We start from the raw sequence: 144,179 nt of genomic DNA, 5'->3' as shown, positions 1-144,179 counted from the left end.
TTGCTCAACTCCACTAATCTTTATGTATGCTGGAATATGGTCCCTTCCATGTGTCTCTATGTCCGTAAACCATTGGACGCTCCAGGCGAAGCGCCGTGACACCAAAGTCAAGTCCAAGCAGCTACTACAGGTCGTGCCCCACATAAATATAGGGCTACCATTTTGCACACAGGTCGGCAGTAAAGGAGGCAGGACTCCTGCCTCTGGAGTCAATTTTAGTGCTTTCACATAGCTGGTGATGCGCGTTAAAGTCACCTGTGATTGCATAAGCTTGACCCCTTGCTACGGCTACAACTGTCATCTAGCCTTTCCAGCAGCGAAACAACCTTGCTGTGCCGCTTCTGGCTGGAATTGGCGTTCACGAATGCTTACTCCTATCGTATGGGAATTACCGATAGCCCGATGTGCGACTCCGGTAGGTGCGAGGTAACCATCGAGCACCTATTGTGTACCGGTCCTCGCTACGACGTACTCGTACAACGCCTCTCTCTCAGGACAACTTTACCGACTGGACTCGAGACTGTTATCTAAGTCAAAGATACTCGGACCGTTGCTGCACCCGTCACTGGCACAAAAAGTGATTCGTGCACGAGTACACTACTTGAAGTGTACTGGTTTAAGAGACCGCTTATAGTTTCCCTGTGCATCATCCCACGTGCTCCCGGTCCAGGGGGAGATCCAGGTCTCGTGGACGCACCAGGAGCCGCACCGTCTCCAGGACCAGGTCCAGGTCTGGATCCCGGGCCCGATCCAGATCCAGTTTCAGATCCGGTTCCAGGGGCCGCCAAGGTTCCCGAGCCCAGTCATCATCCGGACCTCAGTCCGCCTCCACACGCTGCGGGAGGCAACCGACCCACGTTTGGGCCGATCTGGTGCGTCCCAAGCCCAGCGCCAATACCGGGCACACTCCGGCACCTCGTCACGACCCGCCCCCAAAGCAAACTAGGGACTCGGAAGTCATTCGCTTACGCAAAGAGAACGACGACCTCAAGAACACGATCAATAGGCTAGTTAACGAAATGGCAGAGATCAAGAAACTTGTTTCGAATGCATCGGGTGAGGATGCGGCAGTCAGGGCCTCCGAGACTCCAATCCCAGCTCCGGTAGACGGTACTGCAACGTCCTCCAAACGCAGGGCAGTAGTAAATCAAACATGCAAATCGGGAGTGTTGTCCGCAGAAGTCAGCGAGATTAAGCAAACTCTCACTGCGCTGGCAGACAGCCTCAAATAGGTCGCCCCTAGCGTCACTTTCCTCACCGACAGCGTTCCCCAAATTCAAGTTGCGCTCGTGGACCCCAAAAGGGGCCTAGAAGCTCTCGCAGATCGCATCGACGCCATTGAGGCGCGAATGGCTTCACCCGCCACCGTCGTTCAACCGCTACTGAGGGAAGCTAGACTTAAGTATTCCACCAGCGCTCCGACTGAAGGTCCCATTCTTTGTGCAGCCCTAACTGCCCCGTTAGGTGGTAGTCCGTCCGGTCAGCCCAATAATGGATAGATCCAAAGAGAGTTTTCGCATTTGGCAATGGAACTGCAGGGGGTATTCTAACAAGAAAGCCCCGCTGCAACAGTTTTTCAGGTCTTTGGCGATCAAACCTCAAGTCATTGTTCTCCAGGAAACATTAGTCTCCGCTGCCTCGCTCCAGGGCTACAGGGCTGTGTCGGGCTGGCCTGGGGGGCGAAGCATTTGTACCTTGATCGATAAAAGGCTTACTCATCTCACCCACGACCTCAAGCTGGGGAGCGGTAGAATCGAATATGTCATGGTTGAGATCTTGCTCGACGTGCCACAGCGGAATCAGCGCAGAAACAGTGTCTTCGTCCTCAATATCTACAGCAACCCCAGGGACTCGCTCCAACAGTTCAAGGCCATTCTCAAGAAAGCGACCGACCTGGCCGGCCCTCTACTCTTGGTCGTCGTCGGCGACTTCAACGCCCCGTACGGCCTCTGGGGTTACGTCTACGACACTACCAAGGGGCGCAACCTGTGGCAAGACGCCAACGAGATGGACCTCACTCTGGTCACGGACAAAGCTTTTCCCACGCGCATCGGCAATTCCGTCACCCGGCACACGACACCCGACCTCGCCTTCGTCAAGAACGTCGAGGACGTGGGCTGGGAGAACACCGCCATGGAGCTTGGCAGCGACCACTACATTCTCGAGACCCACTTCACGGTGGCTCAGAGTAGGGTCAGCGAATTCACGTTCGTCGATTGGGACCATTTTCGCAAGATTCGGGAAGAACCCGGGAGAGCCAGGGCACCCACCAGCCTCGAAGAATGGTGCGAATGCATCCGCAACGACGCTTCCGCGGCCACCAAGAAAATGGGAACTGATCTCGACGTCGAGCGAATGGACACCAGACTCGCTCATCTGATCGAGGCCAAAAACGCCCTGCTCTGTCGATGGAAGGGTCAAAGGATCAATCGCAGACTCCGAAAAAAGATCTCGGAGCTCAACAAGGTCATCGATGATCACTGCAAAGCGCTATGCCAGCAGCAGTGGGACGAGCTCTGCGAATCTATTGACGGGCATATGCGCAATGACAAGTCCTGCGGTATGCTGAAGCACCTCCTCGACGAAAGCGGCTCCAAGTCAAATCAGAAGCATACGTTGGCCCGGGCCCTTCACGAAGCTACCAGGTCTCACACGGTCGATGTACTCGTCTCCAAGCTTATTAAGAAGTACCTGCCCGTCCGGCGCGACGGGGATCCGGCAACCCAACTCCCGGACTACCGAGGCCCTCCTCGCCCCGAGCTGGACGAAGACTTCTCCGTTGCCGAGGTCAGACAGGCCATCTTCGCGCTCTACCGCAAGTCTGGGCTGGGTCCGGACAGAGTCACCAACAAAATGTTGAGAAACCTCGACGACCCGTCGATCGTCTTTCTTACCGACAAGATCAACGAGTCCTGGAAGAGCGGCGTAGTTCCTGCAGAATGGAAGTCGGCCTGCACGGTGCTCATTCCCAAGCCCGGCAAGGCCCCGAACATCGAGAACCTCAGGCCAATTTCTCCAACCTCCTGCCTCGGCAAGGTCATGGAGCGCGTCGCCCTCATCAGGCTCAACGGGTACCTCGAAGACAACGACGTTTACACGTACAACACGATCGGCTTCTGCGCCGAACTCTCGACGCAGGATGCAATGAAACTAATCAAGCATCAGATCGTGGACGGCCGTTCCAGAGACGTCAAGGCTCTGCTCGGTCTGGACCTCGAGAAGGCTTTCGAAAACGTGCTCCACGTCTCTATCATCAAGACCATTTCGGACCTAGGTCTCGGTTCCAGATTCCACAGCTACGTCAGCCCTTTTCTAACGGACAGGAAGGCCAAGCTTCGCATTGGAGACTTCCGCTCCGAAGATGTGCCCCTCGGATGACGGGACACTCCTCAGGGCACCGTAATATCCCCACACACTATTTAACATCGGTATGATTGGTCTTTTCGAGAGGCTGGTACGCGTCGAGGACGTCAAGCACACCATCTACGCCGACGACATTACCATCTGGTACGCCAGGGGATGCGAGGGCGGAGTCGAAGAAGCCATGCAGGAGGCGATCGACGTGATCGAGGAGTATCTCCGCCCCACCGGACTTCGGTGCTCCCCCGCCAAGTCGGAGCTTATGCTTTACAGAAAAGAGAAGGGAGGAAGACCCAAAGATTGGAAGCCAGTCTCCGAAAGCAGCATCAGCCTTCGCACTTGTGACGGAGGGGCGATACCCAGGGTCGACGTCATTCGGGTCCTGGGCATGTTTGTCGAATTCAACGGCGGGAACGGAACGGCTCTCCGCAAGATCATCGCAAAGACGGACAACGCTATCCGCCTCGTTCGCAGAATGAAAGAAGGCATGAAGGAAGCCAGTCTCCTCAGCCTGATCAACGCCTTCGTATTATGCCACTTTACGTACACGATTTCTATGCACAACTGGCTCAGAGCGGAGCGAGACAAGCTCAACGCTCTCATCCGCAAAGTAGTCAAAAGGGCTCTCGGGCTACCCATTAGGACCCATACCGAAAATCTCCTCAAGCTAGGGGTACACAACACCGCCGAGGAGATTGCCGAAGCCCAAGAACGCGTGCAACTCACTCGCCTGACCACCACAGCGGCAGGTAAACGCATCCTCGAAGAGCTGGGTTGCCCTCCTGCGGTATCTTCGAGGGTCAGTACCCCGATCCCTAGGTGCATTCAAGACAAGTTCGAAGTGGCCCCCGTGCAGACGAGGGCAGACGCAAGGCAAATACAGTAGCAATTCTCAAACAAATCAAGCTACAAGGCATCAGAGCACGCTTCGTCGACGCCGCGGAGTACAGCGATGGAAAGACCTTTGCCGTCGTCGTGGTCGACTCCAGCGGCAAGCATTCCAATAGCGCTTCAATTTGCACTTCAGACCCCGAAGTCGCCGAGCAAGCCGACGTCACCCTCGCCCTGCTAGACGGTCATGAGTCTGAGATCTATAGCGATTCTAAAACGGCAGTTAGGGCTTTTCAGAAGGGTCGTATCGCCGAGCAAGCTGCTCGTCTTCTTAGCATCTCCAATCCGAATGCTCTCACGCATCATTCGATTCACTGGTTTCCCGCTCACGTAGGGTCAGTCGAGGGTGCTCCCCCGAACCTCCATGAGTCTGCTCACGAGGCTGCGCGCGACCTCTCCGACCGCGCTTCATCTGTAAGGAGAGCCGACACCCCTCCCCCCTACGGCCACAGGGATGCTCCCGCCACTCACAACGAGGTCACGAAATTCTTCTACATGTATAGAAGGGTCTTTCCACCCCTCACCCCAAATTGAATAGGGCGCAAGTTGTTTCGCTTAGACTTTTACAGACCGGCACATATCCGTGTCTGGCCGTTCTGGACGAAGTTTACCCTGACGTATATCGCGACGACGCCTGCCCGTCCTGCGGGCAGACCTCCACTATAGCACACATGCTCTGGGAGTGCGGGTCGAGATAGCCCAAGTTCAGCAAGAATGAGTGGGACTCGATTCTGCGTAGCCCCGCTCTAGACAAGCAAATACTGGCTGTCCGGCATGCCCGCGACCTGGCCGGTGGGCTAGACCTGCCGGTCCCGACGTGGGACTAGCCGGGTGCGCGACGAGTTCGCGTCCTCGCCGGACCTCCAATAAAAGTTAGTTCACTCACTCACTCATTCCACGTGCACTGATGGCTCACTCTCTCCCTTTTCCCTCTTTTTATTCCCCATTTTTCTTAACCCCCAGTGTAGGGTAGCAAACTGGACGCTCGTCTGGTTGACCTCCTTGCCTTTCCTCTCCTTGCTCTCTCTCTCTCTCTCTCTCTCTCTCTATATATATATATATATATATATATATATATATATCATCAGCCTATTTTATGTCCACTGCAGGACGAAGGCCTCTCCCTGCGATCTCCAATTACCCCTGCCTTGAGCTAGCGTATTCCAACTTGCGCCTGTAAATTTCCTAACTTCATCATCCCATCTGGTTTTCCGCCGACCTCGAACTGCGCTTCCGTTCTCTTGGTATCCATTCTGTAACCCTAATGGTCCACCGGTTATCCATCCTACGCTATATATATATATATATATATATATATATATATATATATATATATATATATATATATATATATATATATATATGTATATATCTGTGTACGTGTGCGCGCGCGTGTGTGTGTGTGTGTGTGTGTGTGTGTGTGACCTTCATACCTTGTGTTTCGCTTTACCGAGAGGTGTATTTTTCAGGCGTGCTAGTTGTGCTCCTGATGTACTTAGTTTATATTATCTGGTTCAAATGTTAATTAACTAATGTCTTGCAAATTTGTTGTGTAACTATTCAATTTTCAGCTTTTTAAGTCACCTGTAAGGCGGCTGAAGTTATTCTGAAGGAAGCACTCGATTATTCCGCCTGTCATATTAGGCATTTTGGAGTACCTAAACTGAAACACACTGCATGTCTTTAAGGCAGTGTTCGGCGTTTGGTCACTAAGGAAACAAACGATTTCGAAAATTCGTGCCGGTTTAGGTGGTTTGCTTGCTTCAAATGCTTTTGGTAGATTTTGAAAATATGGCATTCAGACGGTCGCACATGCTTTTCGCGCAGCTTTCCTTCAAGTATCAAACAAAGCCTGCGGACATTTCAAAGTGACCCGTGTAACGGTCCATCTAGAGGTCTTGCGCAATGATGTTCGTAGATGCCGCGATAAACTAATTCAGGCCTTGGCCCCGCCCAGCGGCCCCATATGTACCACAGGGCGGTAATGCTGAAGGTGCACAGCATATCCGTATCGGCGACCGCTTTCACGTGAACTGGAAAACCGAAAAACACTGTTTACCTATCAAGGAGAGCCAGTCGCTTTCGCGAACTGTCTAGCGCAGTCAATCCGCAAGGTCAGGCGGGAGAATTTAGCGGCCTCGCCACTACGTAATCCACTTCATGACCCGTACGCGGCAAAGCAAGCATTGAAGTAATGAAAGGCATACATATATTTCTCGTAAAAAAACGCATTGCAAATTTTTGTAGAATGACTGGTTTGAAATGATACTATTTGATGTACAGCCCTATTCTGGGGTCACTGCGTATGTGCCACTGCCTATCTGCCAATCCGCCAGAATGAGTATGTGCCACTGTGACAGAGCGGGCATAGATGACCTAAATGTACTTGCATATCTGTACTGTGATATGCTGGGTGTATTGCCCTGCATGCAACTTATTCTCCCTGCCATGCAACTTTCCACACCATTCTTCCCCCGACAAAGATCAAACATTGCCGAAGCCCCACAGTGTGCATACAGCTGAACTGGTGGTTCATAGGCGTTGCATGACATTTAAGTTGACCTGTGCAGTGCATAAACGCGGCATGAGACTACAAGTTCCGTAAATTCAAAATAAGTACAGTCGTACGCATCGCATTTAGTTGCATATACCATTTAATTAACGGCTTCACATAGATTCCAACATGTGCATTGGATCTACATAATGTTTTTCCAAAATAATCTAGTAGCCCTAACAAAGTACTCCGTATACATGAAGAGCAATGCCATTCATAAGCTAAATTGGTCAACTGTGTGCGTCTAAAGCGCATCTGCAGCCCTGCTGAACTCCAGTCAGATTATTGAAATAACATCAAGGAGTCCTCCGAACATGTATGTAATTTATCACTAGATATGTTGAGGAAATTGTCCCCTCTCATAGAGAGAGAGAGACGGAAGAAAGGGGAAAGGCACGGAGGTTAACTAGAATGGAAAATCCGGTTCGCTACCCTTCGCTGGGGAGAGTATGGATGGGGAGGTAAGAAATAGGAATATATATGTAGAGGGAGGAACGGAGCACAGACACACAATCACAGACGGTCACTATTACCGCATAGTATCGCGGCACAGTCTATAGAATTTGTTGCACGCACTGTAAACATCAGTTCAGGTTACAGCCGCTTGTGCAGGTCTGATGTCTTTATAAACTTTAACAGTGTCCTCGTCGTCCTCTGCTGCGATGGCTTGTGATGTCGGTATTCTAAAATGATTTGCTCGGTTAAAGGTCTTTATTGATCAAAGCGCGCCATCGCGAATGCGAGCGATCGTCTCTGTAAAATCTAGCGAGGACAGGTACAGAGAGCGTGTTGAAGTCTTCTCGCTGCTACAGTCATCGCAAGAGGCGTCGACGGCCCATCCGATTCGGAAACCAGAAGACTTCGTAAAAGCCAATCCTATCTACGTCCGACAAACAGCCTAAGTTTTCAAGGCAACCGGCGGCACTACTTGGACTCTTCTCCCCGCCTTCGCATCCCAGCTGGACTCGGTCGACGCCCTCTCTCATATATATATATATATATATATATATATATATATATATATATATATATATTATCAAAGAAATGCTCACACGCTTAACAACAACAAAAATACTATTATTTTATAGACGTTTCGGCCGATGGTCCGGCCTTCATCGCAGGGAATGAGAATACACAAGACGTTCGTTCCCAAGGTGTCGGAAAGCCACGTGGAAAGGACATGTGGCTCCGAACAAGGTGTAAGGACAAAAAAAAAAACAAAAAAAACAAAAAAACTAAAACAAATTTTTAACGAGGGACTAGCAGATGGACATTCGCTCGTTTAAAAAAAAACGTGTCTTAGTTGTTTATACTTATTTTTTGTCCTTACACTTTGTTTGGAGCCACATGTCCTTTTCACGTGACTTTCCAACACCTTGGGAACGAACGTCTTGTGTATTCTCATTCCCTGCGATGAAGGCCGGACCATCGGCCGAAACGTCAGTGAAATAATAGTATTTTTGTTGTTGTTAACCGTGTGAGCATTTCTTTTATAATATTTTCACTGGGTTCAGGGTAAACTCCTAATTGACTATATATATATATATATATATATATATATCTATAAGAAAATCCCAATACTATATAAACTACGTTACATCTTCCCTTTGAACACACTCCGTACACTTTATGTCAGTTTTATACATTCGCATATTACGTATGCTATTACCATATACGGACTCACGTACCCCACCACTTTATTGCCAATTATTGCAGCACAAAATACAGCTCTTCGAGCTATTCTCTTCCTAAAAAGAACGGACTCAATCACATTCGCCTACCCATTACTTAATATACTGCCGGTGAAACGTTGCATTGATTACCACATTCTCGTTTTGCTCTATAAAATCATGTACAAAATCGTACAATGTCCTTCTGTAAAAATTAATTATCAAAATACCACATATCCTCTACGATCAGTCACCTCGAAAACTCTAACTGTTCCTAAATCTCGCACTAATTATGGATCATTTACATTCTCGCATACCGCATCGCAGCTCTGGAATAAATTACCAACAGATCTTACAGCACAACAGCCATTTATCAGTTACAAAACTAATCTTCGCTCTTTCATGCTCGCGTCACTTGCTTCATGAGTATGTACCATATTTGTACTGTCTCACACATTCTTTTTCGTGCGCGCTCAAGTCTTTATATAACAGCATATAACATAGGGGCCCCTTCCACAACTCCTGCGAGAGTTATAGGGCCCCACCTTTATATCATACCCAATGTACAAATCTTCATGTGATTAATAAACTCAATTCAATTCAATTCAATAAATCAAAGGTATACATTGCAATCATGAGTCAAAGCATCATTTGGAAACATAAATACTGTAAGCACAGCATCATCAGCTAAAGTCAAAGCAAACTAATAAATCGCACAGCAAATACGCTAATAAAAATAGTTAGCGTTAATACCGTGAATGTACAATGGAGATACAGTCAACGCTACAAGCAAGCCTATCATTCGAACACACATACACACACACACAAAGAAAAGAATCATCCTACACAAAATACCCACCGGAATCTTGCAAAAAGCGTGCAAAAACACTAGCAAGCTGCAAGGAAAAATAAAGAGAATTCATCAGTGATGACTGTGAACAGGAATTGAGCCTGCGCTAATATGAAAGTTACACTAGTACCCTTTCAGGGAAATAAAAAAGGGAACGAAGAAGTACATATATATATATATATATATATATATATATATATATATATATAGTATGTATGTATGTATGTATGTATGTATGTATGTATGTATGTATGTATGTATGTATGTATGTATGTATGTAGTGTAATGAAGAAAAAGACGAAGTGAACTTGACCGCGGGCGCTGGGAGAGCAGACGACGAGGCCGAAAATAGAACAGCCGGTCCAGTGTACGGGTGGTGTGTTTGTTCTCCCCTTTACAATATACAGGGTGTCCCAGCTATCACGCAGCACGATTTAAAAAAAGAGGAACAGCGTTACGCGAAGCCACGCTAGTGCATATTGTTTCTAGTACAGTGGAGTAGCCGCCAGTAATCTTTTCGTTACTGAGATTTAATTAATTAATTGTAATTAATTATCTAACTCGAGAAGTGCTGTCCTTATTATCAAAGTATCAATGAGAAAGTAGTAGAGCAACATGAAAAACTCCCGATACAGCTTTCTGTTGCTCAATACGTGCTACACAAAGATGTTTTTCTGAGTGTGAAAGAAGCCCGCGACTACACGCAGAATTGCCGCACGACTGGCCGCTAGAGGCACTTTGCGTGTATTCGCGGGCTTCTTTCATGCTCGGAAAAACACTTTTATGTAGCACGTATTGAGCAACAGAAAGCTGTATCGGGAGTTTTTCATGTTGCTCTACAACTTTCTCATTGACACTTTGATAATTAGGACAGTACTTCTCGAGTTAGATAATTAATTACAATTATTAAACTAAATCTTAGTAACGAAAGAAATCCACTCCACTGTACTGGCACCAATACGCCCTAGGTTTGCTTCGCGTAACGCCGTTCCTCTTTTTTTTAATCGTGCTGCGTGATAGCTGGGACACCCTATATATATATATATATATATATATATATATATATATATATATATATATATACAGGGTGTATATACAATATATTACAAGAAGCCAAGAAACAATGACAAGCACTCGTACCATGCATAGCTGACTCGTACCCACTCCCACCAATTGACGACGCCATACACACGGTGCAAAATTCAAGATTCATCGCAAGGGGGTTACGAACGCTGCTGCACAAGATAAACACAAGACATCCATTCGCACATCTTCTCATCTGTACGAGTTCAACTGAATGCCTTCTGGGTTGGCAATAGCCGCGGATACATTTCCACGTGCTGTGAGTACTGTAATAGGCCCGCTGAAAGACCAGGCCCCGGCGACATACTAGTACCTGGTGCCAACATGGGCTCTATAACGTAAATCTATTTATTCCCAACTGTTTCTATTCAATTTCTGCAATCAGCCCACACCGTCGGTCAACAACTTTTCGGGCCACCCCAACTTCGCCTGTTTGTCACGCGACATAACAAAAACCGCGAAAGCTCCTCATCTTATATGACTGTAGACACTGATTAAGCGTAATTAAACCGAACAAAACAAAAATAATTATTTCCGATTTTTCGCATTTTTCGTCATTCCGCTATTGGTCAAGATTTCTGGCTGTGGCCACTTCACCTGTCTGTCATGCGACGCCACACAACCGCGAAAACTCACCACGTCAAAGTGACGTGTACGCATTAAAGATGAATTAATGTGCTGACTAAGCTGAATTTTTTATGAATTGCCCGAGTCCGACCCGTACTGAAAAAAAAAAAATAGAAGATGGCTGCCCGCCGATCGCTCCGGCACTGGCTACTCAGAGCTGCCGTGCACAATGGCTTTATTTGCGTATAATCAAAATTTTTGTCTGGCAGGACAACGTTGTCAAGCACTTTTGGCACATATACGGCATCACTCTGCCCGCTCTTCGCTGAGGATTTGTTTTAGCGGCATTTTTATCTTTCCGTTGCACGCCATCGCAGTTTCACCCAGCCACCGCAAATTAAGCAAGGGTTAACGTAAGAATCGCAGACGCCGGTACCACTCTCCTCATCGGTTATCTACTTTCACTACGCTAGGTCTTCCCCACCGAAACCCTTTCCACTTCTGCGTGCTCCTCGCCTCTTCACAATCAATCAGATAAGAAGTCCATGTCAAGGTAGGCAGTGCTATTCGCTTTGCAATCAAAGAAAGGTGACCTCCTATAAACGAGGAGAGTGTTTGATTGGGCTGTTAAACAACGCTGCGACTCACCGTCCGATACTTGCGTCGGTGGTTACCCACATTTTATTTGAGGAGATTAGAATAAAAACAGATTGGATTAGTTGTACGTTATAGGGCTCCATAAGAACATCTGGGGCCCTATAACGTAAAAATACTCCAATCTGGACGGACACGAGCGTGGAGCTGGTCTACAACAATACTATATAAACACAATTCATATTCTTACAAACAGTGTGTCTTACGTACTTAATAGAAATATAAACACTCTACAACACGTAATCTTTACATACCCATTCACTACAGGACAGTTACATTACGAATAAAAGCATTCTTTACACATTAAGAATGCTTCGCATTACGTAGATTTCGACTACAGTTGAGTCTGCCCTTAATTTTGTGTGTGTGTGCGGGCGTGCGTGTGTGTGTGTTTAATTATAATTTTCAACCGCTTTGGCAAAAGGGTAACCCTAGCAAGGTTTGAGAATAGGGTTGAACGTAAATATTATTGTATATGTAATGGCAGGGTAGTGGCGACGTCCAGAGATAATAGCGAAGCGCCGGGAATGGGCACAAAAAAGTTACAAAAGCAAAAATACAGAAAAAGTGAACATATATGAAACAGATTAATTGCCAACATAAAATACACATTGAAACATTGAAAGTGTGGTGATTCTGTAGCTAGCAGACACGTGGCTGCAGTTCAAACTCTATATACCCCCAGAAGCGGTCGCTGATTGCCAACGGACTTGACTATCGCAGGCGCCAATCGCTACCGCAGGCTGTGCACGGGAATACGCGCGGCGTCTGAGTACGTGTGGCGATTTTGAATGAGCAGGTGCTGGCCAACGGTTATCTTTCCGAACAAAGTTACAATTCAAAAACGATGATCCTCCTGACGCACGCACGAACGTTAAGCCGACAGAATGATTCAAAATTACGTGTGCGTCAAACAAGCATTCCGGTATACAGTCGTGCCTAGTTGATGTGGATGTTTTGTTTCTTGACCAATACTGTCCGTAAAGCGGGTGTTCTATAACAGCAAATCTTGATGGAAAACAAACAATTTTCTTTCAGAAAAAGCACCGTAATTAAAGTTTGTTTCTGCGCGTTGCACTAAGCGCTGGGGTTAAAGCTTAATAAAATTTGAGTAACGTAAGTGCCTCATTGTTTGCTACTACCTTAAAAAAAATCAGCGCAGCTTGACTGACTTAACGTCGCGAAGACTGAGGAAACAACGGTTCTGGTGGCTTAAATTTGACTTTTACTTCCCGATGAGTCTCTTCGTACCGATGCCGCGACGCCGCCTCCCTGACTCAAAACTCGGGGTCTTCTGATGTTCGCCGTCGCTTAGCCTCGGCTTCCCTTGGTCGGAACTCTGGGTCGGCACGTCGTCGTTAGGCCCATGCTCCAGCAGCTTCCCGTCGCCTTTCCTGCCGCGCCGCTTCTTCTTCCGGAGACAGTTGCTTCTTCGTCCTCGCCATACTCGTCGCCGAACGTCGGAATGCGCTGCGCCGACAGTGCACGCTTTTATACTGCTCGGTAGAAGACCCCCCCCCCCCCCCCACCTCCCCGCTATCTCTCCCCGTGAAGCGTCGCGCCGCCGCTACGCCACCGTCTCTCCCAGTCAAGAAAAGCAATTGACTCCAATTGGGAAATTTCCAGTTTGTACCAATTGGAAAATTTCCAATCGTAAATTAGTACATAACTGGACCAATTGAACCAACTGAAACGTGACGAATTGGTTTTTGTTGGAGTGACCAATTGTACCCAATGGGTGAATGGCCAATTGCACCAGTGGGCAATACCAATACACATATATACCCCACAAAGCAAACCTAAATAGGATTCCAGCTGTAAGAAGCAGGTTTGCTATAGCCTTAGTACTGCATGCGTATATAGCTATAACTCATTCCAGTTTCCTTGAATGGGTTCATAAACTGAAAGTATGATTTCCCAGTTGGTTACGTTCTAGCTAGTTTATTACTATTGGTTAGACTCAGTTGGGAATGTAAGGTGGGCGTAGTTGGTTCAAACTGGTAAGTCCAATTGGACTCGATTGGTTCCATCCCTGGCTCAATCGTAACCAATTGGAGGTAAAGATTTCCCAATGGGCCCAGTTGATTCCAACTGGCAAGTCCAATCGGACTTAAATGGTGTCACTTTGACTCAACCGTAACCAGTTGGAACTAGGGATTTTCCAATCGGTTTCAATTGGCAACTCCAATAGACCGATCCCACTGGGCAGTTTCACTACGCCACCGCTGCCGCGGTGCATGCTGGTACTTGTAGTCATCCGGCCGCTCCAGCCGCCCGTAGGGCCTGTGCGTCCAGTTTCCGAACGATTTTTGGCAATTTTTATGGTTCGTGGGGAGCCATCGTGTGATGGGAGGATTCACCTGCTGCGTTCCTGGGTGCTACAACAACAGCACAAGGGACAAACGCTTCGGATTCTATGTGTTTCGTAAAAAGCGAAAGCTTCGAGAGACCTGGATCCAACGGGTTACCAGTACCACTGAGGTGGTACTGGTAATACACAGCGCGAGAAGAAACACGGGGACGAAACGCGGCCGCATTTCGATGGGGGCGAAATGCGAAAACACCCGTGTACTTAGATTTAGGTGCACGTTAAAGAACCCCGGGTGGTCCAAATTATTCCGGAGTTCCCCGCTTCAGCATGTCGTGGTTTTGGCAGGTAAAACCCCATAATTTTAATTTTATTTTAATCTTTTTGTCATTTGTGAGCCTCTTTTATATTTGGAATAATATTGTTACGGGTAAAGAGGCTTTAAAATACATTTACAGGGATATTTACAATGCGGCCACTGGCATACAAAACGTACAAGATAGCTAAACCAATCCGCGCGACAGCAGGGAGCGTCGTCGTCTTCCGTGCTGTCCTCAGCTTCGTCTCGAGCATCGCTTGGTAACAATATGTATACGTATTTACTGCTGTTCAATTTTTTTGTAATCAAAACCAACTCCCCTCTGTAATGCCCTTGGGCCCTGAGGGTATTGTAAATAAATAAATAAATAAATAGAGTGTTATGACGCTGAAACACATGGCTTTCTTTTTTTATTTTCACCTGCCAGTCTGAATTTCCCGGGAGATCATCGTGCCACCCGAACTTGAGCAAGAGGTCTCTACCATCGCTATCAGCGACAGCGATGATACTGTCTTAAACAGCTTAATCGACCAGTACGAATCAGTGAGGAAAGTATATCGCGGCTGCTCATAATGGAGAGCGGTGCGCATTCACGTGCGCAAAAGATGGGACGCTCGCCTCACGCCACGCAGTCGGAGTTTTCGAAGCTGCAAGCGTGCCATTCGCTTGAATGCTAATAAAAAATTAGCGTAGCTTGCACTGGAGGCGCAATGCTAAAGAGACGGCGGAGCTGATGGGCACCTAGCTAGTCTTGGCTTTTGGGCTAGGCTAAGCACTGCCAAGTCATCCCCAGCATTTCCCGGAATTTATTCATTATTTGTCGATTATCGATTAGCAATTGATTGGCTGTCGCAATTGATTGGCTGTCGCCTAGCCCCGTATTTGGGCTAGGCTAAGCACTACCAAGTCATCCCCAGCATTTCTGGAATTTATTGATTATTGATCGATTAGCTATTTATTGGCTATCGATGACTGATTATATTATAAGCTGAAGTAGTCCCAACCTGGCTGTGTCCCGCCGCCAGCTAGACTCAGCCAGGCTCAGCTTAGCTAGTTCACAGGGGGTATGTGCCATTGCGCTTGGACCCTTTCTGAATAACCGCCAGGATCGGCCCACATATTTTGTCCGTGACGGACGGACTAACGGCCGGCTTAAACAGCTCCGCTGTTAAGAACGCCGCCTAGCTTATACCTAAGAACTTCTAGATATCGCTGTTACCGAAGTCTGCAAGTCGTGTGCGAAACCCATGTTAGTAGACATCATTAGGGCACGAAAGTTTCGGCGCCGCATACCTGTCTCCAAGAGGTATACAAATCCTATTGTGTCCGTCACTAAGCAAACATAACGTTGGAGTCACCGAGATGCACGTGTGCAAAAATAGTAACGCAAAACGACCGCGTACATCAGCATGTACTACATACAAAGCTCGAACAAATACGATACTCAACGCGTAATTAGCGGGTAACAACCGAAAAGAAAGAGCAGCAGGCACTTTTCAACGTTCGCCTCGCATGCTGCAATGAACAGCCGATGTAATTTCTTAAAATACATGACGAATTTTTCTCGGTGGGGGAGTCGCAGATATGTCTGGGAAGCTCGTGCGCAGTACTCAACGAGCGGGGACTGCGGTGGTGCGGTTGACCAGTTGACTACAACCAAGATTATGGCAGGACTACTTCCGCAAAACCGGCGCATGCACAGATCGGTCGGTGGGATCGGTCTATTGGTTTCTCCTCTGATCCAATCGTAACCGGTTGGAAGTAAGTATTATCCAATTGGTTCCTATTGGTCCCAGTTGATTCCTATTGGAAAAGCTAATTGGAGTCAATTGTTTTTTTTTACTGCGCTCTCTCCTTGACTCCGCCCACCTGTCGCTCGACGCGCGCTCTCCCTCTCTCAACTTCGCCACTTTCCGACCACCTGTGGCTGGCGCACACTTCGCAACACTGATCAACGCTCGGCACGGTTAAACCTCGGCCTTGAACAGCTCCGCTGTTAAAACGCGCAGTGTAGTTTGGAGTGCATCGTCGACCATGAGGTTTGTGAAGGCAGGCTTCGCGTTGATGGAATTCCCAATAACGGACTTTTCTTTCAAAGGAAGTGAATCTAACAGAAGAATAGCTCAGCAAGGAGAGCTACAGCTTCTTGACGAAGTTAGCATGTAAGAAGAATAGCTGCTTTGTCTCCACCGACTTCTGCGCAAGAGATACCAGAAGAAATAGAAATACGTAGAAGGCTCAGTCTTCATCTCAGAAAGTGAGTGAGCTATATATACTACGTGAGTACCGAAACTGTCACGTGGCTTGTCACGTGGCTGCCGCGTCGATAGACTCTGGCCATTGCGGTCGTGCCGTTTCGCCAGTAGTATGCGCAGGCTTGCGGCTCCTTTGATTTAAAGTAGGTCCTGTCCATACCAACGCTTTCCGTAATATTAAGATAACAATTATATCGATACTCTGGGCGATTTTTTGCCTTCGACATCGCCGTGAGGTTCCGTATAAAGAACAAGTGCGATAAGATCCTATCCGGTCCCGCGCGCCGTGTGCAGTGGGTGCGAGGGAAAGCATGCGAGGGTGAGCCGAGGAAGAAGGCTTGATGCGCGCCCACTGTTGGAGGTCACGTGAAAAAGCACGTGCAAGGCGCGCGGGGAGGGGGGGGGGTGGAGGTGAGCGCGTTTTGTCCGCTAGCCCAGCCGTGATTACCTCCTAGAGTACCTCTTGGAGGTAATCTCCGGCGGGTGCAAATGCTAGGCAAGCCGATATGGTTGGTGCCTGCATGCGTGCTGTCTTTTCGCGCGCTAAGGGCTGGAGGAAGCGTAATCTCAAATTTCGGAGAAATTTCGTCGCTCAGCCAGCGTTGTGACAGCCAATGCTCGTGGTCATCGAGTGAGATCTGTTCATGCTTGCATGTGCACGCGTGACACCATGCACGCTAGTTAATTTGATTAATTTGACACTCGTGATCACACCCCGGCCAGGTGATCTTTAAAAACGCAGCAGTATACCTTCAGAGCCTTGCGCGCCAGTAAACGGTGAGGTCTGTGTCCTCTCAGTAGACAAAATGCAGTTGGTCAAATGGTGTTAAAGGGATACGGACACAAAATCTGAAAATTTTACAAAAATGCTGAAAATGAATCCTCAGTGTGTGATTACACAAAAGAAGTAGTCACTTAGCTCATTTTTGAGCCGATGGCTTTATTTTTGGCGTTTTTGTGAGCGCATGTGTCGCCGCCCGACCCGTGGGAGTTGGAAGGCTCGTCGAATAGCCAGCCGGCCGGCCGCGGTCATTTGAAGCGCACCGACGCCGCCATCGCGAGCATGGATTAGAGTTCTGGTGCCTCTACCAGCGATGATTACACGTCTGAAGACGAGGACCATTCCAACTTAGCAAGAAATATTACTGCTTACGGTTACGAGCCTTCCGCGTCAAGCGACGAAGAAGAGCAGGTGGCCGTGAAAGTGCCGGTCAGGTTTTCGCGAACCGTAGCGCAAAGATTTCGCTCTGCACCAGACACTTGTGCAAGAATTATTTGTCATTTCCTCTGTAAACTTGCTTTTTCCAGAGCGCACGCAGGCGAGGCAGCTGCGGGGTACTTCAGCCCTGCGTGGATGACTGAATAGTAGTTTATGCCGTCGGCGTGAGCAACTGCTGTAAGGTATAAGTACCTCCGAGACTCTCACGTCCACTTCGCCAGCCGCCCGACAGATGGCAGCACCTGCCTGGCGTTCTCTCCAGTTTTCCCAGCTTTTAGCCTGTGGAGAAGCAGAGCTGTGTGTGTGTGTGTCTGCCCCGCGTCTGTGTGAACATACAACAGCGTCTGTGTGAACAGCGTCTGCCCCGCGTCTGTGTGAACAACATATACAACAGCGTCTGTGTGAACAACATATACAACAGCGTCTGTGTGAACTCAGCCTTTTCCTTCGAGACATACCTATACCAATTCTAGCCCTCTTGGAGGCTGGTCTCCCTAATGGAAGGACGATCCCAGGGTACATCAGACATGGAAATCCGAATATACCGTCATTTGCTAATGGAAGTGCGATGATATACATCAGGCGAGAAATACCTCACGTCGCCTTACCAGTGCACGACCTTTGTTCTACCTACTTGGAAGTCACCGCTGTGCAAGTGTGCCTAGGAAAACGAAAACTCAGTGTGGTGTCGATGTATATAAGTCCACGCAGGAAGGTCTCCATGGAGGCGTTTATAAAGGACCTTTGCATTCGTTGCCCCTCTCCTAGAATAATCTGTGGCGATTTTAACGCACATCATTCGCTTTGGGGAGATAAGATTGCAGATTTCCGAGGCAAGGAACTTGTCGCAGCCGCGGATGCTGCTGACTTATGTATCGCTAACGATGGTAAACCGACTTTCTTCAGACTACCAGATTCATGGAGTGCCATAGACCTTGTGATCCATTCTACAGACCTTTGCGTATCGTCGACAACGGCCCCAGACAGGATGGGCAACGACCATTTTCCGATCTTCACCAACATCACCGGATTTCACACTGCTGGTCAACAATTCTGTGCTGTGACACGCTGGGACACATGCAGAAAAGCGTTGGATGAATCCCCTGGTGAGCTGTTTGCAGATATGCTGCGGAGCAAGAGCGTGGCTACCTCAATGTTGAAACTGCCAGATCATTTCCCTACTCCTGATTTGAAACTAAAGAACCTCTGCGCAGCGCGTAGGAGAGCGGAGCGGAAACTAATGAGAAAAACGGGAAATCCCTCTGCAAAAACTGAATACAACAGGATAAACGCTGTCATCCGTCGTCACACAAAAAGGTTAAGACGAGTTCAGTGGGCTGCTTTCTGTGAGAGCTAGCTTATCGGCGTTTACTCCCATCACAAGGATATGGGGAGTAATGATTAGCCTATCCGGAAAGATTCGCCCGCACAGGCCATTTGAAGCACTTGCTTTAAAGCAAGGAAAAGATTTGCAAACCCTTGCAAAAGATTTTGCAGATGTATTCACATCTGGCAGATCAGCAGGAGTATCGAACCCTCTGTTGTCTCAAGCATACCATACCATGGATACGCCATTCACTTTCCGTGAGTTGGATTTGGCGTTTAGCAAATTAAGAAGACGCTGTGCTGTGGGTCCCGATTCGATCAGCAATCAGATGCTGACAAATCTGCCATACGAACGAAGACGAGCCCTTCTGGACATATTTAATCACGTCTGGAGCACCGGAGAGATCCCAGAAACGTGGAAGATAGCATGGGTGGTGCCAGTACTCAAGTTCGGAAAGCATCCTGCGAACCTCGCCTCATATCGGCCAGTATCGCTAACATCATGCGTATCAAAGTTGATGGAAAGACTAGTATGTACGAGGTTAACATGGTATCTTGAGCAAGGAAATAGACTGCCATCGTGCATGACCGGCTTTCGTCCACGGTTGAGTGCCCAGGACAGTGTCTTGGATTTAATAAGCCATATCGAGCACCATCGCGCAGACGGCCTTTCCACACTCGCCATCTTTATGGACATTGCCAAGGCATACGACTGTGTGCTTCATACAGGCATCATCAACGGACTCCAAAACATGGGCGTCTCGGGAAATGCTCTTCGATTCATCCATGAATTTCTCAGAGATCGGTGTGTCCAAGTTAAGCTCGGAAGTATAATGAGTGATAAGCGACGAATTTCCCTCGGTGTCCCACAAGGAAGCGTCCTATCTCCCTTGCTTTTTAACGTTGCCATGGCCAGCCTTCCAGATGCACTGAAAGTAGGTCGGACGGCAGTTAAAATGTCCATCTACGCAGATGACATCTGCATTTGGATCTCGGGGTACCAACACAAACGGTTGGCCCGGATAGCCCAGGGCGCAATCTCCGCCATCGAACGCCACTTATCGATGCTTGGCCTATCTTTATCAGCGGAAAAATCTGCCTTCATGCTTTTCCCGGGAGTGAGACGCAAGTCAACACGCCTGACGCTGAATATCAAAGGGCATTCAATTCTCCGTGCAACTCATGTTCGATTCCTGGGCGTCACCATCGACAGCAGGCTACTATGGCGTCGTGCGGTCGAAAGTGTTGTGGCTGCATCAGTGCAAAGAGTCAACGCACTTCGTCGATTGGCAGGTGTACGTTGGGGAAACAACCCTATGTCCATGCTTAAACTGAACGCTGCACTGATAACAAGCCGCATTCTCTATCAGCTCCCTTTGATATCACCATCATCGAGTCAATTCGAGCGCTTGGAGGCTGTACACAGAAAGGGACTTTGCTTGGCGATGGGAGTTCCACAGACGGCTTCAAACAAGAAAGTCACTAATGAGGCAGAGTCTCTTCCACTCCGTCTCTTGGCATCTCAGGCGTTGCTGACGCAGCTATTAAGGCTGGGCGAGTCCCGCACAGTCATGGCGCTTCTCCGGCGGCTAAGAGCAAGAACTCGCCCACATTTCTATGCGGCGCTGAACACTTTCCAAGTTTTAGGATTGGAATGGCCTAAACGCAGTCGCCTTGACCCGCCATGGTCTTTTTCGGACGTTACCTGCAGCCTCAGTGTACCCCACCTACCGGCGAAACGCACCATTTCAACTGCAGAAGCAAAGTTTATTGTGCTGGAACACTTGATCACAGCGTTTCTACGCCACTTACAAGTGTACACAGATGGTTCGGTGTGCGCACAAACAGATAGCTGTGCAGCGGCATTCTGCATACCATCCCTTGATGTGTCATGGTCTGGCTGACTAGATTGCGTAGTTTCCTCTACAACAGTAGAAAGCGCCGGAATCACCGCGGCTTTGCGAAAACTACGGGCCTTTTCTGCACGAGATGTCGTGGTGCTGACGGATTCCAAGTCAGCGTTACAGAGATTGCATCGTGGCATACCTCTAGAGAAATTTACAAGGCAATCTCTGGCTCTGATTAACGATCTAACAAGCAAAGGATTTAATATAAGATTCCAGTGGATACCATCACATGTAGGAATTGATGGAAACGAGAAAGCTGACGCCCTTGTACGCCTAGCGCTGACATGTGTCCCAAAAGTGAAAGCTCCAAAAGCTTTTCAGAACCCTAAGGGTGCAATCCGCTTTCACTTTAGGGAGATCCACAAGAATACCCACGAAGCCTGTGTGACTCATGAATTTACCCGCGAAGAAGCGATGCTTTTATACCGCATCAGGACGGACTCCGCGTACACCACAGCTTGGTTATTCAAGACTGGGCTTCGCGCTTCCCCATTCTGTACTTTCTGTGGTGACATTGGTGACATCGAACATTACATTTGGATACGCCCCCAGTTTGACAAAGAAAGAAAAGCGATGATCGACAGCCTACAAAAGAGTGGTCTTACGCACAGGACCTTTGAAGCCGTCGTTTTCCCCGGAGGACCTGCGACAACCAGGAAGAGAGCGCAACGACTGCTGCTGGCCTTCCTGCGAGACACGGGGCTCATAGACACTTGGTGACACACCCCTGATCTCAACTCGAAGGAGGATCAGGCGGAAAAATTGCCGGCTATGTATGCCAGGCTAACCCCGCCTGCTTCAACATCACCACCACCACCACCACCTGTCTGCCCCGCTGCCATGTAGGACTGATCTCGTGAGTCGCGCTCGCGCGCGCTAGCCTTGTATTGTTTTACAATGCTTTGCCAACATTTTTAAAGACATTACTGCCTTCGTGCCCAGCCTCGGGCATCTCGCCCCAGCCTCGCCCTCACACAGCTCAAGAAGGCTGCAAGTGAACGAAGACAGTACCGACTTCTTCTCGCTTCCTCTTTTCAAACGCGCTGCTGTTCATTTCTGCCTTGCGTTTTCGTGAGAAGACCGATGGCACAGCGTCAGGCTTTAGGCGTTGCCTTTTGAGCGGCATGCGGAGGCTTTTCAGCACAGCCGGGCTGGCCACATAATCATCGTCGATGAAGTGGTCCGTGCAAATGAAGTCATTTTTTACAGGTCTCCAGGCTGGGCGTGATGGCCGACAGGCAGGTATCCAAAGTTTACGCACCTTATCGTCTCTGGGAAACGTGTGCGACGGCGTGTCACTACCGACGATGCTGTTATAAGAGCAATGTCTGGGCATTTCCTTCCGCCGCGACGAACGCGTCAATACCAAGCGACGACCGCGGGAAGGCGCATGTAAGACGCACCACCTGCGTGGAGCGCCGACGGGGATGTTTCAGACGGACCACGTGCGAAGATCGCCGAAAGGGGTTAAACAAAGGCTGCAAGGGACCGATACGCCCGGAAACACTGCGACGACTGTGGCCTACTTTGGCCGCGCGCGCTCGCGGGTGGGTGTTATGACGTCAAATTTCAGCTTCTGCCGGCGGCCGCTTGGAGGCAAACTGCAACAGAAAATCGCAAAAAAAAACGTTTCTCGTTTTTTTTTTCAAAGCAGCTTGTTTACTCGTCATTTTCAACAGTTCAACTTTTGTTCCGACGCAAAAAACCACCCGCCAACTTTTGTGTCCGTGTCCCTTTAATGCGATGGAGAGTGATTGTCCCTGTGCATTGAACTGAGTATTTACAGTCACACAACAGGTGGCCGATAGCCTCGACGCGATCGCAGACAACCCACACAGCACTGTCAGCCATCCCGATGAGGGCGAAGTAGTATTTCATAAACGCAACTCCGAGCCACAACCTACATAGGACGAGAGAAGTAGTCCGATTGGAGATGGGGGCTGTAGCGAGGGGTACAATGTGTGCAGTCTAGTGCGTGTCGAACGTGGGAGTTTCCATTAATGTGATGACAACAAATGAGCGAGCCAACAGAGTTGTCTACCAGCGCCCATCCTTTAAAGTGTGATCGGAATAGAGTGTCGCTCATGATGTGATGTTCAAGCGGCTCCATTTGCGCGATTATTGCCTATACGCCGCGGTGGACAGACAACCAATAAAGCATAATTCTGTGGCCTTTTTGTTTGTCATATATGATAACGCCCCATCATTTCAACTACCACCTGTTTTTGGTAGCCACGTCGGAGAAATAACAGTAGACGTTCTAATGCTGGTTCAAGATATGACTCATTGCTTCGGAAGTTCTCGAAACAATGAAGCGCTGTTCTCGAAGCTATATATATATATATATATATATATATATATATACTTAAGAGCATCACGCATCGCTGCGAGTTCCGCACTTGTAGATGTCGTGACATGGGCAATCTTCATCTGGGCTGTCATTAACCTTTTCGGGACAACCATAGCTCGGGCTGAGCTGGACGGAGAAACCGGGCCGTCATTACAGATGTGCGTGTGTTAGCTATACTTCCAACACAAAATGAAGAAACTGAGTTGTTTAAGCACAAAATTGAGCAAGTCAGACTTCTAATCCCCGGAATGGTAAGCTGCACTTGAGGCTTAAGTAAGGCACCACGGCTTGTCGTGCTGCTGGTGCGAAGCCCGGCGTAATAGACACACAATTCGAAGAATTGAGAGAGATAAAAGTAAGTGAATGTGGCATGGAGGTTAACATAATTTGAAGAATCAGTCACACTGAACGTCGCGTGTGGTCTTGTCGGTAGGTTGGCGAGATTAACATAGTAGTTCGTGTGCTAAGATGGTTCGTAAGAATGGTGCCGGCGTGCTGGCTAATCATGGTATCAATATAAAAGGAGCCGGTTAGTGATAAAATCTTTTCGAAAAAGAAGCTTGGTGTATTCGGCCGAAGATACCAATGCACAACTTTGCACTAATACGGTGAAGGGTACTACACACCTGGACAGTAAATTCTTCTGTACATCATTCAGGAGCATAAAGAAAAGCTCAGTTGCAATTCATTATCGCAAATATCATGTTTCCCCTCCACTTCCTCACAATCCTTTCTTTTTTTTCCGAATCTCTACCTTCACAACAAGTCCACGAAGGGGAGTGTAGTTTTATATGGTAATGGATATTTTCGTGTTCTCCCATGGCTGCGTTCTAACGCGAAAGCGGGGATTCATGCGACGTTATCTTTTTGAACAACCCGTTGCATCACGTTTCCTGCACTGGCTAGACAAAAAACGACGTTAAATGCACAGAAACAGCATTATGTATATGCAATATAACATTTCAAGAACGCAACGGCACATTAAAGTCAGAACAGATTAGTGAAAGTCCGAACTTCCCCCACCCTACTCCGCGCACCATCTTATATATTCCCCACCTTCGCCCCCATTGAGGGTGGGGGAAACTGAGCTACGCGTACATAAACGCTGCTAAGAAAAGCAGTTGCTGCCCTGACGAAGACAAATCCCCTTGTCGAAACATTGGCTCCAGCGACATTTCTTGTTCTACCACTGTGAACCATTTCTTTGATGAGGTTAGGTTAATACAATTACACCATTTTCATTGACATATTAGTGTGCAACTGTAGGCAATAGGTACGAGAAATGCAATAGATGTCCTTCTGTATTTGTGTGAAACACTTATGCGCTCATTGTTTCAATTGGGCTCATTGAGATGACAGGGGTGGCGATGTAGTCTAGTTCGGTCATACTGAATTGGGATGAAGTGTAGCGCAACACAGGGACATGGATACGAACGACAGGCAGATTATGGCTATATAAAAGCGACACACGGCACTCGCACTGTTCGGCAATGTTTTGACTTTGTTGTGAAGGCTATTGTCGAAATGACGTATGGCAAAGCATCGCGATGACGCATTTTACATCGCCTCTCAGGTATTGACATGTGGTTTGAGGATGGCGTAATAAAAAACAGCGTATTGTACAATCACTTGCTACATGGTGCGAGCTCTAGCGAAGTCAGTCATGGTTTATCCAACGATGTTGCCGACCTAGTTATAACTTTGCCGTTAATAGTTGGGCTTCACTAAGCGCCTATAGCAACATATTTGACAAAAAGTTATTTATGTTGTGTTAGTAATTACCCCGGGACATTTTTTTTAAAGTGTACGGTCTGTGCGGGCCTCTTATAGGTAGCCAACAATGCACAACGCGTCCGCACCAGTCATGTTGGAATCCGGCGAATCGTAACCGGACTGGCAGCAAATGCGCGCAACTGTGAATGCTGGTATGGATCGAATGGAGGAACGCGTTTGCGACTTCGGCGAGGAGTGCCTCTTCCGTTCTGGGCTACTCCACCGTCGCGCATGCGAAAGTGGGCACACAGACGGTGCGCGTGTATGAGCGCGCGTGCGGTACAACGGCCCTTACTGCAAAACCGTATCGCACAGCAGCTTCCTTCCCTAGAATTATCGCCAACTTCCCGAGAGGTCGAGTGCGAGGGCCGATGGGAAAGGGTGACCAGGCGGCAGCATGTATGCGCGAAACGTTTCGAAAGCGCCGCTGAGACAAAGGCTCGGGTAGAAAGTGTGCAAGGAAGGAGAAGAAAACGAGATCTGGCGAGGGCGACTCGAGGCGGCCGGAGAGGAGGGCGCCCCCGGCGGGGGAGGCTCGTCCGTGGTTTCGGGCGACGGCGAGTTCGTGAGCGCGACCGGCACTTGCACGGCGACGTAGCGCCAGTCGGGCCCTTGCCGAGTGCGGTTGCGCTTTCTCCTCCCGCTGCGAGGCGAGCATCCACGCGGACAGAGCGACGCACCTCGGGTTTACCCACCGCGCATGGCGGTCCGCCGATCTGACCCGAGTGGATCATCGTCAGGGAGGCCACGCGGACTGTGAATGGGCTGCGACTCCATGCGGCTAAGAACGACATGGATTGGCGTCAGGTGAGCTTGGAATCCCGGTGCTCGATTGAAGCGCGTGTGGTGAGTGAGACGAGCCTCTCGCGCCGGGCTGCCACCCTCAGACGCGACAGAGCTGCACACCCCTTTTCCCCCACGGAACAAGCTGTCGAGAGAAGTGCACGCGGAATTCATGAACGGAGACGGCTTTCGCTCTTTGTTGGACACCTATACAAAGTGTCCAACAAAGAACCTTTTCGAAAAGAAGCGAAAAAAAAAAGAAAGAATCCGCTATCTCGAAGGCTGATCAGCGCAACTTGGAGACGGTCGCCAAAAAGACGTATCCTCATCTGCATGTTGTGAGCATACAAGCGGCCGTGGTTCCTTGTGGGGCGGTGTCGAGTATAACCTAACAGCCGCACTAAGTAGCCGCATGTAATCGTAGGCGCTAACGAGCAGTGCAGCTTATAAGAATGCATAATTATGTCAACATTACCTGAAGTGTAGCGCCTGTACCAATTCCGGAGATTGATGAAACTGACTTTAGACCTCTGCCCTCTCATGTGCTCGTCGAGAGGTTTGTATGACGTATGAAAGGAGTCGCTGCCATGAGAATGTACGAATTTAGATTAGTTGATTTTCAAAGGAGCGTTACAAAGGCAATATCACATTCTGAAATCATTTCTTGTTTCTTTTTATTCTGACTTTTTCTAAGTGCAGCATTTGGGATGTGGTGTGCCATTTTTTGTTATACGATACCATACGCCGTTTGGAAAATAAGAATAAGCCACTGAACCAGGAATATTTCCCGGCGTCATGCCGCTGCGGTACCACTTTGCGAAGTGGCCATATTGAGGCTTTATACGCGCTCCTTTAGTTTCCCTCTCTTTATAGTTGGAATGCTGTACGTATGGAAGCCATTTAGGTAAATGTGGTACAGGACTGTCGTAACGTCTCTTAAGCTAACGTCACGGTAACCTCATCGGCTGGAGCTTAAATGGGCTTGGCTATGCTGCACGATTTTAATGGGAAAGAAGATGAGGCAAATGTTATAATATCATCTGACTTTGATGTGTACACATGAAATGTTTTGTAATAGGGGTCGCTGTTCATTCTGCCTCCACTAAGCATGCCTGCACTTGCAACGGAACATAGTGCCTCGCATATTGAAAATGTATAGTATTGCGGCAGACTTCTGGTAGCCGGTTCCTGCGGAATAGTTGTTCGTGTTGTTCCTACGTCGCGGTTACTTTGAACGAGGAGTTGCCTGCAGATCCAGAAATAACTAAATGGAATGCTGAAAGGAACCGCGACAAGACCGTGCGGAGTGGGAAGGGTGAACGCTCAATTGTGACACATGTTCGCTTGTTCTAAGACTTCGAAACCAAACCCCGTGTACACAGGAAATTACCAAGTAGTTTCATCATACCGTGTGGGTATAGAGCATGCGTAGTTGAGAGCGTGGCTTATACAACCACCTTCCCATCGTCACAGACGTCGCGATTCCAGTTCTCCGCTTCCCACACTCACTGCCTCTCTTCCCCCGCTTGGACGACAACGAAAAGCTGCTCACGTCGTGTATTTTCACTTCCTTTGGTATGTGCTTATGTAGTACTCTGTCGGTCAGGCAGGTGCATCAGCGTCAAACGTGTTCTTTTGCTACGCTAAGCTGCCGAAAGTAAATGTTCGTGCTGAAATTGTACAACGTAATATCGTGAATTTTGGTGTACAAATTAACAAATATATATCCTGCCATGCGATAGTAAATCGCGCTGGAAAACCAACCCTTTTTTACCCTACGACATGTCCTTACAGTCAATTGCAGTGCACACAAACAGTTATATTGATTCACTGCAGGCCAGTACATATCGGACATTTTCCATATTCACTACAGGATTATATACCGGCCTTCGAGAGCAACAAACCTCTGAGTAGTTTTTGCAGTGCAGTTGCGCATTCCCTAACAGAGCTGCCGTTCTTTGCTGTTTATGCTGTAATTCTGTGTTTGAATAACTTGCTCAAGTAGAAATAACGGCGACAGGGGTTCGCTATAATTGTGGCGAAAAGGGTCGTGTGTAGGTGGGAATCCGTTACTTTTTCGCATGGTTAAACAAGGAACAGTCGCAGCTATGCAACTTACTCTGCGCAGTGGCGTTGGTAATTTATGATGTTTTATTTTAAGTAAAATGTCGATTGTATCCCAAATATTTAGTTAGAGTAGCGCTGTCGTGAGCGGCGACATGCACCTGTTCTTGCAATGATTTGCGCGCCGTCTGTCGCCCTATACCATTAATTTTTTTACCGCCACCCATGCGTACGCTTCTTGTTGGGACTACCTTTTCTTCGAGGATAGGAAGTGGTTTAGAAGGATCTGGAGTTCCTACGGGACATATAATGTATTCTTGGTATATCAACCTCTTTAGATTGGAATTAGCATTTTAAGACACTCCATGTTTCATTCCGACCTTTCGAGTTCGAGTTCTATGCATCATATACCTCCTTATTTGTTAGGCATTAAAGAACGGATAGCACGAAATCATACGTTACATGAAACAAAGTAACATGTGCCGTCATCTGGTTGCGATCATGATGAAAATTTGTTTTTTTAAGGTCAGTTATAGTTGCCTTTAGCGCAGGCCTTGTCTCACTCAGATGGCGTGGCCTGAATGAGGACGGCAGTTTTCGCTGCGGCTATTCCCAAGCAACTTTTTGAATATATGAGTAGAACATTCAGGTAGCCGCATGTTGTTTGCGTCATAAAAATTTCCAGGTTTAAGCTCTTCAGGAGGTTCCGCTGTTATCTGTAAAATATATTGCTGCGGTAATGGTCGAATCTTGAGAGATGCAGGAAGAGAACTGCTGTTACCTAGCTCTGAGAAGAGAAAACGAGGTGCCCACCCATTCCTGCGAAGAAATTAAAGGCAGCGGCAACCACCCAGATGCATATATAAAAACGACACTGTTACCTATGTAACATCAGCGTGCCTCCTGCTTAGGTTGAGCGACAGCGCCAAAATGACGTTGGTCCCGAGTTTGGACCTAGGACCAAGGAGAATTGTTCTTCAAATGCAAAGCTTTCTTTCAGATAAGGTTTCCTGCGTAGATTCGTTCTACTGTGATGACAATTTTTTACTTTCATAAATCTTTATCCACCTTTCAGATTGCCTCAAAACTGATATATGCGCTTAACACAATACGCAACCTATGGTCACCATTACGGATCCTTTCAGGCTAAAATCTCCTCTACGGGGTTGTACTAACACTGCAAGTACAGTCTTCAGAAATTCCGGCCTCGTATGTTTAAAAGAACGGAAGTAGTTATCGTGACAAAATCCAATGCTCATCCTTAATGACCCATGTAAAGAGACCAGATATTATGTTACTCATAACAAGGCATTCGATTACATTAGTTCATAACGCCCGAGCTACCTAACACAGTAATATGGCTCAACCAAGGTCAGTCGCCAAACTGAATTTCAATTGTAAACATTCCACGCCATCGAGCGTCAAATAACACAGTTATCCATACTGACGAAAAATAGCGCGAAAAAGAAAGAGACGAGAAAGAAACACGCTACGAGCGCATTGTATCGCTTTCTCGTCTCTTGCTTTTTCGCGCTATTTTTTGTCAGTATGGAATACCAACTCGCCCAGCATTCAGTACTTCTAAGAACACAGTTATCCTCTTTTCCAAAATGTTGCTTTCGCCCTTTCTCATCGTACAGTAGAATACGCGAACAGCGTCGTAGGAGTCCGGACCTGGTGCCGTTCGAGAGCTTACGATTCTTGTGACTGCGCGCTCTCGCTCAGCGACTTACTGCCGTGGCCATGAGTGCTTGACGCTCAAGCAATGGTCCTGCGCCGCATGTTCACGTCAATTGAGAAATGCTCTGTACGAGCAGCCAGTGTATACAAGTGCTATCCCGTGGCTGTTCTGGCATACTTTCTTTTTTTTTATATGCACATTTGTATCTCACAGCTTTCGCTTTTGTTCCAAATTATCGGGTTAGTTATTGCATTTTTTTCTGTTTGTATTAATGTTGACCTGTGGGACATCCTTTCATGCATGTTTGAAACTCTTCGTAACTTATTATTTTATGAACTACTATACGATGTCCTTGCTTAATACGTACATTATCTGTGGGAGCCCTTCTTGCATGTTTAGTCCCATACATATGGTATCACCGTGGTATATATAAAAAAATAAACGCACTCGATTAAATTTATTTGTTACAACAAAAAATTTAGTCTATGGCGACACACGTACTGTGGCTCGCAAAGAGTACACATTTGGGAATGCGCCCCATACACGCCTAAGCGGTAGCGCCCGTAAGCTGCCTCAGCGTTCCACGCCAATCTCCATGATATTAATGAATGTGGCGAAAATAGAAAAAAAAATACTGTCTACTACTTTATTGCCTCCCCTCGACACCGTCCATTGTATGCTGCCTACGTTGGCATAGTTCCAGTCCCTCCATGTGCTCGCTGATGAAGCTAGGTGTAACTAGTTCTGGCAGCTGCGATATACCAGAAGCATAGCGGATACCGGTTCCGTGCTACGCGCGGCTGTCGGTGTATCTACCAGAAACGACACTTGCTGCTACTATAGCTGCGATGCTGGCTACTATTGCTGTAAGTTACATTCACAAGACTTAGAAATAAAGAAAAAAGCGCAATCGGCGTTCCCGTTATGCGAAATTGTCCTTGTTTAGCTTTCTTTCTTCTCTTGCTGACATTACATATGTACGGTCGAGAGCAAAAATCTAGAGGTCATGCCATCAGCAAAAAATTAAAATTCCTTCTGAAACAGCTGTGCAAAGTGGAATTGTCTTAGTGTATAACGTTGGTCGAACAGGCGCACGTAGGCTGTCCACTTGAATAAAAACATTCTCGAGGTTTACGCGCCAGAACCACGAAATATTATGAGGCACCCCGTAGCGGGGGACTCCCGATTAATTTTGACCGCCTGTGGTTCTTTAGCGTGCACCCAATGCACAGTACACGGGTGTTGTTGCATTTCGCCTCACCGAAATGTGGCCGTTGCATGCCAGGATTTCATACCGCAACTTCGGGCTTAACAGCGCAACACCAAAGCCAGTATACGGCACCACGGCGGGTCCACTTGAATTAAGTCTTCATTCGTAGACTGTGAAGAAGAAAAAAAAAAGGTTTTTCGCGGCAGCTGTGGTGCCTGGACTTTTGCTCTCGACTGTGCGTTTGATTTTAAATAAAGTGAGTTAGTGAACATATGTTAGTGCTGGATAAATGCAAGGACGAACTTTGTTTCTTTCCGAATTTCTTTGAAGACAGTTGAGTGACTGTAGCGTGGGTGGCGGTTCCACAGGATAGTTGAGCCTGGCAAATCGGTCGCCACTTATCCCGCCTTGGCTTTTGTTAGTACTGTAACAAAAGTAGCGGTGTTGGAAGGGTGCATCGGAATCCCTATTTTTCGGGTTCGTTTTTCGTGAGTGTTATGTGGCTTGGCAGCGCTTGTGGTGGCAAATGACCAGCGTAGCACCTCCATCATTTCCCTTCCCCCTCGTTCACACACACACACTCCCATTGTAGAATGAGAGCTAATAACAATAATTATCTGAAATGAAAATCTCACGCGTGGAAATTTAGCAGTGCTTTTTCGTTTTTCAGTTAGGTTAAAATCTTAGCAGTAACGCGAGAAAAGGATGTCTTCAAGAACATAAATAATAGCGTCATAAGAAGTTGCTGGCAATTATACACCTGTGCGTCTTTCTTCGTTATTTCTATTGTGGCACTCTGTGAAAGTGTTGCGAGATATTCCTTTGAAATAGATAATATCGGCGGTTGCCTTCGCCAATACATCCGTCTCAAATTACCGCCGAATCGCCAATAGCGACCCCTCTGGCAATACTTACACTGCTAATCGAGATTGACACGTGTACTTATTTATCTTTCCCCGGTGACCGCTTTTTATCGGCTAACAAATGTTAAACGTTATTGCTCGGCGCAGGACGCGCCTGCATGTATCGGAAGTCTCTCGAATGTTATCGATGGTTCTATACGTTTTCTTTTGTCACCGAACCTTGCGTAACCTGATTGTATGCGCGACGCTAATTCTGTAGTACGTTCTGGGAGGCACGCGGGCCCGAGCGATTACGCTGGAACCTTCGACGAGTGATGTATAAAAGCCGACGCGCTTGACGCGCTGATCAGATTTCGACGATCGCCGACTGCGCTCGCCGGTATCGTTGTTCTTGGAGTGTCGCTTGCTTCTGTGGGCACAGGTTGGCCCAATAAAGAGCTCGTTTCGTGATTCACAGTTTTGTTACTGTGTTCTTCACCGTCACTATCACGTGACGATATTACTTCTGTGGTGAAATGTTTAGATAACGAAGGCTTACAAAGGCTGTCATCACTGGCCACTGTTGTTGAGCTAACCTCACGCGAACTCTGGTAAGCAAGATAAATTTTGAGAATCTGGCCCGTGTTTTGTGGCCACTTACGCACTATAGTTCCGTTTACTGAAAAGCAGCGAACGGTAGCAGCCTCCTTGGAATGCGTGCTGACGCCACCAACGCCACGCCCGCGGCCAGTACGTGACTGCGAGAGCCATCAAAGCCTGTGAATGCGGAGGCAAGCAGGATGCTAACTTTGGTGGCACGTTGCACCGTTTGCGCTCGCGCCATCAACATTCCGCCGCTCGTCGTCCGTGAGCTGAAAACGACAATGTGAAATGACGCAAACGTCCCGTGGTGTAACTCTGTACTTACTCACTCTCGTGCAATCGTGTTTCGCCTACATATTCGAGCATTGAACAGCGTCCATGGTCTCACCGTGTAAGGTACTGTTTTCGTCAAATACGACACGGCTGTACGACACTGTATACCGCTGGTTCCCGATTTCTGTCGGCGTTCCTGTTACGCAAAGACTGTTTTTGGTCAATTAAAGAAAGGCAATAGCAGAGGGTGTGTTCCCTGGATTTGTCTCAGCCCTAAAACTTCCACGAGGCACTTTCCACCATGCCGATACAAAAGCTGTATAGGCGTTTGTAAACGCGATGACCAGCCTCAAGCGACACAGTAAAGTCGCTTCTCGACGAGATAGGTCTGCGGCGGGAGAAGGCTTAACGTATATAGGGTCAACACAACGCCTTCCTAGATAGCGAGCCTGTCACAGCACTCTGCTTTATGACGTCATGCTACTTGGACCGAAATTTTCATTGCCAAGCCCGGCGTAACGTAAGCGGTGACGTCAAAATCACCACGGCTTACTCCGGAGCATAGAGTTTCATAAATAATTATTAGTGGGAAATCTGGCGCTATGGCATGCAGCTGCAAGTGCGTGGGAATGATGGTTGGTGCATGGAGTTGCCTAAACTTCGTCCTTCTGGCTTCTAACGGCCTCGTGATTTTTTAAACTCAGCATTTTAAACAAAGTAGTGCGTTATAAATAAATAAACAAATACCATTAAAATTGTGCGACGGCAGGATTCGAACACAGAACGTCTTATAATACAGAATCCAGATATTGAAGCCATGGCGCCACGGACGCATGCATCGACAAGCGGCCACAAGCGGCCCTTATAAATTTCTCGCGGGCAAGCGAGCACGTTGAGACGCTTGGCGCGTTTCGATTTGGCCACCTCGACAGACTGAACCGCTGCAATTAGTAGAGATTATGCGTGTTCAAAGGGTCTTCTGCATTTATACAAGTATAAGTTGCTTTGAAATTTAAGACAATGAAGGCAGGTGAGGCTTAATAAACAAAGCCCCAAGAACGTCTCAAGCCACAAGCACGAAGATCAGAAAAATCCATGTACTACCAATCATTGGGTCATGGTGGCTGGACGATCGCAGCGGCCGAGTTCCCTTTAGGAAACTCTGTGCTCGGGAGCATCCCAATTAGATTCCATGGGCAAGGTAGCATGACCTCATGGATCAATGTGCACCGGCCTTGTGCTACCTAGGAGGCGTTGGTCAAACGCGCAAGGCAGTGCAGACAGGAGTTGCCAAATCCTTCTCTGTTAATGACTTAGTTAAAAGTAGCGCACTTGGAAAGCCGGACACATTTTTAATGCTTTAGCATTAGGAGTCTCACACACACACACACACACACACACACACACACACACACACACACACACACACACACACACAACACACACACACACACACACACACACACACACACACACACACACACACACACACACACACACACACACACACACACACACACACACACACACACACACACACACACACACACACACACACACACACACACACACACACACACACACACACACACACACATATATATATATATATATATATATATATAATGTTGTAGTGCAAATGCGGTGTACGCGATTTACATCATGGATCCGGACCTCAAAGCAGTGCGACGTAATGCTGACGCATTTCTCTCGCATTTACCGCTAAATCGCCACTGAATGTTTGTGTCCGTGCTTTCCTGCAGTGCGATGCTTTTAACAAAGACATGAATGTCCCACCAGTACTTCTTAAACACTGTATTCCACTGGTCTAATGTAGTGCGACGAGCAAGTATACGAGTAGTTGCCGCGCTGCATCACAGTCAAGTGCGTCGCATTTGTGCACAGGGCGCTTGTGTATTCGAATATTATGTCGTGGTTTGGCCTACGTAATATACTGACGAACTAGATGAGCGGCGATTAAATGACGCACATGCGAATAAAAGAGAAATAAGAAGGAGAAAAAAAGATTGCAGATTCAACGCACGTGTACGAATTTATGTGAAGTTGACCGCTTTACAACTAACGGCGATTCCTATAATTTTGTTTTCTTTCATCCTATTCAAAGTAGAATATCGCGCAATGTTTATGTTTATCCATCACAAAGGTAGCAACTTTATTCTCATGCAATCTTTATGCTTATGCTCTACACCGCTCACAAGAAATGCAAACACCAAATCAGGCACAGTGTCAGACGTTTACGCAGCGATGTCACGAAGACCGTGTATGATGCCTGTCGAGTGAAGAATGGCGATGACATGTGTATGCACAACGAAGTGCGACACATATCTAGCTATATTTAACGACTGTCAACCTCTTGGGTCACAGTGGCGCATTTATGAGGATTGGCCTAAAATGAGGCACAAACCCAGTGGCAAATGGATGAGTAAGTGAAAGAAAATATGAATGGATAAGTAAAAGAAAATGAAGTAAATCAAAGAATCCGTTGAATAAATCGCGCTCTGCCATTAACAGGTCGATCGGTGTGCTTTAGCGATACCTGTGAGCCGTTCATGTTTTATGTAAGAATTTTTGTTGTTGTGCAGAACAGAACAGATAGAACGTGTACAGGTCAGCACACAAGAGTTACGCTATAAGCCCGTTCGCTGGTAACTGCATTCGGCGTACATATAACCTATGTATATCTCCACAAACATGTCCGCCGAGATATATACTGACCGACACAGCAGCGGACAGCAGCGGACAGCAGCAGCAGCAGCGCCAAACCCCGGAGGGCATTGAAAGCATCGCTTTAAAACGTGCTTCTCTGTATGTGTGTGCAACCTTTTAGCGGTAGCTATATCCTTCAGCAGCTACCACGCAATTGACTGAAGAGCACATTCATAATTCTTCAGATCCGCTTCGATATATTAGACTGTCAAAAGTCGACAGCGCAATACTAGCGCCAGTGCTGGCTATACTATATGTATACTTACGGCCCGTGCAGCTAGGCCTACTGCTGTAGAGAAGGTTTCGATAGAATTGCAATCTCCTGAAAGGTAGGCCAATTGTCACCGTCTGTGTGAGAACCTTTAAGAAAAAAAAAGAAAGAGCGCAGGGCCAGGAAATACACTCGCTAACGGAAAGAGAATAGAGATAAGCAAAAGATTGGATTTCATGCAAGGAAATCCGAGAAAAAGATTTGTAGCCATCAATATGTTGATTTTGTGTTTTCGCATGCGAATCTATGTACGGCCTTTGTCAAGGATTTCGAAGCCACGCGACACATGATTGCACCTGTCTATGGGCCATGCACTGTGACGTGTACCCAGGTCATTGGGAGAACTAATGTCCCTAGAGAGCCTTAGATAATGATAGAGTCATTATAGGGTCAATATAGTGCTCCTCACTCTCACGAGCTCCGGAGCACCCCGTGTGCTGTAAGAATCCTGCCGCATGGCCACTTTGGCAGGGCTCTGGCTTTGGTTTCGAAACTTATGGCAGAAACTCTATCTGTATCCTAAGAGGAGGCATTTCCCTTAGGTTATTGTGCTAACCTTCAATGCATACTTGAATGGACATTCGGGACCCCTCCACTGCGGCGTCCCTCATAAGCGTACTATGCCAATTTCGGGACGTAAATAAATTTTAATTAAACTGCGGCATTTTGACAGAGCTTATTTCCCACGTACATTTGCACAGTGATATGAAGACGCACATGAGCCCAAGCCGTTGAAATCAATGTACTAGGAGTACTTTGTGCATATTCATGTAGCAGATTATCCCTACGTCTCCAGCGCGGCTTTACAATCAGTGCTAAATTGTTCGAATCAAGTTCACAGAGTTGCTGTAATACTGCTGTCCATTAACTTCCTAGTACATCCTATATTTAGTAGTTAGAGTAATACGGACACGAAACTACTGGTATTATCGTTTGGACGTAAATGTGCGCACTAGAACACGGTGCAGTATTGTGCAAGAAAGATGAGCGGGTATCAGAATACTTGTGGTGACAACGTCCTTAATCCACTGTCGTTGCGCGGTGAACTGAATTCGTAACGGGGAAGACTGGTATATGAATTTTAATTTTACCTTCTGGGAATAATACCGTAGCGCTAAGAAGAGGGGCCACGAGAAAAGCAGACGAACACACAAAAACACAGCACTAGTGCTCATATGTGCTCTTCACGTGTCCTCGTCTCGTTAGCGCTACGGTAGTATTCCATGATGGCGTACCAACAAAACCGCATTGCAATTTTGATTTGTCATCGAAACGAATGCGAACGACAGACTTCCTAGACGTATTTTATGATGCATTTGATAACTCTGCATCAGTTCTGTCAGAGAAACAACAAAAGGAGAAGGCGCGAGGAAATCAGTTAGAAGGGCAGCAGTTTTAATATTGTGATCTACAACTCACATGAACAAGTAGAATTCTGCACCTTAAAGAAGGGATGACGTTACCATCCCGTGGTCGCGCCAGATATTAACTGGTTGCGGTGGTGTTGCAGCAGGTGGGTTCAGACAGGTGTGTTTGCCCGGCAATTATTCCCCCTGAGCATATCTCTTACGCCATTAGCAACGATGTTTTATCAAATGTTCATCAACTCATTGTCTTGGAGGAACGCAGTCAACATGCGTAGAACTTTCCTAATCACTCTGAGCCCTTCAGGATACGGATTAAAAGCTAGCGTGGGGAAAACCCGTGTTCTCTCGATTGAAGCAACGCCTTTCTTTCAAATCGCGAGCGGTACCATCCCAGACAGGTACCGCTTGCAATCTGTTTGCACTAGTATGTGCATGACCTCACTGGTTGCAGCTTTTCGTCGGGCATTGCCACATCGTCCATATGCTTCTTGACTAGGGCATGCTCCTAATCTGTCGTATCAGAACTGTAATATTAGCGCGTTCGTTCACTCTTTTCTGTCCAACTTCGCATTATCAATAGCCGATGTGAATTTGCAACGCTCTCAACGATTCAAAACCTTTTGATTCCACCTTTCGCTCTCAACGTTCTCCCCTTTCTCCTTCTTCTCAAGTGAATGCGAGCAGTTTCGCTAACTTGAACAAGCTAGCAGTTGTGCTTTTCTGGAGATTCATGAATTCCACGTGATTCGTTCGCATTCTAGTTAAGCGCGTTCGTCTTAAGAGGGTAATGGCGTTAAAGATGGCGAAGTATTCCACTTAACGTAAGGTAGCCGGCCCATAACCATTGATGTACTTACTAGCCTGCAAAATCGTCGGTAATCTCTCTCGCTCTCCCATTTCTTTTGCGGATTCTTTTGACAGCAAGACAGGTATTCTTTGACTCTTTCATTATTTGGTCCAGATACGTATCGCACACGAAAGCAGCAAAGATATTTAACTACAGTAAAATAGGCATAGAATACCATAGCAAAAACCTGCGATAGGAAAGAAAATAATTAAAAGACAATTCAAACAGCCTATTCGCTAAGTAGGCCGAATAGCTTCATTCTAGGCCGCGTTTTCGTTTGTCTTAAACGGCACAGACAAAAGCAATCGTTACAAATGGCAAAGGTTAGGATCGGGTGCTCATTATTCATGCCGCATTGAATTCAATCGTGATACGGCTTTTTCTTAGCAACTGAGTGCGTTATTAACGCTGCGCGCAAGTAGATTTCAAGGCTGCTTTTTAACGTTCGCTTTTCTACTACAGATATTTATAAAGTGCGTTCTGAAATTCAAAGAGTGTTGAGTGTATACAGAAAGCACTAACGTATGTATGTATGTATGTATGTATGTATGTATGTATGTATGTATGTATGTATGTATGTATGTATGTATGTATGTATGTATGTATGTATGTATGTATGTATGTATGTATGTATGTATGTATGTATGTATGTATGTATGTATGTATGTATGTATGTATGTATGTATGTATGTATGTATGTATGTATGTATGTATGTATGTAGTGCATCAGGGATTTATAAGCTTAAATGTGCGCAGAATACGTACGTGTATAGAATATAAGCAACCACGTCAGGTTGCTTATATTCTAGTTCAGATTAAGAGAAACAAGTGGATTTGGGCAGGCCATGCATTGGACCAGTGGACCTTAGAGGAGGAAACTAGGAGGATAACAAGGAAACATCTAAGGACCGCGAAACGAGCGATGGACCGGAATATGATAGGTGCAACATTAAGGGGCAGGCAGACGGCAGTACGATTTAGAGAGCAGTTGCAGGCAGCTGATATTCTAAATATCGCCGGGTTGAACGTTCCGAAACTGTGGGTTATGAGGGACGCTGCTGTGAAGGACTCCGGACAAATGTCGACCATTTGCGGTGCTTACCCGCGCATCTAAATCTGGCGTTGTTAAATTAGAGTCCTTGCATTCCGCCCCCAGTGGCATGCGGACGCCGCGATAGGGACTTGAACCCGCGACATCGTGCTCGGCAGCAGAATGCCATAGCCGGCTACCACGTCAGGTCGCTTATATTCTAGTTCAGATTAAGAGAAACAAGTGGATTTGGGCAGGCCATGCATTGCGTGTAGCAGATAACTGGCGTCCGATCAGAGTAATGGGATGGGCTGCAAGGGAAGGGAAACGAAGTCTAGGGTGGCGGACGGTTGGGGTAGAGTGCTAAGCTAGGGAAACTTCCACGCGTAGGAGGGTGCCACTGACCCAAGACAGTTGGAGACCGCACGAAGGTCCCTTCGTCCTGCAGGGGACAAAAATATGATGCTGCTGCTGCTGATGCGAATAAAGGTCATATGTATTAGATCACGGAAGCGTATATAGCAAGACTAATTCTGCTTCATTATTGTCATCATCATTGTCAGCTTACTTTATATCGATTCCAGGGGCCGAATTCAGAAATATTTTCGTTTCTATTAACTGTCCGGCATTTGGCGGCACCCTTCGCTAATTGCATACGTTCGCCGACGTTTTACGTTTTACTACGATTCGTCGATGACAGTTCTTACAAACCGTACTATATCGTGCGAACTCCGTAAAGTTAGTCCTGTATACGCACGTGCTAACAAATATGGGAACTCGCTTGTAGAACTACCCATTAAAGAGTGGAATGAATGACCTGTCTACATGTTCGCCATAAATGATCCGACCCGTTTCCAAAAGGCGCTGATTGATTTGCTTCCTTATCACCCTCCTAGATGCTGCCATTTATTTATCTCATCCGCTTTATACAAGAGCTGAACTATTCTGATTTTGCACACTATGATTTTTATGTACCTACTTTCGCTCATTTATAGCAAACATTTATAGTGCTCTGTAGCGGTATTCAGTCGTCAATTGTTTTAATATCCATTTTTGTGTTACTTAAATGGGTGTTGCCATAACTTTTTTAGCGTTTCGCTAAAGTGAAAAAAAAATGTCGCTAAATTTCCGCCAAAACTTGTTTCAATGTCACTAAAGCTTTTGAGTAAATTTAAAGGTGTTTTGGAACCATACAATGTACGCTAGCATGGCGTAGATCATTTACCATAACGTCTTACGTTTGTCTAGGAACCGTGTGAGTTCCTAGCAGTGAATTTACCAACCGTGTGTTGTGGGCTTTTAATTTGCTATATGTTTACATAATCATGAACGATGACAGCTGAAATTCGGTGTTTACCCTCAGTTCGTGACATTCCAAATGCAGCATAATTCAAAGCAACACGAGCAATGTGATTTTTATAGCGCGGAAAGGCGCTTGGTCCACATTATCTCTGAACATTTTCTAGTTCTCGGTACTGCTGAAATAATAGCAAATTTCTGCAAGACGGACAAGGTCGCTTGTTAACACGGCGATGGCAATTACGCGAGATTTATGTAGGTTGAATATTACGCTTTCGCCTTTGATCTAGCTGAATGCTCTTCGCAGTACCGATTTGTCCAATACCTATGCGATAAGGAAGCAGAACGAGCCCAGCCGCTCCTATGCTCCTATGTATGCGCCTTTCCACAGTCGATCTATTTTATTATTCGCGTGCTGCGTTCTAAGTCTCAGAAAAAATTACGGACGCCTTTTTTTTTTACTGTTTTAGTTTTTATTAGTTATTACAGTTAGCACGAGTTAAGTCGTAGGCTCGGTTTGGGGTGAATGACATTTCATGTGTAAGTGTCAAATGACCCATTGAGCGAAATGCAGCTCCACTAACGTGAAACCATGGGGAGATGCGAAGCATGCAGTGATGCACCGCTAATGGGCTCATGCTGCCTTAAGCAATGGCTCATAACCCCGTAAACGCGGTCTCCCCATTACGACGACAGAAGAGAAGTGAAATTCTACGCTGGAATGATGAGCGGCAACGCAGCCAGCTGTGGAAGACGACGACGACGACGAACGCGGGAGCGCTCGGCACGCGCTCGTGCCGAGCGCGAGCCGCTTGCTTACCGTGACGGCGACGACAGGAGACGCCGACAGCCCGAGCGCATAAGGTGCTCCATAAGGCGCACCTAACAAAATTTGCAAATGCCCATCAATCGAACGATTAAGTTCCTGGATCGTTAAGCCTGGATCGTTAAGGCCCATAACAAAAATTATGCGCTTTGAGAGCACACCGTGAATCCTGTGAAGGCAACCATTGCCTCATCATGGTCATTCATGGGGATGTGGCCGCAGGCATCATCATCATCGTCGTAGTCGTCAGCATCATCATCATCATAGAGCCTACGCTAACTACGCGTCATACAGCCAAATTCGGCCACTCACATGTAACTTTCGGATAATAAATTGAGTTCTAACAGGTTATTTTCGAAGCAACGTTCCTAACTTTGAAGTCGCTAAAATATCGCCAATGGTTTTGTCACGTCGCTAAAAAATGTCACCGTTCGCTAAATTGAAAAAAAAAATGTCTCACTTTAGCAGACAAGGTCGATAAATTGAACGACAAAATCGCTAAAATGGCAACACTGGTTACTCATGCGTCTTTTAACTTTGTTTCCTTCCAATCACCTGGACTGCGACGAAGTTTATAGCGCCTCCTGTCTTTTTTCTTTTCTTTTTTTGTAGTAGCGCTTATCACAATGATTGGTGTACCCAAAGGTGTACCATATATATATATATATATATATATATATATATATATATAATAATGCCCCAACGAGCCTCAGTGTTTCCTGAACAAGGGCCCTGGTTCCCATCTATAAAATGAACTTTGATTTAGGAGCTAAATTTAGGAGTTTATAAAGCTCTTTTTGGAATTACAATTTCAAGACTATCCCGATTTTCAAGCGTTTCTCAGAATATTTGGAAAACGACAACTACGCAGTCAGGCTATAATGAACTCAAGCCGAAGGGTATCAGTGAACAACGAGACAACCCCCGTGTTTCCGACCTTCAAGAAAAGATCGCTCACACTGCTTCAAGGTCCTCTTAAATCACTTGTTCTTGCCGAAAGAAATCGCTGGTTTTCCAAATAGCTGGTCTGTGTGAGGTCACTCTCTTATACGGGACATTCTCGTTACGAGTAACGCCTACCATCTTCAGGACGTGCGAATGTGGGGACTCCCTTTAAAATGTGACGGATCGATATTTGATGCGGGGCTGCGAACAATCAGGCTGGGAGCTCTGAAACTTCCGTTCTGCCGGAGCACTTGCTATTGTACTTCTTCCACTGGCGTCCTAATCACAAGTCATCCATCACAAACGAGTAAGTGAGTTGTTTAGGCACACGGTGAGTAGGATGAGCACGTTCAATTACTGCAGTGCAGAAAAGAAAAAAAAAACTTTGGAAGATGAGCTGTTGTAACGATCTTGTGCGTACGCGCGCTCGTTGGGCTGCCTCCTCACGCCAAGTCGCCATCTGGTGGAAAGACTTCAGCGGTGAAGGTATACTTGTTTCTCGTTTCCACAGGTTGTGGTTTAGTTGTTGCTTGAAGCGTTTCTGTAGCGTTCAATTCATCAGCCGTTCAGTATTGCACTTCAGGTATGTAACCACAATTAAAGGATATCTCTCTCGTAACAGCATATATTGACAGAGCCTTTGCTTTTCACAAATTCTCGTCTGTTATGTATATTGAGATGATAGATATACGCAAATTGCCGTCTGAGAAGTGCTATCTCAAAGAGCAACTTGTAGCATTGCTGCATTAGATACGCGTAAGTGATATTTAACGCTTAAGATGAAATCGTCGTATATTTCTAGGCATCCGTCATCGTATCACATTGCACGAGCAGTTTTCGCTTGCGCAGTAACGAGAGTGCTTTTCCTTCCAAGGAAGCCAGTGTGCCACGAACTACCACCGTGTTTTAGCGTGGGTTATGAGTCCGCCGGTGGCGATTCCCCTCCCTACCGTCGGTGGGCGTCTTGCGTACGCCGGCACATCTTGTGCTCATTTCCGCGTTGGCCGCAGACGCCGGCCTGCGCGAGCCAGCCGACGCTTGCGATTGCTTTCTCTTTGTTCTTGACTGCTCGGACGCGAGGCTCTTCAACTTGTCGGCGCGTTGACGCAACGGAGCCTTCAGCCTTCGGGACGTCTGTTCGGTGCCGCCGCAACACATGGTTACAAACAAGAGCTCCGTGCGGGCTTGTCGGGGGCACGTGCGGTGTGGTCATAAAACCCATCAGGTGTCTTCATCGGCTGGCGCCTTTTTCTGGGTCACGGACGCGACAGGCCCCGCTGACCCGGCGGCTCGCGTCCCGCGCGCTTCCGATGTGTGCCCCATCGCGACAGCGCCCACGGCGGTGAAACTCTCTTGGCCGCCGATCAGCGCGCGATCGACGACGACGACAACGCGTCCAGCGGCGCGCAAAGCGAGGGCACGGCGGGGCCGTTGATAGATCATCGCGGCTCCCCCGGGCTGGCCTCATTGGCATGCGCGCGGCGGCACGACGGTCCTGCAGCCAATGGGACACAGCGTGACAGCCGCGAAGACGCCAGTAGCCCTTGGTGGTCCCCTTTAGCTGAGGGCTTTCGCCTTGGACGACGAGCAGATCGCGGCGCCTGATAAGCGGCCCCTGCCACGGCTTTCCCGCCACGCGAACGCTCTGTGCGGCCCATAAGCTTTGCGGCGACGTCACCTCCGCTCCCAAGATAAGACGCCGATTGGGGCTCCCTGCTCGCGACCTTCTGGACAAAATGCGTCGTTGGGGTGGTCGCAAAGTGTCCCACCGGAGAACCGCTTTGCCCGCGTCTCGAGGCTATGCCATTCCCTGTATATCTCTTGGAATATAGTGTCGGAAGTGAGACAATGCCAAGAAAGCGTCGACAGGATCGCGAGAGCCTACTTCTTCATGGTCATAAGTTCTACAATCGTATATATGCAAAAAATATGCAGAACTGCTCAAAGTACTCGACATGTATATCTGAGGTGGCATCGGCAATATTTGGCCCAATGCTGAAAGTAAGCTGAACTGACTGTTGTGACGAGGTGTCGAGGACCACAGTTCCGGGAAGTTGGTTGATACGCTTAGTATAAACATCGGAGTGCCGCAAAAAATACCATCACACGCTTCCCTACCAGAAGTCATGGGACTGAACTGCCCAAAAGCTGACAAGCGTGACTTGCGGCTCTATCACTGGATAAAACTGACAATAGCGTGGAAAAATAAGCTTACTGCATTTGGTGGCATACATGAGCGACATGGATCTGTGAAGTTTCCGGCCAGTTCCCATTCATTCTATGTTAAGGAAATCGGTGACCGAATTCCCAAAGCTTTTCGTTCGTAAGCGCTGTTTGCATGCCACGGTCTCTAATAATGTCCAACATTACGATAGACTGACGGCTCCGGGGCCTGCCCTGTGCCGCTCGAGCCCTTCCGCATGCAGGAGGCTCGAGCAACCATATGCGAGTGCGTTAGTAGATGGTTGGGGTTCATGCGCTAGCCTCGATCTCGTGAGCTTGTGCTCCCTGTGGAGACGCACACGTTCAGACGTGGTGAAAGCTGTCTGGTATTTATCTGTCTTGTTTCCCGAGTCTCGTCACGCCATTTCTGGACCCGACGTGTCGAACGCGGGGGCGCCTTAAAGCCCAGCAAGCGTGAAATTTCTGCAACAAATTGCACACGTGCAGGCCTTATAACTCCTGACGAGCACTAGTTTGAATTTGATAAGTTATACCTGCTAGGACATAGTGAGTTCACTGAAACGGGACCGCTCCTGCTCGGACGGACGAACGTACTGCCGAGCTTCGCCTCTGTGAACACCGCGCGAGAGGCTAAATTTACCTTCGATTACGCCATGCGTAACGCGATAACTGCGCCATATGTGCACGCGACACATGCACGATCGAGCAATGAATTCTTTCCTCTGCACAACGACATCAAGGTAAGGCGCGTTGGTAGTAATGTTGCAAAGATATAAGCGATAATAATATAACATGCTTTGGGTAGCAAGGGATCCTCTCTTTTTTTATTTGAAAAGACGTTTCAAGTAAAAAGAAAAAAAAACAAAGGGCAGACTAACGTTGAAAGTCTTTTGTTCGTGCAACACAGCTTCATTGTTGTTTTACATGATCATGACAGTGTTGCCAGAGCGCTCTGAAACAACCAGTCCAATATCTGATGAGGTGTGCTGTTTACAAGTGCCGCCTAGTGTTTCTGATATTCGCCACTGTAAAAACACAGCAGTACTTTCTGAAACTACTTGTTATTGTTATTACCAGTATTAGTTATTGCAATACACTCACAGATAATTTATTCGGTCAATGCACTGCTGAAATGTGCGCAAAAATCCTCGTTTATATATATATATATATATATATATATATATATATATATATATATATATATATATATATATATATATATACGAGGGCTTTATATCTGGCGAAGTGGTTAACCTTCGAGCAGAGTCGTCTTGCCATGTTCGAATATCCCCCGAGGAGTGCACCATATAGTAAGATGGCGGCAAACAAATTTCCGTTGAGCATGTGGATGCGCAGGAGACGTAGTGAGGTCGGCCTATATACCAAGCTTTTCGGTCGTTAAGAAATGTTTTTACGGGCCAGCCGCCTTCGTTAATAATGAACCGGCTAGACTCTATAGACCATTTTTCCGCGACAAAGATTCTTGGGCTTCATACGTCGCAGGCTGACACATTAACGTGAGCGTCGCTACAATTACTGAAATCAACTCGCCTCAGTGGTCGAATTTAGGTGCAGTGGACAGCCCCACGTGAGCGCACTGCTAGTGCCTCCCTTCGTCGCTCCTTTCCGCTCGCTTCCCTTTTTCGCTCGCCCATTGAGCGAAAAAGCCGGCGTCTGTATAGCAGCGAAACGGCACCTAAATCCCCATAGGTTGCAACGCCACGTCACTAGCGCGCCTCGACGGAGCAGAGCCCTGCTTATTTACCTGGGAGCTATAGCAGATCGCTTGTCTGATTCTGCATGGTAGGGTACGCAGCCATGAGCACGCTTAGAATAATTCAGAGCTGCTCCTGAGAGTGTGGACCGCGCTGCTCCCTCGGCGCACACTGTGCTGTAACCACGCATACATTACCCAACTCCTGCCGCTATCGAACGTGAGTCTAGAACCTCATGAAACGTCTTACGCGCCTAGCTGATAAAATCTTGGTGGTTGAGTCCAGTCATCAGGCTTTACTTGTTTTTCGGCACACGCCGTTGCTGCAGACTTCCAAAACGTGCACCAATCGGGAACTGCACACTCGATCTCTAGCCGCCACCAAGCAGCATCGTATTCCTTTAGCGAGGGCACTTGCCAATTGTGTGCCGTAACTCGTCTTCGTTTTCCAATAGGTGTAACTTCGTGCTTGTCTTGGAAGTGTATGCGTGCGGCTCCCACCTGGCTGTCTTACCAAAGACCACAATTTATGGGATAGTGCTGGAAACAAAGCACTCGGAATGGGAGCAGGCGGCTACGTGAACTGCAGGTGACCTCGCGTGCCTAGCCCCTCCTTCGCGCTGCTTTTTGCCGCGTGCCCGGCATCGATGGATCTTGGCAAGTTCTCTCGCGAGGGTTGAGCTCGCCCCCTTTTCCAATTCAAATCTTGAAGTGCAAGAATCAGCGAATGGACCTTGGTTCACCGCTCGTCATTCATTGCTCTCGCTACTGCCTCCTCCACCTTTTTTTCTCAGGTCTCCGGGGCTTTCCCGTTCATCCTGGGCGTACGGACATTTCCACGGGCTCGAGTATTACGAGTGCAGAGACGAATCTAATCAGACTTTGCGCTAGGTGATCCTTTCTCTCGAGCGCACCTTTCTCACGCGATTCAAGGATGCGATTTCGTGATCCACATATTCTCGCTGCTTTTGCGCCGAAGGAAAAGCAGGCAGTGCCAGCAGTTTTGTCCCGTTTCTTTGGCTTCTAAGCGCCTGCTGGGAGAGAACGATATTCATCTCCTGCTATGGTGTGGAAATAAGTGTGTAGTTTTCGTCGAACGCACCAGCCATGGGGAGTTCGTTGCGTAATGCGTTTGCTTACGTAGAACGTTGCTTACGCAATGCTTACTGATTTTTAAGATTGCCCGCCTTCAGATTTAGTCGCTTGTGCGCCTGCTATACCTGACCTACCTGAACCAACACACATTCGTTGATAAATGGTTTAAGATGTAATCGACAATGGATGCTAAAGGATAGGCAGAACTCCCAGTGAGTTCCCAGTTCTGCTCCCAGTCAGCTGTTGCATGCACATGCCGTACACCAAAGAATCGCGATGTACGCGATGCCTTGCTCGAAGACACGAAAACTCGTCACCGAGGCTGTGCAAGCCTCTTTTATGAGGACTTGCCAAAAATTCGTCGAAGCTAGTTTCCATTTCGTCGATGCTCATTCTTGAATGTGCCTGTCTTGGGATGGTCTTGAACTGAAATGATCTTGGCATTGTCTTGAATGTGCCTGTCGCGAGACTTTCATGTCAATCAGTGTACATAGTACGTAGCACTGTCATGGGCCTAAATAATTTACTTGGAGCACTTATAACGAAGTAACTCGAACAGATGACTTTGTGTGCAAAGGTCGAGTTCACAAATCCTCCAAAATGAAAAAAAAAAAAAAATCTGGGTTTGTCGTGTCAAAACAACGATCTGTCAACAACGTACAGGCACGCTGTAGCGGGGGACCCAGGATGAAGGTTGAGCACCTGGGGTTCTTTAACGTACACCGAAAAATAAGTTCATGAGCGTTTTTCCATTCCGCCCCCATCGAAATGCGACCACCGCGGCCGAGATCGAACCCTCAAATCCTCTCGTCTGCAAGAAGCGTTTATTATGCTCGCTGCCACAAAACACTTGTGCCAGTTTTTACGACATCCTCTTTCATACGACCTGCTTTGTGAATACGAACCGATGGCATGCATGTATTCGCACGCTCGAGCCGTCCGTAAGAACAGGTGCCAGCGAATCGCGGTAGCAAGCGTGGTACCAGGAAAGGCAACCCGATAATGAGAAGTAGTTGTTACGAACAAGAGCCTTTGTAAGCGTTGTGAATTTTCTTGCTCTAATTGTTTCCGCATGTTTGCTCTATAACGTGTGAATTAAGAACAACCTGGAGTTTTCGTAAAGCAAATGGTTAGTTTTGACGCACAGTGGTTACAGTATTGTGATATTTCATTATAATTGTTTCTTGATTATATAACGCTACCCGTATTAAAATTTTAAAAGAACAAAAAAAAAAACACGATACGTTTAAAAGGACGTGAAACCAGTTGCACGCGACTCCTCTTTTCCATGAGATCATTTTCTTGTTGGCCGGCAATCCCGTTACTCACGGGATTGCCGCCCGTTACTCACGATAGCGATTGGCTTGAAAACGAGGCTATCACCGCGGCAATAGCCTATCGCGGACGTCATTGACACAGGAAATGATTTGTGAATACAGGCCATTACCTAAACAAATGACAACGCTACAGGCGCCAATGCCTGAGACGTACAGGAAGTTTCGGTCAGTATTATGAAATATTTGTGCATATAGCGTACGCATTGTGACAGCGTAGTATACTTCGTGTCATCGTTTGCTATATTCGACTGACTGTGTCATCTTGCTGGCGTGTTTTCTTGGACAATTATATCGCCACTTGAGGCACGTTCACGCCGTCGCTGCCGCTGTCGTGCTGTCACAGTATCGACGGCGCACGTGTGGCACGCGCGTGGAGGTTTGGAAGGTCACCAGACAGGCGAGAGACGCGCAGTGCGTTTGGCTGCAACAATGACAAATCCGAGTGGACGCACGCTCACGCTCCGCTCAATCGGCTTGTGTTGTGTGCACAAACTCTATAGTGTTCCTGCTGTGCAGTTGTGTGCACACCACGCCCTGGTGCACACGTCTGAGCGGAACACTTCAAGCTACAACCGAACGCGGTTTTCCTTCTCTGTCTCATGCAGCATCGAGGCGCGGCGCTCCTCCCAGCGTTGTGCGACGCCTAATAGTTGCCATGGTTCCTGCTGCGCAGCCGCAGTTGTCTCGCGTGCTGTGTCGCCGCCAATATTTCGCCCCCATTTATTTTTAGAAGACCGTGTGAGGAGCTTCAGCGCAACGGTAAACCTTGCTGTCACTTTCAGTGCTTCGCCATTCGGGCGAAACTGCCCAGTGCTTAATGCCAAGTATTCTACTTGGCAAACGGGGATAGCCGATATTCTAGTTGACATTAAGAGGGACAAAAATGAGCTGGGCAGGCCATGTAATGCGTAGGATGGATAACCGGTGGACCATTAGTGTTACAGAATGAATACCGAGAGAAGGGAAGCGCAGTCGAGGACGGCAGAAAACTAGGTGGAGTGATGAAGTTAGGAAATTTGCAGGCGCAAGTTGGAATCAGCTAGCGCAAGGCAGGGGTAATTGGAGATCGCAGGGACAGGCGTTCGTCCTGCAGTGGACATAAACATTAGGCTGCTGCTGCTGCTGCTGATGATGATGATTATGATGATGATGATTCTACTCCGAGTCAAGCCAGTTTTTGTGGTGTCTTTCGCGGTGTATCTAACTGTTTTCATGGGTCAACGAGCAGACAACTATCACCATCTGCAGCCAAAGATGGGAAGTTGCTGACGCTTCGGTTGGCGGCCGCGGAGGAGGGGGGGGGGTTGACTACGCAGGAGGACCAGCCAAGTGCATTGAGCTCATCGCGCACGTGCGACGACGCTTCCCTCATCCGCCAAACACTTACCCTGGCCAACGATGCCGTGATGGAGCGCCGCTGGGGTCACCCGTCCTGCTAGGTGCGCGGGGATGGCGGCCGCGAGGGGGACGCACACGAGTGTGAACGTATGGCGCTGGTCTACAATACTGTATAAACGTAATTCATCTTCCTACAAACAGTGTGTCTTAAACACTTAATATAAATGTAACACTGCAACATATAATCTCTCCACAACCGCTCGCTACAGGACAGTTACATTATGAATAAAACCATTCTCTACACATCAAGAATGCTTCGCATTACGTAGATGTCGACTGCAGTTGAGTCTGCCACAAATTTTTTTTATGTGTGTGTGTGCGCGCGTGTGTGCCGGTGCGTGCGAGCGCGGTGAAGCCCTCGTAATAATTTTGTTGGCTGCTTTTCTCTTAGAGAACGTTCACTGTGCACCTCGTAGCCAAGACACTCGGTAAAAAAAAAAGCTAGGTCATAAGACACAGTAGGTAGTAAAATTTATTTAGGTCCGGAAGAATCTTCACCCCGATTTTATAGTGATCCAATGCACGAATACGACACAGGTGTAACGTGGCGATCATGATCAAGAACGGTACAGCGTGTCGACCAGTTTGCGTTTACACTTCTTGTAGTGCTCCTGCATAATTCTTTCTTCCCAATCACCGCCGCGTTCAGATGATGTCGACGCAGGAAGGACGGGCTTTATGCACTCTGCAGTGTGTCAGGAAGAGGACACGGCCGCGCAGGTCAGCGTCCGCCAGGAACAGAGGAGAAATTTTTGCCTCCGCAGCGGTCGCTCGCCTTGAGACTTCTTGAGCCAGATGAACGACCCTTATCGGAGTCCGGGGCGCCACAAGCGGCAATTACTGCGACACGGCTGCCTGGCCATCCAGCTGTGCCGGAGCTATAGGCGCGGGCTTCGGATGGCATATCGCTCGTTTCCCGCGCGGAGGAAGCCGCGCTCTTCCGCGACGCTGGAATCCCACGTTGGTGCGCGCAAGCGGAGCGGCCGCTGGGTGCGCGTGGGTGCACCTCACAAAGGAGCGCCGACAGTACAGCGCACACTGCGCGATTATACTCACCCGTGGCCGTACTTCGAGTCGCTTCGTGTTTCCGCTCGCTCGTTCGCTACAGCGTTGCAACGCGAGAGACGGGTTTATTACGGTTGCTATCAAATTTCTAGTTAAGCGCTTTACGATAGTCACCGTATCTATAGAACAGGCTCTTATCTTCGGTTGCTGGGGTTTAATTACAATTGCAGAAAGCAAAAAGAGCGAAAAGAAAGAAAGAAACAAGCTTATTCGGATTTCACTGCACATTTAGTTTCAGGAAGCTGCTGGCTGATTCTCGGGTACCGTGAAAGACACGAGAAACAGTCCTGGCATTGTATACATGCAAGCACGGAAAAACGGAGAGACATATTAATGAAGCAGAAATAAAGAAATGGAAAACAAAAAAAGAAATAAGCTATAACACTTTTAGGCTTCAGCTCGAACAATGAGCGAACAATCGCGCCTGGATGAACGGACAAGCAGGCAACTGGTGCGCCGAATCATCAGCGGTTGCAAAGTCGGACGCGCTGGACAGTTACATTAGCGCGCCGGGTGAAAGGAAACGGCTGACTAGCATTCAATCAGCGATCCCTCGCTTGCAAGTGTTGCCTGTTAAAACCTTACAAGTAAGTAGCTTGCGGATACTTTTCGCGCTGAACATGCAGTCAGCCGCCTTGAAGACGTTTACATCCGACACGATGGGATTTTGCCTCTGTTGTCTGGCATGTCGCACGAAACTGTACCGTACCGCACAAAGCTTCCTGGGCTCCCGGCCCGAAAACAATTACGTCACGGTTTTTCAAGAACTTCGCCATTTGGCGCTGATCGCGCCCATCATCGCTGTCTCAAGAGCTCGGACTCTTGAAGGCTGACGAAAACGACATAAGGCGTTCTGACACGTGCCGGAATTAAAATGTTCGAAGAAAGACAGCTGACCCTCCTGGAGACTATATGCCCTGCACGTGTATTTGCTGCTGTATTGCTGCGCGTGCGGCAACGCACAGACATAACGCACATTAAAAGTAATTATGATAAAATGAAGGAAAGAAAGGAGAAAGAGCCGAGGACAACGCGAGGCCGTTGGGGCGATGGAACATGCCCTCGAGTGTATACGCTCTCATGGCCCGCGCGAGCCCGTGCACTTACATATACACCGTTCTCATCTCCCTGCATGCGGAAGTATTCATTTTCTCCCCGCTTCCTAGGGAAAGCCTAGATACGTCGCATGTGGTTTTTACACTCTTTTCGAAATGTCCATTGGTGTTTTGGGGGGAATCCGCTATGAAGGAGAACCGTTCCGTTAAGCAAAAGAAAGCATCATAGGATGCTTGATTAAAAGAGAGGTTTTTACCTTCGTGAATTAATGCAACTGCAAGCCCAAGTGTTGAAAATTTGAATACACGGATGGGGGGGGGGGGGGGGGGGGGGTGCGTAAAACGAACACCTGTCTTGTCGTGAAACTTGAGTGAAAATAAAGCGCAGTAAGCGCAAATTTCAATAAAATGTTAAATTTGAATATGCGAACTGTATGACAAAGTGATAACTGGAAGAAAGCAAGGATTTATCATTATTTTTATCTTGGCCCCTATCAAAGCTTTAATGCAATTGTAATAAAACGCTTTGCTGATTCAAGTGCCTAATTTGTTCAAAATATACGTATTGTTGACAAGGTATAATGCATTACGATTACTGAGTTTGCGAGTGTAATGTTCTATCTCTTTTTCTTTCTTTTCTTCATTTTCCAAATTGCACTGAAATACTGGGACCAAATTCACGAAGTTTTTCGTTCTTAGGTACTGCTTATCAATGGCACGGCCGCCTTCGCTTATTCAGTATTCGCGGTTACGATGACGATTGACCAGCGCCTCTCCTTAGAAATTGCATACGAACCGCTATGAGAATACAGGCCGCGATCAAACTTTTGAAAATAAATTCGGTGACAGAATTGATTCCCGAAAGTAAACACGTTGTTTCTCAGTGCTAACCCAAAACGTGAAACACTAAACATAATATTAGCGAAAGCGGCTCGCCGATGACACGCAGTTCTCCCAGCGAAATGTTTTCTGAATTTGTACACTGTTCTGCATGACATGCTCAAGAGCGCAATTTTGCAAGTTACCCATTTCCCGAATGTGGGCTGCGGCAAACACGGAGCACTCGTTTTGAAATTTGTAAGAGCATAACTTGTCACAATTGGGCTATAACTTGGCGTATAGTTTTTGGCAAGCCCGCATTGCCAGCTCAGGAAGCCTCTGTTTTGTCACTTTCTCATTAAATATGAAGGTGACACATATATTAATACACATCAAACATGTGCAGGCAATTATAATTACCGGTAACTTGATATCCCGGCGCCACATAGCTCGTATTGTTGGCGCTAAAGGATTATCAGGAACGTAACGAAAGTCTATCCTCAAAGTACACCGCTTAAAAGGGCCAAGAGTGCTTTACCTGCAGCCTAATGACGTTCAACGCTCTTCGTGTCTGCCTCTTGCTCGAAAGTAATCTGTAGGACGCGTAATTACTGCTTTGCGGGTCTTTGTCGGCTGCGCCATCATCTTTGTCACATTCTGGTAGAGGAATTTCTGCCGCCAGGACACGTAGCTACTGGCGGCCCCCCTAAACACATGGCACTACACTGTGCGAAAAGGGAAACGACTCCACTTCTCTCGCCGGTCTGCTGCTTCTCTAGCGCGCTCCATGCATCCTACCTTCCGCTGGGAAACATTGATATGATGATTCCACGCTGTCGTAAGTGAAACTGCAGAAGTGCGAAGGCTATGTGCAGCAGTCAAGGCAGTCGCGTGGAGTTCTCCTCGAGTGCTCCGCATATCGTTCCATGCTCGCGTGCGAGAGCCGTGGCAGAAGGCAGGCCCGCTTTTTTTTATCGCACTTCCGAAAACGACCTCGCTGCCTTCCCCCCTCTTTCCTTTTTTTTTTTTTTTTTTTTTTTTTTTTTTTGCGGCACGCTTGAGCGCGCGCTGAAGATGTCTTGACCGAGATGCACCAACACGGGGCACCCGCATACGATTTCACCGCTGCTGCGGTAGTTCGGGTGTTATGTGAACGCACGGCACTCTGCCTCTCGGTGCCTCTCCCTCTGAAAGCCTTGCGTGATTGGAGGTACTGATTTCGTAAGGCAGAGGTTTCAGTCCAGTTAACGTGTACTGGCACAGACAGACAGACATGAACTTTATTTGGTCCTGAGGAACTACGTGGGGACCCCCTGTGGGAAGTCCGTGGTAGTCGCTGGCCGCGTCCACGTAGGGGCAGGAAGACCGTGGTCCTCCGCCCTTTCGCAGGCCCTCTGGACAGCCTGGAGTTGAACTGAGAGTACGCCGCTTTTAAGGGCACTGTCCCAGTTCGTTTCTTTGTTGAACGGTGCGCTACGTAACGCAGGGCATTGCCAAGTCGTGTGAGCCAATGTACAGAAATGCACACCACAATCTGGACAGTGCGGTTCTATATTTGGGGCGATGCGACTTAGGAAGCCCCTGGAAGGAAAGTACCCCGTTTGGAGCATTCTAAAAGTCGACGATTGAGACCTGTTAAGCTTAGGATGAGGTAGTGGAAAACTCCTCCGCTCTAACTGGTAGTGAGAAACTATTTCGTGGAAAATAAGTAATGGGTCGCTGTGCTTAAGTTCGTCGGGCCCCCCAAAAGCTTCCATACCGCCACGGTAGGTAAGATCTCGCGTACGGTTGTGAGCAAGCTCATTGGAATTTGGGAGATATATAATAATATTCGGACCCATGCGGGCCGGAAACCACACAATGGAGTGAAAACCAGTAACCACCCTATTTCTGAGGATGGCCGCAGCCTCTCGGGAGACCGAACCCGATGCAAAAGCACGTATGGCCGCACGAGAGTCTGTGTATACATTGCGACGCGCAGATCCCTCATTGCCAAAGCTATGGCTATCTGTTCTGCTACATCGATGGAGATCAGACGGACAGAAGCCGCGTTGATAAGTGAACCGTTTGTATCAACTACTGCCAAAACAAAGTTGCTGCTCTGTCCATATTGGGCCGCATTTACCAATGCTGCCAAGCTTGGGCTATCTGCGACTGTCTTTAAAATAGCCCAGGCGCGAGTCTTGCGTCGCCCGATGTTGTGGGCGAACATTCCTGGGGAAAAGGACTAATAGTGAATGACGCCCAGATTGTTTCCGAGAGTGATTCCTCATGGTCGTGGATTAAGCTTGGAGCTAAGTTGACTGAGTCTAGTAAACGTCTGTCAGCTTTGGATGTAGATAGCCTGACAATTTGTGCTGTTCTTTGGGCCTCTACCACCTCCGAGACGGTATTATGCATGCCCAGCTGCATAAGCTTCTCTGTACTAGTGAGGACTGGTAATCCCAGTACTTTTTTAATGGTCTTGCGCATTAGCTTGTCTATTTTGTTCCCTTCTGTCTTAGTCCAATCTAGGGCAGATGCCACATAAATGATGAGGCTCATCAGGAACGCGTGATATATCCTGAGAAGATTGTCCTCTCCGAGTCCCCCTTTCCGATTCGAGACTCTAGAGATGGCCGGAGCATACTCTCCGTTTTGGAGGTGATGTGGGTAATTGTCTTTGTATTACAGCCTCTGGTGTCCAGTAACAGGCCCAATATCCTGATTGAGTTGACTCGAGGAATAGCCTGACCATCCTTCATGTGTAAGGCAATAGGTATCTGTTCCATCGGAACCAAACCACTAACGCCCTGTCGTGCCGGCCTGTACAGCAATTACTCAGACTTGGTAGGCGAGAGGCTGAGCCATGTTTCAGTTAAGAATTCTTCCGTTACATTTAGTGCTTCGTGTAGCGCCTGTTCAACGTCCGCGTCTGATCCACCTGGACACCAAATCGTAATGTCGTCTGCGTATAAGGCATGGCCAATGTTTTGCACGGAGGATAGGCGCTCCGAGAATCCCCGCATGGTAATATTAAATAAGAGAGGGGAGATTACTGCCCCTTGCGGTTTCCCTCTTGCCCCCAACTCAAATTCATCAGATTTAATTTGCCCAATTTTGATGGTAGCAACTCTATCCTTAAGAAAGGATCTAACATATGTGTGTGCCGAATCTCCGTCCCAAGTTTAGCTCCGAGACCGCCTCAAGTATGAATCTATGTGAGATATTGTCAAAGGCCTTAGCCAGATCCAGGGCGAGTATTCCCCTAATATCTCTAGTCCTGCGGTCGACGATTTGGCGTTTTATGAGAAGCATTACATCTTGTGTGGAGAGTGCGGGTCTGAAGCCTACGAAATATAGTAGGGAAATTTAGTTCCCGACCCTCGATATACTTCGAAATCATATTGTGAATAGCGTGTTCTGCAACCTTGACCGCACGAGAGGTGAGCGAGATCGGGTGCAGGTTTTCCGGGGCTAGAGGTTTCCCTGGCTTAGGAACGGGTACCACCGAAGCAGTCTTCCAGGATTCAGGAACCGTGCCCGATTCCCATATCCCGTTGATTTCTTCCGTCAGCTTCGTGATGGACTTATCATCCGGGTTGCGAAGGAGGCGGTTGGAAATACCATCCGGCCCCGCGGCCGAGTAGCCATTATGTAATACCTCTCTGATCTCAGCCTCTTAAAAGGGGACGTCAAGCTCCCCCACCTCTTCCCCTCGGTAGCTGGGATAGTCCCGATGACCAGCCGGGCCCATCGGGAGCTAGCTCCTTGATGAGGGCCGTCTCTGAACCACCTTTCTCTTCAACCACCATCAATTGCAAGCCTTTGGTTACTCTTTACCTGCGAGTCGTCAAGCAAATGTTTAAGGAGGTTCCACTTTCCTCCCGTTCGCATTCGCCCATCTACCGCCGAGCAAATCTCACTCCATTGTTGCTTAGCTAGTTCCCTGCGCAGTACTCTTCAATATCTCTATTGAGTTCCGCTATTTTCTTCCGGAATCTGCGGTTGAGTCTATGTTTTCCAACGTGCCTGAATGGAGCTTTTGGCCTCCATAAGGTGCGCCAAATGCGAATCCATTCTGGGGACTTCAATCTCCGTGCTGACCACCTTAGTAGCCTGCTCAGAATATTTCTTTAGTCTTTCGAATAAGTCGCCTAGGCTACCGTATTCTTCGGTGTCCTCTTTTCTGATTTTACGGAATGCATCCCAATCGGTGACTCGAAACTCCCTGGGAGGCGTGGCTTTGTCCCTGACAGAGATGGTTATGACGAAGTGGTCTCTACTCAAGTTCTCCTGAAGGTTTTTCCACGCCACGTCGGTTACGTTCTTAACGAATGTCGATTACGGTGTCGTATATGCGACACTTGTGCACTTGTGACGACAGTTGTGCCGGCACAAGTGCTTCGGCTTACACGGCGGGAGGCATTGTTTAAGAACCGTGCAGTTTTCTTAACGGAGGTTACAGATGGCGGGCAAACCAAGTCGCGGACGCTGGCGTGAAATGACCTCCGCGACACACGATGACTATGATGATAAGAACTTTTTATTTAGGACTGGCTCGAAAGCCTGTTAGGTGGAACGGGATGGAAAGGGAACGACGAAAAATAAACGGATACATTTCGATTGCATTCGTACTGCGTTCGTACGAATGCTATCGAAATGTCGAAATATCGAATACTATCGAATGCGTTCGTACACTTGGCATTAATTTTTCGTTCGTTGTGTATTAAATTCTAGTATTTTAATACAGTCATGCTCAGTAATCAGCATAAGATTGTCACCCGTAGGCTTATCTCTGCACAGAATGGAGTAAAGAAGTAGCCTCCGTTCAGTATCAGCTTAAAAATACGTGAAAACGAAAGAGAGAAGGTAAGTTAGTAGGAAATATAGTGATGATCATCTCAGGGTCCTTTGTTGTCAAAGGGGACACATGCGTTTGAACGTAGGAGCCGGGCGTGGAACCGGCCTTCGGTTTGTCAGAACAATCTTTGGTCACAGCAGGTCGTTGCCTTGGTGATCATGTCTAATGTGAAAAAAGTCAGGCTTTGCATTTGATGTGCTTTCAAATCATTACACAGAATGTAAACCTATGAGTAATGTCTTCGGAAACCTTGTAAAATCCTGCTATTTGATGCTTTACCTTGGAAAAACTGTGCTGGAGATCTTTAATCGTGATGTCTGAAAACGCTTGCGTCTGAAAGCGTGTGAAGAGGTATCGGGAACCATCACGCTCAGCTACGGTTGTGTGGGAAGTGCGAGACGTGGGCAGAGTTGCTTAATGCAATATGGGTTATTGCTTGCAGCAACATGCCGTGACTAACCGAGCGGTAGAGCCGGCTCCAACGTCAGTGTCTCGGTCACGTAGTCTTCTTCCTGTTGTTGTTATAGCGGCGCTTACGCAAAAGCGACGATGGCGTGCAAATGAAATGGCTCCGCGTGTCGGGGAAGAAGGCAGTGGCCGCGGGGCGAACGTGAAGTGAGCCGTGGCTGCGCCCTATTCATTGATGTCGCCCGTCACGCGGGTGTCACTGAGCCGCACGGCCTCTTCTCGGTTTCGCCGCGCGCACTTTAACAAGGCTGCAGCCTCTTGGCGCTGACATTCTAACCGGCGGCCAGAACAAACACCGGCGGGGAGGAGGCCTGACAGCGGCCCATGAATCGGCCTTTGCGAAAGAAGAGGGTCTGACACGTTTTGCAAGGCGCACCGGCGGCAGCAACAATGCGCGCGGCGTGTCCCTCGAGAGTGCCGAACGACTCAGCCGCGTTTTGACATCACTTTCGGCAATAACCTGGCCCCACCCGGCGGCGGGGGTCAAGCCCCGAGCATGCACACACAAACAGACGGAAACCAGCATTCCCCCGGCGCGCGAACAGCACAAGCGACAAAAAACCGGTTGGCGGCGGCCGGCGTCGTACACGGACTGACGTGCCCGGCTCCGCATGCGTCGCTCGGTGCAACAACAAAGGCCAGCAAAAAGCACGGACACGACTTTTGGGAGGCCCGCAGACGTTCGCCTGCCTGGGGGGGGGGGGGGGGGGGGGGGGGGGAGAAGGCGCCGGTAATGGTCGCTGCCGTGGCGGCACGGCGGGGGCGGGGAAACTTGCTTGACCTCAGAGGGTCACGCCGGGGCCTGACCCGTAATTTGGCATCCAGCTATCCGTGGGAAACACACCGGCGCCAATGGCGGTCTACCACACCCGCTCTATCGCGGCGCATGCGCACGCCGGCTCCTCCGGCAAGAGTCTCGGGCCGCGACCGCGTCCAACGCACGGCCGCGACTATGGCCGCGCCGCCGCGACCCGCTGGATGACGACGTGCGGCCAGGATTACGCGACGACCCCAGGATTTAACCCGGTCGGCCAGGACCATGACGGCGCTGGGACCCGGGCCCCAGGTGAGCGGCGCTCAAGAGCGGCCCAGAGCATGCTCTCCGCCGCCGGCGGAGAGAATCTTCTCGGCCGCTGCTCGGGACATCACCGAAAGCGCCCGGCGCCAACGAAAGACATTTCGTTTTGATCGAAAAAAAAAAAAAAAGAAAGGATTTGCTTTTCGACCCTGTCTACCAACGGCTGTCACCCAAGTGGATCACGGTCGCCAATATCGTGCGCTATTGGACTCGCTGTAATTGACAGAATAATAGTGCGAGGATTGGCAGAAGGATAGCAGCCCGCGAACTCCAATTTGGACGTACGCGCATGGTCTACTGATTTCTTTCATGCCTTTTCCTTCTCCCTTCGTTACGTACCACATCGTTGTGGACCTCATTAACTGCCATCGTCGTTCACTGCGCACTCTTACCTTGCCTTCTAGCTTTTGTTATTTTTGTTGCCCTTTTACACCGGATACGTTCGAGGAACCTTTTCGTTGCGTTTGATCGTAGTTTCTTGTGCTGCGCATGCTTAACGAGTGCGCATGCAAAACTATGCGCTTTTTAATGAATCACTTGTCGAACGTCAGATGTAACGAGACGCTGTAAGCGTCTAATTGTGAATCGTAAGCGCTACTTGTGAATCGGTCTTCCGCGCGCTTTCACCTGAATGTACCATGTCGCTGTGCCTTTGTGCTACTTGTACACAACCGTTGAATCTCATTATTTGGCTGCCAACCGAAGATACTGCGATATTCAACACTACCCTGGGGGCGATAATTTATTTGTGTGCGTCCTGTGGTGTACACAAGCTGAAGTATAGAGTACACACGCAAATGATTGAGTACTGAAATCGGTTTGTGGGTCATCATCATCATCATCATCATCATCATCATCATCATCATCATCAGCCTATATTTTATGTCCACTGCAGGACGAAGGTCTCTCCCTGCGATCTCCAATTACCCCTGTCTTGCGCTAGCGTATTCCAACTTGCGCCTGCAAATTTCCTAACTTCATCATCCCATCTGGTTTTCTGCCTACCTCGTCTGCGCTTCCCTTCTCTTGGTATCCATTCTGTAACCCTAATGGTCCACCGGTTATCCATCCTACGCATTACATGGCCTGCCCAGCTCCATTTCTTGTGCTTAATGTCAACTAGAATATCGGCTATCCCCGTTTGTTCTCTGATTCACACCGCTCTCTTCCTGTCTCTTAACGTTAGTCCTAAGATTTTTCGTTCCATCGCTCTTTGTGCGGTCCTTAACTTGTTCTCGAGCTTCTTTGTTAACCTTCAAGTTTCTGCCCCATATGTTAGCACCGGTAGAATGCAATAATTGTATACCTTTCTTTTCAACGACAGTGGTAAGCTCCCAGTCGGAATTTGGCAATGCCTGTCGTATGCACTCCAACCCAATTTTATTCTTCTGTAAATTTCTTTCTCGTGATCAGGGTCTCCTGTGAGTAATTGACCTATATAAACGTACTCCTTTACAGACTCTAGAGGCTGACTGGCGATCCTGAATTCTTGTTCCCTTGCCAGGCTATTGAACATTATCTTTGTCTTCTGCATATTCATCTTCAACCCAATTATTACACTTTCTCGGTTTGTGGGTACTCAGCTAATAATAATCGCAGCTCGCTGTACACTTTTGGACCACAAGACACTGGACATTTCCTGCGTGCACGGAATTAACACGAGTATGAATGGAGCGACCCAGGATGGAGTACAGACACACTGTCAACCATTATAAGCATTCTAATGGCTGTAAAAAGCCGCTGTTACGCTGCTTCATCATATTATCCTGGAAGTTATTAACTGTCTACGTAGATTGCTGAGAAAACGATGCCAGGAATTACGGTTCTTATCTGCATTAAAAGGCAAATTAAAGAAAAATCGCTACAAACACTTAAGACTGCTTACGTGTGGGAATGCGAAAGCCTTATACCGTTTGTAGACCTCGGAACGTCATGAACGCGCTCATTTTATACACTCATGACGTGGCGTCACCTCCTCCTCATTGGCTGCGCCGTCACGTGCCGAATGACGCTCGCACTATAGGCCACACCTTCGTACAACCGTGGAGTAGCCGTGGCGTCGAGGAAGCGTGCTCGTATCGCACTCTAGAGGCCCGGGTTCGATTCCCACCCAGACCGAAATGTTCCAAATTTCATTTTCAAAGCCATTAGTTTACTTTGAACTTTCTGCTACTTTGTTTACAGGAACCTCCCTGAGAAATTTGACGTTAATCCGAGCGTGTTTTTATTCTTTGCGCCGTCGGCCATTTTCGGTACCATATTTAGGTCACGCCTACGACGGATTTTTCACGTAATGGGTCATATAATGCTTTCGGATTAATTAGCAGTTCCATTCATCATAGTAGTACACGGGGATTGAAACAAACTGTATAAATCGAGCGAAACTTCTTGCATAATGTAATAGGCCTAAAAAGAAGTAATTTCTCGCACTCCCCTTTCTCCTCACACTTCACCGCTAAAATTGATGGGAACGGGTAATCATTTCGCACTCGGTAATCGAAGCGGCTCTTGGGAAGTAGTGAAGTACGTGTCTGTCGGGTTTTTAAACTTTATGTCTGTATTCGAGGAAGAAGTCCGCCTTGTGTATAGTCTTTTCGCTGATAAATCCTAGCAGAATGACCACGACTACAAAAATTATGCGCACGCGATCGTTAATTCTTAGGAACAACACCTCATCAATATTCAGACGCTCACAACTTAGAATCTGAGGTTGTTGATTATAGTTAATTAATAATTATCAGCTAAAGCGTCATATGGGCCACTTGTTAAAGCACAATAGACGTTGAAGTTATATCGGGATAAATAATCAGGGTCCCTATTTGCAAAGGTGTCGTACGGTGAAGTGGCACGTAAACAAGCGTCTGCTAATCGCGAGAGCCAGCGAAATATCGCAGAACACGGTCAGCTAATGACGAATAATTCTTACGAATAAACAGCTTTGTGAATATGACCCAGGTGTTTTTATGAAAAGCGCACGACCCTATAGCGTTACCGAAAAGTGATGTCACTGCTTTAGAGTTTATTAGCACCGATACCTACTGTACAGCAACTAACCATAACTGCTCGAACTTCCTGCTACATTGAGGCCTGTGCGCAGTTAAGAGATGTTATTTTATTTTGAAATCTTTTAAATTCACTCTACGAAACGCAAGCAGATCATTTCGCTCGTAAATGTCATTCAAGTGTGGCTCTTACATTGTTCGCTGCAGACGCGAATGCACAGCCTGGTGCTTTCGTTATGGTATCTAATGGAGATTAGCAAGTACGTGTTCCAATTAAGTGTTTCTGTGCCATGCGGCTGGCATCATCTCTCTGCTTTCAATGTTTGTTGTCAGTCATTGGAATCCGTGTGCGCTCTTAGATTTGCGTTACGAATTTCACATCGTTTTTGTGAAATCCACAACGAGGTTACAAAGTTTTTGACGATGTAGAGTTTGTTGCGATCGTGAAAACATTTAGAGTGTCATCCTATATAGTCCAGTGTGACTTGACGGGTATCAGCTGCTCTCCAGTGGGGCTTTATGGGTATCAGCTGCTCTGCATAAAATGGCGCGCCTGCGTGAGTATGTTCGATCGTTATACTGACACAGCACTGAATATGGAGGCGTGCGTCGCCAAATTGTACCGCATAAATTTTAATTCCTTCTTGCGAGAAATGTACGCGAGGACGCGAAGCATGAGTCAGGACACGGCTCTTTCCATTCTACTTTATTAGTATCGCCGTCGACTTCGTTTTCTGTCTTCTTTTTTTGCGATGGCTGCCTCGACGAACGACTGGAATCAGGGAAGAATAAAAACGCCGTTGCCCGTTGCTGCCGCACCGATTATTCCCACGGTCCTTTTACGGCTTCGACGCCCTTGGAGTAAGCATGACTAAGCATCCGGTTCGCCCTCGTATGCGGCCGGAAAATGATCGCAGGACCAAAATATAGGCCATTACTCGGAGCTGATGTCACCGGTGACTCGCTGCGATGGCGCGTCTCACCGCACGCACTACGCACTGCGCTACGCTGCTAGCCGCGGTCACGCCGACGCGTGATCGCCGCGTGAATGCGAAAGCCTCGCCCGGCGGCGTCGCACTGCGGCGCAGACGGTGGTGAGGGAGTGCGTCGGTGGCCAGCACCCCTCCCCCCCCCCCCCTTCCACAGGGACATTTTGTACCAACACTGTAGTGTCCGTTAGCTAATTTTTCCTGCTCTCACAGGCATGTCCTCTTTGTACCTGGAATTGAAAGAATGGAATAAGTCCAGAAAGGCTACCAACCCATCGTGCCTTCCTACTCCTTCTCCCTCTTTACCATTGTGTAAAGGCAGGCAACTGATACTTTAACGTAATGAGATTGAAGAGCACAGGTAATGCGCCCCCGTGCTCCAGCTTGCAAACGTTGATGCGGATATTGCTGTTGGAGCCTGCGTTGTGCTTGATATCCGTAGATCAGTTACTCTGCACTGACGACGCGCTGAACACACACACACACACACACACACACACACACACACACACACACACACACACACACACACACACACACGCACACGCACACGCACACACACACACACGAACGAACAAATGCTCTGTAATCATGGGTTCTGCACCATTAAAATCTCAAATCATCATCAAATGTTCTGTAAGACTTGAAGGTTCAGACGCTGCTGAGACAAGGTGGGACGTTTACAATCTGTGCTGACAATGTAAATGCACAGGGAGCTAGATTTCAACCGCACGTGCAGTAAAGCTCCCTTAGACTACTAGTTTATACACTCCATGCGGCTAGGCATTCGTTCTGCCGGCCCACGCAAGCAGCTGCTGTGAATAGGACGCATACACAGCTAACGTCCGTCAAGGTCATAAGTTGCCGGCGACAGAGCGCCAGTTGTTTATAAGTGGGGAAACTGCAGTCGTTCCGAAGAAAGCAACGCTATTTCTATACCCCTATTCGTGTAAGTGTTGAGACACCGGTGATCAACGAGTGACCATAGGGAACGCATGGCGCGTAGAGTGTTTTTCTTGGGCTTCCAGTAGGTTTCTAAGCTGACCGTCTGGATTAGCCTCTGCGTGCACCCACGCACGTATGTTACAGCGACTGTTGCTGAAACTCGACATGGGCAGTTTTCATTGATATTCTGCACCTCTGTAATGCATTTGTTTTCAGATTTATGGTCAATGTTTTTAACGCTGCATTCCAAATAGTGGACTGCTTGTCACTAAGAAGGGTCATAACAACAAACTCAAAGCAGTCTTTTTTTTTTTCGTGCACAGTGTCTCAGATTAGTCAGTCGTGTCCAACGTTTGTTTCTTTTAATGCACTTTCAGCAGGTACCGTTTGCTTCATGTTAATGTATTTTGTATACGCGGTGTACGCAGTGTACTGAATTATGCGCCCAACTGTATAAATAAATATTAACCTCACTCTGTTTCTTGTGTACATGAACAAAACGTCCCGCTACAATGCAAACTAGCGTTTTATGTTAACCTGGTGCGATGACAGAACCTTTTATTGATATGATGTAAGGATATATTTGAACCAGAGAATAACGACGGCTACTCCTCGTTGCACGAGAAAAATTAAAACAGAGCATAAACGACCATTTGTTCTTACCGCTATTCGCAATTCACTAGGCGGAGCTTAAGGTAACTCCATCTATAGAGACGTGCATATAGAGACATGCGGCACGAATGTCCACAATATAAGCATTGTTTACGCAACATGCACCTTCATGACCTAAGTAAGTGAAAAGCGTTTCACTAAGGCAACATGAATTTACACCTCTAAGAAAGACAAGAATCCGTGGGGAGTGTATCGAGCAGAGTATCTGTCGACAGTTTCATACGTGGTGCCGTAAGTGCCGTATTCTAAAACAGCCACTGAAAGGGCTGGCTACAATTCAGCACCGAACGAGAACATAGTGCAAACTGACGAAGTGACAATGATAGAGACTGTTTTATTCGTTTATTCTAAGTAAATATAGCTTTTATAATTTTTTTTTCACGGGACGTGACATTCTAATCGAATTCAAGTACACGCACAGAGTTATGCTTTGCTGTTTTTTGGCGCTGACATTTCCCGCCTGACATTTCCCGCCTGCAGAGAAAGGGCTAGCATTCTAATGCGTGACTAACGATGTTTATACCTTAGTATACAGATGTCTCTTGTACCTGGCGGTACGAGTCCGACACACTTACGCAGCGATACTTTTCGAGAAGACGATTGCAGGAAAGTTCGGCAATTGTGCTCAGAGGAGCAACAAACTTGTTTGTGTCCATTGGTATCGTAAAGATGCGCACGACGCGAAACTCAATTTCCGGTCGTGCATCGTATGGCCTCCGACGTCGGAGGAACGGTTTTCCCGCCTCTTGCCGAGGCGAGAACAGACTGTAATATAGCCATGTCATGGTGACTCTAATAAACTTGAAGGAAAACAAAAACTTATTATTTTAGTGCCGTCAGCGGAAAATTTGTTGCGAAAAGTACACTGTAGACTCTCTTTAAGACGAATATGAAAGGCACCTCGAAAATTTGTGCGTCTTATTAGAAATTCGTTTTAACAAAAGTTCACCTAATCAGCAGGAAGGAAATGAATTTCCTTACATCGCACAGCTTATCAGAGAAAGCGTCCTAGCAGAGGTAATCTTTAACGAGGTTTGCGAAAGCCTACCTTAATTTATTCGTCCTCGTCATTGTTAGCGCTGTTTTTGTCAAATTTAAGAAAACCCACTGTACTTACATTTTTTTTCAGCCCCTGAAGCATGAGCACTCGGCAAAAGACAAACGGAGCGCGTCTGCCATCTGAACCGGCCTCTCAAATGAGCCATTCAGTTATGCTCTTTAACTGCGTGATAAATACCGCCTACAAAGAAATAATCAAAGTCGAGAGCTGTGCTGTATCGACTTTCCCAACTCGCTTACGTTTTTTTACGTCTTACATAAATACACTCTGAACTGCTTAGCTCTCCGTATTCTCTTATATCGTATTTCCTGCGACAAGCTCGAAACTAAGTTTCCTTTGTCCGTCTTCTCTGTTACTCGCTGACTAGGACGACGACGATCGCCAAGTCGTTGTCGTGTCGTTGTAAGCTTCACCCACTCAGCTTCACCATCGCCTAAACTTCGCCATCCGTCGCTAATGCATTGCTTGCGCTGCATTGCTTGCAACACATTAGGTTTTACATACATCTGGGTAGCCACATGAGCGCGTAAAACAACACAGCCCGCCACAGCGATTTGAACTTGTCACTTATATCCGAAAGGTCGGGCTTCAACTCTATATATACGAGGCTTTCACGAAGCAGTACGAGAACTCTTCTCAACCACGGGACTAGACTCGTCTGTAGTGTTCGTACTCTGCGTGTGACGTCATGTGCGTTCCTCTTCCTTTTCCCATCTTTATCTCCTTCCTGTCTTCTCTCTCTCTCTCTCTTCCTTTATTTAAGCGGGTGGGCGTGGTGTTCTTTTCAGGAGGCAATTGCTAGCCTGCTTCTCTTTCTCTCTGTCTGGGTTTTGTATGTGTTTACACGAGTCATAATAATAATGCGCACTTGGAAGCCGGACGCGCTAACGACTGGGCTCGATTACTCGACGCTAGTTTGCGTCAGGTAATCTGTGCAAGGTTTTGGGAACCATACAGACTCTGAGAGTTCTCATGTCTCTGCATGTATTTTGCAGGCTACAACATTCAATACTGTAGCGGCCGGTGGAGAATGACGTTGTGTGCATCGCAAAGAAAAAGTTGTTGAAGCTGGCGTCCGCTGTGAAAACCTCCTGCTTTCGCAGCAAATGTGTTAAGCGCTAAGGGTTACTGCAGTCTGTTGATTATTTTTTCGAATGTGTCACAGCTACCTATTTTCAATAAGTGAGTAGGTGCTCTAATTCAATTCATATCGGCTATACTATATCGGCGCATATTTTTCTCAAGTATTTTATCTTGGGATGACCATATCCGCGATACTCATAAAATATTGTACAAAACCGCGGGTATACTAAACAAATGTACACAGATTATGCTTCAATGTATAAAAATACTACTATACAACTCGTTAGCCCTTTCTCAGTTAGCCTATGCACACCTGGTTTTCATGGGCAAAACGACAAAAACGAATCTAAACTGATGGCTCTTAATTCAAAAGAAGTTCATGAGAATAATTGCGAACATCTGATATGATTTTCACACGCAGCAACTTATTAAACAATTTAACGTTATAAATGTAAATGATTATTATAACTATCGTTTTCTCCAGTCATACTGCTCGGCCACAACGACATTTCGCAATTTAGAGAAAATGTGGCCCTATACAGTAAGCGCGTTGCCCAATATTTGGCACATACCTACTTCTCATAACACCTATGCGAAACAATCAATCACTTTTACCCTTCCAGCTTTGCTCAATAATTTTGCCAACAAATCTGTAGATGTGTCACAGTTGTCCAAAAAATCAATGTTAGATTACTTTATCTGAATATGTTGTATTTATATATTTTTTGTTTTTATCCTGCTAATCTTAAGCTGTGTTTCTTTGTATTTGTAGAACGCTCATGTTTCTTTGGAAATCATTCTTTGTACATTTGTGTAAAAGCAGTCATTTGTATGAAACAAAATTAATTTCTCGGTTTTTATGTGCCAAAATCACGATGTCATTATGAGGAACGTCGTAGTGGGAGACTTCGGATTAATTTGGGTGACCTGGGGTTCTTTAACGTGCACCCAATGCACAGTACTCGGGCGTCTTTATATTTCGCCCCCATCGAAATGGCTGGGATTTGATCCCGCGACCTCGTGCTTAGCAGCGTGACACCATAGCCGCTAAGCCACTGCGGCGGGTCATTTGTATGAAAAGTGTCTGTAAACTGCTGCTGCTGTGTAATGGGGCAGCCACCCCGTCCAGCTACTGAGCTCAGTAGCTTTTTGTGATTACTCCTTCCTTGTAATCTTGTTCAATTAGAGTAAAATTCAATTATATTAAATTCAATATACCGGGAGGCGGGTTGTCACCGTAGTTGGATAATGGCCGCTTAAAGGTTTGATCACTTTGGTGTCTTAATAATTATTGGGCGAGATGTTTACTGAACGATCTTAAGATTAGGGAGTAGTTTTTTATTAGTATAAGATTTGGCTCGGTAAATAAAAATAAAAATGTGTGGATTTAATAGCCCGTAGCATGCTTTATCTACCACAGCGAGCTGATGACTATCGTGAAAGTATGCTGATGGTACGCATCAGAGTCCGCTACCAGCCGTAGTGTCGATTGTAAGTTGCGAGCTGCATCTTTCATCAGGAAAGCCTTCTATAGTGCGCATGTGTATAACTAAATGGTTACATGTCAGGAAATCTTCTTGCATTTAATAGTAAGACCTGTAAGTCACTGAATCACGCTACTCGAGGCTTTCTTATCTCCGGCGAGCAGTGCAATAATAATAATAAAAAAAGAGAAATAGTTTCTCAGAAGGCATAAGTCTGGCCTAACGCTTTCTGAACAGACTATTTCTCTTATTGCTGGCGTTTACACTTTATTCGTCTCAATACGGAAGACAAATTAGCATGAAAGTAGCTAAACGAACAGGCAAAAAAGGAAAAAAAAACACTACAGACTTCTGATACCTTGCATAATGACAACACAAATTTCAGGGAAGTAGGTGAGTTCGGGGCAATGAGGATGTGATGCCCTGGGCTTTCCTGGTTATAGCCTCGGATCGTTTTTCCGACAGAGAGGTGCTTGTGGTTCCTGTGGAACCCCTTTTCGCAGCCCTGCTGCACCGTCCTCACCGCATCCTTGCCACGCGTTGAGCCAAAGCTGCTGCGCCAACGCCGGCGGCGACGAAAGCGCAACAGATTTCAATTAACGCTTTCAAATTAACACCTCTGCAAACACTTCTGCACACATAGAAAGGAAAAATACTTTCATCGGCTGATTATGAGCTTATGAGGTTATGAGCAATAATTTTAGAGTTGCTGTTGCAAGCAAATGGTTCAACATCTCTGCTTTAATCTTTCTTTGCATACGTATACAAAGAAATATTCATGCAGGAATGTTGAATCATTTGCTAACAGCAGCAACTTTAAAATTTATTTTGCTGCACCAAGGAGTGGTTTGTAGGCTCCCAATGCACACTGAAATCTTGCTATGGTTCCCCCAATAAATCTAAAAAAATTCTTGAGCTTCATTTTGATATGGTTCGCGAGCGGCATTCATTTTAGTTCCCTACTAAGCATCATGAAGAACCACAAATAACACAAATGGGACAATTTCCTGCGGCACTGGCAAGGCACCTACAACTTTAAAGTTGCCACAAAATGTTTCCCCAGAATGTTCCCCCGGAGACACACTTCCTTCTCAACAATTTTCATTGCGACAAACCCGATAGTTCTAATATAACGCATTTTTGGAAACTCTTTAAAGTTGGAAAGCGCAAATTTCCCACTTTTGCCAATTGCCCACAAAGTGCATTGTGCAGTTACAATGCATTCTGTATTATACAATTGCCACAGGCCAAGTGGTAGCTGAGTTCTTCCGAGTAGATAGGCAGTTGCTCTGCAGATCTGCCTGCATCTGCTCAGTAGATGCGCGTCTTGATGGAGTTGCTTGCACAAATGGATTTCGCCGTTGTCAACACTAATTGCAAGAATCGAATTTACACGAGCGGCCGTGCTAATAAACACAAACCAGTCAGGTAATTCCGGCAATAAACCGCTTTTCCTTTGCAGCAATCTTAGAGCAGGTAGTAAGGTGTGAGAGCTGTAGCGTCAGTGGCTGCCGTTACCTATTGTAGGCATCATATAACTGCAAAATAACTTACACCCTTACAGATGATTTGAGTTGTCCAGAGAGAGAGGTATATAAGGAAGGCAGGGATGTTAACCAGTCAAGAGTCCGGTTGGCTACCCTACGCTGGGAGAAGGGGAAGAGAAAGAAAGGAGAGAGAGAGAGAGGGAGTGGTATGGAGACCTGCACGGACTGTACTACAGAGTCAAAGGCGCTCGTACAAACCAATCGCTCTCAGAAAGCACAAAAGTGCCTTCACTGCCTTCTGAGCCGATGATCAGTGGGGATGGTGTTCTAGTATAGTCTGTTCACTCAGAGGATGATTATCTAGTTTCCTGAATGCGTTGAGCATAGATTGTATTTCTGCTTCGAAGTGAGGACAGCGGCACAATAAGTGACCAATGTTGTTCTCGCATCCGCAGACATCACATGCAGGACTGTCAGCCATTCCAATTAGTGCTGAATGAGCTTTCGTAAAGGCAACTCCCAACCACAACCGACACAGAAGAGATGCCTCGCGTCGGTGCAGTCCAGCCGGAGGTCTGAGTTGCAGCGAAGGGCTTAGTCTGTGCACTCTGGTGCGCCTTGGATGTGCAGTATTTCACTCAGCTAACGAAAGTGTGCATGCTAGAAGCGAAGCTGTCTCGCAGCGTCGGTCCGTGAGAGAGGAATGGGGACGCGGCGGTCTTCTTGGTTTGACGTCCGAGCTGCCTTATCTGCGTCATCATTTCCAATGATACCGCAATGGCCTGGTATCCATTGAAGTGAGATATCATGGCCTTTTCCCTTCAATTTTCTATTTTTTATGATTTAATAAACGTATTTCTCTCTCTCTCTCTCCCTTCAAGTGATGGATAAGTTCCACGAATTCGTACTTAAGCTGATCGTGAGTTCCATGTCGGAGTAACGATTGTACACATTGTAAGGCCGGCCTTGAATTGCAGAACACTGCCCATTTTTCAGGGCTCTCTGTATTTATCACATGAAGCGCACCCTGGAGAGCCGCGGGCTCTGCACCTGTAGACGTAATGATATGGGATGTTTTGAATCGTATAGTTATTCCCACTGTTGGGACAACTACAGCGCCACCGGAACTGGTTGGTGTAGTTGAGCCGTCAGTATAGACGTGTGTGCATTCGCTGTATTTCTCATACAAGAGGAGTAAACAAAGTTGCTTCAATGCAGTCCGACTTTTTCTGAAATCCTGGGATTGTGAGGTTCACTTGAGTACGGCTCACACACCATGGAGGAATCGAAGGTCTTGCCGCAGGTCCGTACCCTGACGTAAGAGAGGCACGGTGCGTGAATACAGTTGCACTGAATGTCGTGTGGGGCCTTTCTACTGGGAGGCTTGCGAGGTGGTGGGTAGGCGTCCGGGCGAAGTGTCGTATGTGCACACGCATTATTTCAATGACAATGTGCGTTCTAATAGGTTAATCTTGAGTGATTGCAATAACTTCTTTCGTTGATGCGCTCCGCGGTAGACCAAGACATATCTTTAGGGCTTGGATGCCTTAGATTATATTCAGGTTAGTTCTGCAGGTGTTGGAGAAGACCGGTAGACTGTACCGCAGAAATCCAATAAAGAGGACCCTGTACAGTTTCAGCATAGATTGTACTGACACTCCCCAGGTCATTACTGCTAAGAACTTAAACATATGGCGAATTCCCGTCAGACGTTTTCTCACATAATTCACATGAGGGGTCCAGGAGATATTTCTGTCAATAACCACCCCCAAAAATATGTGACTTGTGCTGTACGAGATCAACTGTTTGTCTACGGATACCACGTATGGAGACATTGGTTTCCTGGTAAATGCCACCACTGCACACTTTTCACGTGATATTTGAAGTCCTTGTTCTCGAAGGTAGGATGATGTTAAAGTGCCTGCCTTCTGAAGCCGCGCGCGAAGCTGAAGTCGTGTCACACCCGACGTCCAAATACAAATGTCGTCGGCATAGATGGAGAGCCTAACGGTGCATGAAAGGATGTCGGCGAGTCCAATGAGCGTTAAATTGAACAGCGTTGAGCTCATTACTCCGCCCTGAGGGACCCCACGGTTGCTTTAATGCTGGGAGGTTGGGCCATCTTCAGTAAGTACGAAAAAGGATCTCTTTTGTAGGTAGCTGCTAAGCCAGAAATAGATCTTGCCGCCAAGTCCTACTGTCTCTAATGTGCGGAAGATCGCTTCGTATGTTACGTTATCATACGCTCTTTTAACATCCTGAAAGAGGGCAGCAGATAATTGTTTGGAGGACTTCTGATGCTCGACGTACGTCACCAAGTCGATAACGTTATCTATGGAAGAATGGCCACCCTTGAAACCGGCCATTGCGTCTGGATATGCCTGGTAATGTTCTAGGTACCATTCTTATCGTGCTACAACTATCCTCTCCGTTAGTTTCCGATGCAGCTGGCAAGCGCAGTCGGTTGGTATAATGCAATGTCTACAGGCGACTTGCCAGGCTTGAGCAGTGGAATAAGGCGACTGGTCTTCCATTCCTGGGGAGCCGTACCTGTCTACCAGGAGCTGTTGAACAAGAGCAGGAGCACTTTCGCAGCCTCTTCGCCAAGATTGCATAGGGCACGATAGGTTATATCGTTGGGTCCTGGTGATGATGAGCAATTGCACAAGGCAAGTGCAGCTTCAAGTTCGTCCATAGTGAAAGGACTGTCCATGCGGGGGTCGCGTGAAATCGGTGAGTGGTGGAGCGTCGATGTTCCGGCGGATCTTGTTTCGCCAGCAATCCTCCTGCAGAAATCGTCAGCGACGTCATTCTCTCTGAATGGTTGGTGAAGGGCCAAAGACTTGAAAGGGTGGCGCTGCTGAAGGGATCCACGGAGACCACGAACAGTTCTCCATATGTGAGACAGGGGTTTTCTTGGATCCAAGGACTCGCAGAACGACATTCATTTTTGCAATGCGAGTTTGTCCATGCGACGCTGAATTTTCTTTCGAGGTCTTGTGGCCAACCTCAAGTCATCCATGATCAACAGACTTGCTTTGTGGCATTTTGAAGCAGTTATCGTGCATGAAGGAACAGAATTGTCTTTAACTGTTCCACAAGGAACAACGTAGCACATGGAGTGGGTGCTACGTGGCCCTGCGTGACTCCACGTGACTATGTGGTCATGATCTTTGTTGCACAATAAGTGTGCCTTTTTATATCGAAAGGAAAGAAACAATTTCGGGAGCTTATAACAACGTTAGGTGTGATAAACACGCTACCGCCGCGGCAGTGTCCAATCGTGGAACGGCACTTGCGTAAGATAAGTTTTGTGAATATGGACCCATCCTGAAAAAAAAAATCACCGCAGTGGTTTCAGTGCCCTGCGGGCACATGAATGGCGGGGTTCGCTCTTAATACGGTTGGTGAAGTTGCGCCAACTTTCTCAATTGGCTTGCATAACAGCTGAAAAGGTTCGTACAAACGATGCAGGTGTCGTGGTTCAAGGACATGAACCCACATATTACGACGTTACACCTTTACAGCGAAGAATTAAAAAAAAATCTTCCCCAAGGTTCGTATTAAAGTAGCCTACTCCTGGGTATCAAGGATGCTCTAGTATTATTAGGAAGACCTATGTTAACAAAACAACGCCCTTCTCAGCTAAGAGGGAAATGTTTAATGAAAACTGGATCTTCTCTGCTAAAGCGCAAAGCAGGGCTATTGATTACGAGACATGACTGTTAGACTTTAGTAGAGCTTATATATGAAACAAACTACGCTGATGAGACTTGCGTTTCAGAGCGTCTATATGTAGAGGTGTACATGAGTGACAACAACAGTGCGAGTTGGCGTACCTTTGAAATTTCGTGTGCGTAGGCAAACGTATCACCGCACAAAATGACATGCTGCAATGATCAAAACGATGATTCATGCGTTATCTATTGATGGGTCTAGGAAAAATGCAAGCACTAATTTATGTGACAGTTTAACACGCAGAACATTTGACATTATGGCATGTTAAGGATGCGCGATAACGTCCGCGTATCACACAAGAAAGGAAGAGGTCAACTGACAGCCTGTACTCTCTATGGTTTATTCCCTGACGCTGTCACAAAATATACAAACGAAGGGCTCGATATAAAGGAAATGTGTCCTAAAAGGGCTGAGGACTTGATTATGCGCCGGCTACGCTGTCAGTAAGTCCTTTTAAATAGTAGCCTACACGGTATACGTTTTGTCCTACTTGTATTTGGCCAGCCCAGTCGTGCGGCTTCATGCGAGGAACAGCGAATGTCTTGGAAAGTAATGGAGCAATAAAAAAAGTTCAGGCGGCTGTTTTACCTACGCGACGTAGAGTGTGACCACGTTCCGGATGAGGCGCATGACACGAATCTACAACACTCGCTATTCGCAAAAAGCGGCGCTTTTCGTTTCACGGTGATCCAGTGGCATAGTGGGCGTGCAGTGAAGCAAGAAGTATCGTAGGCGGAGCAGACGCGGTGCAGTGCGATGATCCGTGGCGGCGACACTGCGAACTCGGTCTGCTTGGTCGGGCACACACGCTCAGCTGGTACGTATCTGCGCTGCGTTATTTTTGCGGAGGTGGAATATATCTCCGCGGTACGCCGACATTGAAGGGAAAACCCCCTTTTTTTAATAGACATCACTAGAAAGTTATCGGCATAAAAGATAACGACGGATCGCCGGTATGATGAAACTCCTTCGAAGTGTTACAATGTAACGAGTTCTTACCTCATCACGAAAGTGAATAATGAGGCCTTTCCAAGCAACCCTGCCCGTATATTTAGTATACAGGGTGATCATTTTTAAGTTTTATGGAACTTTTTTAAAATCGCCTGCGGAAGATATCATAATTATTTCCATGAGCTGGTTGATTCGAAGAGGTAGATTATTCGCCAGTTTGGAGATATGTGCCATCAAACTTCCGTAAGAATTCACTGTTGTTCCACTTGCCTTTAAAAAAAATAAAACGCTCTTTTATGCATTTAAGCACAAACTAGAATGCCCTTGTATTTCGTTCCACACTTTGGCAAATAATATCTCGAAACTGGTGTCATCCTGCAAATTCATTTCAAGTGTATACGTCTTGCAAGCTCACCGGCTACAATTCGTAAGGTGCAATATGTGCCGTAACGTAATTAATTAAGAAATTATAATTAGTTAATGTTTGTTAATTAGTTGAACATGTGTTTCGACTTCTCGTGCTAGTTATGTCCGCCTCTCTGAATAACCGGGCTCAAGGACTAGAATTATGTTATCTGCAACATGCGATTTTTAAAAATTCCATAAAACGTAAAAGTGATCACCCTGCATATAGTTGATGATGTAAGGGGGGTACTGTTGGGTGACTATGTCGGCGACTGGCGTCTCTAGGACAGACTTTTAATAAAAGTTCCTTCACTAAATGTTGTGGTGTAAAGTTATAGGTCTGCATGTCTTTTTAATAGCAAACATTGTTTTAATCACGCTTTGGGCTCATGTTTAGCGTAGAGCGTGCTTTTAATCGGTTGCAATACTTGGCGCTAATCCTGTCCGCTTTCTGTCCATGCCTTGAAACTTCTTGCCTTAGGTATAATAGCAAGATTTGGCACCATAGCGGTTTCATCTGGGCATGAATAATTCAAATATGCATCTAGGACGTGTTCTTTATACTATTGGGTGAAATTGGCAGCTGTTCAGTTTCATGTTGGGTGTGTCAAGCTGTTTTTACCTGCGACGCTGGAAATAGGAATCTGTTGCATGGAAATACTGGAAGAGAGAGAGAGGGGGGAAGGATATAGTTGGCAGTCGCCTATTATTTTTGTCACTATATGATGATCCGGACCTTTTTGTGTCGTGGGCCGAAAATGACACGCCCTTGCACTGGCTATTTACTGGTGCGTGTTGTAACCAAACGTGTGTGCGTTTGCAAGTTCGTTAACGAGGAGACTGATTTCAGGTTATTTGCGCCTTCGGTGAGCGCTAGACTGCATGAAATAAAAAAGGCATGAATTCATGAAACGTGGCGCCACATATATCGCAGTACGCAGCTCGTAGGCCTTTACAAAGCAGTGAGCCTGATGTGTCGCAAGGTATTGAACGATAACATTGACAACCTATAGATGACTGTAGACATAATTTTCAATGTATACATAGAAAAGCTCAATGCTGCAGCTTAGAAAGCTTGCCTTTGTAGGTGCTGACGAATGTGATGAGTTCAGACGAATATATATGAACAAGAAAAAAAATGTTTTATGAGCGGGCCTGCTTTTTATGCTGCAAGGTCTTCACTAGTGCACCTTTCGGGAGTTGTGCATAGAATTGGGTTGCGACGCATTTTGCAAACGCGTCGCTTGAGAGGGCCCTGTGGATGATAGGTTAAGAGAGGAGGTCAGGTAAGTGCATGCAGCTAGCTGCACACATCTGCAAGCTGCCATAATACAACTTGCGGCATAGTTGCTCTAAAAGCTGCGCCAGGGACTTTCGTTATGGCCAAGAAAATTGATCGCTGTAGACCAAGCCGGGGAGTTTTGAGTTGAAAGCGAGATATGTTTCCAGAGGATGCCCCTATACCTTACATTCCCTGCTATGCGCACTTCAGTCCTGTGAGTGCTGCCAGTTTACGTGCTGCCGACTTTTTACAATGCATTTCACTCAAAACAAAAAACTGACGCTTACAAAGGAGCAGCCGCCCATATTACTAAAAGGTCTTTTATCTCTAACAGCTGTCTGCAATAGGTCATCGTTACCACTATTGCGTGTTTATCACGCCGGTCGCTATCGAGAGTGGCGGGCCTGTAAACATCGGTAAAATAGTGAAAGCTCTTACGTACGTAAGAGAATTTTTGTCAATTCGGGCCCAGATTTCTATCATGTATTTCTCTTGTATGTCCGACCGTGCGCTGTCGTCACCGCTCGCGCATCATTAGAGATTGCGAACAGGGGAATCCAAATAATTCGAGATGTAAATTACAAGGGATTCATTTGGCAGTGCGTACAACGTGCGCAAGAAGCTCAGCTTGCGGTGGATGTACATGACGATGTCAGAAACAAGAACTGGCAGCTGTCGAGGCAGTCGAACGAAGTGACTGGCGCGCCCGCGGCAAGCGGCACGTGACAGGCACCAGTGCACTCCCTTCGCGTACTGCGTAGCCCCTGTACAGTATCCAAACATGAGCGATTCCGCCTTGCTAGGAACTAGAGTTTGACGAACAATGAAAAAAGGTACTAAGAAAGGAACTAAAACGGAAACGGTCGTCACTTCTACAATTGACGAACGGCGAAAAAAAGACGCGCAGAATGCTGCTTACCTGCCATGTATAGTACCAACTAGCTATACATTTTCCTTCCTACACAGCCAAACATGGCATGGCTTCAGAGCACGCGCAGGGAGGCAGGTGGTGAAAAAGGAATAAAGAAATAACATCACGTAGTACATGGTTCTGTAGCATACGACATCGGTTTTGTCGTCTGCGGCCTGTCATACTGCAACGATTTCGGATCTTCGACCGTCTTGCGCATTATCCACTAAGAGTTGCAACCTTTGCTACTAAGCACTGTCATACCGACGAGTCGCCCGATACCTGCGATCTTGACATTTTGCAGCAATGCCGTGTCGCCAAACACGACACAATTCAGGGATTTGAGGCTGGGGATACACTTTCATATATCCTACTAAAGTTCTCGTTTTATGGTGGGCAGGCTTGCCTCAACGGAAGAAAATGAACCGCTGGCTGCACGCTTTTGGAAGTGTTGCCAGACGCACTATATAGAAGAGAGAGGTTGGTGTGCGATCAAGCGAGGATCGCTTGAAGTGTTCGGCAACGCGAAGAGCACAGCGGGCTTGAAAATAAGGGTGTCCTGAAAGTCAGTGGCGATTTTGTTTTCTTTATCAGTTCGAAAGTTACGCACTCATCTTGGTAACACAAACTTTAGGGAGTTTCGGAAATTGCTTACTTAAAGGGCCGTTATTGTCCAGGCGCACAAAAGAATGCAACAGGAATCCAGAAACACCGAAGCAGAGTATTGGTTCTGCGCATGCTCAATTCCGCTGAAGCTATTTTTGGGATACGCCAAGCAACTTGGGTACGAGCTTCCTATAACTCCTTTCCACTGGCGAAAAGAGGAACCACTAATTTTTCTGCTGTATATACGAAAGCTAGTGAGACAAGCGCATGCAGCGACGTAACTTTCGGAAAAGTCATGCAAAAGGATGGCTTCAGAATTTCTTGTCTTGAAAGTGATTTCAACAAAATCGACGAAAAAATCTTCATAAGTTATTTAAAACTTACGATTGTCATTAACTATCCAGACGTCCTGCATATTTATTCGAATGTTCAAACTACGAGAAAATATCAACCGATAAAGTATCCAAGCAAGTCGCAGAGATTTCGCAGGAAAAGACAATGAATTGTGATGTTCTACAAAGAGGCTGTTGAAATGTTTTCGTGACTTTTTTTATTATCTTAGCGGAGGTCGCAGGAGGATTTTTAGGATTGAAGCCCTTCTCTAAGTACTCCCGTCTTTCTAGCGTTTCCCATCGCTTTCATCGTCATATATATTGTCTATTTCTTCTTGTCGTAATAACCAACGCTTGCATACTTTCATTCCTCAAACGTGTAATGAATGGAACCACTTGCCTATCTCCATTGTTTTATTACAGATCCCAGTGACTTTAGAACTCCGTTTGATAAGCAAGTTGTGACCTGATATTTGTATTTTTGTTTCTAGTATTTGATGTCACCCTTCCCTTCTGTAACGCCCTAAGGGCCCTCAAGGTATTTAAATACATAAATAAATAAACACGAGTCTGCGCTACAAATTTAACCCGTTCACCTGATCGGTTGCCCCTCGGAACGCTTGTGGGTGCAAGGCAAGCTGCATGCAAGGAATACGTAACGAGCCTTTCAGATTGCCTTTGCAGTAGTTAAACTAGCTTCATGATGGACGTGAGGGTGTCAAAAATTGAATCGTGTGCTTTTACACCCCGAAACACCACAGTGGGTTATGAGGGAAGCTGTAGTGGAGGGCTCTTGAATAATTACGCCCACCTGGAGAAATATGATGGCCGCGACCGGCAATCGAACCTGTGAAATCGTGCTCGGCGACAGAACGCCATTGCTACGGCGCTACCGCGATGTGGGTGCCTTGGCAAAGAGGAAACTTGAAAATTTCGTCCCAAAGCAGGCGCCATATAAATTATGTCATAGTATGCAAACTGACGAAAATCAGCGCCATGACTCGCCTTGACTATTAAAGTTGGCCTTTGCGCATTTATCTAAGGATATTTTTTAAGGCAAGGTAATAAAGCATATCGATTTGGGGCAAGCTTCGAAATATTTATAAAACGGTTTTATCTCTATATAATGTGAATTTAGCCACGTGTTGGCAACCAGTCAATACTATCTATTTGAAACTTTACTTTCAGCAGCGAAGAGCACTAACCAGCGGGAAAAGTAATCCTGATAGTTAAAAAAAAAGACAGCGTCACTTTGACATATGCTATGTACATCCATTAATTCAACTAAGTCGGTTTTAGTAAAAATATCCCAAATACTGTACATCACGCATCAATGTGTCGTGTAACTTGTGATTCAACACTAGATTTAGTGACACTGACTTCTATTTTAAATTAACGTTTGCTCTTCTTTCTGTCTGCAATTTTTTTTGTGATGTCATACTCCCCTAACCCTGATATTTTATTATATTTGGTCTTCACCACCTCGAAGCGTCTTGGTGGCATATTCAAAATCAACTATCGTGCGAGCTTTCGCGTTGCAGTTTTGCACTGAAAGTAAAGATTGTGGGTTATTTCGTTAACAGTGCTCTTTTAACTGAAGATTATGGGCGCACATTGATGAGCTGCATGGGACTCGTGCAAACAGGCCTGTTACTCGATCCAACTCAGCTGACAAATGCTTGACAATTACATTGCGCGCGCGTGTGGTGTGTGTGTGTGTGTGTGTGTGTGTGTGTGTGTGTGTGTGTGTGTGTGTGTGTGTGTGTGTGTGTGTGTGTGTGTGTGTGTGTGTGTGTGTGTGTGTGTGTGTGTGTGTGTGTGTGTGTGTGTGTGTGTGTGTGTGTGTGTGTGTGTGTGTGTGTGTGTGTGTGTGTGTGTGTGTGTGTGTGTGTGAAAGCACAATGCAAAACTAACTGTACAATCATGTGGCGGGATAAAGGATATTTCAAGCACGTAATCAAATGAGGAAGAAAAATATATCGCAATGCTTTATTTCTTAAGACTAAGTCATGCAGAATTAGGGCCAATAAATATTGTTCGTTTCGTCGTTCCTTTTTTTTCGTTTTTTCCCCCTCAGCAAACCTTGCGCATCCTTGAAGACTATAACATTTGTTTGAGGGGTTAAGGACGCGCTTGGTATACGAAACTTTAGGACTTTTGCCTAAAAAAAATTCCGCCAGCATCAATCTGACGATGGCTGTCGAGTTAATACATTGAAACAGTGTAGTGACAAACCTTCTTCTTTCTGGGGTTTTACGTGCCAAAACCAGTTCTGATTATGAGGCTCGCCGTAGTGGAGGGCTCCGGATTAATTCTGATCACCTGGGGTTCTTTAACGCAAGCGCACGGGCGTTTTTGCATTTTCGTCTCCATCGAAATGCGGCCGCCGCTGCCGGGATTCGATCCCGAGACCTCGTCCTCAGCAGCGCAACGCCTTAGCTAACTGAGCCACCGCGGCGGGTATAGTGACAAACCAAATTGCTGAATAAACTTTTATTTAGAATATGTAGGGGTTATTCGGAGATTTCCATTGTTTCGGCTATATGTGACGTATGTACACTGCCTCCTGGATCGGCCCACTTTGCTATGGCATTCACTCGCCAGGGTCGGCCACATAGAGTTTCTCACTATATCCTAGAGGGAAAAGTGGCGCTGCTGCGCTGTGGTATCCATGGGAATGCCGCTATATTGTGACTTCGGATTGGCATCGTTCTGGGAGACCTAGAAAGCCTTGAAGACGCGCCTGGCTAGCACCGTTCCGTCTGTCACAGTGATTTATTTTCTGCTAAAACAGCATGTAAAAAGCTGTTTTTGCTTTATTATTACACAAAAATATGTTTTGTTTAATTTTGAGGACTTACTATTGGATGTACAATTATATGAAACGTAAAAAGTATCAGCTGGCCGCTAAAGATGGAGGGCAGACGATAAGATTCTCGCTCGCTTTGGTACAACTTGTCGTCTGTTCTTGCCTTTCTTCGCTTGACTGCATTGTAGGTGAGTAAACTTTATTCAGAGATGTAATAAGGGTGAATAAAGCCTTTTATATATGTAGATTTTGTTTTAAGAACGCGTTATTTGTGTAGCCATATCCACGTTTTAGACGAAGCCTCGTACAACACCAGCCAACACAAGCCTCGCACACACATATCCCATCACTCCCATGACGGCACATCGCCCTTTAAGAAACTCGCATAGATGGTGGCGCCAGATTACCCTCTAGGTGTTATAGTGAGAAACTCTGTGGTCGGCCATGACCATGACGGCATGACGATGACAGTTCGACGACACGCAGTAACGAAGATGGAATGATGAATAAAGAATTACGTTGATAGAGGCAGTACGACGACGTCGGCGCAATGGGATGACGATGGTATAACGACAGTATGACGACGACACCGTGACGGCTATGACATGACAACAGCGGAATTTCGACGAATGTATGACGACGATGCCGGTATGACGAGATTGGAATGATTAAGCTGAAACGACAATAATGGAGTGACCATGACGGCATCACGACGACGGTATGACAACGAATACATTACGACGATACAATGACGACGATGGCAAGACAACGGTCGCATGATCAGGATTGAATGACGACAGCAATGATTACGGCGGCTTGATGAAAACTCAAAGTTCTAAAGGACGTTCTTTAATTAAAGAGCGGCGTAAAATAGATAGATAGAGTTAAAAATTAAATGGCAGGGTTTTACGTGCCAAAATCACGATATGATTATGAGGCACGCCGTAGTGGGGGACTCCGGATTAATTTTGACCACCCGGGAGTCTTTAACGCGCATCCAGTGCACGGTACACGGGCGTTTCTGCATTTCTCACACATTGAAATACGATGCAACCGGAGCGAAGTGTGGTGCGACTGCCTCGGTAATCCGGAGATCGCGAGAGGCAGCACGTGGGTGACGCGTGGGCGCGATTCGCAGCAGCCGTCGCGCACAGACCCCCGCTCAGGCAGCGCTTTGTTGCCATATATGGTATGGGTGGACGCGCTCGCCGCATGCCTTATCGATGGCATCATCGGTGAACAGACGACGCGCGCTACTCTGGTACCATCTCGTAGCGATCGTCGCCGCAGAACACGTTTTTCGCGGTGCTACGCTTTTCTGCGCACACCCTACTCCTCCGCTTTCTGCCTCATGGTTCCGCTGCACCCTCCTCCTCCGCTTTTCTCTTCGCGCTCTCTTCGCTATCGCCGTCTTTCATCCCCTGCTGCGCTCCGCGTTCGCTGTTTCATCCTTCGCTGTGCTCGTTCGCTCACTTACGCCGAGGACGCCGAGGTACACCGACGCTCAACGCAGGAACGGGCTCCTGAGAGCTGCGCTCTAAAATGTATGTGTATACATAAATTGGCAATGAAAATTTTTATAAGCGGGAAATAGCATAAAACGAGCTAGAATTCGTCAGTAAATAAAGTTGTTTCCTCCTCTTACTTCACCGTTTGTTACGATTTATTAGGAACAGATTTCTCGGTGGAGAGCGCGCCCTTGTTGCAGCGCAAAAATGCGGACCACTAAATAGTATTTCCATTTCTGCCAAGTTGCCGTGAATATAGAAAATATAAAAAATAGTAAGGACTGATGGTACAAGGTGCCAAATTTTTTCTTGCCTCAAGCAAGAATCAGGGACTGTATGCCAGCCAATCGTGATGCTGGACATACTATTAGCGACGGCAGCCGGCCATTGGGAAATATAATTTGCGAACGACAAGCTTTGTGGATTCGGCCCCTGTTTGACAAACTTTTTTTTTCTATCGAAAGACATTTTCTCCATCAGATGCTTTATCTAGCGCGTTTCTGCTATGAACATCTGACTCCTAAAATAATAGTTAAAACAAAGGTAATAGCGGTGCTTTCGGTGACGGCAATGACGCTTAGTATTCGCACCGTCCTGTACTATATTTGCTTCTATAATTGTTTTACCACTTTATTGATCACAGACAGTCATTACATCGATATAGTATAGCCAAAGTAATAAGCCGGTTATGTTGTTGCCAAATATCTCCTGACTTGGTTACTTTTATAGCGTTAGCATTTCTTAGCTCGTTCCTCAGTTTCAGGTTCTCGGCGACGTTCGCAGTACAAACCCTGCACAGCGCTCCCGAAGGGGCTTCCATCGGTGGAAGCGCATGCGGCATCGCGTGTGCTTCCACCAATGCAGAAGGAGAGCTCCGTCACTGTGACGCAAAGCTCGGTTCTCAGCAAGATGGTGGTGTTGCAACACCACCAGATCTCTGCAACGCATCTGCAACACCACCAGATGGTGTCGTTCGGTGGGCTGCTACGCGCCCGGCTGCGCCAATGTATGCTTAGGAAGCCGCCGAACACTCGAGCACCGAAGAGGAACGTAGTAGTTAAAACCAGAAAGCTAAAAACACATCATTTATACTGAATTTTCCATGCCGTAGGCAGGACCTTAAAACCCGCAAGCGATTCGACGAGCTCGTGATCGCGAGCAAAAACGCGTAGCCCGCACCACTGCTAACGCCTAAACATTCGTTTTACACGCTCGTAACCGTCGTGTAATTTTTTTAATACGTACCAAGGAGAAAATTAATTCTCATTGTGCGTAGGCACCTTTAGATAACAACTATGAGCATGAATTTCGAAATAAAACAAAGAACATGTGTTTTGGTCAGGCAAAATCCGTGGTTTGTGGCAGCTCCTTCTTGTTAGGCATAGTTTTGCGAATTACGATAAAACGTTCATGGTGCTCTTTTCATAATTTTTGCCCAAAAGTATTTTCGGTCAAAGCTGCTCATAGCACAGTATGAAGCGACGGAATTTCGCAACACATCGAAGGTCATTGAACACCAAAGTTGAGACAGTCGATATGAAATGGACCGCAGGGCCTTTTTATTTCTTTTTATATTATCAGCTGACGGCACAAAGCACCAAGCTGCGACCATCACGAAACTGACACTTACAGGTATATTACGAGCTAAAGTGATAAGATTGTATTAATCCTTTAACGGAAGGAAAATTTCACTCTACGAATGCAAAAAAGTCCTGGTAATGTAAGAAAATAGATTAGCAGTTCCTGTATAGGAATACTCTATGAGTGAACCAACGTCATGAAATAGAGCAAAATAGAAGATAAAAAGCAGAGAGTTATCCAGAATACATGTTTGGTTGGCTGCTCTGTACTAGGGGAAGGGAAAGAGCGGGAAAGATAACTAAAAAAAAAAGGTATGAAGAGGATTCGTCTGCACAAACAGAATGAGGCGCGCCTGATAACGTTCACAACGTACCTCTCCCGCAGTTCGGTTTGTGTTTTGCGTGCTCAAACAAACGTGAGCTGCGTGTAGTAGATAACCGAATGGACTCGGGAACAGTCGCAGTGATGATCCGCATAACAAATGTGATAATATTCGTCGGTGTAATGGCGCCAATTTGCGCGTAGCAGATTCTTTAAGTTAATTACATACGGGAATGTCACTTTCAGCGTGCCCGATTCAGATAAATTCAAACTATGTGGCTTAACGCCCCAAAGCAGCAGCCTGTGCTATGAGAGACGTCGCAGTGGGGTCTGCGAATTTATTTGGACCACCTGGGTTTGTTTTAACAGTCACTTTAATCGGGCACATTTTTTTTTTCATTCCGCCCCCATAAGCCGAGAATCGAACCTATGAGTTCGTGCTTGGTAAGCAGAACGCCATAGCTACATAGCCGGATGAACTGATGAATGAAATTCGGATGATCGAGAGGAAGCAGCCGTGAAGAAAAACTTTCAGGAGTGCATTGGCTCGATCGGCAACAGAAACACCGTCACGTCAAAGGATGTCGGCCGTTATATACCATGGGACATTGTGTTGGACGCTACGACACGACAGCGCGAAAGCATCGCCGAAAGGGATCGCTCGACGATTAGGACCGTGGAAGACAAGAATCGGAGAAAGACGGAAGAAACAGAATTTGACTGGTTACACTAAGTGGCATGTTTAAGTTCACCTGAATCCAATCAGACACAGTTTAACATAATAAATCCCCTCGCGTAATATGTGGCGACATTTATTACAGTCAATCAACTTGCACTGGCTGTATACTGTTCTTCTTTATACACATCAGTAGTGTTTATTCAAAAAGAAGTAGAAAAGCCTATTTAGTTTCGCTGTGGTGAAGTTTGGACATTAACTTCATTGTAATTTTTCTTTTACTTATATTTAGTTGAGCAGGGCAGAAAACTAGGTGGAGTGATGAAGTTAGGAAATTCGCAGGCGCAAGTTGGAATCAGCTAGCGCAAGATTGGGGTAATTGGAGATCGCAGGGAGAGGCCTTCGTCCTGTAGTGGACATAAATATAGGCTGCTGATGATGATGATGTTTAGGTCCCTTAGATATCAAAATAATGACAGTTAAATATGATTCTGAAGGTGTTTCAATAGTAGGTTCTGAAGAGTTAGGCAATCATTAACCATACGTAAGAGCGATAAGGGGAGAGGGGAAGGAAAGGCAAGGAGGTTACCTAGACTTTGTCCAATTCGCTACCGTTCGCGTGGGGAGGGGGATGGGGAAGTGAAAAAGAGAGATACCAGAGTACAGATTGTATGAGTGAGTGCAAAAAAAAACACACAAAAAAACAGATTAATCATGTTTACTTAAGACGCAGTGTGTCCATGGCCAGTGCTCAAGTCCGTTGCGATATGCACGTGAACACAAGGCGCGAGCGCTTAGCAGATCTCCCACATCCCTTAGCATATGCGTTGGCTTGTTCATTTCTCAGCTCCCCTTCTTGTGGGTGAATTGTTCAGCATGAGCAGTAGTTTTTACAAATAACTGGTTCGAACGATTGTGCCTGGTATGAAGTGTCTCGTCTTAGAAGCAAGCGTAGCTCAGTGCATTGGTGTTGCGCAGGATACAAACATTTTCTCGCGAAATTCGAATGTGTTACAAGCAATTGTAGGAGATACTTTTTGGGAAAGCAGGTTACTGCGAAAACGCACGCGTAAAGCATGGAGAGTGGTGCAGCAGGGAGTTCAGTCAAGGTTCAGTCAAAGCACAGAACATCGAAGTGTCGCGGTAGGAGAGGGAGGGGCCGCGCATAAAATATTGTCTGCGCGCCCCCTGTGAGTTGCACAGATAAACGTGATCACTGTGTGGCGCCACCGTTAGCGGCATGTGCAAGTAAATTTGTCTACGCTCCGCCTAACGTTTACGTGCGACCACCAAGATGATCACGTTATCTACTGCTTTTAAATGCCTGTCTTGTCATTCCTTGCTATGCATAAAATGCCAGCGGAATACGCGTGACGTACCCACGTGACCCATCGTTACCCATTGTCTTGTCACGCCACGTGATCCGTCATTTCACATTACTTTGTTAAACCCTGGGTGCTGCTACATCGATCGACTACGGGATGACGTGGCGCTCTTCTGCAAAGTCCATATGTTTCTTGTAAAAACCAGTACTGAAGTACGTAGTAACTGTAGCCCAAGCTTTGAAGGGTGTAGGGCGGTGGCCAACTGACATCCTTGCGAATGAACTCGTGTGTTCTTGTTTCCTGTGTACGTGCTACCACTGGTCACTGCTGTGCTGGCGTTGACAGATTGCCTAGACCGTTATGGGTTTACTCCGTGGAGCACTGCATGATTCCTTTACTCACTGAAGCGGCTGATATAATAGGTGGAAATCATAGGATCAAAGACAGTACCAAAAGTGAAAAAAAGGTCAGCATAGAAGAAATGTGGAGAAATAAGCAAAAAATCATAAAAGATTGGTGGAAAAGATGGAACAGGGAATGTCTGAAAGAAATGAGAGAGCAGTGTAACGCAAGAAAGCATGACAGTGAACCAAGGAGATATCGTTTTGATCGGTGCACGCACTCCTAGATCCTTCTGGAACCTGGCTAAAGTCATTGAAGTATATTGCGGAGTCGACGGGAAGCCGCGTTCCTGTCTCTTAAAAACCAAAGGAAGACTCGTTCGGAGACCTGTACAACATCTTTACACACTTGAAGGTTGCTTCCACTGACGAGAAGAAAACTTTTCACGGCCGGAAGCTATTGAAACTCATGGGAGCGGACAAGACGAGAAAGTAGAAGACGGCGGGTTCCAAAGGCGCGCGCGCAGAAAAAAAAATAAGAAAGAAAGAAAAGAAAAAAAAAGCAGGGAAGCGTGCACTTAGCCAGCAATACACGAGCTGTGTTACCTTGAATATCTGCACTACAGAGCTCTGAATAAGTAACATCTTTCAAGCTATCTACATGACTGAACCCGTTCATAAATTGAGAAGGTAGCAGCTTTGTTGTCCCAGACTTTTGGACGCTTAGCATCAAACATGCCTTCACAAGAGAACGGGCCAGTTTTTCTCTTTTTGTTCATTTTTCCCCGTAGAGATCCATGGGCCTGGCATATTCAAGAAAGGCCATCTGGATCACTCAATTTAGAACTGTCTTCTGTGTTTCATCATTTACTAATTCATGCATGTCTACACCAGGAATTTCCAGGTACTGCAGCACTTTTTGTCACACAACAAGCGGCTGTCGAGGGGCCCAAATACCCTGTACTCACCTTCCGTTACCACAGATGAATTGGCTGTAAAGACATGTTATAAGAACTTGTGCAAATAAATGTAGTTTTCTGCGACCAATTCGTCGGTTTCAGTGACCTTTTAAAAACAAATCCGGCAGTTCTACTGTATACTGCCAAATAAATCAGATCACCTGCTGTTATCGGCCCGTGAAATTGTAGCACTAAGGGCGACGACGAAGTAAATCGGCCAGCTTGACCTCTTCCGTGTGCTGACCAAGGCTCTGAAGTTGCATGATATCCCGACGATGACGCATCTCGCGGCGCTTCTCCGTATTCAACACGGGGTAAACCGCGTCATCAGCCGCCTCTGCTGTCGTTTCTCCCGCAAAGCGAAGCACCATCTCACCTGCCCTCTCCCAGCATCACGTCGAGTGCCTAAAGCGTTGAGCTAGAAACGTTCTAGAATATAATCTAATACACTCTAGCTCACTTTTCGTCGAGGTAGTCACGGTGTAGTACCTGCAGCCTGCAGCCACTGTACCAGGCTGACGCACCCCCGTGTAAGTTGTTTGTGATTCCACGTGACTACCACGGAGTCCTGACATATGCCGAAGCTATGCTCCGCTTGGCGTGTGTTTTGAACTGGTCGCATTAAAGCAATATACAATGATTTATTTGTAGCGCGTTCAAGAAATTGGACTTGCGAGATAAAGTCTGTGTTCCCTCAAGAATCTTTGCGAATGTTTGAGGATCCCTTTTATACAGTCTGCTGCATATCCCGACACCTAAGTACATATATTGTGCTCGCCACGTCGGACTCGAAGACCACTTACCCGTGCGACGATAGTCACTGCTAACATATCTCGTGCATGGCACACATTTGTGGTAGTTCGCCTTTGTTTCCGCTTAGCGCGCTGGAGAAATAAGCTTGCACACGTTATTCTTTCTTTCCTTCTTTGTTTCCTTGTTTCTTTTTCTTTACTTGTTTTGCTATGTCAGTGAGAGAAAGTTAACTTTGAGAAAGGGCGTTGTAGGCTATGGGATCATTCGGGGGCATTTGGGGGTATAACTTCTCTACGCGCCCATCGCACGCTCCTGCCGCGAAATACAACAGAAACACAGCTGTTGAAGAAGGAAGATAAAACTTGCGTGCGCGGCTGCGTGGAACGCACTAGAGAAAAAAAGGCATAGCTCTGGAAACCTGATGCAGTTATGATAGGGCTGACTACCAATGAGGCCAAAAGACACTAAACCTAGGGAAGGCATAGAATAATGAAAAAGTCGCAGTTTCGCCTGAAAGGCGAAGCATCAATTGCGATAGCAAATTAGTAGAGAGCTATACGGAGTAAGGATAGTAGTTTTATCGGCTGCATAAACTTGGACACATTCGCTTACTAACTTAATTAACAAGCATGGTGTCAGCGCGCACAAGCAAACATGAATAGATCACACTCGATGACCGCAGACAATCACTGTCAAAACGCTTGCGTGCGCAAGCGGCAGCAGCAGCGAGTGAAGGTTCGTGCGGTCTATGGCTGCAACGGAAACTGAGCGGCCAAAGCACAGCGCATACAAGGTAGGAGCCGCGCAAAGTACAAGTACGCAGTTGCTGGCAGAATAGAAGCCGCACCCCCTCCCCCCCTCGCTGCCTTCCCGCTTTCCTCCTTTCGCGTGGGACATGGAGTCGCCAGTTCCCCTTGCGCGCGGTCGTAAGTTACGCATTTGGAGCCGCAAATAAACGTCGCCTCCCCTCCCTCCCTTCCATCACCCCACGGCCTTTCGCTCTCCGCCGTGCGTTCGCTCTCCGGGAAAGCGCGCGTCCCTCGCACACAGCATACGGCGCGCGGCGACGATTTGATCTCCCTTGGACTTTATACGGAACATCACGGCGACGCCGACGGCAGAAATCCGCTTGGAGTGTCCATATAATAATATATTTTCTGATGTAGAGACGACATAAATTTGTATTTTAATTAGATAATTAGTTTAGCACTCTAGCTCATATGCTCTGGCAGTGTCCTGCGTTACGGGATACGTCACTCACCAGCGAACAGGACTGGGACGAGGCCATCTCTAGTACGGAACTCAAGCTCCAGTCCATGGCCGTCCAGAGGGCCCGTGAAAGAGCGGAGAGGCTTGGCCTCCCGATTCCGACATGGGAGCAGCCAGCGGCGAGCCGGGGGCCCAACGGGTTTCCGCCGGCTAGTCCCTCAGGACCTCGTTAAAACTTCATTGTCTGTCTGTCTGTCTGTCTGTCTGTCTGTCTGTCTGTCTGTCTGTCTGTCTGTCTGTCTGTCTGTCTGTCTGTCTGTCTGTCTGTCTGTCTGTCTGTCTGTCTGTCTGTCTGTCTGTCTGTCTGTCTGTCTGTCTGTCTGTCTGTCTGTCTGTCTGTCTGTCTGTCTGTCTGTCTGTCTGTCTGTCGTCTGTCTGTCTGTCTGTCTGTCTGTCTGTCTGTCTGTCTGTCTGTCTGTCTGTCTGTCTGTCTGTCTGTCCTGTCTGTCTGTCTGTCTGTCTGTCTGTCTGTCGTCTGTCTGTCTGTCTGTCTGTCTGTCTGTCTGTCTGTCTGTCTGTCTGTCTGTCTGTCTGTCTGTCTGTCTGTCTGTCTGTCTGTCTGTCTGTCTGTCTGTCTGTCTGTCTGTCTGTCTGTCTGTCTGTCTGTCTGTCTGTCTGTCTGTCTGTCTGTCTGTCTGTCTGTCTGTCTGTCTGTCTGTCTGTCTGTCTGTCTGTCTGTCTGTCTGTCTGTCTGTCTGTCTGTCTGTCTGTCTGTCTGTCTGTCTGTCTGTCTGTCTGTCTGTCTGTCTGTCTGTCTGTCTGTCTGTCTGTCTGTCTGTCTGTCTGTCTGTCTGTCTGTCTGTCTGTCTGTCTGTCTGTCTGTCTGTCTGTCTGTCTGTCTGTCTGTCTGTCTGTCTGTCTGTCTGTCTGTCTGTCTGTCTGTCTGTCTGTCTGTCTGTCTGTCTGTCTGTCTGTCTGTCTGTCTGTCTGTCTGTCTGTCTGTCTGTCTGTCTGTCTGTCTGTCTGTCTGTCTGTCTGTCTGTCTGTCTGTCTGTCTGTCTGTCTGTCTGTCTGTCTGTCTGTCTGTCTGTCTGTCTGTCTGTCGTCTGTCTGTCTGTCTGTCTGTCTGTCTGTCTGTCTGTCTGTCTGTCTGTCTGTCTGTCTGTCTGTCTGTCTGTCTGTCTGTCTGTCTGTCTGTCTGTCTGTCTGTCTGTCTGTCTGTCTGTCTGTCTGTCTGTCTGTCTGTCTGTCCTGTCTGTCTGTCTGTCTGTCTGTCTGTCTGTCTGTCTGTCTGTAATTAGATAACAAATAAGTGAAGGTGTTATTAGACAAGCCAAATAAAGTATTATTGGATAGTGATATGTCATGGGGAGATCGCGGTGGTATCCTGAATGTCCATTAATTCAATTCCATCTAAATCAATGAAACTGAACTATGTAGAACCACAAGCGCGCAATAAAAAAAAGCAGGTAGCGCTGCCCTGCCTATAGTTTCGGAATGCACCAACTGGCCCAAAAAGTAAGTTTTAAATCAATCATTCGACAGATATTCACAAATGACCCCTATAATACAAGGATTCCATGTGGTCCATGAAGTGGTCAGCCTGTCATACATGCTCACAAGAACTGCGGCCGCTTAGTTGTTTCCAGGGACCGAGAAACATTTTACGCGTTGAAGCTCCGATGCACGGTGTCATTTTAGTTATGTGCAGCTGTGATATCAAGCTTTCTTTTCCTAGCATGCAATCTCTCTTCTTCCTTGAAGTATAAATGAACGAACAGAGTTCGAAGTGAGTCAAGTTCTGGGCACTTATTATAATCTGCGGTCGGACTCCGGTCGCGCTAGTACTTTTTTTTTAAGGAACATCGCGAGGGAATCTCTGGCGTCTTGCGACACTCGGGCCGTGCGCTGGAATTACCTCCTTGCCTTGCCGCGGAACAACCGTCTTAGTTTTTATGGCGCGACGCGCGTGAGGTGCGCGCAACAACCACTCTGGCCAGAGCGGCGAGTGCGCGCGCCCTGGAAGCAACAGCAGCAGCAGCAACAGCAGCAGCAACAGCAGAAGCCAGGAAGGGTGCAGCAGCAGCAGCAGACCGCGTGGCGTATGCGGGGGAGCCCCCCAGAGGCCGACGAGGAGCGGGCCGAAAAAAAAAAAAAAAAAGAGCGAGAGATAGCGGCGGCGGCGCGGGGCATCTCATTAGCCCCGTGTAGCCGAGGGGCGGACGAGGTCAGCTCGGGGCGCATGCCCTCCGCGGGTCGCGCTTTCTCACGACCTCTGGAACGCTCGACGGGCATTCCATTCGCAGCCGGCCGTTCCGGTGTCCACTGTGGCATCCTCGCCTCCGATGCGCCTCACTTGAAGACCGTGAAAAAACACCGCCACTGCCCATTGGCGGCCCCCATGTGAGAGGCAAGCGCGCCGTTTCTGTCCCGTTCATTGCCCTGCGGTCTTCCTGGAGGAAAGGCGCGCGCCGTCCCGGGTGGCTGCGCGCGAGCCGGTGCCTTCACCGCGTGGGTTCGAACACCGATGCGCGGGCGACCAATAACTCTTTCTTCGGACGACTGGAACCCGTGCTTTGCCTCTCAATATAAACAGACTGCGCGCTTAATGATTTCGCGGAATGTCGCATGGCAGTCATCTTGCGTACACTTTTGCTGGTGTGCTAATATGATTAAGCACGCAAACGTCGTTCTTTACATTTGGAAAACGCACTCTTACTTTCGAGAAACGCCATGATTGGCACAAAATTATGAATAGAGCGGAGCATGCAAAAGGTTAACTGGTAATTTCTATGGCAACATGTTTCTGCGAGAAATCGCACGGCATGATCTCGTGTGAATGCTCATATAAAGATAACCGCCAAGTATAAAACAAATATACTATAATATCGCCGAGATTGCATTTTCACTTTGTGTATGTTTTCTTCCCTCCAGTTTCCGTCAGGGTAACGTGACACTGCTCAGAAAAGTACTCTAGCGAGTAATAGCTATAACCACATATACAGAAAACAGACAAAGAAGCCGGAGAAAGGATCTGGCTTCATTGTCTCTTTTGTCCTACAAATAAAACAAATTGAGTCCTTCGGATCGCCTTCTCGCTCTAGCGATGGTTGAATCCGGTCTTTGCGGCACCTCCAAGGCCAGCGCAAAGCCTTGTGAGAGTAGTTTTGGGGAATTTAGGAATGGTTCTTTTGGCCCATGTATGACAGGCCGTAGGTTAAAGGCAGCGTGTTATCAATGCAGGTCTTCTGCGGAATAGCATTCAGAGCAAGCATGCGTCGACCGCACGACCCATTATTTTTGCGTAGCTACAGCGAGAAGGTCTTCTCTACGGCATGCCTCCATTAAAATAACAAAAAAAAATGTGTATACTTTCTCTTCAGAGAAAATGTACTTAATTTTCATCGATTAAGTGCACACAAAACACGAACACGCTTCTGATGAAATTTCTATTCAGAACACAAAAAGCCATCGCCAACATTCCTTCTATTATTCATTCGTGCAATACCATTTGTTCTTAAAAGAAAGACAAAAGGCTCCGATCACCCTCACTATAGGTTTCTCTCGTTTTTTCCACTGCGCCCTAAATCTACATTGTCCTGCTGCAAGCGCCCCTGAAGCTGTCGGGCAAGTCGGTCGAAGAAAGTTGGCTGCCGTGGCTTCAGAGGCGTACACGACAAAGCACGCGCTGGTTCGTAAACCTCTCATGCAACGCGCACTAGCCGGGGCACAGTACTTCGAGGTCCATGGACAAGCACATAGAATAAAGCCTCAACACAAACGGGCTCTTTACACTGACACCGCGGTTTCTTCTCTCAGCGACTGATGTTTACATTTGCGCACCAACAATTGCTGTCCCTGCTCTGGGGCCCGCTTTCGTGTCATTGGCTCGTATTTCGGGCAACGGTGGTTAGTTGCATTCAGCACAGTCAGCCGCGCTCGCCGCCATTCACCGCGATCCGTGGGCACTGCGGGTGAACGGTAGAGGCGCCCCGGCTCTCGCTCGTGCGCGCATCGTCCGATCGGCCGGGACATTCCACGTTGGTCACGACCGATCGCTGCCGAGGCACGCGGCACTTCCGTCCATCAGGAACACTGCTGCGCGCGCCGAGGAGGCCTCGATAATCATCCGAGCAGTCCGGGCGAGGAGACCGACTTCTCGTGCGGCCTCCACCCGCCGCTCCTCGCTTGCCCTATGTTACTCCCATTCTTTTGCGTGGGCCTTTCTTGCACTCGAACAGCGTGGAATTTTTTGTTAACTCCTGTTTGACGAAGCCGCGGTAGTTGCTTCGTATCCCAGTCGCATCACTCCGCCACGGAGGACGAGCTCGCCACCGGTGGAACAAGACGTCTCGACCGGCGCGTGAGGGGGCGGCCGGAAACATAAAGAAAACGGTGTCTGAGACGACGCGAGGACTGGCGCGTTTATGGGCTCCTCCGAGGGGGACGTGTGGGGCTTGCGGGACGACGACGTGTCCCGGCCAGCGGCGGCGGCGGCAGGTGCCGGCGCTGACCGCCGCCTCGTCGAGTGTGGTCTCCTCGCGTGCCATGAAAACAGCGGCTCCGCCGGTCCCCGCGCGCGACCCATTGTGTGGCCCAGAGAGGACGTCTTTATCGATTCTTCGCGGCGGGGTTTCACGCGGGACCTGGAGCTGACGAACACTGCCGCTGCTCCGTCCAATAGGCGCGTCATTTCCACCACGTTGGTGGTCGCGTTACGCCGCTGATATCGTCAGAGGCTGATATCGGGGTCCTCTCCCCCTACTTCGCATCCCGCCCTTCCACTGCCGGCGAATTTTCTTCGAGTTACTGGCAGCTCATTTCGTTTGATTCGCTGCTCGCGTCTCAACCGCCGAAGGCTGCACTCTTTGCCTCCTGGTCAAAGATGGAGATGTGGCAGCTACTAACGACTGGCGCAGCGTCTATGTATGTGGACTGCGCGGTGGCATGTAGTCCGTGTCCGATGAGCAAAAGGCTGCTGAGAGTTTGTTATTATTAGTTTTCATGCTAAATACACAATGTCACTGTACACCGTGGGACATCTGGTATGATGTAGTAATAAATTGCAGCTAGAATTTAGCCAAGAAAAAAAGAAGCACAAAATAATCCGCACTTCGAGCACTTTTAGCAAACGCTCGTATAGATATATTACAACTACGGTTTTTATCGAAACTTTAGTATGCGGATATTTGAACGTCTGAAAGAATTAATTACTGAAATAATGAACGATTCATACAGTCATGACTAATACATGATAAAATCTTTATTATATATTATTATATATGTTGCGTGTGTGCACTACAGCAGGCACATAGACAAGCAATATATATGTACATACCTCGACTACCGTAACGCGTATCTGTGCATGCATGCGTGAGAGAAGATCAGTTATAGCCCGCAAAGAAGCTTCACATCTTCTTATTGCATTCTTAAGAGAGACTGGTTTAATGGACATGTGGTGAACCACTGCAGTGATGTGGTAAGGGACGCGCGGGTGGAGCAATTACCGGCCCGGCCTTTATTGCCAGGCTAAACCCGCCTGTTGCTACAACCCACCACTTGGGAGTGTGTGCGTGGGCCCGCATGCAACGCACATAAATAAAAGTAATAACAATTCACGAATTGATTCACATACCGGTACTTTATCTGTAGCTCCGTCAATGAGGTGGATTGCATAAATCTGTTTGACAGACAGATGAAGGACTTGTTTAAAATTCTGGTTTGGGAGTGAGAGAGATATTGAAGTAATTTGTGCGCCAACCATGATGCGTAATTGACTCTACGCACACGGTGAGCATACGCACACACACAACGAGGGTACGCCAAGTTTACCGAGTCCGCGCTTTGTGACAGCTCGGAATAGTGACAGCAATAATTAGCTTTATAGCGAAGTTGCAAAAAGAAGATAAATTAGTCATTAAGCAGTGTAATCTTATATCGGCCTCATTACCGCAGGGCATATATCTTGGTGACCCTAGTATTTCTGATTGGAGTAATCTTTGATAGGGCCATACATAGACAGCGAAGACATCAAACGCGACACCTATGATGACGATCCCGCAGGAGGCGTGATGCTGCAGTTAGCGTGGCTGCACCCGTAAGAGAAATCCTGCTGCACCTACTTTCGGATACGGGGTAGACCGACGAAGAGCGAAGTTTTAAATCGCAGGCTGGTTTGAAATTTTTAGAGGGATGTTTCACGATACAGTGGTAAAGCAAACACATGACGCTTTAATCTTTAGACATCAACCATACCTACTCGCAAAACGCTTGCCTTAGCGTTAGCGTGCGACGCAACGCTAACGCAATGGAAGGCCACTGCACTGCGCGGTACAAGGAAGTGTTTTAGATTAGCGGAACGGAGCAAAACGCTAACGCTACCGCAAATACACTTGGGCGCCATCTCGAGGCGGATACAGCAAACATAAGCAAACATGAGCAAACCCTCTCGTTGAGCCTACTAATCAAGAACGTATAGCGAAAACAACGCCCATTTGTCACCTGCACGTCGCTGTCGAAGAATCATCACACAACTCTGAAGCAAACACGAGCATTAGTGCGGAACGAATGAGTCGAACAGGCCGACGACTCGATAGATCCGAAGCGGGCAGCTCTCACTTTGACTGGCGCCGCCATGTTGCCGTACGTGAGGCTCTCCTTGCGTGCGTTAGCGTTGAACGCTAAATCCCGAAAATAGCGCACGTACATAAGAGCTACAGCACCGTTTACGTACAGCGCATGCGCAGTGTGGTGCACGCAACGCTAAGTCTTTGCGTTGCTGCTTTACGCTATGCTATAAAACTGTCTATTTACTCATATTCGAAGAAACCATAGTTTAGGACAGTGTTGGTAAAAACAAGTGCTACTCAGGGAACTCAGTGTTAAGAACGTCATAAATTGTACATAAGCAGCACGGATTACGACGCAGTGTAGGTGCCGAGGGGCTACAGTAGACAACTCTCACACGGTAGCGCGCTTTGAGCTCATGCACCGGCTCACGTGTATCTCGCCGTCATGCTTTGTCACGGAGCTCCGGCTGACGCACGCTCAATATTGTTACTAAATAATTAACAATTAAATTATGTGGTTTTACGTGCCAAAACCACCATCTGGTTATGAGGTACGCCGTAGTGGGGGACTCCGGAAATTTGGACCACCTGGGGTTCTTTAACGTGCACCTAAATCTAAGTACACGGGTGTTTTCGCATTTCGCCCCCATGGAAATGCGGTAGCCGTGGCCGGGATTGGATCCCGCGACCTCGTGCTCAGCAGCCCAACACCATAGCCACTGAGCAACCACGGCGGGGTTGTTACTAAATAATAATGGTGTGCGTTAGTATCTAAATTAGTTGGATCAGCTTTACTTCTTGTATAACACACAAGAAAAAGAAGTTTCCCTTGGAAGCCGCTAAACATATTGCTTTGTTGAAGATGCGACTCTGACTTGCATTCTTGTTCCCATTTTGAATTGTTCTTCAATCCAATGAGCCCACACCTTTCGGAAGATAACATCCGCCATTATGACGTCGTGTCACTAGTATCACGTCGTTATATACCCTTGTAACATTTTTTTAATTATTTAGTAACACTGGGGGAATGATGCTCTCTGGCGTAGGATAGTTCGCTTAATGTGCACGTGAAACTGCGGCTTGTTTGGTCTGACGCAGAAACCAGCGCTTTCCTTTCGTGAACTTCAACATTTGTCCTCTTGTTAGTAAATAAAGGGCAAAGAAAAGGAAAAGAAAGAAAAGAGACGAAGATATAAAACAAAGAGAACATTTTCAGCAAGGTGGAAATATCAGCCTGAACGAAGGTGCTGTATCTTGCAATTCTATACTGGGGGAGGGGGAGAGGGTATATGAAGGTGCCATGAAGGAGGATGGCAGAAGAGAAGTACGCAGACGCAGATGCAGAACCACGCGGCAGTTCAAAAGGCGCAAGCCCAGAACAGTGTTGTGTAAAAAGTGAAAGATATCACTTGCTACAGCAAAACTCTACATTTTGGGCTCAGTGAAAGACCGAAAATTCAGTCCCTGACACTTTTCGTCAGTGGCTGCATGCACAAGAGACCATTTTCTGCTGCTTACGCACGTGCGCAGGACAGGCGAAAAACACGTGCTCCATATTCTGTTATTCAACAACTGCCAGAACTGTTTCTGCCCCGTCATTTAGCTGAATGACAGACTTAGCAGCAGGTGTAGGTAGACCTCAAGAAATTACACGCTTTTTGTTAAGCCCACGCTTCAGAACCCTTTTGGCGCTGTCATTGCCATTAATTCCATCATCTTTCCTTACCCCAAGGTTCGCTACTCGACAAAGATGTGCCTGCAGTTCTTGACGGTAGTGAGGACCATTCGACATCTCCAACAGCCGAAGTCGGTTGAGCGAGATGCGTGCTTTCATGAAACTTCGAGGTGCTGTATTAGGTGCATCCTATTGAGTGAGTGGTGAAGGCATATGCACGGCAGTGACGAAGACCCCGAATTGCACTGCGGTTCCGTTTGTCGCCTGTGCCATGGCCGGTGACTGCGATGACGGGCATACGTTCTATGTTCCCTGATGGATGCGCCGTCATTCGAATGATGCTCATGTGTTCTTTCAGTTTTGGGAAATAGTTTGATGTTTCATCATGTGGAACAGTGTAGTGGTGCACTTCAAAGCAGGATCGTAGTTATTGTGATGGTGAGGCCGACCACACCGCTGACATGTCACTTCCTTCCCGCAAATGGTACCTGACGTTCCCCCAGTTTCAAGGGCCTGTGGCACACACGCAACCTTCACTAAGTCTGGCAAGGCAGGGGACTCAAACACAACTTTGATGCGCCGGGAACGCCCAATCCGATAAATCTAAATGGAGAGGCTGATGACGACAAATATTCCCGAGTTCAAAGTCTGCGATTTCTTCGTCCACGTAAGAAATTATTGCGGTTGGTGATCCATTGCCGTGCGCTATACGAAAGCCAGAACCAAGATATTCCCTAAGTGTTGCTAAAATTCGTCGCGCGTCAGCTTTGTGGAGCGCTCGGCAAGAAAAACATCTTGTCGGCTCGCTCGCTGGTTCGTTCGTTCGTTAGTTCGTTCAGGCTATTCGCTTACATTGGCAATCATCGTCGGTGGTTTCTGCACAACTTTTATTGTTTAGAGCTTGTGGTAAATTTGGTCGAAAACTCATGAGCTGGTGACGTATTTTGTAGTCTTCTCTTGAAGGTGATACTGGTGAGAGCAGTGTAGTCGCTGTCAGAGTCCGTTGCTTCCAAAGATGAAGCCTTGAAATACATTAGAGGGACGGATGTTGGATTGACGCTTATGCTCACCTACAGAATTCACTAGTAAACCTTCTTTGACATCTTAGTGAACAGTATTGTCTGTACTCTTATTACTAAGCCAAGAGCAAGTGCGTTGCGTGCGCATGCATTGTACACCTTGCAAGAATCTTCATATCTCACTGCTTTGTGAAACTGACAAATGCGAGGGACGAGTCGCTAAACCGAAATAGAGTGTTTTAGCTGAGCGCTTGCTGTCCGCTCCGCTCAGACCGGCATATGCTAGCAAATGCCACACAACCACTTAGCGGGAACGCTATTGCGCTTGCGCACAAGGCGCATACCGGCAGCAGTACGAAGACCGCATCCCTCGCTCCGTTACAAAGCCGACTGAGCGGAGCGTGACAGCGTGTCTACTTGGCCTCTTCGTCGTTTTGCAGCCAAGTTGATAGCGCGTCGCTCGCGTCTCGGCAAGACGCGCTTATCAAATGCGAAATCTACGCAGTTCCCTGCAGTATCTCAGAGCGTGAAATCTGAGCAGAGCGGAGCGTAAGCGGCGCTCTGCTAAAACTGTCTAATGTTTCACGATATGCCGTTCACGTCTGCTTGCAATCTCATCGCCGCGTAAAACAAGCGTCAGCGTATACGGACGTCCTGTTCCTTCGCAACTGATTGGTTCAGCTGTTGTGCGACTGCGGTTGTGCGACTGAAAAATCGAGCAGCGAGCGACTGGAACGAAACGGTTGCCTTTAGACAAAAGCGATCATTTGCGACTAACTTGGTCGCGCGACCTCACCTAGTCGCAAGTGGGAATGGGCCCTAAGGCTCCTTGCAGGCCAGTCGTCGGCGTATGCCTGGGGTCGATGTGGTCTCGTCATAGTCGATGTCAGCATGTTATTATGTACATATGTAGCTCCTCCCTTACGAGTCGGTCGACGGCGCTACTTGCGAAGCAACTATAGTGACATATCCATATTAGAATTATCTGCCCTCGAAACACGAACCACCACATGACAAATATTTTTATGTTGACTGTTATAAAAACGTGGTTTGATTTTTCATCGTGGTCTGTAAACTCATAGACTGCACTTGACTTGGCAACAACCTCTCCACTTTCCGTGTAGGGTACCGGTTCCAAGCCACCCTGTTGTGTAGCGCACTGTTACGGCACAACAGTAGCGGATATCATAACGCATGTTGTCGAACATAGGCGACATTTGCCATAAAATGCACGGTAGCACTTCTGAATCACATACACTGTTTTATGGTAAACAAGGCTGATACTAGCCTAAGTGTTGGTGTTTTGAGTTGTCATTGTGTTTATATTAGTTAGTTTCAAAATGCCATTTTCAAAGCAGCCTCTGATTAATAGCTACCTCTTTATGCCAGGGTGGTCATATTCATTAATCATAGCGTATACCATGGTCAGGTATTACGTTTTTTAGCGTATAGATTAATGTATTGTCGTTGTCGAGGTCCCAGATGCTCACTTGCGTGGTGGTGACGGTGGCCGTGCTGTTGCAACCGGTTCATCAACAACAAGCACACTGTGCGAGAATCATTTTCAGTTGATCTTGTGACCTTCTATAAACACAAAATGTGCACACAATCGTGAGGAATCGCAAGGCATCAACTGGCCTATTTCGCTCCGTATAGTATAATGCAAACAGGACCACATAAAGTGCTTCTCAGCGCCCAGGACACCGCAGTCTTGCGGTGTTTTGAAACGCCTCATGACGAAGTTTGAAGTTTGAATGATGGCATGTCGCGGCAAAATACTGATACGGTACGTAGTGGCAGATGCTTGCCAGGCAAAACGTGCCGTATCAGTATCACTCACGACGTTTAATTTCAAACTTCGGCACGCTTTTCGCCACGTGTGTTTCTGTCTTAGTGCACGACGGTGTTTTTATTGCAGCGTTTTGCTGAATGATTCGCTGTTTCCGCTTAACGACTAGTAAACCTTCTTTGACCTCTTAGTGAACAGTATTGTCTGTATTCTTATTACTAAGCCAAGAGCAAGTGCGTTGCGTGCGCATGCATTGCACACCTTGCAAAAATCTTCATATCTCACTGCTTTGTCGTAATGAAATACCCTCGGTGGCTCATTTCAGCTGACATTGGCACTTCTATTGGTCTTGTGCGCTCTGGACCTGAAAGCAGAAATCCTCAAAGGGTATCCCTGCATCCGAAGGCTCAACCAGCTGTACTGTCCAACACCTGGCAACAGCTATCCAAAGTAAGTGTTCTTATTCATTACCATTGCCCTTCTGCGCCGTCTTTTCGGTGCCAGATGGACGTCACCGGGCAAAGACATCAAACCCAAGCATGCGAATGGGACGCAAGTACACATGGCAAGAAAGGGCGGTCGAGCCACTGTTTAACATACTGTGCCTCTTATTTGAGTTTCAATAGTTCCGACCTTCCTTGGTGCGCGAAATTTACTGCCCCGGGGTTTCGAGAACTGAGAGCTCAGACTACCATATACAAGTGCGAACACTGCTCTTTGTTCTTGGTACCACACAGAAACAGGCTTACTTGTGTGTACACCGACAGACGAAAAAAGCACCACATATCACGAAATTGTTATGCACGACGTAGTTTAAACATTGAGTTATTCCCCAAAGCTTTGTCGTTTTCCGGTATTCAAGAATTCAGCGAGCAAATCAAGAAAAGCAGCACCAATGCTTGTGTATCGACGTGGTTTGAAGGCTGAAAAACTGCATGATACATTTGGTGATTGCTTAAAAGGCGGTTAATGCGATGTTATCGCGTGGTGCTACGTGTTCTGAACTTCCGGCTGAAGACGAGCGTTACGAAGGAAATTATTCAGCATGTATCCTCTGAAAAAACACGCTGAATCTTCCTTAGTGCGTACAATTAATCAGTAACTGTTGCATCATTTGGTGAGCTCAGTGCGTGGTTTAATCCCATGGATACACTTATATGCTGTACATGTAACCCTTTGCACTCCACTTCTATGAAGCGCTTTACTGTTTCTCGCTACCCATTTGTATTCAAGGCCGCGCACATACAGACAGGCGGAAAATGTCTGTGGTGAAACTGGTAAACGGCCCGTAAAAAATGCCATCATGCACAAGCCACACTCGATTGCTAAACGCTGGGATCGAAAAAAAGCCATCGCTTCGTTGCAAAAGCAGCAGATATGCATGCTCTATATGGTGCTTTGTACTGAGATCTGCCGGCACGCCACGCTTTAGAAGCAGATTGCCACACACCCAACGTGTACGTGAGGTCGTTGCTTTTCTTTTTGAATTTAGTTGCTCTTAACCATGATAGTTTTGTTAATAAATTTAGCGTAGCAAAAGCAAACAAACTGACTTTCAGGCTGGCAATTTATGATGTACACGATCTAAAGCTGCTTGAAATAAAACTACGTACTTCAGTAGCTGCGCGGTCCGTTGTCTGCACCCCCCTTCACCTCCCAACAGCTATTTTATTTTATTTTTTTTTAATTCTGAAAAACCGTGCGCAAAAAAAAAGAACATTGACTGTACCGCGACAGCGCTCTCGCTGTCTCGTTCAATTCTCGATCGTCTTTGTTGTCTACGTAGGTGCTGAATAGTATACTTAGTAATTTATTTCTTACGAACAATGATATTTCCAGTGTTCATTCGGACACCATTCTGTAGAACTAAGCAAGTGAACGACAGAAATATGGCTCGATGAAGAAAGCGTCATAAATGATGCGTGCAGCGTTAAAGGGACACGAAGGAACGACACTAAATCATTATAGGCTTGTAAAATATTGTTTCAGAACTCTATCTTCATACATTTGATGGGAAGTAGGTTGCCACCCTTACTAATAAAGAAAATAAATGAGAAAGTGCCCTCCCCCTTTATGTTTTTAAATTTTATTTCACTCCGAAACCTCAGCGCCCATACGCCAGGACGACGTCACAGATTTCAAATCACTTTCCTCTATAAGGACCGTTTTGGCAAAGTAAACATTCTCGCGACTTGCTAGGTTGAGTCCTTGCTTCCTTTCGGATGCAACGGCGTCGTTCTTATTTGATAAACAATAACTAGTCCCGAGTAGGCGCCGTCAAAATTTATGACGGCACGGCGTGGTGCTGCAGGAACTCCGTGGTGGCGCCGCCACCCCGCCAAGCCTCTAGCCTCTCAAAGAGTGGCTTTTTGATATTGCTGAAGCATAATTTATTATTACAGCTTTACTTAATATTTATCTTTAGTGCCCCTTTAATACAGCCTGCTCTTGTACTAGTCGTTTTTTTTTTCTTTTCTTTGTTTTTATGTCTCTGCAATGTGCGCACGCGTTTTCAATGTGAAAATTTCCTCTAGTCCAAACTTGGCCAGAATTGTCATAGCGAACGAAGTAGTACTGGTTGTGGCAGATTTGGCAACGTAGCTTGGGGATTGACATCGTCCTCGTTTCGGCCGACTGTCAAAGTGCCTACACCGTCTTCAGATCCCACAATATCCTAGTAACAAAGTACATTTTAAAGTTGCTTCTTATTGTCAAAGGGCCTGTTACGAACCTGAAAAGCTACTTCTTTGATTAGATTGCGCGGGCACGTGCTCGCATCAGCACCTCCATGTACGTGGACAAAGAGGCCGTTTCTCCAATTCGTTCAGATAAAAACGCTGTTCTTTTTTTCTTCTTATTTTTTCTCTATTTTTCTTTTCTTTTTTTGCCATCATATTTAATTAAGCACGCATATACAGGTTTAATATCACATGGCGGTTGGTCGCATTCATTTTGCATCCCGGATTACCGCGTCATCTGGTGCATTTGAAATGTACTACGCATTCATATTTCTTCGTCGCGGTGACGATGCAGAGGTACGTCCCACTTACATAATGTATGAATGTTCTCGCAAACCGGTGGCAAAGTATTGATTACGCTCTTGACGTGTAGTATCAGCTGCAGCTAGCTTTATGTTACATCAGAATATATTAGCTTACTATTTCAAATTTCATTTTGGAAAAGATGAAAGCCGTTGTCGACGGTGGTGGACACGGCATGAGGAGGGAACGTTTGTTATAAGTACAACGGCCATGGTACAACGGCACCTTGCATGGTCCGACGAATTCTGCCCAACGGTTTGCCGTAAATGAAAAGAAAATGCTTTTTGTGTATAGTTGGACATTTCGATAGGCATTCGGTCTTAGCGTGGGCACGCGCATCAACGCATACAATTATTTTTCTCGTGGTGCATTTACCGCGGCCCCTATGTCTTCGACCGCATTGAAATTTTAGCCTGAGCTCCGCGTGCCGGCTGACTATACATGCGAAGATCAGCTACATATATCTTATGACATACTTATATGGATGACGTTCATAAGTGTATAGCAATTATATATTTGGAAAAATAAAAGAATTAGTAATTGATTTTTCGTGACCCGTAAGGCCGCTAGAGGAGAACAAAGAAACAAAAGGAAAATTCGACCTTTCAAGTCGCGTATGGCTGCGCAATGAGCCGAATGTTTCGTTTCTTTCAGTTTTTTATTACGTTTTTTTATTGGCCAGTGTCGGTTATCTTTCATAACGCTCCCTTTTCACCAGACTAGGTTTCTTTATTTCAATTTTTAACTCTATAGGTATTGCGGGCGCATCTCAACTGATATATTGTTGCACGTACCGATTTTTTCCTCGTTTATACATCAAAACGTGCACCAAGTGGCGTCTCGGTGGAAAACGCCGTCAAGAAATGTGAAAACACGAAGCACTTCCCAGATAATAGGGCAAAGTCGTTGGCACAGAACCAACCCAAAAAGATATTCCCCATTTCTGGAGCCGCCGCTGTTCCCCGTTGGGGCGATGATACGAATCATCCTTTTTGACATCGGTGTACAACAATTACACAAAATATCGCGTACATTTCAGTTGCGGAGCTGGTATAGCATACGCTTGAAATTTAAATTTAAAAAAGCTTACTTCCCTCGCACAAAAAAAAAAAAAAACTGAAATTTCAAGGCAGTATCGTGCACCACGGGTGGCGCACTAGAGGGTCCATATGTCGCGGCACAGCGTTATTCTAACTTCGCGTTCCGGCCGGCCGGCTAGGACATAGAAAATAGTCTTACTGCGTTCTGAACCCAGGTCGCTGACGAAATGCGTATCAGCGTAAAATTGGCTACGAAATGTGACGGCCCACCTATTACCGACATGTGGCTGGCAGACGAAAACGGCAGCCAACGCTTGGTAAACTATTTGCCAGTCGACAGCCGTTGGCCGATTCCGCGTTCTTGTGTGTATTTAAATTAAATTACATTGTGGGGTTTCACGTACCAAAGCCTCGATCTGATTGTGAGGCACGCCACAGTTGAGGGCCCCGGATTAATGTTGACCACGCCTTTAGCGTGCACCCAATGCACGGTACGCTACTATTTCTTTCCTTCTCTTCTTTCCTTTCTTCTTTTTCCTTTCTTTCTTCTTTTTCATTCCGCCCACATCAGAATGCGGTCGTATAGTGGCCGGGATGGATCCTGTGACCTCGAGCCACTGTGGCAGATCGTTTTTTTTTTTCTCCCTTTACATTTAATTTCTTTCTTTTTTTGCGTGTGAATGCGTGCGTGCGTGTGTGTTCGGGTATGCGCATAAATACAGAAATAGCTATGCAAGCATCAACCTTGAAGAGCAGTTTATTCTTAGACTTCTACTCACTGCCATGTGTTCTTTTACTGGAAAAATTGCGGACACACTGACAAAAACTGCTGACGTTAAATATGGGAGACAAGGAAAAGCCACGAATAATTTTTGATACGTTTTCTCTCGTTCTTGTTTCTCTTTTTGCTCAGGCGATCAATGCTATCTTTCTTCATTTTCTGTTTATTTTTTAAAAAGCTGACGACGTGCGATAAATTGGCGATTTAGAGATGTCGCAATATTCCCTACTTCTTGGGTTGGTTCTGTGCCAACGACTCAGCGCCGTTGTCTTGGAAGTGTTTCGTGTTTCGTCATTTCTTGACGGCGTTTTCCACCTGCATACACCAATTGGTCCGCGTTTTTATCTAGAAACATGTAAAATCGGAATGTGCGACAGTGGATAAATTGAGACGCGTTCGCAACTCCTGTATAGTTAAAAATTGAAAGAAAGGAACCGCGTCCGCTGAGAAGGGAGCGTTATGAAAGATATCACCAACACTCGTTAATGAAAACAAACTAAAGGAAACGACATATCCTCCTAAGACCCCTTGTACAATGCATTGCACATTGCCTTGAACTTTTTTTCCCCAAATTCATTCGGAAGTTATTACGCAAAATATTCACTCTGGGTATGAAGCGTACTTCATATGTGCATGTGTAACTGTAAAGAAGTAGTTTACTCATATTCTTGTCACCCGCTTTCAAGAAATTTGACACTCAATTGATCTAGACCTCTGCATCGTCCCAGACGGCGGAAGGCAACCTTGAGTTGTGTTTAGAAATCACTGAGACCGCAGTGAAAATACCGCACGCGGCAGCAACGTGGCAATATACTACACGTAGTTCCATCTTCATCTCAGTGTTTAACTACATCTTCAATGTAGTTTTTACCATAGAAAACATGAGGAGATGATGGAGATATTTTTTTTCACGCACATGGAGATGCAGCTTTTGGCATCTAACCGTGGTAGCAAAATAAAAAAAAATGTTTTTCAAGTTCATAACATAACAATAGTAGACAATAAAAACCACCTTGAAGAGCGATTATGTCCCATAGTTGTGTTCGGGTCGCAGGAAGATAAGCGGCTGATTGCGCAGCCTTTAGAAGATCGATTTATCTTTTTTTTTTTTTTTTTTTTTTTGGGGGGGGGGGGGGGGGGGAGTGGTCCTGTATGTGGCCTTGCCGGTCACAAAAAAAGTCAATTGCATTCTTTTTTTTCGCTATCAGCCCGGTTCTTCTGCTGAGGGCCCTTTGTCTACGGATTACGCAAACTTTTCTTTTGCCATCTGTGGGTCCGAAAGCTTCGCTTTCTTTTCTTTTTCCCTCTTCTTTCGTGTCTCTTTGCCGAGCGCAATTTGCTTTTGTAATTGTACCCCGTCGAGATCTCCTTTTGGATTTACTTGGCTTATTTTAGCGCCTGCCACGGTTGGTTCGTTACTTTTCACAGGTGGCACTCGTACGAAGGCGCCATATAATAGAGACAGGTGTGTTTGCTTTTCTCTGTGTGACGCATGTGGCGGCCTTTTGTCAAATCGCAAAGTGGCACCCGAGCTTCGTACGGCGTCACTAAACAACGGAAGGATTGGTTCGCTTTTCTTTTCGGCCGACCGTCTCCGCACGCGCGCGTTTCCTATAGTATAACTATGCAGCCAGTTTTACACGTTAGCTCTCAGCCTATTTGATCTCCGTTTCCAATTTTTTTTAATATAGATACTGAAGATGATCTTTCGGCGGTATCTGGGCATGCCAGGCGTTATTCTTTTTTTCCGCGTAGCAAATTAAACCTGTGCCTCTGCTGATTAAAAGCGCCGTTTGTGCACGTACATCGACTGTCACGTTGTGCGCTACAAATGCGCTTGATGCTGCTTAGGAAGACTATGCGCGCACAGCTCTTTTGCAAGCGCACCGGCTTAGCGTGCTCCATCTAGGTCACGGTGCAAGGGTTTTAGACTTGGGGGATCTGTGCTGCAGCCATACTTTATAACCATCGCTGTCGTATTGTGTACGAAAAACAGATCCACCTGGAACATATCGAAGCAGCTAATTAGGCAAAAACTTAAATTATGGGGCTTTACGTGCCAAAACCACGATCTAAACATGAGGCACGCCGTAGTGGGGGCTCCGGAAATTTCGACCACCTGGGGTTCTTTAACGTGCACTTAAATCTAAGTACACGGTGCTTTCGCATTTCGCCCCCATCGAAATGCGGCCGCCGTGGCCGGGATTTGATCCCGCGACCTCGTGCTTAGCAGCCCAACACAGCTAATTAGCTATAATTGCGTATTGACATGCGTGCTGATTTATCCATTTTCCGGGGACTGCATTTCGCCCGCTAACAACCTAATGTTATCGCTCAGCGCAATACGCGCCGGCGTTGTTTGGAACTTACTAGAATGTTATCGTTGATTCTATCTGTTGGGTATGTTCTCGCCGAACCTTGTGTAATCGGACTGTATGCGCGACTCGAATTGCGTAGTACTTTCTGGAAGCCACGCAGGCACCAGCGATTACGCCGGAATCTTCGATGAATCATGCAAAAAGCCGACTCAGCTAAGGCTTTGTGCTGCTGAGCACGAGGTCGCGGGATCGAATCCCGGGCGCGGCGGCCGCATTTCGATGGAGGCGAAATGCAAAAAACGCCCGTGTGCTTGCATTGTAGCGCACGTTAAAGAACCCCAGGTGGTCAAAATTAATCCGGAGCCCTCCACTACAGCGTGCCTCATAATCGGAACTGCTTTTGGCACGTAAAACCCCAGAAAGAAGAAGATCGTTGTGCTTTGAATGTCACTTACATTTAGGGGCACTAGTTTGCCCAATAAGGAGTCAGTTTCGTCATTCACAGTTTTGCTACTGTGCTCCTTGATCGTCACTACAACGTGACAATATTTCCTCCTGAAGGCGGAAATAAAAGGTGAGAACAGAGGAGGAGCTGGTTATGTTCTCAACTGCCTTGTTAGTAGATGGCTCGCTTTCTGAGAGACGCAGCCTCTCACCAAATAGGCTAACAGTAACAACTCTTATGGATCAAGACAATCGATTTTTCTTTAAATCAATGTGACAGTATCGCTATATGTTACCGGCGTTTCTGTGAGCACGACGGACATTAGTCAATATAACCTCCCTCCGGGGACCTGAACACAACTATGGTGGTTTTTATTGTCTACTGTAATCTTATGAAGTTGAAAAAAAAAAGATTTTTAAAATTTAAATACCACGGTTAGATGCCAAAGCTGTGTCTCCATGTACCTGGAAATAATTAACAATCTCCATCATCTCCTCATATTTGCTATGGTAAAAACTGCATTTCATTGCTTAAACGCGGAGATCAAGAAGGAACTACGTGTAATACATTGCCATGTTGCTGCCGTATCCGGTATTTTCACGCAATCTTGGTGACTTCTAAACACGCCTCGAGGTCGCTTTCGGCCGTCTGGGACGACACAGAGGTCTAGACCATTTTATTGTCCAATTTCTCGAAAGCGGATGGTGATAATATGAGTAAACCGCTTCTTTGGAGTTGCACTGTACTTCATACTCAGAATGAATATTTTGCGTAATCACTTCCGAGTGAATTTCGAAAAAAAAAAAGGTTGAAGGCAATGTGCATTGTATTGTACCAGGGGTCTTAGGAGTATAAGAAAGCGCTTCACATAAAATTTACACAAGCTCTCCTAATTAAAAAAAATTGATTCTTGGTTTTTACATACCATAATCGCGATTTTATTATGAAGCACGCCGTAGTGGAGAACTCCGGATTAATTTTGACCACCTGGGGTTTTTTAACGTGCACCAAATGCATGGTACACGGGCGTTCTGACATTTAGTCCCCATCGAAATGCGGCCGCCGCACATTTTCTCGTATACTACACGCATGTATTGGTGATACGAATTACGATGTGTTAACGTCGTTGCATTTGGTGTGCTCTTTTCAGATGTATGCACATTGTTTCTAGAGGTTATCGTTTGAAATTTTGTAGTGTGTGCAGAATGTTTGCTGGCATAATGTCTCTGCAGTTGGCTCAGTTTACAAGGCGTCACTATGAAAGTAACGGGATGACAACCAGACGGCAAACTGCGTGCACGTGTCGTAATTAAGTTACCTGCACGTGTGTCTCCCCGTAAATGCTGCTGGCAAAGATACAGCGGAAATACGTGTTATTGAAAATCCGCCTATGGTACAGCCCCACTTACTGTAAACAAACGTAGCGGTTCCAATTGAATTGTCTGCTTGCTGGGGCGCAAAACCCAGCTAAAGTGAACAGGTCACCCGGGCAAACCTGGTATAACAAACGCCATTAACCTCGGCAGCGCTGTCACCAGTCATAAACGCACCCGCGAAGATGCCGTCGAGCCGAATTCTGACTTTTTGGAGTTAGCACTTGACGAGCCACTGCAACTGTTTTTCTATGAGCCATGTCCCATGCTTCAGCTTCAACCACCTAGTCACTGTTTCCAGCCTGTAAGCTTCCTATTTGCCTCAGTGCACCTGGACAGGATTACTAAATATTCCACGTATAGCACATTCAAGCTGTCGTAGAGGCCTGGAGAGTAATAATAATTAACGTTGTTTATTATTTAGCATTTTGCTTGTGAGGTTCAGAAGCAATGCTGTTCCTGGAATTAAAGTTTGCGAGTTTGCGATAATTCCGTTCTGATAATAACACTGCGCATGTATCTCGGTTCGCACTAGTATGCTGCAACCGTGCTTCGCCGCGTCACCAAGTGCAGCCCACAACATTTTGCCTCCCTTTGAGGAACCATGTTTCGGTTGCCTTACGCGCGTTACGCTATAAAGCTCACAAATGAATCTGATTGCGCGTTGCGCGACGCGGAGCGCTTAATACCAAATCTGAAAGCCACGGCGCACTAAGCGCTGCAGTCAAAAAAGTGCCCTGAACTTGTTAAGTTTGCGTCAGTGCTGTGCTTCCCGTTATCCCGCAGAGTCAATTGGACAGGCATTGAAGGCGGTGAAAGGTACAAGGGGAAAAGAGTCAAAAGGTAGGTAGACAGACATGCACAGTCTGCACGTGGTTGTGTATTCCTACGTGCGACGCCTCGTCGCGCCAGATTACGCGACAGACCGAGCGCCAAACGCCCACCTGCGTAAGCTACTGAGTTGTTGCTCGTTAACGCTGGTTGGTAAGGCTCATGGAGCACGTACTCGATCACTAAATTGAATTCATTACTTGTATTAACTTATGTGGAGATTTCATGTGTCCAATAACATGTAACAAGGGAAAAGCCTTCGAGGCTCCTCTAGTATTCAAGATTATTCGAGCAGTCAAGGCAGTGGCGCTCGGCTGTGGCGTGTTTGTTGCGAAGCGAAGCAGTCGTGTTGGGAATCACTCCAACATGCACGACGCCTGTCCTCGGCATGCCCGACTGGAAGCACGCCTGCCACGAAGAGGACACCCGGTGCATGTCACGACTAGTGCATACATGTTCGCACCATTGTCGCGGACCAAAGTGTGCGGGGTGGTTTTTCTCGGGGTTGCATGGACGACCTTAACTGAGTGTGACTGTAGGTGGTCTCTCACTTTTCCTTCTGCGCTCAAAGATGACACCGATAGGTTTTGTTCGTGCGATATTACGTAGTCTCTCCTCTCTTTATTTTACATACATTTAAAGGATTTCAGCAAGCGAAGATGTTGTTTGTCAAGATGACAAGTGCTAGTGCAAAGGACGCTCTGCCGTCTTCCTTCTTCTTCGCTTGGTCGGCATTAAGCGAGAACGAAGGACGCCCGTGAGTCGGACAGAAAGGATACGGAGCGGCCCGTTGCTAAGAAAGTGAGCCGATTAGTCAAGCGGGGAAACGGCGGCTCTTGCACGTATCGACAGCGCAGTCGATCGACTTGCGTGACCTCGGGCAACCGCGCTTTCTTATCCGTGGCTCTATCTGTCTCGTTAGTGTAATACCAGTCACGTCGAGTGGAACGTGATGTGAACGTCAAGCAGGCCACAGCCCCATATACTCGTACGTGAGCTTGTGAGCGCGGCCCAGCGATAACCTTCCACGCAAGCCGTTTGGCGCACAGGGCTTCCCTGCAGTGAATGATTCTGTCTAGCCCGCTATGATGTGACCGAGGCCCTGGCTGAGAGCATGAGGGACGCCAGCTACTCTTCTGTCTTCAGCCATGCGGGTCACGGAGTCACCTGTTGACTCTGTGCGGATGAGGCACCGCAGAACTGGCTCACGCAGGGGCACCGAGCCAAAAAACCATGGTCGAGGGTCACGGAAATGAATGTCTTATAACTGTAAAGAAGAACTGTTATCTCTGCTCAGGGGTTGGCCGCACAGCGCGCAAGATATCCGGTCGTAGGTGAGGCTTAACGAGAAGTACCTGTGTACGACGAAATTTCCTACTAGAACTTGACGAATACAGCGACCGTTCCTTTTGGTAGAAGATATCAATAAACAGCTTTAAGAAACGATCTGTTGGATTCTTTCTTTCAGGTTGCCTGCGCATCCACTGGGCTTCTGGATGCCTTCGCCGTTGTTGCATGTTTCCTTCTCTAAACATCGTTTGCGAACACTTTGGCACTGGTGAATGTGGTTGCACGACAGCACGCTGCATGTATGAGATACTGATCGGTGTTCGTCACTATCCACAAGTTCCAACTTGTGCACTGTTATCTGAGGACGAATCCTCCTCCTAACAATGTGTGCAAGTCTTAGGAAATGGAGCTTTGTCATGTCTGTGAATGCTGAAGTGTCATTTATTTATTCTGCCGCTGCAGTCAGTGGTTGCCTTCATAAGCGGTTGTGTGAGATGTGAGCATAACCGAAGCAATGTATGATATCCAAAATATAAGAAGTCTCCGAATTGTCGTATGGGCTTTAAGCAAAACTTTATGTAAATTTTCTTGCGCCAGTGCAGACTACTGAGTGTTATTAATTAAAGGATTTAAACATTAGTACGGTGGACTCTTAGAAAGTCACAAACAAATAAAGCACTCACTAGGCGAGTTGCTTCATCGCACGTCGATATGACTCATTCTGCCTTGCAGCGTGCCTTGATACAGGGCATCACTACGAAGGCCTACAAACGAATAAGGTGCTCATGATGACTCGCGAAAAATAAAAGAGACTGCTTAATATAAGGTGAAGGGGCGATGGCGTTATTGACATTTTATTTGCAGTCGTATAAAACAGATGCGCAGTCGTCACGGGTCACCACATAGCTAGGGACGTTCAGTCATGCTTAAATGCTAACGCTGTGGAGTAGCCCTGTGTAACGCCTACAGCGAAGTCTAAAGAACAAAGGAAACAACGATAAGTGACAACGTGAAATTGAGTATTACATGCTGTGTGCCATCTTCGTTCCGTGTTATCGCTTCCACGGTACGTATATGTGCATGCTTAAACTGTATTTTAACAACGAGCCTAAACCTTTGCGTTGCAATTAGTTCCATAGTAATGCTCACTTCATCTGCGGAAATATCTTGCGTATAAGACTGCATCCGCACATTCGTAAACTATTGTATTTTATTGTATAAGGTTTATTTTGCGATTTTAAATGTCTGACCTCACACTATAGCTTGATCCCTCGCAGACTACTCTTATAAGCTTACGAAATATAGAGTCGTGGTAACAATAAGCAGAAAAAGAGAGACGACATTGACTCCGGTAGCACGGAGCGAACGTGGTTATTTAGATCACTTCGAGTTGCGTTCCATGCGCAGCAGTGGTTTGGGGCGAATAAAATAATAAAAGTTGCCGCTATGACAGAACAGTAAATGACTAGAACACACGCATGGCATTATTTATGAATCTTCCTTCTGAGAAGCCACATGTTCTGTAAGAAAGTCGATAGGGCTGTGGGAAAGGTTTCAGGAAAGTTTTCACACACATCGAGGACCGCTATGCTTTTGTAATCGTTCGGTAGCTATCTTATTTATTTTCTTTGTTATGGATGATTTCACGTGACATACGTTCCACCGTTTTTATCAGGCAACCGGCATTACATCATTGCTTTGTCATGGTCCAGTCTAACCAGCGGCTTCTAAAGGCAACATTCTGACTGAAGCGATGAACATACCACGGCAGCTGCTATTGTTGACGACGCTGACCCTGGCGTTCCAGAAAATCGGTCGCCCAATTATAATTCGTTGCATGCGTGCAAGCAGTGTGCATCAGTAATATCAGCTGCGGGTGTTAGATACTGGGCAAGCAGCGCTTATCGATGCCCTAGCCTCCCTATGCTGGAAGCGTAAAGCAGGACATGCGGGTCGCTCGCAGGGAGCGTATCGACATGTTCATCGACGAGAACAAGGCTCTGATCCGGCGCATGTTCGGCGAGTACTCGTCGCCCGACGAGGACGGTGGCCACCGGGACCACTACGAGACGTACGACGGCAAGACCATCCACACCAGGACGGAGAGGTCCCGCTCCTCGTTCGCCGGTGCCTCGTCCAACAAGTGAGTCTCCGCCGGCGATTAGGATCGCGCAGATGGCGTGTGTTCTGCGAGAGTGCTTTCGTCTATCCCGCCCCATTGTGAAGAACAAAGAAAAACAGTTAAAATTTAAAGATGAGATTAGCCAGACAAACACGCACCGTTCTACTCCGTAAAAGTGATGCACTTCGCTATTAAACGCCTTAATACCTCGTTATAACGAAAGCGGTCCTCTCCTTGTAAACTATGCTTCATTAGAAACAATGATTTACAGTCGTGTGGCTTTCACGGGGCGTACGACCTGAATTCCCTGTCCACAGGGCATTTAGGACTCTTGTACCAAGGCTTAAAATAAAAGCACATGCTTTGTGGGCAAATGCAACAACCTCGCTGTTCACTGTCCTCTTGAGCGACTTGAAATATTATGCAATAAGCTTAATTGACTTATCAACAACTATTAATTTGCCGACATTGAAGGTGCCGAGTAAAACGTAATATCCAATTAAGAAGTTGCAGGGCATAGTGAGAAGCATCTAATTTCTTCCTTACCATGAAGCTGTCCTGTCGTCGGTTTAATATTTCCTGCCTCACAGGCAGACAGCGCCGGAATAGCGTGAATAAGTAATAAGGCAAGCGAAAACCATGATCCCGAGACTACAACCACCGTTGTGTTGGATGCATCACCATACACTGCCACCAGCTCCTCATCCTTTCCACAGTCCGTCAATGGCGAAAACAGACAAAACATCACAAAGTTGCTATGGGCGCTTTATCGCTATCGAGCCTGGCGTGGCCGCATGATTTCATCGGGCAAATGATCTAGACAAAATGAGTGGCCACGAGCGCTCCGCGTTCTGTTCAATGTATCCCCGTTGTTTACTGCTTATTCATGCGCCATATTTTGCACGCATCAACGGTGATTCGTTCGGAGCAGCTACGGCGAAGTAGCTGCCGTAACCTCACGGCAACGGATCGGAATTATCGGGAATCGTCCAAACACGGCATCGTACCTACTATTGTTTATTCCGGTAACCTACGTTTCAGGGTGATATGAAACTGGACAATTTAGTAATGGTCCATTATTAACAGCAGCGTGCATTAATAACCGACACAACGGTGGTGCTTCCGTGAGTTCGTGTGCCGGTATATTCTGTCGAGGTCAGCATTGAGCGCAGTTTATAGGCACGACGAATAGGAGGGGAAGGCCGCGAAGGCCCGGCATGCATATAGCTTTAAATTGTCATTAATATCATTCAAAGGATGTGTAATCTGAAACTTCTCGCTGAAATTAACACCAGGGCATTAAATACCTTTCATGAAAGGGGCTGCAATGTCACTGTAAGAAGTAGGCGGCGCTTTTCTTTGCGTATTCTATACTTGTGTGAAAATTCGCATTGGGGATCGACACCTATGAAAATGGAGGTCCCAGGGAAAATATACCAATGTCATAAAACCTACAAAGTCTGCAAAAACGTCATAAAAATAAATAAACACAGGATAATTTGAGTGTAAACATTAGAATATCACAAATAAGTTCTGCGGAAGCCCGCAATGTGGATAAAAGTTCATGAAACGGAAAAATTGTTCTCCGCCCGAGTGTAGCATGAAGCCACAAAGGAAACCCTTCGCATTTAAATCTCCGGACCAGGACGAACGTTTCTTCAACTGCGAAGCTTGTGAGAAACCCATCCGGGCTTCCTTCGTAGCTTCGTTCTACCGTCGGATGGGCGACATTTTTTTCCTCTGGCATTAGAGTATCGCATAAATAAAATGTACAAACTGGTTTTACGCTAATGACCCGAGCCGCTTCTCTCCCAGAGTGGATGCCTGCGAGTCGGCTGTGGAGATCGTCACACCGTATTGGGCATCGAACAGCGCTGGCAAGATCCGGGCCATTGTCAACACCCAGCACTTGCAACAGGCGATACAGCAAGAAGTCTGCCAGTGCGTACCTCAAATCCATTACTTTCCGTTATAGCGCAATGTGTAGCGTGATACATGAAGGAATGTTTGTAATTCGCACTACCATTAGACACAAGCGAGTGCCTTATAGCTGTGGCGAGGCTTTGTTATTGCGTATATCTAAATCATCTAAATAATGAACACCGCCGCTACCGAACATTTCATGGAACGAACATGTGAAAACAGCAAACTTTGTGCCTGTAGGAAATGTGCTCTGTTCAGCCCACTGTATTCTTGCAGATCTGTGCAGACCAAGAAGTGCAACAACGACTGCAGCTGCGAGCAGAAGTACAAGTGGCATAGGCTCCTGGCTTACGACCCGGACGACGATTGCAAAGGAATCTTCATGGACTGGTTCCTGTTCCCCTCGTGTTGTGTGTGCCGGTGTGCAAACCCCATAAAAAAGTGACGCGCAATGCTCCTCGTGACGTGGCTGCTCCTCTGGATAGCGCTCGAAAGCAACGAACGTCACCCTAAAGTAAATGGGGTATGCTGCTCCGAAAACCTGACGCTGATCGCAAGTCACACCCGTAACATAGGACGGAAATAGAGGAAGCAGTGAAGAACGGTGACCGACAAGACAACTCTGCGACGCATTGCTACCCAGACAGCTGTGGTGATGTGAGCCTTTTTGGGAAGAGCGGCCGAAACAGCACGGGACGTGGGACACCACCCGCGAAACAAATTGTGCGTGCGTGTTCGATGACTGGACAGCGTGTGTATACTGGACTGGAAGACGCGGAAATGTCGCGGGCCGAGTGCCCGCGCGCGCCGCCGGCGTGGCCGTCCTACCGTGAAGCGGTGTGCGCGTGTGTGTGATGTGTGTGCGTGTGTGCGCTTCAAGCGACTTTGGCCAGGCCGTATGACGGCGACCATGGCTGTTGTGTGGTGTACGCACTCAGCAACTGGTGCTCAGAGGACTGACTGTTCAAGGAAGACGCGGGGGAATAGAAGTATTACACCCACGTAACTTGTTCAAGAAAGCAGTGACTGTCCTTTCCTGGAGATCGATAGAGCGAGAAGCTCTTTCATCCTTGTAGTTTTCCAGTAGGGAGCATGCACATATTATATCTATGCTTAAGTGTGGCGTGCATGGTCATGAATCGGCCTGAGAGAAGTGAACGTTAGATCGTTATTCCAGGCAGGCACAGAGGAAGAAAAATCATACTATAATTTAAAGAGTGATAAGTAAGTCGACGAACCATTAAGTTATACGGTTACTTGAAATGAAGGAAGAAAATGCTTAGGGGGGAGAGAAAGGTTAGAAGGGAATTTAGAGTTGTCTGGGAAGACTTAATAAACACTATGCAGTTGCACACTCCAGAATATAATCCCGGTTATTTTTTCAGCTTCTCTGTTACACTAGTAGCTTTACGCAGAAGCGACCAAGGAGACCAACTGTGCCTAGCAAAAGTCGCATAAAACTTTTCTCGCTGTGTGCCATCAGTGCGGTACTGAGCAGGCAAAATCAGCAGTTTCGCCTCGTTTCTGTTTTTTTTTTCTTTCTGTTTTTCTTCTCTAAGTTATTGATCATTGCTTTTGAGGAATGTACGAATCGCGGTCGGAGAACGCAGTCGTGGCACGACGACTTGAGCAAATTCTGCTTCCCTTATACTACGTGCAATTATTCCTTCTCGGCCACTGCGAACGAAAGCGGCTTTAAAGTTCATGAAAAGTACTCGGAGTACTTTTTTTTCGCATGCACAATGAGTAGTAGCAAGGCTCTATGTTAATTAAAAAAACGATATTTAGCCCGTTAGAAATGAGAGGTCCCAAATGCACAGCGTAGCATGCGAAAGTTCATTCATGCAAACTGTGTTCGATTTATTTTAACTCGTTCTTTTGTTGTACTTCATGTGCTCTTTGATTTTGAACAAAGAACGGTTGACTGGGATATTATGGAGTTTAGTGGAATGTTCTGTTTTATGAAAACATGAGTGAAAAATAAATAAAAAAACAAATAAAATACATTTTCGCTGTTCCCTCCGCATCTAGGGGGGGGGGGGGGGGGGGGGGCAGAGCCTGGCCGCTTGCAAGAGCCCTCTATATCGCAGTGGTTAGAGAAGCGCAAGTGTGCTGTGCAGTGTCTCTTATTGTTTTTGCCAACTGAATCATCTGACTTTCTGGCAAGGAACGAGTGCATTCCGATCAAACTACAATAGTAACTATACCTAAGAATTATTTCGCTTTATGCTGCTGTATAAAAAGTGAGCGGGAGTAAGAAAATAAATAAAATATATGAAAGCGTAAAACGATGCCTATTTCCTGCAAAACCCATAAAAAAATTATTTTGCTCTTCGGTCTTGTGACGCAAAGAGATGGTATACGCAAAACGTTTTTCGTTATGTGTGGTTTCGACGAGACTTCACGAGCTGCCTGCTTAGCGCATGGCAGCTGCTTATCTCCTGCGAAAACAACGTCGTCTAGGTGTATGTTTTGTACATAGTACGTCTTTTTTGTTGTGATTGCTCCACCGGTCTTTTTTTTTTCTTTTTTTTTGACCCAGTACATCGGCATTAATTGTAAACCTTTATGAAATATCCCAGCAGTTAGTTTTATTGAGCGATGCTCAAACGTTTGTTTCGGACTGTCATATAGCGAGGAAGACGAAGTAGTACCCGCGGTTGAACGAGGGCACGAGCGGACATTAAAGAAGAGGATGTTTGTCGGCATGCATGTCCGCCTCAGTTTCACTGGCGAAAGCGTCTCTGAATGGTCCAGTTATTCAAATGTTACCGTCATCGGCTTTCATCATAGTCACGGCCGCTGGATAAAAAAAAAGGTGCGGCCTGCCTTGTCGGGCGCGCTGCTTTGGGAGCGAACGTGACGGCCGTAGTTGCATTGTCGGCCGCTTGGCTGTGCCGAACGGCGCTAGCTGAGGGGGATGGAACGCTTCGGCTTGCACGCGCGACGGCGTTCCAAGCGCGTTCCTGACGCATTTGCTATGCCGATGCCACACAACAGACCCCGGCGTGTGGCGCCGCGGCGGATCACACCGTTTTCGATGCACGCGGCAGGCCGCACCTTTTTTTTTTTTTTTTTTTTTCCAGCGGCCGTGTCATAGTGGCTTGATTTCGTCGAAAAATGATGCTGCGTCAGTTTTGTGCCTCGTCTCTAACGAACTGACCATATTTTCAGTACTTATTACATTCTTGAAACAGCATCACTGTCAAACGCGAATACTTGAATTGGCAATCATTACACAATGTTGTCGAATGCCATCCTACATTTTACTTACTCAGAGCTGGTGCGGCACCCTCACCGAATTGTTCTTTTCGTGAGGAAGATGAAACAGTAGACGTTTTTTTTTTTTTTTTCATTGCTTGTTAATTATTTTCTAACTTGCGTAAAAGGAAAGTTAAATACGCCGCTCCGCTTTTTTCGGGTTAGATTGAACTGTTCCAAATTTATTATACTTGAATGCCTCGACTCTTGCGCACAGCGACGGGAAGGTTTACGCTGACATCCAGGATTTTATTGTAGAGTCAATGCGATTTAAACTCAATTGAGACCTCAATTTTCTGTTCTTTACACCAAATTCTACTTTATTTGTTTTGTTATTGCTTTAATTTACTCCTTCATTTTCATAAAATTATTATCTCCAATCTGTCTAGGTTCTAACCTACCTTTTCACCAATCTTGTTTGAATCCTTTTACATTTCTTCTTTCTTATTTTATGTTGAACTACGCTGTTCTTGGACAACCCCCCAGAGCTGGTATGTGCCAGTAATTTCAAGGCTTTAAATCTGCATTCGTGTCGTTCCTCTCTGAGCTCTTAAGTAGAGCATTTTGTCAACAAGCATTCGTCTAGCCTATGTAAGATTCCTGGCGAATCCTTCTAGTTCAACACAATGAGCGTTCGGGGGTTACATCTGCAGCCGCCTTTCCTGCCTTCGCAAGGTCATTCAGCCGTTCCATGGAACAAGTGGAAGCAGGCCTTTGAGATGCACATAGTAGCCTCCGGAGAATCCGAGCTTTCTCCCGATAGCCTCAAGGCGATTCTGCTCACTTGTCTTGGCATCGATGGGCAGTGATATTTCTCTACACTTTAGCCAGCAGTCTGGCGCTGCTACCGTTAGTACTGCCGCTGCACCTCTGGCCCTTCAAACGCAGGTGACACCGCTTCGGTGCAACGCGTACGACACTGTAATTGCCATGTTGTCTGACCATTAAAAGTGTTCACTCAGCGTCATTTTCGCGCGTCAGTGGTTCAGTCACTGCGCTCAACATGCACGTGAGACGGTGGAAGAATACATCGCTACTCTACGAACCCTTATTGGCGATTGCAGTTTAAAAAGTCTTACTCGTAAAATTATTCGTGAACAGCTTGTTTCGAAAACCATGAAACAGCATTTACGTGAACAATTAATTTTTTTTTTCAGGCTCTTCACTTGCTCTCTCACGAGCTTTTGCTGTTGCAAGCCAGTATGAACAAGCCGTGAGTCAGCTAAATAAGTTTGCGATCGAGGACGCCTCAGTTCATCATGTTAAAAACTCGCAGTTTCACTCGAAAGGCGAAGCATCGATTGCGATAGCAAATTAGTGGACAGCTTTACGAAGTAAGGATAGTCGTTTTATCGGCCGTATAAACTTCTAAACAGAGGCATACTAACTAAATTAACAAGCAGATGGTGTTACGCGCGCACAAGCAAACATGAACATATCTCACTCTATGACCGCGGAAACTCGCTGTCAGAACGCTGTCGCCATCGCCACTTGATTTCAAGATAGTGCGGCCCCGGGGGGGGGGGGGGGGGGGGGGGCGCTACGCAGCAGCTGCCGGAGTAGAATGCGCCCCCTCCCTCCCCTCCTTTCAGAGCCGTGCGCGTGACTGAAGACGGCACGCTTCGTCCCCGCTTTTCTATCTTGCTTGCGCCAGATTGACCCGCCATCGCCGGCTCGCCGTCGCACGCTTTCGCTCGCACATGCAGCATACGGCGCGGGTGACGATATTATCGTTCTTGGACTTTACACGGAACCTCACGGCGACGCCGACCGCGACGGCAGAAATGCGCCTGAGGTGTCCATATAATTGCTATCGCAATAATAGCACGAAGACCCCGCCGATCGTCAGAACTTCCAGATGAACACGCACGTTGTGAGAAGTGCAAAGCGCGCGAGCGTCGAATACAAGACCTCACAAAACTTCGCGTGGGCTTTCGTGGCGGAGCGACTGATCTTTGTGCGAACAGCACCACATCCAAGGCGTGTGGTAGCTGTCGATTAGGCAAAATTGGGCATTTGGATTTTGTGTGCAATTCGTCTGCAAATATTTAAGACGTTAACGACGACGGCAATGACTAGTTCACAGAGTAGTGAAAAGACAGTTTATCTTTTCAAGGGACGCAAGAAGAGCATTTCCGCATCCGTCTTTATGTAAGGTCAGGCTATGTCGTTCGTTGATAGGGGATCGTCAGTTATACTGCCCTGGCAGAACTCTACCACCACTTCGTTCCAAGCGCTTGACCTCTGAAGTGTACTTTGGTGTAGCTCTTTGACTACGCCGAGTCAAGAGTAAGAGTTCAAGGATGCTTCGTCAGGTCACTTAAGTTTCAATATAGAAGTGCTTGCATTTTTCTTTATGTTCAGTCTGAAGGCACCAGTGTGCTGTGTCTATGTAGATGTCATTGTGACACTACAGATAAACATTGAAGGTACATCGCTTCAGTGTCTGGCATTGACACCTAGAACACCTCTACTGCCACCTGAGCTACTTTCAGAGTACGAACATCTGTTTGCCAAGAAACTAGGACTCGTCAAGAGATTCAGTCATAAAATGAAAGTCCGTGAGTCCGTTAACCCCATTGCCAGCAAGCTTCTATGTTTGCGTTTACTATCCGCGAGCAAGTGTCAGCTGAATTGCAGGAACTTGAAGCACAAGATACTATTGAGCATGTTGACGCCTCTGAGTGGGTTTCTCTGATAATCGATGTTCAGAACGAAGATCAATACGAATATGCGTTGATCTGAGAGAATGCGTCAAAGCTATAATCGTCGACAGCTATCCGCTGCCTTACCTGCACGTTAACGAACCACACGTGGTAAAAAGTGATCTAGACACTCGCAGTACGCTGTGCCTCATAATCAGATCTAGTTTTGGCACGTAAACCCCCGAATATAATTTATATTTGGGTTGCCTGCAGGTAAGCCTGCTGCTTCTCCATCTACGTCGTGGGAAGACAAAACAGCGCACAACTGCGAAACACAGCGTACGGAGCCAACCGCAGCATGAAAGCACCAGTGTACTTAAGCCCAAACCACCTGAGAGCGATTTTGTGCGCGACGGCGATGAGCGACGGCTTCGCGTGAATGGGCTTTCGCTCGAACAGATCACTCCTTCTTGTCGCTCGATCGCTCGGTTCTGGAAATCTAGAATTAGTCGCTCGTCACCCGGAAGTGCTACGAGCGACCGACTAGCCAATAGCGCGAAGCCAGAACGGGATGTACTTACTTGCTGCCCTCATACCGGCAACACCGGGGACACGTCGTTCAAAGTCGTCGATCGCGTGCGGTAGGAATTGTAGGCGACGAGCGAGCGCGACAGCCATCTCCATCGTGTCGCTTGTCGCTGTCGTGCGCAAGATCGCTTGCATGCGGTTTATACTTAATGCCAGCGCCGCGGAATAGCGATCGAGTGAGAAAAACTCTTACGCGCTAAGCAAGAAATAGTATGTTTTTTAGCAGCCGGAGAAATATCAGGGCCGGTATTTTGTAGCGATGCCTTATGACTTATTCTATATTAGTCTTATCATCCACCGCTCACAACCGGCTGATCCCGTTGATAACGCGAGCAGACCGTCGCTCTGACCACTGACAAAGCGCGATAACCGCGAAAAGGCATTAGCACCGGAAAGGCATCGCTACAAAATACCGGCCCAGATAGTGAAGAATTCGAATTACACTGCCAGCGGTTGGGCGAGGGCACGAGCGCGCATTAAAGATGATGATGTTCATCGGCATGCATGCACGCGTCTTTACTCCGTGAGTTGCTAAATGCAACGCTAACATCTGTAATTTGGTAGAACCAGTATATATAAAGTTATCTTAGAAGTGGTTCAAACGAACCTGACGACCTTTTATTGAAAGCACTGCTTCTCGTTTTTACTGAAGTACTGCACAACGACACGGCTTCTCATCGGTTTGGAACTGCCCTGAGCCATTAGGTATCTTGTGATGCTTTTGCAGATGATAATGAAAGGCCGCAGTAAAATGCGAGAACAGCCAGCAGATTTCGCCTACCGCTTAATATTATGTTCGTGCGTGACTCATAAAGACGCCATAAATTTATTTACCTGCATCCACAACCATGGAACGCTGCGACAGAGGAAGAAAAAAAAACATATTCGGTTTTTATTTTTTCTTGGCTTAATATGGCTGGTTCGTGCTCAGTGTTGTAGCAGGTAGATGAAGAAGAAGATCGCTGCACCGAGGCTCCAAGAACTATGGAAGGTAAGACCCTTGACTGGCGGTTCTCTGACGTTCTGGACCAGTTCCAACGCATACGATTCTTGTGGCTCCGTAGCAACAATCAAAGCATCTCTGCGTGCTTCTGCAGCGGAGTGTACATATAATAGCTGGCTTGACATGCGTATTTTTTGCGCTTACTCTTACACGTACGGGTCGTCAAGTGAAGTCTTGTGGGTCAACACCCATTTAGAAGTTGTGGTGCATGCCGAAGGACTCAATGGTCCAGAGCGAAATTAACACAAAAACAAATTATGCAGATCTAATGCATATGAACTTGGAGTTTATGTGAAACGGTTAATTAAATACAACACGCAACTAGATGCGACGCGTACATTTACCTTTAGATTAGAAACTAGACGTCGATCTCTATCGCGCAACACGTGCAACCTACGAGGGATCGCGAACGCGAAGGAAGCGCATTGCACGAATACATACACTGTAATCAATTAACTGTAATGAGTTTCTTTCGTAACAATGTCCAAGACAGCATGGGACGGTGGGACCCTTCCTAAAGATTGCAGGGGGTCACAGCCATTTATGTCCTGCTTGAATGGCGCCTCACCAGGCCACATAGTAAATTTTGGTTATACGCTGGAAGTTGATGGGTGCCCTCTAGGGAGCGTTCTACCGCAAAAATTTTTTCGAATTGGTTCATTAATAGCCGAGACAGAAATATTTCAGTGCCGCGAAGCCATGATTTCAGGAGGCGAGCGTCACCGCCAACATAGCCAAACTCTCCACTTGCCCCCGTCTAGCCTCCGCAAGCGGAATACATTCCCTGCGTTCTCCCATACCAGAGCTGGAGGATCGCGTGACACATACGTTACGGGCTCCGCCTTCTTTTTTTTTTTTTTCTCGCTTTTTTTTTTTTTTTTTTACTGCGCGTTCCATTGTCCGCGCTAGCTCTCAACTGCGTTTTCACTGCGCCTCGTAAGGCCAAATGAAAACACGCCAAGCATCTCAACGCGCTCGCTTCCTCGCGAGGAGTTCATAACTCGTAAGACCGCTCAGCGGCAATCAATGCGACATTAATGCTTTTTTTATTTTATACACTCATTTTATACACTTATGACGTATAAAATGAGTGCATATACACTTATACACCACCTACCCATTGGCTGCGTCGTCACGTGCCTGACGACGCACGCACTAGGCAACACGTTTATAGTCAGCCAAATGACTGCGACGTGATGTTCGCAAAGGCGCACGCACTAGACACACATTTAGCCAATCAGAATCGTGGAGCCGCCGTGGCGGCGGGGTAGCGTGCTCATCTCGCGCCCCGGACGCCCCGGTTCGATTCCTACTCAGACCGAAATTTACCTAATTTTCTTTTCATGGGATTAATTTACTTTGTTTACAGGAACCTCCTTGAGAAAGTTGAGGTGAATTCGAGTATTTCTCGATGTGGTTTTACTCTTTGCCGTTGGCCGTATTCGTTACCATCATTTGGTCACGCCGCCGACTACAACGCCGGATTTTCGCGGAATGGGGCACATACTGTTTTCGCATTAATAGATAAAAAGACTATCTCGAGAGTCTCGGCGCTACTGGCCATGCTGCCGTCGCATCCTGTGGCGAAAAGAGGCCGAAAAAAGCCGCGTTCACATGAATGCGACAGTGGCGTATCACATTTTCTAGCGCATCACGATTAATGCGATGTGCCAGCTTTTACATGTAGCGTATCACCCTTGGTGCGAAGGTGGTGGGACGCGGTGTCACACATAGGAGGCAAAGCAATGCATCCAGGTGCTACCGACGCCACGCCAAGCGGCAGCTCACCGAGCGCAGTAAATCCGCAGCAAAATTTTATTTCTGATACTTCCTAATGCGATGCGATCACGTTTACATGCACTGCGAAAGTCGACTTACTCGTCCCATTCCAACCCTGTCTGGCGCATCAATGTGACGCTCTTTCTTAGCGCATCAGCGCCGCTTACATGGATGCGATGCGCCAGTTGTCGCATCCATATAAACGCGGCTAAACACTGCAGCGACAGCGCTGGAAGTTTCTGCAAAGCTTAAGACGTACAAAGTATAAACATAAAATCTTACTATTTACCATTGAATTGCTTTCTTAAAAAAGAATACCTAAAGAAATTACGCTGTGAAAGAAAGTAATACAAAATATTTTTCCGCCATAAATATTGTCTTAGAACCAACTAAATAAGTCCACAATGAAACTAGAAAAATCTTGTACACCAATTAGAGCTGTGTATAATAGGGCAGCAGTAGTATTGGCCATTATACGACACATATGCAACAATACACCATTTTACTACAGGGCCTTTGCGGAAGCGTTTAGTTGCTGCCATATTGGGCTGACAACGCTTCTGTTTTCTGTCTTTAACAACCAAGTTTACGGTACTACAGATGATTCGCAAGCATGAAAACAGTTGTATAAATTCGTTCAGCGTTTCATGACCACGTTAGGTGACTTCTCATGAAACTAAGAAATTATTTGTTTAACAGCCCTAGAGGGCGGCGCGAATGAATCGAATATAAAATCGTCTATACATGACCGTTTGTTCACCAATTCGTCAAGTATGTTAGGCAGAGCGAGTGAGATCTGAAGGTGACTGCGTTTGGAAATGCGTTTCCACAAGTGTTTTAATGTGGTGACGCCCTATTACGTTGATTGGGGACAGCTGATTCTTAAAGGGAACTGAAGACAAATTTTTTTTGTTTGTATTGTTCAATCACACTTCTGCAAATAACGAACAGCCGCTCTTACCGTGAGGAGAAGTTTTTAAGCCAGAAAAGACGCTAAAAGGAAGGCGGGTCGTGACACTGCTGCCTCCTGCGGTGCGTCGTCCATCCTGAACATGGTCGACCGGCCGGTGAGCTCTTAGGCGTGGGCATGAACGCGCTGTTTCCCATGGAGAAAAAAATGGCCAGTCCAGACGATTCGCACTGCGGGGAACATGATGGCTTGGATGTCATGGGTGTGGGGGTGGTGTCTCTTGCGCATGCGCGTAGGCGCGTGAGGCAACCTAGGAATCGGTCACATCGGTGATGGATGTCGTGGTGACCGGGGTAATAGATGCGTGTACAACATCTAGTGCTACTGCACCTTTCTCTGCCTAGCCACTATTGAGTAGGGGAAGTGTACCCGGATCCCGAAGGGCTTCTGTGTTATCAACTAGGACAAGATACAAGGCTTTGCTGATAGTATATTGGGCCACGTCGGCATACAGGAGGGTGTCGTCGCCAAAGACGTGGACTTGAGTCCCTGCACGGCAGCGGCTGGAGTGACGATCCAGATGCATATGTTTCAGAAGACGTGCGATCGACCTGAATGGCCGTACGCAAGTCAGGATGGCGCTGACGTGGAAGCGGCTGGGAGGGTAGAATAGTGACGGCGTAGACTAATTGGCCTATGAATTTGGTGCTTAATTTTTCGCAAAGCCAACTGTACTAGGCCTTGTGGAAATGTGAGTTATTTCTCTTAAATTACGCGGAGGCAAGCAATACTTTGGGGCTGCAGCCAGTGTGAGAGCGCGCGAACAGAGTTTGCGCATTAACATGTTAGCATATCGGACAAAAGTGGGTTACTTGAATACGCCTTTATAGATAAATTTAAAGTCTGCACAATGGGTTACTCACTACAAAAAACATAATATGCTGCTATGTAGAAATAATCCAGATTAAGACATAAAACTACGCGTGTCCGAGTGCCCTGTTAATGTGCATTAAATGTTGCTGCAATCGGCAGGTGCATTGGATGACATTAGCAGTTGTGAGTGGTGAAATGGATTTATTGCGCTCGTTTTTCACGCGTTTATTCAGGCTTGACGTACGAAAACATCCAAGCAGGCATACCTAGGACCGAACCAATGATTAGTTACTCACGGCTAACGTTCTAACTAGGGAGCCTTCAAAATGCAGGCCTAAGCACTTTTTCATGGTGGTGTCAGTCTCTTCAAGGGTACATGCCGCCACCTGCTGGGCTAAATTTTCGGTTCATTTAGCGACTTTTGAGACTCAAAATAGTGGTCACCAAGAATCTGCTGTTATGACGTTGGGGTCCTCAAGCCTTGCGCTTGGCATCCAACGTTACGATGTGGTAGGTGACCGAATCAGACTGGCCATTACCGTCGGTAGACAAAAAAGTCAGGCAGGAATGAGACGCAACTTTTTGAAAAGTTTAAATTTATTAGCATGATGAAAGTGAGGGGGGGGGGGGGGGACGAAAGTGAGAAATAGAGCACGGCGAGGTCTCTTATATACCCTTCAAGCCCTCCAAAATGTCCCTTGTTCCCTGGACGCAGAACTCACATGGTTCTCACTTGTGTAGGTAGGATCTATTCTTTCCTTCGGTGGCCGTAGGGATCACTGGCTCTCCGGTGGCCGTAGAGTCCATTCCTCCGGGTGACCGGAAGCACTTGACGGAACAGCCACAAAGGTGCAGCAATCGTAGTGAGTGTGTGTCATGCTTCACCAGTGTGCACAAACGTGTACACGCACCACAAATGTTGTCGTGACTTCTCAAGAGAATCAACGACGCTCCTGAGCATTGGGCCTGTTTGCTTTGTCTCAAATAAGCCTCCAACAGAGTTTGAAAACATCTGAAAGCAAACGAAGGAGAAAACTTTACACCATTTATTTAATCTCCTAGTGTAATACCAGAACATGAAAGGACTCTGGTAATACGTTGAAACTTGTAAAAGGAATGGGTGTGGTACGTTCTTTAACGGGCAGAAATATGCTATACGTATACAGACTGCATGGTATTTGAAGAAACACGAATACTGCTTGAAAAAAAATTCCGCATAATCTCGCATAATGTATTTTGTTCCCTGTTAACCTCTTCAATTCTTAAATGTAAGGAACTAATAAATAACAATTATAAGAAGGGAAGGGGGATATACAAGGAGTTCATGTTTTATAAACACTTTCTTACATTACAAATAATGTTGAGGTGCCGATGAAAATGTTGTGAACAATCACACGCCAAAGTATCTCCGGAAATCAGGGGCCAGATTCACAAAGCTTTTTTTTTTTTCGTAAGTAGTCTTTGCCATTGGCCGGCCACCTTAGATAATATGTCTTGCATCCGGATTGGCTGAAATTCTTCCTTACGAACAATTCTAGCGTAAGAAGTTTTTGTGAATTCGGCCCTGTACCTCTGTTCACCTCTAGGGATGTGTACGCACCTCTTACGTTTAGAACCTGCCTCAGACGAAAGTAAGTAGTGGACGCCGACGTATATGGTACCAGCACTTTTTTTTCTGCTTTCGTTTCGATGCATGAGCTGGATGCTGCTTTGGTTATTAGGTTTTGTTTACTCTGTTTTGCATATGCATGTCATATGCATATGCAATGTGGATCAGAGAGCGAACAGGAATTGCCGATATTCTAGTTGGCGTTAAAACAAATACAATGAAGCTCGGCAGGCCATGTTATGCGTTTGGCAGATAACCGGTGGACCATTGAGTTACAGAATGAGCACCAAGGGAAGAGAAGCGCAGTTGAGGGCGACAGAAAACTAGATGAGGTAATAAAATTAGGAAATTTGCAGGCGCAAGTTTGAATAAGCTAGTGCAAGACAGGGGTAATTGGAGATCGCAGGAAGAGGTTTTCGCCCTGAAGTAGACATAAAAAATAGACATAGACAAAAATAGGCATAAATAAAAAAGGCATAAATGATGATGATGATGATGATGATGATGATGATGATTATGCATATCAAAGGTATAAATGAAACTACATCCCAGGTTGCCTGGGATGTAGTTTAACGAGGACATTGAATGTTCAACTGCGCATCGTTAAGGAAAATGACGGAGCTAGGTATTAAATTGCCAACATGATTAAAATACCTCTCAAGGTGACCTGAGCTACTCAACTGAAGATGTCACCTCGTGTAAGTATAATCGGGACCTCTTTTTGTTATTTCTTACGCCGATTATTGAATGTAACGACTATAGGCTCGCGCTATTTGAGTCAGTGGGCGGTTGTAGTAAACCAGAGAGTGCCTGTAATATACATGCCTTTGTTTGGAATTGAAGCAATATTCTCTTAACAGGGGCAGCTGTAGATAAAACCCACGTCATGCACAGGCTAGCTAAAGAGACTCATTTAAGACCTTACAACTACTGCGTAAAAACGTCATATTCGCTATTCCCATAGCCTTTTTATAAAAATCTTGTAAAAAACACATACACACACACTGCATGAGTTCGTTCACAGCTTCACCAGAAAAATGACGTAGCGGTAAGCACAAAGAATTAGTTAAAAGGCTAAAATTACTTGCGTTTAACAACGTCCAACAACACTGGCCTGGTTTCAGCCTCAAGCAACCTTCCAAATTCATACAACATGACTTCAGCTGCGTGCACGGAGCAGCTCACATATACGAGAAACTTATTACAATTAAATTCAGGGGGTCTAACGAGCCAAACCAATGATATGATTATGAGGCACGCCACAGTGGGCGACCCCGGATTAATTTTTACCACAAGGTATTCTTTAACGTGCACCCAATGCACGATACACGGGCGTTTTTGCATTTCGCCCCAATCAAAATGCGGCTGCCGTGGCCGGGATTTGATCCCGCTCCCTCGGGCTTTGCAGCGAAACGCCAGAACCACTACGCCACCACCATGAGTGTATATACGAGCGAGTAATTTCACATTGCTGCACACGCTTAAATAGATCGCGAAGAGCTGATGTCTATGGAATAACATTTGAGTGAGTCTGAAGGCAATTTTCGATTTTTCCCCCTCTTGTGAGCTTAGCTTAAGCTCATTAGCTCGCCAATCACCTGGAGGAACTGACGCTGCACAATGTGAGGTGGCCACAAAAGGCAACGCTATCCCTAAATATAGACGCTGATGAAAACATAACTTAAGTACTTTTACAGCTTCCCGAATCGCAGCCAGTTGTATTGATCCGCTTGATTTTTCAGCTGAGCCCAGCACAACTGAGTAAGTAGTATACAGACGCCTTGGTCAACTACATGCTCCTGCAAAGGCGCACAGATACACAAGCGCGATTTAAGTTTCGCTCTTGATCGAACTGGACGTAACCATATTTTTCGTCAAGAAAATGTGCTCATTCTTTTTTATTCTTTTCAATGGAAAAGCATTTCATTGCCCACCCCAACTTATTTTGCTGAATCAGAATTCCTGGCCACTATGCTATGCTAAGGGCCTCAAAGACTGCTCCACAATGCTCTCTCTGACGCACCCACATTGCGTGTGTTGGAGAAGCGACATCGCTTGATGACGCTTCCCTGTGAGATAATGCCCACAGTGATGACGATCCTTCAGGCGAATCTTCATTCAAATGCTCTCGCAGTGAAATTGACCATCATCAATAGATGGGTCCCACTGGAAATTCTTTTTTTAATTACCAACTGCCATTTTCACTATCCAAAATAGCAGCTACAAAATTTGCTCCTTCGTGTCGAGCCATCGGTCTAATAAGTTTGCCACTGTTATCACAAGGGCCTGATCCGATCCATACCTTCTGGTGTCTTATTTTGGTTTAAACAGCTGACTGCGCTCTCGGCTCAAAATGTTCGACAGGGGGTGTTGCGTTTCGAGTTGCATTTGGGCGTATTTGTTTAATCTCCGAGCTCATGGGACATAGAAAGGGAGGAGTTTTGAGCGCTGCATATATATGCAGCGTCTAGTATAATGTCATTGACAAACGGTAGCACGGTAGAAGCCTCTATCGAGCATCTTATTTTTAGTTTGGTAGTACGTTCATTTTGTCACGCTTCCGGATCGTATGGCATGTTGTCGCGCTGTGCAGATGCCTCTCCACAGTTCGGCACAAATCCTGTCAGGCTCATGTGAATCACAACCACCGAAAACCTTAAACACGTGGTCCCGCAACCCCACATGTGTGATATGCTAATGGATGTAGTCACTCCCTAAACCGTCGTGCTTTCAAAGTTCTGTTCCGCGTCAGGCTGAGATCGCTAAAACGTAAAGTATCTTATTTGCTCAGTTTTACTGCAGCCTATGAAGGATCCCGATGCTACCACAGCGGTGGATTACACGCTCTGATCCCTTTAGGGCACTGCAGGCTGCCGTCAGTGAAATGGCCTGTCACAGTCTGAAATTATTGTGCGTCTCTCCATATAGTCACATCTGCACCAAATTAGGATGACAGCCTTGTATGAGTACTTTTCATTCATTGAATTTCGTGCGTCGAAAGAGTGGAGACGTATACGTCCCCCAGAACTTTGCAGAACCGTTATTCTCACAACGCCCACGTGGCCATCTCTGCTCAAGGAAAAAAAAATAGGAAAGAGACAACAGAAAGGGGGACGTGGGGGGACAAAAGATAAATGTTTAGGAATTCCTTGAGTGAATACAAAATCAAACGGACTGCTTATGTGCGAAGGAACGACAACATCATAATAAACGATTCAGGAACTGAGTCTTTCGTATTAAGACGTTTTATTTTTCCTTTATATTTTTTTTCGCCAGTGCCAAGAACAAGAGAAACGTGTGGTACAGCGCTGGGCTCTCGGTTATCCTCTTGGCATCTATCATCGTCGCGGTGCATTTCTTGCCAATTTACGGTAAGCTTTTGAAAGGGCTTCATTAAAAGGCTGAGTATCATATTCGAATCCTTCGCTACACGATGCGCGAGAATAATCAGCGGGCATAAAAGGCTCATTATTTAGACGGGTAACAATTATATTCTTGAGTCTTTCAAGCAGTCTTGATGACTTAAGTAGCATATATCTAGAGACCAGCTTTCCGGTTACTATAGTATATGATCATGTTGGACGCGGCGCCCCACTTGAGTTCACGTTCGACAACTGTCTCCATGGCTGCGAGCAAAGGAAAGCGTTTGTTTGTAACAAAGAAATACCTCTGTAAATTCGAATGTGCTATCGAAATACAGGGTGTTTCGGCAAACACTTTCAATTTTTTTTAATTGCATGTGGCCTATAGCACAATTTTAGTCCACAGGCTGGTCTACTCGAAGAGGCGGACATTACTTGCACAAACAGTTTAAATGCATAATCGCCTAATTAACACATTAGTTGATTATGTAGTGCAGGTTAAAGAACCCCAGGTGGTCAAAATTAATCCGGAGCCCTCCACTACGGCGTGCCTCATATTCAGAACTGGTTTTGGCCCGTAAAACCCCAGAAAGAAGAAGACTAATTAACAAAAATGAACTATTCACTTATGGCACATATATTGCAATTTACAAATTCTAGCTGGGGAGTTCGCAAGGCGGATCCACTTGGAATCAATTCTTAGAATGACACCAGTTTTGAGACATAAATTCCCAAACTTTGCGGAGAAATGCATTGGCATTCCAGTTACCTTTGCGCTTCAATGCATAAAACGACGTTTTGTTAAGAAAGAAACTGGAACGCCGATGCAGTTCTCCGCAAAGTTCGGGAATTAGTACCTCAAAACTGGTGTCATCCTAAGAATTCGTTCCAAGTGGATCCGCCTTGTGAACTACACGGCTAGAATTTGTAAATTGCAATACTGGCCATAAGGTAACTAGTACAAAAACCAATTAGTGATTTTTTGTTAATTAGTCGATTATGCATTTCATTTTTTTTGTGCAAGTATAGTCCACCTATTCGAATAGACCAGCTCATGGAATAAAATTGTGCTATCTGTCACAGGCAATTTTTAAAAATGTTTGAATGTGTCCACTGAAACACACGGTATAGCAGTGACATTGCGCTGGTGCATTTACACACTAATATATTAATTATGAAGAGCACAAGAATACGAGGGGCTTCTCCAGGTGTCTGCTAAGAGCACACGGTTTCATCTACACAAAAGGCTTTGCTGTGTATATATATATATATATATATATATATATATATATATATATATATATATATATATGGGGTGTCTTTCTTGAGCTGCGCCCAATTGTAAAGAATCACCTGCGGCAGATAGCACAATTCTAACCCTTCAACAAAATTAATCGAGGCGGACATTACTTCCACGAGAAATCGAATGCGTAATTCATTAATGGAACACATTTACTAATTGCATTGTGGCTAGTTTACAGCACATACTGGAATCTACGAATTCTAGCTAGTGGGCTTGGAAAGCATATCTACTGGGAACGAATTCTAAGAATGGTACCTCTTTCGAGATATGCGCCGTCAAACTTGCGATAAAAATCCACTAGCTGTTGCCCCACTGACGTTTTTTTGAAAGCGCTGTTTTATGCATTGAAGCACAACAGTAACTGGAACGCCTATGTATTTCGTCGGACAATTGAAAAATAATATCTCAGAACTGGTGCCATCGTGACAATTCGTTCCAAGATGATATGCCTTGCGAAATCACCGGCTACGATTCGTAAATTGCAATATGTGCCGTAAAGTAATTATTTAAATAGTGAATGAGTGAATTCTGGCTAATTATTCAATTATACATTTTGATTTCTTGTACAAGTAATGTCCGCCTCACCGTGTAATTCAGTTCATCGATTAGAATTAATCTACCTGCCAAAGGCGATATTTTAAAATTTTGGTGTAGTTAAAAAAAAAAAAGCCCGGCCCTCGCATAACTTTAACTGTGACACACTGTATGTCTTAGACTTGTACAAATTTCTATAAGCACAAATACAAAAAACAAAAGAAAAAAAGCACGCCTGGAAGAAAAACAGTGTGTGATCCAGCAATAGGTGTGTACAGAGCTAAACTCTTTTTGGCTATAATTGTTCTTAAGATAACACTTTGGGCAGTCCTTTAACTGGACATATTATTGAAAGCGACCAGCTAATGGCAAAGATCACTTGTGAACAACAAGCTTTGTGAATTCGGCCCCTGCTGGTTAGATGGAACCCGGTCGGCGTGCGGGTAGCACCGGCAAAGCAAACTCAAATAAGCGAAATAACCCAAATTAAGCGAACAACTCAAACAAGCTAAAATTCATTTGAATAGTTCTTGTAAATTTCGACTTGATTCATACGCATATACAATAAAGTACTCTTTACCTGAAGAGTTTTAAGTGCAACGATAAAATTTAAATGAAAATGAACCAATCGCTATCTTTAAAGAGAAAATAGCACGAACAGGTTAAAGCACAGAAAACCGCTATAAAAGCTGCCGTAGGATACCACAAGCGACACGGTAACGGTGGCGAGTGCAAATCTTAATATACGGTATAATATAGCATCTCCTTGGGCAGCACAGCTGCCTGCATTATTGGGATATGTGTGAATAAAATAATGCACCTGTGTCACGCAAAACTAGCCTACCATATCACAGAGCAAGGTGCGCACAAGCAAGGTGTCTCGAGCTATAGCGGCCTCCGCGAAAGGGCGGGCGCTCCCGAGCGCCCGAGAGTGCTGGTCCGGCGATCCAGGCGAAGTTGCCAGAGGTTGTACAAGACAATGCCACCATGCTTCGGCATAGCCGAGGTCACTTTACGCACACAAGCTGTCAGAATGACTGTTGCGGTAATTAGCTCCCCTGTTCTACGGCGCATACGTCGTGTTTTTTTTTTTCTCTCTCTCTCGCTAAGGAACCTTAGGGAAAAATCACCAGCCCTTCCCCTGTCGAGAAAATGGGGGTAAGCGAAGATTGCCGTTTGTGTATCTGACCTTCGTGATGATTTTCTTTCTTTGTTTCTCTCTCTCTATCTATTTACCTTCCTCCCTCTCTTTCTCTCATTCTATCTCTCTCTCTCTATCTTTCTTTCTCTCTCTCTATTTCTTTCTTTCTCTCTGTCTCTCTCTTTCTCTTCCTTTTTTTTCTATCTCTCTTTCATCCTCTCTTTCTTCCTTTCTCTCTTTCTCTTTCTCACTTTCTTCTTTTCTCTTCTTTCTTTCTCTCTCTCTCTCTTTCTCACTTTTTTGTCACTGGTATGTGCCATTGAGCTTGGACCCTTTCTGCACTATCGCCAGGATCGGCCTACTTTTCAGCGAGACACCGCCGCCGGCCGCCACCACCACCCCCGCCGACACTTGCGAGCCTATAAAGCTTCGCTTAAAACATTCTATGCAATCATGAACATCAGCGTGGTCTAAAGGAACGACCAAGGAATGACAACAAAGGAACAACACAGTAGTGCAAAATAGAGCACTGCACGGGCTCGGGCTTACCCGAAAGCCCGGGCCCGGCCCGGCCCGTGGGCCGGGCCGGGCTGGGTAGAGCAGTTTTTTCACGGACTCGGGCCGGGCTCGGGCACGGCGTGTGCTTTTTGACCCGGGCCCGGGCCGGGCTCGGGTTTTTAACGCGGGCCCGGGCCGGGCTCGGGCTTTCTGGTGGTGTGCATGTGACGTGCAGCGAGTTATTCTCGGGCGTCTCAACACTGAAAAACATTATTTTTCGGTCTCGGGCCGGGCTCGGGCCTAAGGTAAAGGGGTGGCGGGCCGGGCCGGGCGGGTAACGTAGATTATTTCCGGGCCCGGGCCAGGCCCGGGTCTCGCCATGAAAGTTTTGATCGGGCTCAGGCGGGCCGCCCAACGTAAAAACGGGCCCGGGCCGGGCCCGGGCTGAAAAAATCGGCCCGTGCAGTGCTCTAGTGCAAAACACAAACAAAGGGCCTTTATTTTATTTACTCATACTGCTGGCCTGCCGGCCGTTACAGAGTGGCTCAAAAGCAGCACTTCAACAATTAGTACAGTACATCAATATTCCAATATTATATAGAGCACAAAAAGCAGGTCAATTGAAGCATTTCGGCAATTAGTACAGTACATGAATTCGCGAACAAAAAAGAGCCTTTTATAAACTAATACGAGCTAGCCGAATCAAAACTAATGGAACATGCTGGTTGGCGCTGATGAATCATAGAAGCCCGACTCATCGCGACAGGATGTCGAGCAAATGCGTTCGCCCCACGCCGGGCAGCCACGCCGAAAGTTCGCAGGTGAAGTCTCGCGAACGGAGGCGCACACGAGCGAACGAGGAGTCCCCGGGACGGTCCCGCGGGTTCCCGCGCGGTCGCCGAGTTCCCGCAGTCAAAGAGGAGAAGGCTACTTCCTTGTGCGCCTGAGTATACCCGCCGTCAGGTGGCGTTTGTAGCGCATCACGCGCCATCGTTCGTATCATTGCGCAACTACCAACGCTGCACGGGCTACGCGGGGAAGTCCATTTCCCAGGAGACATGACAGCCATGCGGGGAAAACAGCATCAAGGGACGCGAGAGAGTCGAGCGTTCTGTCACATCTCCTCTAACGGCGCTGCAGCAGTGGTTCCACACCCACTGCGAATGAAGCACCGGAACCAACCACATCCAATAATAATTACTTCCATTCATATGTTGGTAAGATTGCACGCCGTCCGCGTCTAAACTGAAAAGCCTCGCTATAGCTTAGAACATGCCGCGCATGTTAAAAAAGAGTGGATCCACCTTAACTACCATCACAGACGTTTTGATTTAATGATTGAAGAGTGGCGAAGTCTCTTGTAGTCTCTGATCTCTCCCATTTCTTTTTCTCTCTTTCAGAAGACAATGGAGAGCTTACAGCTTGTAAGTGAAGCGCTGAATGTATAACCAAAGCATGGAAGTAAATTACAAACAATAAAAACGCTAACAGCCAATACAATGGTAATGAAGACTTTAAACGGTAACCTATTGAGGGATGCCATGCGTTATAATACCGGAATATAAAAAAAATATAAAAATGAAACACTACATGAACAATGCCAAATTTTTCAAAGAGTGAACGCTAGAAGGTAAAAAATGTATCAGCGAAGCGGTGATAATACGTGTCACACAAGTTGTAATTTTTCTTACATGCGTCCATCGCACGAACCCTGAGCCCTCAGAACGAACGGAGGGCCGTTAAAGAGGCACTAAAGAGCAAAACTAAATCAGCTTTCCCTGCTATATAATTATTTCGAAGCTTTAGTTTAATTTACTTGACGGAAAAGGGTTGATTACTCATGGACAAAATGAAGGGGGAGGAGGGGGAGGAGTGGGAACCCTCTTTCATATTTTGCTTCAAAACCTCAGTACCAGTACATCAGTACGACGTCGCAGATTTCGACGTATATTATCTAGCATTCCGGACGTTCTGGCACGACAAAAGTTCTTGAAAATTGCTAGACCGAGTCTCTCGTTATTTTATATGCAGTGTAGTCTTTCGGTTTCGACAAAAAAATTAAATTCTGAGGTTTTACGTGCCAAAACCATGTCATGATTATAAGGCAGCCGTAGTGGGGGACTCCGGATAAAGTTTGAGCACCTGGGGTTCTTTAGCGTGCACCCAATACACGATATGCGGGCGTTTTCGCATTTCACCCCCATCGAATCCCGCGCCCTCGGGCTTAGCATCGCAACGCCAAAGTCACTACGCCATCACGGCCGAGTCGGTATCGATAAACAATCAGCTACATCCGAGTAGACGCTGTGAATATTGGTGCGTCACAGTCAGCTGGCACGGAAACTTCGGGACGACGTCGCCACCCCTTTTTCGTTTTTGTGCTTTTTTTTCTGCATGGCTTACCATGCCTCCTCTCACAACAAGAGTTGGCGTTCTGCAATTACGGAAAATCAATTGGCTAATGCAGCCTAAATTAGGTGTCCCGCTATGCGAGACCCGTATAGTGGGGGACTACGGATTCACTTGATCCACGGGGTTATTTGACCTGCACACAAATGCTTGTAACACGAGCTCTTTTGCATTCAACCTGCAACCTTGTGCTCAACAGCAGAGTGTTATAGCTATACTGAGTCACAGCAGCGGGTGTGTACTGTCTTCAGCGAACAGATATGCTATAGCCATACCATCTGCATATACGCGTATGCAGCTTGCGCATAGCGTGCGCCGGGTTTTCTCCCATATATTAATGCGAATAACATTCTTGGGATTGCCAGAGCAGTTTTCTTTCTGGCTATTTATCTAACCATTTTCGTGATCCGATCCCGAAGATAGTGCAGTCTAAAAATGTAGGCCTGACCTCGTTCACCACCGCTCTTCAATGAAAAAAAATAATCTTTTAAAGTTTATTCCAATTGATTTTAGTCACAAAATAACGCTATCCCAATACTTCGATAGTCAGTGTAGAATAGGTTTAACCGAATTTTTTTTCTTCCTCAGTGCTATTTAATATCACCATACATACGCAGAGGCAATAAAACCATCCGATAACGGCGCACATTTAGCGCAACGCCTTTTTTCCTTCCCTGTGTTTGCAGCACGGGAAGTGACCACGGAAAACATCGTGGGTACGTACCATGTGTTTTCTTAAGGCGTTTAAAGATGGTGTTTCGGCTAGAGCACTGCACGGGCTCGGGCTTACCCGAAAGCCGGGGCCCGGCCCGGCCCGTGGACAGGGCCGGGCCGGGTAGAGCAGTTTTTTCACGGGCTCGGGCCGGGCTCGGGCACGGCGTGTGCTTTTTGACCGGGCCCGGGCCGGGCTCGGGTTTTTGCGAGTTATTCTCGGGCGTCTCAACTCTACAAAACATGCATTTTTCGGTCTCGGGCCGGGCTCGGGCCGGTTTCGAGCCGGGCTTGGGCCGGGCTCGGGCTCAAGGTAAAGGGGTGGCGGGCAGGGCCGGGCGGGTAACGTAGATTATTTCCGGGCCCGGGCCGGGCCCGGGTCTCGCCATAAACGTTTTGATCGGGCTCGGGCGGGCCGCCCAATGTAAAAACGGGCCCGGGCCGGGCTCGGGCCGCAAAAACCGGCCCGTGCAGTGCTCTAGTTTCGGCATGCCATGAAAATTATTTGTGGCGCGACCGCATCGCATTATCACCGGCATTTCGTGCATTTCAAGTGAACAGCGGCAGCGTAGATTCTATGGAGGCTGATATCATTGTGATTTTCTCCCCTTTCAACTGAACAGAGAAGTGTGTTGCTTGGAAAGTGCAACTCAAACCGCCGCCTTGGAACGTGTGATATGAAAACTGTATATATAGCGCAAATAATGCAAGGAAACTATAGTGGGTTAACGTTCGCGTATTTTCTTTTTGTTTAAGAGAGCTAGAAGAGATCGCTTATGCACTAGATATCGAATTGTGGTTTTCACACCCGGATTATTGAGTCGGTGGACATAACGTGCCCGACACGCCACAATAATTACAGGCTAATTAAGAAAAAGCGCTAATAAACATTTTAATTACTATGTTTAAAGCAGACAGATAGCAGGATCTAAGCCTGTTATATTTATTGAAAGACCATTCCAGAATATTTTTAATGGGGAATCATCCTACAGCAAGCTCGCGAGCTTCCGCAATGTATGCAGTCGGGCCGGGATACCGTAAAACTAGCCCAATTTGTTTTTATTTCTAATCTGCCATTAGCCTTCCGTGATAGGTCAAAATGGCTAGGTTCTAGCCCATATCCGCTGGGCCCGAGCCAGCGCGAGGTAAGGCGCTGGCGTGTAACGCCCCGATTGGATATAGCGCACGCTGTGTGTAACACGCTGATTGGATAGGGTGCGCAATCACGTCCGACTTCCTACGTGCGCGCTGATGGGACCCCCAAGTAGGTTGTGTCATAGGCCGCACTTCTGAAAGACATGAACGCAAACGTTCGGCATAATGTCGCCAATTAGTGGCAACGTGACATGGTGAAACATTGGGCATACTTCACAAGTTGTCTCCGTGTGTATAGTGCGACGTGACTCAAGTGGTATTTGAGCACGTGGGATGCGCACTACTTTCGGTCGTCTTGTAATATGGTTCTGTGGAATTACCCATAACGAGTAGACCTAACGTAGACAACAACCATACCAAACAACAAAGTAGAACCCGATTTCGTTACATAGACACAAGAGGTACACCCTCTGTACATTTGCATACCTTTTGGCGTGACTGTATGTAATAGTATATGTCTCCAAAATTGCAGTTTATTTGCTTCATTAAAGTAAAAAAAAAAGAACCGTGCATCACGTTCGTGTCGGAGAAGTGTGACATAGGTGGGTGTACGCTCACGCTGCACCCTATCGCCGGACGCCAGAGTTGGAAGCCATCAAGTTTTACGGAAAACCCTGGTCATCCCAGACCATAATTAGATTGAAGAGGTGCATCAATGAGCACAGCATTATTTTATACCACGCATGTAAAACGACAGTTTGAGTCTCAAGAACATATCCTCACGCGCAATCATGTCAGAAAATGCAAAACTCAATGGTTTTAGGCGAATAACAAGCTTCGATTCTGCTGCATGAGGTATACCCTAAGAGCAATAAATAAAATTTCGAATATAACTGCTTAATTCGTTAAATAATTTATCCTTGCTGGTCGCACACGTCATGTCAGCCCCGTCATATAACCCAATCATTCTTTGACGACGGAATTGCAGTCTACCACATGTGATGGAAACAAAAGAAATGTTAAATTTTAAAAAAATCTGATGGTTCTGGACGTATAGTGTTATTAGAATACTTTCGCATGTTTTTATGTGCAAGGTTAAGCGTTGTGCTGTACATCTTAGGCCCACATAACGATTTACAGGTAGGGCGAATTAGTTTCAAAGCCTTCGCTTAAACATTGTTTAATAACGAATGCTTTCTTCGCCCTCATTCCCCATTGAGTTTTTGGACCCGGCGACCACTTAGGAGAACTTCTCGGTAAGCATACTTTGCGACTAATTTTCTGTTTTGCTCTCATTTAATACCATAGCAGACGGAAAAACGAGCATGTGTGAAAGTTGATGGCCTACTTTATAGCCTACTTTTTATAAGTACTCTTCTCATGACATTGATTCTAAGTCCACGGACGCAGGTTTATAAATGAGCATTGTGTGGAAACGAGGGCAATAGAGACGCACCGTATGTCGCACTTGCGCTGCCGCTGTCGTGGCCAGTGAGGACGTGAAACCGCTACGGTTGCTCTTCCTTTCTGAGAGAACCACTCTGTTGTTCAGCTCTGAAGCTTCACCAGACGACATTGTACTCGCTCTGGCTATAAACGCCTTGTTTTGGCGACTTCTGGGGTAGATGTCATGCCGATAAATTGGATTGAACTTACGCTCAGCCATGAACGAACGAAAATGCATGGCCGCTACCGTCAAGTTACGCTAACCGGCAGAACACCACGAATTATGTATGTTCTGTTCTCCTATATGTTTTTCCTGCCTTTATGTTTTTGCCACCGGTCCCCTTATGTAGAGTGATTCGCGGATAGAAATGATTCAAGAAAATGGAAAAACAAAAAGCTCCTTAAGGTCCAGCCTCGTGACATCAATTTTGATTCGTTCTCCATTTGCAACCTAGCCAGAGTTCCTTTGTAGACTTTGCATTGGTCTTTGTGCCCAGCGGTCAACTCGCTTCCACCACCTGTGAAGTCTAAGGAAGTCATGCCGCGTAAGTATCGACAACATACATACAAGTATCGTATCCACAAATGACGACTCTGAGAAGCTGCAGCAATGAAACGATCCTAGTTAGAGGGTGTATGCATTAGAACCCGACCACGCAGCGGCGCCGCGGTACTTCGGCAGAAATGCGTGTGTCGTCATATTTGTGGTTTTGATGGCTGCTGTACAGCGAAGTACAATGTGCTTTGCCCGGTACCTGAACCCATTTACCGCGACAGCAGCTACTTTACCACCTCAATCCACCCGCAAATAACTTTTTGCGAAACCCTAGCGATCCTTCCCCCAACTGTATATTTAACGACGAAGATGGCGTCATGATGACGGCACAATGATAACGACCTTCTTTGACTGACGTCAAATTATTCGAGCGAAGAGCCATCTTCGTGGCAGGGACATTGGGAATGACTACTGCATCGCGCACAAGCTATACTGAGTGAACGCATTGTCTGCGTTTACCCTCGAAATGCATTCCCGGACGCCATCACAAAAACGTGTAAAGCGCGAAAGTTGCGCATTAGCTGGGTGGTTGGCACCTCCGGTTCCAACATTGCTCGAGTTGGATCCGTAGTTGCAGTGGTGAGCGAAGTTTTGCTTTCTTCGCCAAATCTTGAGGCTGCGAGTGAGGTGGTGGTGGGGAACTGGCACGATGACGATGACGTTGTGGCGTAGCATAACGGCCGGACCGACAGAAGGACGAACAAAGCAATTCAATTTCGAGCTCTTAACTGCTGCCGCAATGAAGGTTTAATTGGATATGCTGCGGGAACATCCAAAGGTGAATTTAGCTTGAATATGGAACTGATGTCTTAGGATAAGCTTGTGTGTCAGGGCGCATATACGGCGACGTGGTTCACGGCTTTTCAAGTTGGTCAAGACACAGAGTGGTGACCACCTTCAAAAAGTGGTTTTCTGTGTTGGTTCTAGTTTGTGAAACGAAAAAAGTCTCTGAATGACCGTTGTACAGCTACAGAGCGCTGTACCTGCACTATGTAGTACATCGACTATCGGGCCCATGGCAACAGTGATTATTTCTAAATGCCTGAGAATGGCCTCTACAACAGAAAGATTAGCAATGTAGCCTAATTGTACAGCAATTTACAGCCATTATTTCAAGCTGGTGTTAAAGCTTGAACCACAAATCCGTGACATTGTCGGTGATTGGGCGATGCAGAACGAAAACGGCAATGTTCCAATTGGGCCTGACGGATAGTTACCGCTTGCGCCGACGTTTGCTCGCTGTGTAGACTTCTAGTCGAAGCCACAGGCGACACTGGGTGCTTGTAAAATTGCCAACGTGTTCCTAACTTCTAATGGCGATGACGTCACCATGACCGAGAAATTTCAACTTCTGTAGATCGAGGGAGTTAACAAGCCTCCAAGAACTTGTCTGCTAACGTCTTATGAAGTACACCCCATGTAAACTAAATCCGCTCGTTCTGCACATGGATTTCTGTGGTCATGCTCATGAAGTTTGCTTGTCGGACAGTGCTAAGGGGGACTCACTACCACAGTTCCCGATTTTGGCGCCATGCATCTTGTACTCTGAGCCAGATAAGGATTTTACGCAATCGCTCAGTACCACACTTAACAACTTTGACGCATGAACAATTAAGATGTACCCGGGGTGCGCAGCAGTAGACATGCTCGAAAGCCGCACTAACAAGGGCCGAAGAAGCATTGCGCAACCACAGGGATGTTGTACTTGTCGATGTAATCGAAATGCCTAAGTGCCATCAGTGTCACATCACTGATGAGCTTCAGTTCCTGGAACAAGGCTAGAGACCGGGCTGGTTGGTGTTCCATATTACTGTGAATTACAGCGCACACCGGGACAAGGACAGGAAAAGACGAAGACGAGCGTTGACTTCCAACTGTTAATTTTTTTTATTTCTCGCGAGTAACATATACATGCATGCATGAAATTTATAATCATGAAACAAAATGATACAACGAAATCTTGATAACAGCTAGTGGGTGATTATGTGCCGACAGTGAAACACCTTAAGTGGGCGCACCGTTTTCCGGGCATCCTAAATATTCTAATTCTTTTTGCGAAAAAGCGATAAAAGGCTTGCTGACAGCACCGTCTTCAGCAACGGCCGCGGCTTCGATAATGATTCTAGTTTGGTCATACATGTACCTTGTGATTATTGTGCATGGTGTTTTCAAATTGAGGGGCGCATCCGCAATCCGAATAGTGTACAAATCAAAAACTCGCGGGAAATAAAAATATAAGTGGAAGTCAGCGCTTGCTTTCGTCTTTTCCTGTCCTTGTCCCGGTGCGTGCTATAATTCACAGTTCAGTTCCTACACGTTTCACTTAGATTTTTCTGGCTCCTGTACGCATAGGCTTCAAAAACTGACGCGTGTGCAGCAACTCGATAATCCTTGAAGACTTACTGCATACGTTTGATAGACGGTACTACCGGGGTTCCTGCAACCCCTTCCTCTTTTTAATTGCGTCACGTGGTCGCAGCTTTAGCCATCCAGAATCTTTTAAAGCCGAATGTGTACACATGTTTCTAAATCATGTGACATAGCTGGCCTTCGTTGGCGCGGCACTCTGCAAGAACGCGCACTGAATTTCACTGCCACCCCCACCCCCAACACACACACAGAGTTCACAGCGCAATATTACCACAAGACCTTTACTAACATTTTCTCTTTTTTATTCAGTAATATTACTTCCTCGAAAGTCACTCCATCATGCTGTTCGGTTAACGCACAGCACTGTATCGTTTACTGTAAGCCATATTAGAAATCCTCGTCGATCCGTTTCGGCACAGTCGAGAAGAAAGGCCAAAGTGGCACAGCGGGCAGCGGCGACACCTTGGCCGCTGACGATGCGGACGAGTCGGTCCCGTCGCACACGCTGGCCAGGTCGAACAGCACGCCGGCC

The 144,179-nt window shown here is 46.8% G+C and overlaps 1 protein-coding gene across 2 annotated transcripts; it reads left to right on the top strand.

Moving 5' to 3' along the window:
- The first annotated feature begins 25,588 nt into the window (after positions 1-25,588).
- Positions 25,589-117,853, top strand: LOC119436251 (protein spaetzle 3-like). Of its 2 annotated transcripts, XM_037703045.2 has the most exons (6): positions 25,589-25,893; positions 100,716-100,840; positions 110,175-110,231; positions 113,473-113,652; positions 115,447-115,572; positions 115,831-117,853. In XM_037703045.2, the coding sequence occupies exons 1-6, from the start codon at positions 25,879-25,881 to the stop codon at positions 115,997-115,999; spliced, it is 672 nt and encodes a 223-aa protein (XP_037558973.1). In that variant the 5' UTR covers positions 25,589-25,878; the 3' UTR covers positions 116,000-117,853. The 2 variants fall into 2 exon arrangements, with proteins under 2 accessions (XP_037558973.1, XP_049512615.1); XM_049656658.1 differs by lacking the exon at positions 110,175-110,231 and having other exon boundaries at positions 25,598-25,893.
- Positions 117,854-144,179: the final 26,326 nt, after the last annotated feature.

The sequence above is a fragment of the Dermacentor silvarum genome, chromosome 1 (assembly GCF_013339745.2).
Source record: "Dermacentor silvarum isolate Dsil-2018 chromosome 1, BIME_Dsil_1.4, whole genome shotgun sequence".
Taxonomy (NCBI): Eukaryota; Metazoa; Arthropoda; class Arachnida; order Ixodida; family Ixodidae; genus Dermacentor; species Dermacentor silvarum.
The sequence above is the reverse complement of the archived record's forward strand: the minus strand, read 5'-3'. Positions and strand labels throughout refer to the sequence as shown.

Bases quoted from the DNA above. Each gene is read 5' to 3' on its own strand.
- LOC119436251 (XM_037703045.2), top strand. The intron at 100,841-110,174 runs GTAAGTGTTCTT...GTTATCCCGCAG, and splicing joins CCTGGCAACAGCTATCCAAA to AGTCAATTGGACAGGCATTG. The intron at 113,653-115,446 runs GTGAGTCTCCGC...CTTCTCTCCCAG, and splicing joins GCCGGTGCCTCGTCCAACAA to AGTGGATGCCTGCGAGTCGG.